This window comes from Aotus nancymaae, unplaced genomic scaffold (assembly GCF_030222135.1).
Source record: "Aotus nancymaae isolate 86718 unplaced genomic scaffold, 86718_ANA_hifiasm-v0.15.2.pri h1tg000067l, whole genome shotgun sequence".
NCBI lineage: Eukaryota > Metazoa > Chordata > Mammalia > Primates > Aotidae > Aotus > Aotus nancymaae.
The window spans coordinates 12,275,537-12,398,243 of NW_026988482.1; the positions used below are offsets into that span (position 1 = coordinate 12,275,537).

The following is a 122,707-nucleotide window of genomic DNA, read 5'->3' on the forward strand; positions in this document are numbered from 1 at the left end:
ACAATGGCTAAGCCTCTTCATTAACTTCCGTGGAGGTACTTTGATTTTTACACATAACCTTAAATTGATAATGATTACCCTCAGCTTTTCATTGTATTTATTAAATGCATTGATAGCATCTGGCAACAGTCATTCAATTTCAGTCAATATTTACTGATTCTAATGTAACTCTGAAAGTCCGAGATTTACACTAACTAATGCATTCTCTTCTACCAATATTCCATCCCAGTTCACCTCCAGGGAAGTTTTAACAAATGTGTCATTACTATATCTGGGGGCTATTCCCACTTTAGTTACCAACAGTGATGCGGTCCTAAATGACACCATGCCAGGAGGAGATACGGCTCCAAAATCTCATTTAGATTTTTTTTCCCAGGACAGTTGCCCTATTCTAGATTTCCTAAATATGGACACTGAAACAGATTTGTATGCAGAAAGTTTTATTGGGATATTTTCTTTGGTAAAACACTTTTAAGGACCATGTAGGATGAACAAATATACCTAATCCAATATGGTGGTCAGAAGGAAAGAAAATATTCAGACCAAGGCTTAACCAAGAAGTGAATAGCAATTGCTTACTGACAATGAAGAAATGGGAGCAAGAAAAGTATCTTGAGAAAAGTGAACATGATACAAAAAAGGTGTAAAAGTATAAATGAGAATCCCAACAATTAATATTGCTAAAGCATAAAGTGTGAGGCAAAAGTAATGAAAGCTGAGGTTGAGTAGGGGTACAGGGGCCTAAACAATGCGGTTAAAAGCTTGAATTTCGTTATTGTGGATAACGAGTTAGGGACTGAAATGATCAAAAGTGCACGTTGGCTTATTCTAGAACTTTAAGAAGAAGAGACTTGAGAGGAACGATATTGGATGTAAGAAAATTAGTTAAGGGTCATAAATACATTCTGCTCTCGTTGATACACATGTACTTTCAGCAGATAATTTGATCATCTTTTGAGCTCTGTGATTTTGTCCAAATTTATTGGGAACTGGTGTTCGGTTTTGTTCCCAAAGTGCTATTTCTTTGACCTGCTTTATTTCAGTTTAATTAAAACTCTACAAACAATTATGGACGTCTCTTTTATGCTTAGCACAATGGTACTGTGCTAGGTATTGGATAATGACAGTATTAATACATATTTTCCTTTTTTTAAATCAGTTTAACTTTTATAATACTGCTTGACTGAACTATCAACTTGAAAGTCACCAATGCCAAAACTTATAACTAACTAATTCACCTCAAACTCTGTGAAGAGCCTCACTGAAACTGGAGTGCAGTGGCGCGATCTCGGCTCGCTGCAACCTCCACCTCCCAGGTTCAAGCGATTCTCCTGCCTCAGCCTCCTGAGGAGCTGAAACTGCAGTTACCTGCTACCACACCCAGCTAATTTTTGTATTTTTAGTAGTGATGGGGTTTCACCATGTTGGCCAGGATAGTCTTGATCTCCTGATCACGTGATCTACTCGCCTTGATCTCCCAAAGTGCTGGGATTACAGGCATGAGCCACCGCGCCCGGCCTTAAATGGTGAATTTTGTACTATATATATTTTACTATAAATAAAAATACTTTTTAAATTTAAAGTCAGGATTGGGGACAAAGGACAATTTGCATGGCCTGCATGCCCTCACAACGATTGATATATACATTGATGGGGCAAAAAACAGTAACAATTCAAGGTGAGAGTTGACAATTCAAGGTGAGCTAAATCTTCTTGCCTGTCACCTGTTTTCTTTCAAGTTTCCCTCCACATCATGTGAAAATCCTTTATTCTGAGGGTGGTCATCACATTTGACATGGTCATATAATGCCAAGCTAAATTATTCTAAATCAATTGCTATTAGTACCTTTATAATAGAAGTTCTTTTAAGAAAATCAGATGGAATTTAAAATTGACTTTGTGATCAGAGCTCTGAAGCTTATGATATAATAAAACAAGACATTCCTATGTTTATATCTGGATCTAAAGGACCAAACTGACACACTATCAAGTTCTTTAGTAAATCTAAATAGTCAATGACATGTCTGAGAAATATACATATAATGTACATATATATGTATGTGAATACACTGAGAAAATTCCATATATATGTTCCATTCATTCTCTGATCTATTTTCTCCTAAGGTGTTAAGAGGCAATACAATTTTAGTTTATGTATTTTCCCATAGAGAAAACTTACCTAGAAAAAGCCTCTAATTAAAAGATTGATTCCTCCTCAGTTATCTCTAGCCAACCTATCAAACATATACTTCTTAATTATTCTTTCTAAAACACACCTTTGACCATGTTACTGCTCTACACAGAGACTGTCAAGAGTTCCTACTGACTTCCAAAAACCTCACTCAAATAGTCCAGGACCCATTTAAGTCTGCAACTTCTTTCTCTGAATTGTTCTTAAATTTTCATCTCTATATAAAACAAAAAATTTGCCACTTCTAAACAAACCCTAAAATTTCCAATCTTTAGAACAATTTTTATGCCATTCTTCCTTACTATAATGCAACTCTATACAAATTTTATTCTTCAACATATAAATGTACTATAACCATCTTGCTTAGCATTGTACTAGTTATATGAAAACGATATACACACTTTGATGGACTTCCTAGTATTTATCTATAGATTAATACTAAATACCTCAAGGTATTTGTTAAGAGCTTACAAATAGAGGGAGACCATCATTTCAGATTCCTAGGAATCTAGAAATATCTGCATGATTCTATTAATGCTTTAATTTTTTTCTGAAAATAAGAAGTTTAATGAAAAAAAATCATTGTCATTTTATTCCTTCCTGGGATTTTTTTTTTCCTTTTTGAGACAGAATCTCATACTGTGCCCTATGCTGGAGTACAGTGGTTTGACCACAGCTCACTGTAGCCTTGACTGCCCAAGCTCAAGCAATCCTCCCGTCCCAGCCTCCCAAGAAGTTGAGATCACAGGTGCATGCAACCACATCCAGCTGATTTTTCTTATCTTTATTTAGTAGAGACAAGGTTTTGATGTGGTGCTTTGGCTGGTCTTGAACTCCTGAGCTCAAGGAATCCTCCCATCTCGGCCTCCCAAAGTGCTTGGATTACAGACATGAGCCACTGTACCCAGCCACGAGCCACTGTGCCCAGCCACTTCTAGAAATTTTAATCTCAAAGGGTAAGAAAAAATAGTATGTATAAATGTTGCTCTTTATATATCCCATGAACATTTATTGAATAACTTCCATGTACTTTAAAGTATAGGAGGCATTTGAAAGTGATGGAAAAATACAGAGGTTAGTAAAAATTTTCATTATTTAAGAGAAAAGAAGCATAACTATAAGACAAGGTAGAAAGTGACATTAAAACAAACAAAAACCTATTTGGCTTTGGAGTTAAAAAGAAGAGATTTCTCCTGCTTGGGAAAATCCCAGAAAGCTTCATGTTAAAACAAGATGTTTCCATTTGTCTTCAGCAAATGTCAACCACAATGGAAACACATTAAGACAATTAAGTACAAAACTCTTCAACATGGATCTGTTTCCATGGTGTCAATTCTATATGTTTATGTAGATTTTTTCCTTGATCTTATGAAGATGTCAAGAAATCTACACACACAAAAGCATTGAAAACCACATTTGCCACAAAATACCAAGGATCTTAAATATTAGTTATTTGGAATTACTGTGTATGTTCCCACCATGGACTAGCTCCTTTTTTTTAGAGAGAGATTTGGAAAATTATTTTCAGACTATTTTCTTCTTAGAAACAATCAATGCTTTATGACTTCATCAACAGTAAAGAGTTTCATGAGTATTAATAACAGTGTTTATTTCAGGAACTCAGTTCTGTATTTCACAAACTTGAACTGCTAATGGCAACTTTATGAATTAATGCCTGTTCATTTCATTTCAGGACTGCTTTTGCCCTTAGTATAGCTCTAGAAAGACATACTCCAGCAAGTGTGCTTTGCTTTTTAAATGAATATCTGGATTCCTGTGAGGAAGGGAGAAGCAAAAACAAATCCTTTTTAATTAATTAATTCTGAAGTGTTGCTATTAATGAAGGATACATGAAGCAAAATAGCAGTTATATGAAAAGCCAAATAAAATGATGGATTTTTAATATAGTTTAACAAATTTTTATTTGATTTCTACAAGGTGCCACACTTTTAGGCATGGTAGACAAAGAAATGAAAGTGGCAAACAAGGTCCACATTCTCTATGTATCTCATGTTCTGGATGTGTGCGATATGGACTATAGGGAGAGAGGAGGCAGAAAGCAGAAGAAAAGAGGAGATAAAATAATTAACAAGGAAACAAATCTTAAAACAATTTCAAATAGTGATAAATGCCATGAAGGCAATAACTTAAGGTGAGCTGATAAAAATGAAATTGGTACAGATCTTAGATTAGCTGGGTGCTATAGTCTAAAAGTTTGCCCCATAAATTTGTTCGTTGAAATCCTAACTCCCAACACAATGATATTAGGAGGTGAGGGCTTTGGGGAAGCGATTTGGGCTCTGGTCTCATGAATGGGATTAACAGAAAAACACCACATGTTCTCACTCATAGGCAGGTGTTGAACAATGAGAACACATGGACACAGGGAGGGGAGCATCACACACTGGGGTCTGTTGGGGGGAATAGGGGAGGGGCTGCAGGGGTAGGGAGGTTGAGGAAGGATAGCATGGGGAGAAATGCCAGATATAGGTGACAGGGGGATGGAGGCAGCAAACCACATTGCCATGTATGTACTTATGCAACAATCATGTTTTGCACATGTACCCCAGAACCTAAAGTGCAATAAAATATATATTAGGAAAAAAAAAAGAGGCCCAACAGAGCTTGTTCACCCTTCTACCATGTGAAGGCACGGCTAGAAAGCTATGAACCAGGAAAAAGGTGAGCACCTTGATCTGAGACTTCTCAGCCTCCAGAACTATGAGTAATAAGTTTCTATTATTTATAAGCTGCCTAGACCATGGTACTTCCTTTAGCAGACTGAGCTGACCAAGATAATGAGCAAGGAAGACAGGGAAAATAAGGAAGTGACGTTTGATCTGATTCCTAAGTTATCAACTTACAAACTGCAAGTCATATAAAAATCCAAGAAGTAAAGCAGCAAAGACAAAGACCTCAAGGTGGAAACCGGCTTGGAGGGTTCTAGAAAAAGCAAGAAGGTCTGTATAACAGAGGCATGGTGACTAAAATGGGGGTGCTGCAAAATAAAATTGTAAGAATTGGTAAGATCATGCAAGGAAGATAATTTAAGTTTGCATAGTGTATATAAACAGGATTCTAGAAAGACTGATTTAAAGCCATGATAAGGATTTCTGTATACCCTCACCATATATTAATGAAACAAAACTTCATTTTTGTATTTATTCAAAAAGCAATGATTAAGGAACTCCTATGTGTCAGAGTCTGAAGTTGAGGGAGAAGGTAGAGAGGAATAGACTTGGTGTTTGTCCTCTAAGAATGTATAGAGTGATGGAAAAGAAAGTGCTATATTCCCTAAGGACATTACATTTATTCAGTATTATAGATATTCTAAGAACTGACATAACTTCCATTGTGTAAGATCTTGGCATGTGATATGTCATGCAATGAGCCTTGAAATATAGGCATTATTTGAGTATGTTGAAATGGAATATGTGGAGTTCTAAAAATAAAGACAGAAAGAAAAATGTAGGGCCTTTTATGGAATGCAGGGAGTTTCATTTATCCATGTGTTGATAATACCTTCCACGTATGTGAGGTACTGAAGAAAAATGTATTCATTCACTGAGTGAATATTTATTGAGCAAGTACTATGGGAAGAACCATCATAGCTGCTAGTGAACTGTACTGAACGAGATTAAAATCTGTGTTCTTAATGGAGCAGTCCAGTAGGGGGAGACAGACAATAAACAAATGAGTACAGAATATGAGGGGGTGATAAATGTTGTGGAGAGAAATGAAGCAGAGTCTAAGGGAAGGTGGATTGTTGGTGGTTAAACTTTTGCAAAGGGTGGTCAATAAAGGTCTTTCTAATAAGTGACGTTAGAGCAGAGACCTGAAGGACATAACAGGGACGCATGTGAACATCTGGGGAAAAGTCATCAAAGCAGAGGAAACAGTAGGTGGGCGTGCCCTGAAGTGGGAAAACACCTGGAATGTTTAATAAAAAGTATAAAGAAACATAAAAACTAAAATATCAGGAGTGAGCAGAAAAGTAATAGGAGATGAGGTCAGAGAGGTGGAGTGGGAGGAGGAGACATCGACACTCAGTACCTTGTAAGGAAAAAGCAAACTGGGAAGCCATTGGACAATAATGAACAAAATAGTAGAAATATCTGACTTTTATTGTCAAGGGACACTGTGACTATGGTGCCGAGAAGAGTCAAAGAAATTGGGACCAGGACAAAAGCAGAAAGACCAAATAGTGGGCCACTGAAGTTTTCCAGGTGTGAGGTAATTGCGACAGAGCTGAGAGTTTACAGAGGAAGTGATGACAATGGCTAAAATGCTGGATGTAAACTGATTGGATTTCATAATGGATCAAATGATGCACAGGAAAGGAATCAGATTGACACCAAGTTTTTTGGCCAAAGCAACCAGAAGAATAGAGTTGCTATTCTTTTGGATGAGGGAGAACAAGTATTTGTTAGACAAACTAGATGTCAGTTTTAGACATTGTCTTAGTTTGGGCACCTAAAATAAGTTACTATGGATGGCTTAAACAACAAACATTTATACTTCACAGTTCTACCAGCTGGGAAGTCCAAGATCAAAGAATTATTGGCTTTGGTTTCGGGTTAGGTCATTCTTCCTGGTTTGTAGATGGCAATATTTTCATTGTATTCTCACACGGCTGAAGGCAGAGAAAAAGGTAACTTTGTCTGATCTTTTTTTAATAAAGGCGTTAATCTTATCATGAAGGCCCCATTATCATGACCTAATCTAACCCTAATTACCTACAAAAGGCCCAATCTCCAAACACCATGACATTGGGAATTAGAATTTCAATTAGAATTGTCCCTTCAATTCTGAAGGGACATCAACATTCAGTTCATAAAAGACATAGTAAGTTTGAGATGCCTATTTATAACTAAGTGGAGATTTTGAATAGGCAGCTGGATATATGAGTGATATGTGAGTCTAGAGTTCAAGAATAATGGCTGAGCTAAAATAAAATGGGAAAATCATCAGGAGATACATAGTGTTTAATGCCTTGTCACTGGATTATATGAACAATGGGGAAAGTCTACATAGAGAAGGGAAGGCAGCCTAAAATTGAGCCCTGGGTCACTGCAAAATTTAGAAAATCAGCAAAGAATCAGCAAAGGAGTAAAGGAATTCCAGTGAAGAGGAAAGTAATAGGAGAGTGGAAAGAATTACAATCCCAAACACTAAGTGAAGCAAAGAGAAAGTAATCAACTATAACAAATACTCTTAAGTAATTTGAGAACTGAAAAGTGATCATTAAATTTGGCAGCGGAGAAGTAACTAGTGACCTTGACAAGAGCAGTCAGAATAAACTGGTAAAAATTAAAAGTTCAGGAAAATAGGGTCAAGAAAGAAAAGTTGGAGAAGGATTCGTGAAGATTAACTCCTTTGGGGCTGTAACAGGTGGCAAAGAAATGAGAGAGTAGCTGGAAAAGAAGAGAAGGACAATAAAAGATTTGTCTGTGACAGGAGATAGGTTAGTCTAATTGCAGTCTGTTGGTAATGGTCCAGTTGAGAGAAATTGATGAAAGGAGACAAGGAGAATTGCAGAAGTGATGTGTTGAGTACAAAGGTTATGTGTGAAAGTTGGTATCTAATGCATTAATGGTTTATTCATACTTAAAGAGGGAAAGCAGAATGTGTTGGTACTCACATTTACAGGTAAGTAGATATGCTAATAGAAGCTTGTGGAAATTCTTTTCCATTTGCTTTTTTCTTCTCATAGAAAGAGAAAGCAATTTTATTAGCTGAGAGCTGGGCTGGGAAGGAAGTGATTGTGATAGTTTGAGGAGAGAGAAGTTTCAGAGTCCTCTAAAGGAGAAAAAAAGATAAAGAATGAAGTACTTTTCCCAAAATGGATCCTGGTTCAGAACAAAATGTCTACTTGAGATTAGTAGACATACATTTTAAGCGGTATCATTAAGTAATGTGTGTGTGTTTTGCTCCAGCATAACTTTAGGGTCAATATAGGAGGAGCACTGAGTTTAATCAACTTCAGTTTTGTAAGATTAGTAGGATGAGAAGGGCAGTATGATGCATGGGTGGACTCTAAGCTGGGGAGCGTCAAGATGGAACATAAATTCAGTGAGCTGGAGGCTGTGAAGATGTTCAAATTATTGATATTAATGAAGTCTGGCTATCATGAAAGTAGGATGGAAGGCAATATCATTTAGATGAGGAAATTAGGAAATTAGGATAAAATGATCACATGCCAGCATAAAAAACAAAGACCACAGACTTAATCTTAGAGTAGCCAAGATGCTCTAAAACTTTTCAGGATGAAAGTGGCATGATCACTATAAAAAAGATAAATAGAGAGGAGCATAGAGGATAAATAGAAGTAAGTGGAGACTGAAGGTGGGAGAAAAATATTATCAGTTTGCTGGCATAACTCAGAGCAAAAGCAATGAAGGCAAAATACTAAGGAGAAGCATAGAGGTTGGGTTGTGCTCTGTTTTGAGCATAAAGAAACATATAAATGGGATGCATTCTTCCAAGGATTTGGCATTCAAACGGGGGAGACAGACATGTAAATAAACAGGTTTGATCAAAAGTGATAAACATTATGATATGATTTGGATTTGTGTATCCACTCAAATCTCATGTCAAATTATAATCCCCAATGTTGAGGAGGCACCTGGCAGGAGGTGATGCAATCATGGGGACAGACTCCCCCTTTGCAGTTCTTGTGACAGTGAGTTTCTCACAAAATCTGGTTGTTTAAAAGTGTGTAACACCTCCCCCTTGGCTCTCGTCCTCCTTCTCTGGCCATGTAAGATGTACCTGCTCCCCCTTCGCCTTCCACCATGATTGAAAGTTTCCTGAGGCCTCCCCAGCAATGCTTCCCATACAGCCTGTGGAACTGTGAGCCAATTAAACCTCTTTTCTTATAAATTACCCAGTTTCAGGTATTTCTTCATAGTAGTGTGGGAACTAACACAGCTATCCCACAGGTGTTCACAAAACTTTACGTAGACACACAGAGACAGAGAGAATGAAATAATTCTGATGATTCTGCTACAAGCAAAGACGGGGAGAGGGGATAAAATAACTTAATTGAAGACATACATATTTTAGCTGAAAGATGAGTAGTAATTTTCCATATTGAGTAGGTTGTAATTGGGAGTGCTACGTAGAAAGAAGCATAAGCTTAAAATCAAAGATCCATAAATAGCATGGCATAGCAAATATATAATGATGTTTTGGATTAGACTAACCACGGGTGCTAGAGGGAATATGTTCAGAAATAAGGTAATACTTTGAAGTTCTAACCAGTTAAAAAGGACTCTAAATGCCAAGCTATGAAATTTAGACTTTTTTTTCTGTAGGTGAGAATTCACTGTGTTAATTGCGTAGTTTGAGAGGTTTCATGTGTATATGTGTGTGTGTGTTTTGTGTAGTGAGCACATGTACACACAGCTGTTTAAAACAGTGCATGATTTTTTGTGTGTGAATGAGTCTGTGCTTATTTCGTCACATTTTTATCTTTCACGAAATTAGTGACACCATAAAGCTGGTTTGGAGTTCCGATAGTTTACCACCAAACAGAGTAAAACTAGCCATCCTTTACAGTTATCCAGTTAGAAACATTCACCTCATCACAATTACATTTTAACAAATGAAGATGATCAACATCTTCATTTGCTTCTATGTGCTAGAAGCAAAACCAGAGAGGCCATATTATTTGGGGATAGTTTCAGACATGAAAAGAAATGTAGAGTTATCAAGTCTGTCAACCCCAATATTGTACAGAGGTAGAATTTTGAATCCAGTTCAAAGAACTCTACATTTCTTTTCATGTCTAAAACTGTGAGGTCTGTGTAAAGAGGGAAAAGAGGAAACTATAACTAACATTTTTCTGTGAACACACACATATCCGAAACTAGAAGTGGCTATTCCTCTTTTTTCCGACTCAGGAATAAAAGGTAAAATCTATAGTTTTTCAGATGAGAAAGTGGTGAAAACACTAGTATGTCAACATCTATGTGGTAAACAATCATACTGAATGCTAGTACATCTAAACAGATTTTTAAGGGCAGCATGGAACATTGCTGGCTGGTCTGACTAGCATGATTTTGTTAATGTTCGATTCTTATTGAATATATTTCATTTGAATTCAGAGGAGTAAGTGAAAACTTTAAAAGAAAGCCAGCATGTTATTCTCCTGTTTATATGTTTACACAATTTTTGTGACGAAATGTTGTGACAAAACCACAGTTTTCAGTGGGTGCCTGGAGGTTTAAGTGGTTTCGTCTCAAACTGGAACCAGATGTGAGAAGTGGTAAAGTTACCAAATGACATACTACAAAACCAAAACAAAACCGCTGTTCAATGTCTTCATCTTTGCAAAGCACCAAAATGATGTGTTTCAAGGATCAGCAAAGATCTGAATGAAATTTGTCTTCATTGGGAATTAGGATTTAATCCAAGACCAGTAAAGGATTAAATCGTCTAGGGATTTGGGTGAAATGTGTATAGATTTCGGAGGAAACTGTGTCAACTGTTGACCAAACTCATGAAGCCTGATGATTAATCATGTGGAAGTGTTTTCACTGTTCTACAAACACCATGCTTGTATCCACTTTGACATTCTGCTTCTTTTATATCCCCTCGTTAAAGTACTCTTTTTTCTCTCATCAGTTTCATTACTCCTCTTCATTAATTATCCAGCTCAAGTTCAGTTATGGTATAACACTTTCCATGCATACGACACTCTTTTCTGTAGATTATCTAATGATTGTCTAATTCCCTCATTTTATAAATAAGCACAATATGTCACTCTTTTCTGTCGATTATCTAATGATCATCTAGTCCCCTCATTTTTTTTTTTTTTTTTTTTTTGAGATGGAGTATCTCACTGTCGCCCCCGCTGGAGTGCAGTGGTGCAATCTCAACTCACTGCAACCTCTGCCTCCCAGGTTCAAGCCATTCTCCTGCCTCAGCCTCCCAAGTAGCTGGGATTATAGGCACCTGCCACCATGCCCGTGTAATTTTTTGTAGTTTTAGCAGAGATAGGGTTTCACTATGTTGGCCAGGCTGATCTGGAACTCCTGACCTCACGATCCTCCCATCTCAGCCTCCCAAAGTTGCTGAAACTCCTCATTTTATAAATGAGCTAAATATGTGTCAGAGATTCAAAGACTTGGAAAAGCCACATAGCTTATTTGAGAATTTTTATTTCTTTAAATTCTCAAAACTTCATAACACAATCCAATCTTTATCTTAACTATCTGTAAATATCCAATTTGTGAACAATGTAATCCTGTGTTGAATATTAGGGAAACTACTCATTAAAAATCCAAAAATGTGAGCAATATTTCTTGAATGCCACAATCTGTTCTCTACATTGGTACTTTTCTTCATATGCCCAGAAATATGGGAAGAAGCAGCCCTACCTCCACGTCTTTTAAACTGGTACCAAGATCTGAAACTAGCACTTTGGTTTGATAGGTTCTCTACTAATGCACTATAAACTATTTGTATTATAGTGGAGTTATGGATCATTTGGACTTCTTTAACAAAAATGTCCAAATTTTTGTTGTGGGACATTATCAACAATTGTGGGACTTATCAACAATTAAGACTTACTTCTCACAGTTCTGGAGGTTGGGATGTCCAAGATCAAGAAACCAGCATATTGGTGTCTGGTGAGGGTTTATTCCTCAAAAACGATGTCCACTTGCTGCATCTTCACATAATGAAAGGGACTAGCCAACTCTCTGGAATTTATTTTTTAAGGGCACAAATCCCATTCATGACAATTCTGCCCTCATGATCTAGTCACCTGCCAAAGCCCTATCTTCTAATATTATCTCATTGGGGATTAGGTTTTATCATATGAATTTGAAGAAAATACAAACATTTAGACTATGACATGTGATATTAAAAACCCTGAATTTTCTATTTTTCTCTTAGCACCTATTCAACCAGGGTAGAATAAGAAGATAAATTTTACTATCCCTTGGACATAAGATTTCAAATAATGTCTAATCACTTCTTGGAATCAAGTAGTGACATAGAAAACAAAATAATCTGGTCATCTAAAATGTCTTAATAATGAATATATACATACCCATACATATATTCATATGTATTCATTATTGAGAAACTAAGAAAATAATAAATATATATTCATTACATATAGATCTTCTATACATACATATATATGTATCTTATATATATACATATGTATCATATATTACATAAACCTATAATAACTAAAACTCAAAAAAGCAAAATAATTTGCCTACAATCACCTGCATATAACTAAGGTCAGAAACCCAGCTGTAAGATCAACGTTAGCATCATTGCCATTTGTTTCGGTTTCTCAGGTCAAGATTCTACCACCATCTCATCAATCTCTTCTCTATAATGGTGATAAATTCCTTTTAAGGTTGTAATTTGTAAAGGATTCTAAAATAAGGGGAAATATTTTTTTTCTTAAAAAATGTAAGTGCCTTACAGGACATGGCATGCAATAAGAACACCTAAGTGGCACCCAAATATAACTAAATGAGTCAGCCTTCTTACTCATATCCTGGAAGTCACGTTGGGATGTATTCAGGAGCATTCCGCTCAAACACTTATAAATAGCTCCTAAGTGACTGTTTGATTTTCCAACTTTCCCTAAGGATAATTGGCTTCAATATGTAATCCTTCAATAAATTAGCAGATTTAAGTTAACATCAAAGTTAGCAATAGTCAAGGGTATCAAGATTTAAGGTAATAATACCACCAACATTGAGAAGAAGTCACACATGAGGCCTTCAAGATCAAAGATTACTACTTCACTAAATTCGTTTCTCATCTCTCTTCTTTCCATTCTCTAAATTTATAATTTTTTTAGATACCATTCCCATTAGTTATAGTCACTAATATTCTCAATAGGAATCAGATCTGGATCCTATACTTAGACAGTTCATAGAACAAACAGTAACATGTACTGATTACCTAATATCTATGTACCATACTAGGTTCTGAAAATATAAAAATGATACAATGATATTTTCTGAGAGGTTTGCATTATGGCAATTCGATAACACTTAGAAAAGAATAAAACATGTGATTGTCTGAACATCTCTAATCAAATATCTCATGAGCATCTCAGATTTAAATGTTCTTTTCAAATATGATCCGCAGCACCAACAATCAAGTTTTCTAAAATATATCAATTCGCCAACAGATCCTGTCGATTTTACCTCCACTGGTCTTAAATATGTAAAATATACACTATTCTTTATCTCTTCTGCTGTCAACCTAATCCAAGCCCCTGCCTTTTTTCACTAAAATTCCTACAATAATCTCTTTAGATTTTTTTCCTCTTCTACTGTTTCATCATCTTCATCAATTTTCCACCACATTAGGGTTATTTATTAAAATTATGAGTGATCTATCCATATTCATGAAGTCATCAATATTCTTTTCATTTCGTTTAGGAAAAAAAAAAAAAAAAAAAAAACCATTACCCTATTCTACAGCACCACGAATGCCGATCCTGTATACTATTCCTCCAATCCTATTTTCTTCCAACTGTCTTCTCACTTTCCATGTTTCCGACATTACAGATTTCTTTCTCTTCCTTATCTACTCAAGTCCTTTTTTTTCTTAGAGTCTTTACATGTATTATGTTCTGTGCCTGGAAATCCCTTTCCTATTCTATATTGTTTGCTAGTTTCTTCTAAATTCTTCCCAGCAATATATCTCAAGGCAATCTTACATGAAAAATGATGAGCTCAGGAAACAAAATACTTTCCTCTTCTCTGTAGAAAAAATACAAGCTGTTGTGTTTCTAAGGACCAAGGCCTTATTAATTCAGAATAAAGGCAAATCATTTTTAGGAAATGTTAACAGCTGAGTCCTCTCCTGATGGCAGAAAATAAAATACCTCTCTTTTTTCTATAATAAAAGAAGGGGTGAACCTGGAAGAGATTTAAGGAAAGACATAGAGAAAGAATACTGGATCTCAAATTTGGATACCAGGGTCCCATTTAAGGGGTGATTCAGAGATCAAAAGAGATCAGCCAGTGACCTGCAAGCACCATGACAATGGGCTGGAAGGAATAACAGGATTATTAAACTTAGTGTTTGGCCTTAAGTACATGATTTTATCCTGACACAGCTCATCATTTAAAGTGATAATCTTAAAGATTCTTTAATAATCTAGAAACTCTAAAAGCTTAAATTCCTGACCAAACTTTTTTTCAGTCCATGGTATCTTTGTTTATCACCTAAGGCAACATTAACTGGAAATTCCTTTGGAAAGGAGCCACCAATTAGACTACATTAGGTTTGTTTTACCTTACTATCACTTTATCTCATATTTGAGAAGCCAAAATAGTACCTGGTGTAGTATTCACTTTGTCCTGTTCCCATCAGGTGACTTCAAAATGATTGCACCAGACACAGGTTACAGATTATGCATATGTTTTCAAACAATAGATGTAATTTTAGAAACAGCTGAAAAGTTACCCTGTCCTTGTTCTTTGATTAGCTATAATGTTTGGGGCTGGAGATCTGCTTGGAACAGTCCCTCATGCCTAGTTAGTTTTGCCTGTCAGTTTATATGCTAGGTCTCTGGATGCCAGAAGAACATGTCAACCCCAGAAAGCAATTTTATGAGGAAGCCCAATTTAATTTTTATGTTTTCACTTGTTCAGTCATTATTTATACTAATAAAAGATTTCTAAATTGCCCTACAATGTCAAGTGTATAAGGATGCCAATGTTTTGGTGGTCTGAACAGAGAATAAAAGGGGTTAATAAGAATCCTGTGCATGCCACTGTCCATTGAGCTGACTGGTTTGACAGCATGGCATATTTGAATGTCAACTCAACTTGTAAAAATAACTTGGACTCTTAAACACTTAGGTCTGTATAATAATTTATAGACATCAGATTAGAATCCCATAGAGTGCTTTGGAAATTCATTTAGGTGGACTTTATTCCAGGAAAATCTCATCATGTAAGTTTGATAGCTAAAACAGTGTGCTAAATGTTCCGGGCAATTGCCTGCTAACTTGAAACCGTGTACACTCAACATAAAAATCATGGCCACTAAATTTTCAAGGAAAAATATGACAGTTTTTATTTTCTTATTGAAATCAGTGTATTTATACCCTAAGCTCATAGATCCAAAGAATTAAGAGCAAAATAGGCACAGAAACACTCTGATCCACACTCAGATTTTTCATACAAGAAAACTTAGTCTAGGAAGGGGAAAGTGATTAATATGAGTACACAGTCATTTATTACAGACCTAAGACTAAAACACAACTTACTTTACCCAATGCTTTTTTAATTGCACCTCAGATCACGCCAAGTCTAACTATACATAAAAGTGTTTATGTCATGGGTTATAAAGTTTCAACCTCTAGTTCTGGCATATCAAATACTAAAGTGAGACAAATGATTTTTTTACTCAAAGTTAGAACAAAGAAAGTTTTGATGGAAAACAATTCCCAAAATACATATTGAATCATTAATAATCTCTTACTGGTTAAGGGAAAGTATAATTTATCACTGAAATCCTAATAAAATTGGAATTTTTAAATGATGGGTTTCAAGTAACAAGGAAAATAACCTGAAAGAAAAAAGACTGAGTAGTTCTCTAGGGATATTTAATCAGATCTAGCCAGGCACCATTTTTAAATGGTAACTATGTTAATAACATGTTTTATTAACATTGTAACATCTGTCAAGATAAAACAAGAAATGATAGCAAAAACACTACAAAGAAAATGACCTCCTTATTGAGTTTTTCATTTTTTTTGCTCCTATTATCTTGCATTATAGCTTATAATTTTTTTAACTTTTATTTTAAGTTCAGTGATACATGTGTAGGTTTGTTACATAGGTAAACTTGTGTCATCAGAGTTTGTTTTACAGATTATTTCCACAGCCAGGTATTATGTCTAGTACCTATCAGTTATTTCTCCTAACCCTCTTCCTCCTTCCAGCAACTATACTTCAATAGGCCTCAGCGGTGTGTTGTCCTCCTCTATGTGTCCATGTGTTCTCATCAGTTGACTCCCACTTATAATTAAGAACATGTGGCCTTTGGTTTCCTGTTCCTGCTTTAGTTTGCTAAGGATAGTGGCCTCTAGCTCCCTCATGTCCCTGCAAATGATATGATCCCATTCTTTTCTATGGCTTCATAATATTCCATGGTGTATATGTACCATATTTTCTTTAACCAGTCTATCATTGATGGGCATTTAGGTTAATTCCATGTCTTTGCTATTGTGAATAGTGATGCAGTGAACATACATGTGCATGTGCCTTTATAACAGAATGATTTATATTTATTTGGGTATACGCTCAGTCTTAGGATTGCTAGGTCAAATGGTATTTTTGTCTCTAGGTCTTTGAGGAATTGCTGCACTGTCTTTCACAATGGTTGAATCAATTTACACTGCCATCAACAGTGTATAGCATTCCTTTTTCTCCACAACCTCATCAGCATCTGTTACTTTTTGATGCTAAGTAACAGCCATTCTGACTGGTGTGAGATGGTATTTCATTGTGGTTTTGATTTGCATTTCTCTAATGATCACTGAAGCTGAGTTTTTTTTCATATGATTGTTGGCCGCATGTATGTCTTCTTTTGAAAATTGTCTGTTTGTGTCCTATGCCCACTTTTAAATGGGGTTGTTTTTTTCTTGTAAATTTGCATAGTTCCTTATAGATGCTGGATATTAGACTGTTGTCAGATGCATAGTTTGCAAAAATTTTCTCCCATTCTTAGGCTGTCTGTTTACCCTGTTGATAGTTTCTTTTGCTGTGCAGAAGCTCTATAGTTTAATTAGATCCCATTTGTCAATTTTTGCTTTCATTGCAATTGCTTTTGAGATCTTCTTCATGAAATCTTTGCCCATGCCTATTTCCTGCTTGGTATTGCCAACATTATCTTCAGGGGTTTTTATTGTTTTGGTTTTTACATTTGAGTCTTTAATTCATCTTGAGTTAATTTTTGTATATGATGTAAGAAAGGGGCCAGTTTTAATCTTCTACATACAGCTAAATTCTGCAATCACCATTTATTCAATCGGGAATCTTTTCCCCATTGATTGTTTTTGTCAGGTTTGTTAAAGATCAGATCATTATGGGTGCGCAGTCTAATTTCTGGGTTCTCTATTCTCTTCCGTTGATCTATGTGTCTGTTTCTGTACCTGAACCATGTTTTTTAGTTATAGTAGCCCTGTAGTATAGTTTGAAGGAGGGTAGCATGATGCCTTCAGCTTTGTTTTGTTTGTTTGTTTGCATAGGATTGTCTTGGCTATTCGGGCTCTTTTTTGGTTCCATATGAATTTTAAAATCATTTTTTCTAGTTCTGTGAAAAATCTTAATGGTAGTTTCATAGGAATAAGATTCAGACCAAGCCCAGTGGCTCACATCTGTAATCCCAGCACTTTGGGAGGCTGAGGTGGGTGGATCATCTGAGGTCAGGAGTTCCAGACCAGCCTGACCAACATGGTGAAACCCCATCTCTACTAAAAACACAAAAATTAGCTGGGCATGGTGGCTGGTGCCTGTAGAACCAGCTACTCGGCAGGCTGAGGCAAGAGAATGGCTTGAACCCAGGAGGTGGAGATTGCAGTGAGCCAAAATCGGGCATTATACCTCAGACTGATTGACAAGAGCAGTAAAACTCCATCTCAAAAAAAAAAGGAATAACACTGAATCTGTAAATTGCTTTGGGTTATACGCCATTTTCACAATATTGATTTTTCCCCGTGCATGAATATATAATGTTTTCCATCTGTTTGTATCACCTTTGATTTCTTTAAGCAATGTTTTATAGTTCTTCTTACAGAGATTTTTCACCTCCCTAGTTAGCTGTATTCCTAGGTATTTTATTCTTTTTGTGGCGATTGTTAATAGGAATTCATTCATGATTTGGCTGTCAGCTTAACTGTTGTTGGTGTATAAGAATGCTAGTGATTTTTGCACACTGATTTTGTTACCTGAGACTTTGCTGAAGTCGAGTCATCAACTTAAGAAAATTCAAGGCTGGGACTATTGGGTTGTTTTTGTTTTGTTTTGTTTTTGAAACAGAGTCTCGCTCTGTCACCCAGGCTAGAGTGCAGTGGCACAACCTCAGCTCACTGCAACCTCCACCTTATTGGAGTTTCTTAAATAGAATCATTTCATCTGCAAACAGAGATAGTTACACTTTCTCTCTTCCTATTTGGATGACCTTGATTTCTTTCTCTTGCCTGACTGTCCTGATCAGGACTTCCAAAACTATATTGAATACAAGTGGTGACAGAGGGGATCTTTGCCTTGTGCTGGTTTTCAAAGGGAATGCTTTCAGCTTTTGTTCTTTCAATATGATGTTGGTTGTTGGTTTGTCATACACAGCTCTTGTTATTTTTGGATATGTTTCTTTAGTACCTAGTTTATTGAGAGTTTTCATAGTGAATGGATGTTAAATTTTATCAAAAGCCATTTCGGCATCTATTGAGAAAATTATGTAATTTTTGCCTTTAGTTCTGTTTATGTGATGAATCACATTTATTGATATATGTATGTTGAACCAATTGCATCCCAGAGATAAAGCTTACTTGATCATGGTCGATAAGTCTTTTGATGTCCTGCTGGATTCAGTTTGCTAGTATGTGATTGAGAGCTCTGCATCAATGTTCACCAAGGATACTGGCCTGAAGTGTTTCTTGGTTTATTTTTGTTGTTGTTGTAGCTCTGCCAGGTTTCGGTGTCAGGATGATGCTGGCTTCATAGAATGAATTAGGAAGGAGTCCCTCCTCCTCCATTTTTTGGAAAAGTTTCAGTATGAATGGTACCAGCTCTTGTTACCCAGGCTGGAGTGCAATGGCGTGATCTCGGCTCACCGCAACCTCCGCCTCCTGGGTTCAGGCAATTCTCCTGCCTCAGCCTCCCGAGTAGCTGGGATTACAGGCGCACGCCACCGTGCCCAGCTAATTTTTTTGTATTTTTAGTAGAGACGGGGTTTCACCATGTTGACCAGGATGGTCTCGATCTCTTGACCTCATGATTCACCCGCCTTGGCCTCCCAAAGTGCTGAGATTACAGGTGTGAGCCACCGCACCTGGCCGCCCTCATTTTTATAATTACCTATCTCTCTTCTCTGAATCCAGTGTCTCCTCACCACTCTACTGTGCCAATCACCTCAGTGTTCTGGGTAGGGTGAGAAAAAAGTGGGCCTTTTGGGCAGCACTCCACATATCTGTGGAAGCTAAGTGCTTTTTCCCTATTCTCTCACTTTTCCATATGGGTGAAATCATGGGCTGCAAAGTCTTTCATTTGTATCGTATTGTGCTGCTATGGGGAGGAGGTGACGCAAATGAAGTGAAACTGTTTTTCTTAGTCTTTTTCAATATGTCTACTCTTGGATTTTTGTTGTTGTTGTTCCAACTATGTACTGAACTTTTCTGCTGAATTCCTGGACTTTTACAAATGTACTCTCACCTGTAGGTGGTTGTCAAAATTTATGCTTCTGTTGGAGATGGCAGTAGGAAATTTTTATTCCGCCACTTTGCTTTTGTCATTCAAATAATTAGGGTTATTGAAGAAGATATAAAGTGATATATCTTTACAATAAATAAATACCACTCCTTAAGAATAAAGATGATGAAAGCAAGCATAGAATATAGGAAGACATATGTATACACATTCCTCATTCCTTCAAAAGAAGAGATAATAAAGTTCAAAGCTTATAAATTAAGAAATAGTTTTATAAATGCAATCAGAACACAGCTATGTATATTACCAAAAAAAAAATTACCACCAAAGCATGCTAAGCAAAACAAATGCAATCTATAAAGGAGATCAAAAGAAGCACTGAAAACAAAGTCAAATACAAAATTATTAGTTATAAATATAGAAAACGTGCTGCATTTCCAAAGCCCACCATTTGTATTTGTAATATACTTTCTAGCTTGGATCCTCTGTCTGTGACATACTCTTGTTTTCTACTCTCAAGAGGTGGTTTAATATTTGATTCATCTTTGTATCCAGTTCCATCTATATAGTAGTCATTAAGAAATAAAAAATAAATGCTCAATTTATAATGAATATATGAGAAAACTTACAAAAAGATCACGCAAAATGTAATTAACAGATAAAAAATTTAAAAAAAACTTTACTTCTCAACATAAACTCCATCTAAGTCGACATACTTTTGTAGGTGATCATCCCAGCCACTTAGTTCACCCCTAAAGAACTGAGACCCCGGGAGTGTAACCATGTCAATACAGTCTATTTTACATTATTAACTGGAGAAAAATGGGTGCCTTCTAAAGATTTTTTTTAAGATTTTTAAGATTGGGAAACAAAATGAAGTCAGAAGGAACCAAATCAGCCCAGTGAGAACTGTGTAAACTGAACCAAGTGAGATGTCTATGGTGTGGCCTACTGTTTGCGCTGTTAATCATCAGTCCTCTTCAATTAGGACATGAAGAAGATTAATTTTTTCTTGCAAAATGATTTTGATGGTCTGCTGCTGTGAGCTTCATCTTCAACATCATCTCATCCCTTCTTAAAATGAGTTGTCTGTCTGTTAACTGCTGATTTCTTTAGGGCATTTTCTCGATAAACTTTTTGTAAAGAATTAATGATTTCACAATTCCTCTCTCAAACTTCTGCATACATTCCTCTACTCAGACATCTCCATAAATTTGATGTATGTTCTTGCTTCAATTAGCAGAATTTGTATTGCTCTCTGATAGGGGTTCTTTTTAAGTTGGTGTCTTATCTTTAGTGCCTCAAATGAGATCCTGCTCAGACATGTTAAAACAGAGTAGTACAAGTTTATTTTGCTGCAAAAAAATGAAATACATGCATAGTGTTTTCATACTATGCATTTTTAATGAACTTTTGAAGACACCTCATAAATATTTAGAAGCTGAGGTAAAAGAAAGTGAAGGACTTTTTAAATACCATTCAAAGTTGATTAATTCTACTTTTTATAACAACATGATTTTGAGGAGGTTTGAAGAACAGTTAAGAATAATGCATTAAGCTTTACCTGAGAAATTCAGTTTAGAGTCTCAGAAAACACACACACAAACACACAAAGGCACACTCAAACTGGAAATTAGAGGAGGGCTTTATAAAGCCTTTTTCTTGGCAATACTGTGTTTCTGTGTAGGAAAACTATAATAAATTTCTCACTATCCTAGGGCTACTAACAATGAAGCACTGCTACCATCCTGAGTCTCCTGGGAGTGAAGTGAAGAAATCGTTCTGCAAAGAGAGAGAAGTCTACCTGGCAGAAACTGTGACCTTCCATCCAGAAAGCCAGCATGTAACAATCCTTGAGAAAGACAGAATAGGAGAATAACACTCTGACTTCCCTTCCCTCACGCTCACTGAATCTCATGGAAGTGCCTTGCATTGGTAAACAACTGAATGCTAGAAGACGAAGGAGTCAACTGATGCAGTTTACAAGGTGAGGCTCTTTGAGCTAAGAGCAGGCAGAAAAAGATGGGTAGAGATTCTGGAAGGAAAAACAGAAGATTTCTGCACAAAGACTTATACTTCTTATAACTCAGAAGATAAGGCTTATGTCCACTTTTCCCATAGTATTCAGATAAAAATGTGTTGTCTTAATAAATGCAATGTGTTGATTCTCAGCTTCTGTTTGACCCATACTTACACCTTCTGTCTTCTTTATATCTAATACCTTTACAAATAAAACTGAAAAATGACATTCTCCACACTCAGATAAAGGATTCTGAGTCACAGGTCTTAATTTTGTTTTCCCTGGGTTAGAAAATTTGGTCTATAATCCAGTTTCTGGTCAATAAAAAGTAAGTCATGAATAACTAGGTTTTCTATTCTACAACAATTTTCTGACCATGCAATTCTCAGTGTAGCAAAGATGAATTTATTTCTCTGCAAAGCACAGCCAAAGATACACCTGAAGAATGTTTTCTCTGTTAGCTTCTAGAGAAGCCAGACCTTTGGTGCCAAATATTATATGACCCTTTTTACTACATCATTAATAAGGACAGATGTTTTGAATTGAGGATCACACAAAAGCCAAAATATGCTCTTGACCTTAAAAGATAGGATCAAACTCCAGTTTTCAACTGGTCTTAAGACAGTATAGCGTAGATGATACACTTATCGGTGAATTGCACTTTAGATATCAGGTTAAAAGGAGGTAAAATGCCATGATATATTTTCATAATCTCTTTCCTTTTTATATAATCTCTTTCGTTTTTATAAAGTTCACATAAAAACCCCCCAGATAATGGTTCTTCAGTAAAGTTTGGGGTTTATAATATGTTTTTATATTTTAGTCAATTAATTTTCCCACTTACACAATCATGATTTCACATGTTCAATCCTCTAACTCCCATACTTACCTTGTTATTCTCAGAATCCATAACTTATCTCCAAGATGCATACCTGAAGAGTTAAGAGATGCCTGAGTAGCTCCACTTAGATGTCACATTGGTACCTAAAATTTTTTATTTTTTCTTCAAATATTCCTTTTCTCTGAGCTTTTCTGTGTCATTAAATGGCATATCTATCATCCAGTTTCCAAAGCAGAAATCTGGGAGTTTATTAAATTACCACTATTCATTACACATCCCACCCCATATGCAATTGCCATAGATTGGGTTTCCTAAGAAGAAAACTCTGAAGCACAAATTAGTATACAGAAGTTTACTAGGAAATAGTCTTGGGATCAGCAGCTGTGGAAGGGGGAAAAATAAGCAGTATTGGGTAGAGGGAAAAGTTGAGTTGAGTTGCAGTCTCAATGGAAGCCTCAGCTAACCCCATGGTTGTTCCTGAAAAGACGGTTAGAATTTCATACTGATTAGTAATTCAATATGTGCCACTTCAGGATGGTGTGCAATCTCAGGAAATAGATTTTTCCAGCTAAAGGTGAGGCTTCTTAGGAGCAACATTCTCTGAAGGGTGAATTTGATTGATTCAGCATCCACTGTAGCAATGAATCACCTTGTCCTATCATTTCATTTCTTCAATTGGCCTCAAGTCAATCCACTACTTTGTATCTCTACTTCTACTATCCTAGTCCAAGTCATTAATATCTTTCCCATAATGCCAACTTTATAAAGGGTTTCTCTGCACCCAGTATACTTCCCTTGTAATTTATTTTCTGCCTAGCTGTGTAATCTTTATAAATCACTTATTGAACTATCTCTCTCTGCTTAAAAATTTTCAATAAACTCCTATTGCTGTTACCATAAAACATCAGTTCCTTATGATGATCAGTAAAGCTCTAAAGATCTTTCTTCTGCATGCTTCTTCCTAACACCTAAAAACGACTTATCTCCCCTCAAACTATCCTCTGGCAATACCTGCCTCCCATGAGACTCTAAATGTTGGTTATATACATCACTTATCTTTTATCTTTATTTCTTCTATCATAAAACTTTCCTAAAAAAAGGAAAAAAGAACTTTCCCGTTATAAAAATGTTTTACAATTTTCTACCACTATTATTTTAATTTGTACAAATTGCTTGCTAAATAAAGTCTCATAAAGACAAGAATAACTTGGCCCAGTATTAGGCACATGTTAATAAATGTTAATAAATTTGTTGATTGAATGTATGAGTCTCATCTAAAGTAATTGTCTAAGTTGATATAGGAGAATATGCCAACATTTCTGAATCATTGGTAAGTATAATGCAACAATATTTCCATCCTAATTTGATAATATTGTTTTCAAGCTTTTCTTTTTTCTGCATGAAAATTAACCCAATTTAAAATAATTGCTTATAACAGTGTGTCCTCAGGTAGACTTCTGTTTGTACATCGATATATTATCTGCTGCACCAGGTTAACTGAATGATATTTTTACATTGTAAAGACTTATAATTTTACATGTTCTTCAATAACCATAATTAAAAGATCACACTGGAATAATATGCAGAAATAGTGCTATGAAGGAAAGTAGAACAGTGAACTCGTTTTGAGAATGTATTGCTTTGCTACTACTGCCCTATGAAACTTAATGGCTTAAAACAATACAAATTCATCATTCTTTAGTTCCATAGGTCAGAAGTCAGACATAAGTCACACTGAGCTAAAAAGAAGGTATTTGGCAGGGCCGTATTTCTTTCTAGAAGTTCTAGGATGTTTCCTTGCCATTTCCGATTTCCACAGGCCATGTACAGTACTTGGCCTACAGGCCCTTCTTCTACCCTCAAAGCTAGCAACACCACATTAACTCATTCTTACATTGCATCTCTCTGACTAGTCACATCTGGGAAAGATTCTGTTTTTAACAACTCATGATTAATTTAGACCCTCCCAGATAATCCAGGGTAATTATGGTCTGTGCCGTTAATTAGGTTTGCAAAATACCTTTTGACATGTAAAATAAACGTTTTCAAGTTTGATGAGATTACGGTATCAGCATCTTTCAGTGGTCATTATGCTACCTAATACTACCTAGCACTGAGGTGGTTCTTAGCAAGATAGTCCAGTAATTTTAATTGAGTAATATTCTAATGATCGAAGAATTTTAATTTACAGATTTTAGTCAAATAAAGTAATATTTAAACAAGTTCTGTTAAATTTTATGCTAAAATATACTGTTGACTTCAAATTATAGGAGATCCTCATTATACAAATGCACTTAAAACAAATCCTTTCAAGGGGGAAACATATACTAATAAATAATAAAAATCAAGTTTAACTAATAATTTATCTTCTAAAAAATCTAAAATTCATTCAAATATATTTCTTTTCAAATTTAACAGTGTAAACTATACTTATAATTACATGGTAGTTCTTAGAATTAAAAAATTTAGCAAGCATCATGCTTATTTTTTTTTAGAGGGAGTCTCACTTTGTTGCCCAGGCTGGAGTGCAGTTGTATGATCTCAGCTCACCTCCCAGGTTCAAGTGACTCTCCTGCCTCAGCGCCCTGAGTAACTGGGATTACAGGCATGCACCACCACCACGCCCAGCTAATTTTTGTATTTTTAGGAGTGATGGGGTTTCATTATGTTGGCCAGGCCGGTCTCAAACTCCTGACTTCAAGTGGTCTGCCCACCTCGGCCTCCCAAAGTGCTGGGATTACAGGCATGAGCCACCACGTCCAGCCACATCATGCTTTTTGAAAGTAATTTTTCAGCAAAATTGTACAATAGCATGATACAACATCCCTATACATTGACCTCTCAGAGTAGTATGATAAAGAACAGCATCTTGCCAATGAATACCTTTTTCTGATTAAGGCATATTCGTTAATTTAGACAAACCTTTCTACTAAAAATAACTAGAGAAGCTAGAATAGGTAGAGAGGTAGGTAGGTAGGTAGATAGATAGATAGATAGATAGATAGATAGATAGATAGATAGATGATACACAGATAGATCCATTGGAGAGTTCTTGACAAGCTAACAAAATAATGAAAAATTGCCTGTTCAATGTAAGAAAAAAGGAAAATGAGGCTGTGGACAATGATCCCAACATTTGAAACACTTCACCTATGGGGGTATCTGCCAAAAGCTACTAAGAGAAAGATAATCTGAGTCACACTTATGACAACGTTATAGGGCTGGATGGATAAAAATTAGAATTGAGGACCTGCTAACATGTCAGGTTGCTGGTAAGGCTCTGAATATTTTTGGTTCAAATTTGGAAGCAATGTATCCTAGGAGAAGGTGTGAACTGGACGAATATAGACTGGTACTTGCAGGGACTACAGATCAACTTCAAATCATCTCAAAAAGTTTTAAATAAACATAACCCAAAACAGCCAGGAACAAATAAATATAAGACTACATGAAGGTAATGTAGCAGAAATAAAATATAATAGAAGCTTATTCACAGGAGCTGTAAGTATTAGAGTTGCCAGCCCCACTCTGTATGACAGAGGAAAAAATCTATAACTGAAAGATATAAAAACTGAAATTGATGATTTAATGATAAGATTTAACAGTTTAGACATAGCTGGAGAAACAATCAGTGATCTTAAAGATGGGTCAGAAGAAAACGTCCTAAATAGTCGTGGAGGGAAAGGAATGGAAAAGACAAAACAATTGAGTAAAACATATGTAATATATAGTGAGACAGTCTTACATAAGTATAATTGGAATCTTAAGAAAAAGAGAGAAAGAAGCAGCAGCAATATGTAAAGAGAAAAAAGATGAAAATTATCCAATGATGAAAGACAAAAACATTCAAGAAATCCTTTGAGATTCAAGCAAGTTGTTTTATATTCATATCTTATTAATAATCCTGTAAACATCAGACAATATCAGTAAGTGAAAGAAGCTAAAAATACACAAAAAAATCAAAAAGGGCAACAATTTGACAGAAAGCTAAATGCTCAAAAGAAATAATATATTTTTTAAATGTTATCTTTATAATGCTGAAATAAAATAAATACAAGTCAAGAATTCTATACTAAGAAAAATAATAAGGATCTCAGATAATGTATGTGAAATAAATTTATCTTCATATTAATAAAAATTGAGGCTTTTTCCCACCAGACAAAATGAATTACAATTTTTCAAGAAGGAAAAGAATCTCCGAGGAAAGATCAGAGATGTATGAGAAATTAAGAACAATAAAGAAATCAATATCATGGTGAATATAAATGAACATTGACTATACAAAATAATTACACTGTCTTAGGTATAATATATAATATATAGTACATATATAATATATGTAGAAAGAGAGAATTAAAATATACTACAACAATCAAAACAATAGCTAGAAATGTAGACATAAAAAGATTTAAAGTGTTGTAAATCCCTTGGATTTTTTAAGCATAATGTAAAACACCAATTAATATTGCATTAGTCAGGAATATTATATTCCCAACAAAATACAAATAATAAAAAATAATTTTATTATATAATAAAAATTTATTAATTGATTAGTAAGTTATATAATAAATTTTTATTATATAATAAAAAGTAACTTTTACTTAAGAGGGGAGAAAATAGAACCAAATAAACAATTATCTACACAAAAGATTATGAATATGAGGAATAAGTAAAGAGAAAGTTTGGATAAATAGAAATCGAATAAACAAAAATCAAAATAGAAACATAATACATTTAAATATAAATATATTAATAATTATATTACTTACAACTGGAATAATTAAAAGAAAGATATAACTGAATTTTTAAAATAATATGTGACTTACAAAAATGTCTAAACTATAAGAATACAATAAAGATGAGGTTAAATTCTGGAAAAACAGGTAGAATATGAAAAATATCTGAAAGAAAGTTTTTAAGTCTACCAGTATTGAAGTAAACTTTATTATAAAACATTATTATCAGAAATAAAGACACACACATCAAATGGTAAAACATAATCCATCCGGCTTGCATAGAATAAAAATATAAAAGACACATTTGTATATACCTAATGCCATTGTCACAAAATATATGAGAAAAAAATGACAAAAGCACCAAAAAAATAGATAAATCCATATAGAGGGATATCTCAATGCAGCTTGATTGTGTACTAATAGAACATGCAGAAAAAAATCAGTAAGGACAGAGAAAATTTGAACTATGACTAACAAACTTGACCCAATTGAAATATGTGGAACTCCATGCCCTCACCTGCATAAGACACATTCTTTTAAGAAACACATGGGATATTCATAGACAATGACTAACCACGATAATTTAGTGTACATGTCTGGCATATTCTAAAGTTGAAGAAATAAACACTTTATAATAAACTAATTCCATTCTCATATAACAAAATATACATATACGTATATGCAGCAAAAGACAAGCAAAATTGTTCATAGCAGCAGTATTCATAATGACCAAGAACTGGGAAAATCCCAACTGTTCATCAGCAGAAGAGTTAATGTTTAACTGACAGTGTATTTGTACAATGGAATAGTACATGATAATGAAAACAAACCACAGCTAAATGTACCAGTATATCAGGATATCACTCACCTAATGCTAATCAAAAGAACTCAGTCAAATACAAACTGTATGTTTCCATGTATAAGAAATTTTAAAAAATAAAGAGTAATGAAGGCAAAAGTAAAGAGTAATATTATAAATTAATATTTATAATATTAATTAATATATATAATTTTTATAATATAATATAAATTAATATCATTAAAGGCAAAAGTAAAGAGTAATATTATAAATTAATATTATTATGTTTGTTGAAAGGGAAGGGACAGTGAGAGGTCGTGAAAATAGATGTTGGCAGTATTCCATTTCTGGAACTGAGTGGTGATTACGTAGGTGTTCTTTGTGATAGTTAATGGACCTCTGCAAGTATGTTTTCTCTGTTCTTTTCCATCTTTGGGCTATAAATTAGATTTATATATGGGAATGTATAATTGTATATGCATACATGCAAATACATATGTATATGTATACATTATGTGTATAGATCCTCCTCAACATATGATGGAGTTACTTCCCAATAAAGTGTTGTTAAAAATATTCTAAGTCAAAAATGCATTTTATACACTTAAGATACCATTAATGATATCTTAGCCTAGCCTACCTTAAACGTGCTCAGAACACTTACATTAGCCTATATTTGGGGAAAATCATCTAACACAAATCCTATTTTATAATAAAATGTTCACTACTTCATTTAATTTATTGAATACTATACTTAACGTGAAAAATAGAATGGTTGCATGGATATTCAAAGTATGTTTTCACTGAATATATATTGCTTTTGCACCATTGTAAAACTGAAAACTCATTAAGTTAAACTATTGCAAGTCAAGGCTCATGTGTTTGTGTGTGTGTGTGTGTGTGTGTGCATGCACGTGTGTGTGGCGCAGTCAGAAATTAGAGTATGAAAAAACATATACAGATTGAGAATTCCTAATCCAAAAATTCAAAATCCTAAACACTCAAAAATTCTACACTTTTTGAGCAGCAAGATGAAGCTACAGTGGGAAACTCCACACTTGACCGTGGCCTCATGTGACCAGTCACAGTCAAAATGCAAATGCACAACACACAGTTTATTCAGTGTTCCGAGGGAAAAAAATTACCTTCAGTCTATGTTTATAAGGCGTATATAAAACATACATCAATTTTATGTTTAGATTTTAATACCATCCCCAAGATATTCCAAAATCCAAACAGTAATCTGAAACACTTCTGGCCACAAACATTTCAGATAAGGGATACTCAACTTGTATATAATCGGATATTGAAATATGAAAAATGATAACTTTATTTCTGTAGTCGAAAGCAACATACTATCGAGTCCCTCTGACAACTAATAATAGACAGCACTTGACCTTCACAATTAAACGTATTTCATTCTCTTCTTTTTAAAAGAAGTCTATTTTAGGTAGACTGGATATAGCACCAGCTGTCTTTCTTTGGCTTTGATGCCCCCTCAACACAGCATTCAGAATCTCCTCTAAATTAACATTGAACAAAAATTTCAAGGATATAATATCGAACCAGTGTTAAAAGAGTAAGCTTCATAATACACTTACATAACTGAGTTGTTCCATTACATCAACTATTCATATATATGTTTTATTTCCCCAAATCAGCATTATTTTCCTTAAAGGCAAACTTTATATCTAACTCTTAGTTTTTGTTGTTTCTACTCTCTAAAATAATATACTCCACAAACCGGGCATTCACTAAATTTTTGGGACTACTAGCCATAGTTATATGCTATTAAGGCAAAATAAGTTGGTGCAAAAGTAATTGCAGTTTTTGTCATTACTTTTAAATGGCAAAATCATTATTATTATTTTATTTTATTTTTTATTTTTTTTTTTTTTGAGACGGAGTTTCGCTCTTGTTACCCAGGCTGGAGTGCAATGGTGCGATCTCGGCTCACCGCAACCTCCGCCTCCTGGGTTCAGGCAATTCTCCTGCCTCAGCCTCCTGAGTAGCTGGGACTACAGGCACGCGCCACCATGCCCAGCTAATTTTTTGTATTTTTTAGTAGAGACGGGGTTTCACCTTGTTGACCAGGATGGTCTCGATCTCTTGACCTCGTGATCCACCCGCCTCAGCCTCCCAAAGTGCTGGGATTATAGGCGTGAGCCACCGCGCCCGGCCCAAAATCATTATTTTTAAATGCCAAAAACTGCAACAACCTTTGCACCAACCTGGTAATATCTTCTTCATTTTGCAAGAAAAGAAAAGATAGGAAATGAGAGTAATATTTAAATAAAGTCTGATTCCAAAACTAAGTCTCCACCTACCAAGCTCTGCACCTCCCCTAAATAAAAACATTATTTTATATTAACCGGATGGTTCATTAGATTCTATGCATTGTATGATTTCATAGCTTTATAAAAAGAACAGTGCATTTTAAAATTATAATTTAAATATGATAATTTTATTGCACATATGTGTAATGAGATTATTATCTAAAGCAGAGATCAGCAAAGTACAGCCGTAAGGCCAAATCTAGTCAGATTTTCATTTTTGTAAATGAAATTTTACGGGAGCATAGCCACTCTTATTCGTTTTTAATTATCTGTAGTTGCTTTAGCAGAGTTGTATAGTTGTAAAAGACACTGCATGACCCACAAAACCTAAACCATTTACTATCTGGCTCTTTACAGAAAAAGTGTAGGAAACCTATATAAGGATTCCAATATTTTTCGATAATACGTATTGTGTACTCAGTTTCCTAGACACCAAAATAAAAAATAAAACTGAATTTTCATTTTATAATACAGGTAAAAAACTACTATTTATTCGTGATGCTAAATTTGTCATTTGGATATTTATATGTTATTTTGAATAGCATAAAATAAAGAGGGATATATTCATCAGAGTCCAATTAGAAAATTAAAAATATATCAGGCATTTGAACAAAGAAAATTTAACATAAAGAACTGTTAACTACTAGAGGTAAATGAGAATTTTTGTGAGGTCCAGAAGTGAAAGCTGCAAAAAAGCGACTACCACCTCTAGCCTGAGAAGCACACACAATAAAGGAATGAAGAATTGGAAGAAGGGCCCTGGCCCCAACGCTGAAATTCAGACCTCAGTGTCATGGCATGGCTACCACATGAACACAAAAGTCTGCCTGTGGCAAAGAAACTTGACAGAGAGTTCAGCCTAGAGCTGATCTACTGAAACAGATGGCCAACGCAGAGTGGGGACAGGCCAGAGCTGGTGTGTTTAAGTAAGCCCCGACTGAGCTGCTTAGAAGTGTTTTTTTCTAGGGAAATATGGTCTGAGGATAAAAGTGAAGTTCCCTTGCATGATGGTTCCTTCTTCCATCACCGTGCAGCGTCTTTCCTATGCTCTTTATTGATGAAGACTTCGTTCCACCAGCTGGCAAGAGCCACAATATTCAACTTCAGAATCATTAAGTGGGGCTAAGATGGGTGGACGTGAATGTGAGCAACAATCAGTTGAAACTTGGCATATTTGTGGAACAAGTTAACAGAGCATATTCAGAATCATTAAGTGGGGCAAAGATGGGTGGATGTGAATGTGAGCAACAATCAATTGAAACTTGGCATATTTGTGGAACAAGTTAACAGAGCGTACGTGAATGTCTTCTATAACTTTTTTTTTTTTTTTTTGAGATGGAGTTTCACTCTTGTCGCCTAGGCTGGAGTGCAATGGTGCAATATTGGCTCACTGTAGCCTCCACCTTCCAGGTTCAAATGATTCTCCTGCCTCAGTCTTCTCTAACTTTTTTTAATGGACTCAATTAACATTTAGGTCATAAGGTTAGATTAGATTCAGTGAAGGCATAGAAGTTTCTGGCAGAAGGCTAAATTTTTGAGGAGCAGGCTATCTGCTTTTTCCTAATCTAAGTTAATAGGATAGTGTTTAGAAATATAGAAGAATGAGATGTATGTTGTTTAGAATAAAAATATTTTTATTATAGTTTAATTTTCTCTAGCAAAAAAAGTCTTCTGAAAGAAGAAATTGAGCCCCTGAAAGGGACAGTTGGTGTTATGATAACAGTATCCAATAATGCTCTCTGTTCTGCTTTTTTTAGTGTTGTAAATATTTCCAGGCCTCTTCAAACTCTACCATCCTAGTGCTTAGTATTTGCAAAGGGTGTCATACATGTACTCCCAATAATATAATTTTTCTCAGTGATCATGTATTATCTGACATTTTTATCCTCTATTGATCCAGGCAAATGGAAAAAAAAATTACTTCTGAGAATGCCAAAATCACCACTGAGCCATAGGAACGATACCAAAGCAGCCACTACCCCCAGTGCTTGGGCCAAAATTGCTGGTGCCCATGCAGAAGATGACATGATACCCACGTGCTGACAGAGTTGTCCATAAATGCTAAAGCATGACATATTCCTCTGCTTTTATCTTGCCCCATTTGCTGGACGTTGTTGCCTACTTGGGTTACTATGTTTACCATAATCACGAATTGCACATATGCTGTACGTCATATGTCTTCAACAGAGATTGAAGACTCAGATCTTTCTTTAATCTTTTTTTCTCTCCATAGAGCCTAAGTACACGTCTGCAAAAGGAGGGCCAATAAACGTTCTCTCTTCCAAAGAAATTGGACTACTTTGTAATACATCTCAACCTACTCCACTACTTGGAATTATTTCCCAGAAAGCTCGTTGGTCTCTCATACACAGAAATGCCAGATGATTCTCCAATGTGGAGCCTCCAGGCATGTCCAAACATCTAAATTCTCTAGGGAACATTAATGCCAAAATCTGTGAGCCCCTAATATATAAAAATCAAGTTTGTTTTTCCACCAAAAAGTGGAAATTTAACATTGCATCATGTGAATTCTTCTAGTCGCCTTACAAAAATCATCTTTTTATGTGTCTCTTCCTCTAACTGGTAGATTTCTGAAGAGTAGAACTTTCATTCAGAGTTGTCTAATCACTTTCTAAGCCCTTAACACAGTGCCTAGTACAAATAAGCATTTAGTTACTGTTTGTTGTTCAAATTTGCATGAAAATGAAGTGGAGTAACGAGTCAAGTCTAATGATGTATAGGTAAATCAAATGTTATGTTAATTAATGATTAAGCCTAATCATTTTGTTCTAGTTTATACTAAATAATTAAGATAATTTTCTTGATCCTCATCTGCCTTTCATGTATTAACATGTAAAAAAAGAATCCTAAAGATCACCCCTGTAATCTGTGTGGAAATATTTCCTTAAGGAAACTACTATATTTGCAAGGTTTTCCACTTCTACACTAAGATTTTGTAGCTGATGGAACACACAGGGCCAGTAATAGCAGTTGCTAATGGTAACATATCTTGAGGACAAACAAGAGGGACATCCTGGGAAGCAGCACGGAGAAAATTGTAGAGTTACAGGGAGGATATCAAAGTAAAAATAGAATGATTTAGAAATCACCATCTTTCTTTGAATGGATATGCTGGCAGTCAAAGTCCCCAAACAGAAGCTGCTTGAGCCAAGACTTCCTTTGAAACCACTTCTATTTCATGGAAACTAATTTTTAAAATGCTCCGTGGTTTGGGAACACGAAGAGTCAGTTTACAAATCATCATGTACTTTGTGAAAAGAAAAAGAAAAGGAAATCATCAAGGACTCAGATTTTAAAACCGTATAACAAAGTTAAACATTAAGTCATGTGACAAATTAGAGGGACACCAGAGTAATTTCAACACAGTTAAATCATCAGCCTTCAATCCTCATAGTGATTATACTCTCAGCTTACATACATCTCTGCATTACTGTGGCGTCTTAATAACATCTGTTAAAAATCCTGACATGCTAGTAATGTGAGGAGAGGACATCTTTCAGTGTACCTATGCCAATAAGCAAATGTCTGTTCTAGTTACTGAGGTTTTTAGTCTTTTTGACCATATATAGCTCACACTTCTCTAATCTCCATATTTCAGAATGGGGTGTATTTAATAGCTCAAAGCGAATAAGCAAGTTGTGATTATTAACTCTACCTGGTTAATGTGTTAGTGTAAAAGCCTAGGTCTATTTTAAAATGTTTTAATAATGGGCATGAAGTGAGTGTGAGTTAAATCTGAACATGATAGGAGGACTGCATTATTTTAATCTTAAATACGCTACATCCATCTTGTTACTTACTGAGATAGTATTTCTTTAATTTTTCTAATTTCATGATTCAAAGATTATGTCCTCAATTATGTTTACATTCTGCTTAACTATAACACTTACTTCTAGAACATGCAATTTTATCCAGGAATGCCTTTGCACATAGAATTTACTCATCCCTTAATATTTCTACACACTCTTCAAGTCTTAACTCAAATACTCCTTTTTTACGAAATCTTTCTTCACTCTCCCAGATAGAGGAAGTTAGGCTACTTTCTTCATGTGCTCACTGAATTAACAGCAGCCTTTGTGGTTGCTGTAACATGCTTATTTGTCTACCTCTTGTCTCAGAATGCATTTCTTAGAAGCAAGAGTAACGTGGCTTGCTCTTTTTAGGGCTCTAATGTTTAGCACAATCCTGGAAAAAAGCTGAGAAAAATAGTGATTTGTTAAATGAGCCAACCTGCCTTCTAGACCTTGCCTCCTATAATATCTCACTCCAGGACCATATATGCATTTCATTATGCATCAGACATAGAGAACGATTCACCATTTAAAAACAAACCCTTTACATTTTTAGTTACAGTAGTTTTGCTCAAAGATTTGTATCAGCCTGCCTTGCTCATCTCCTGGATTAGACAGAAGCTATTCATAGTATATAATGTGGAAGAGTTGTTCTCTGTTGTATTTTTAAATACTCCCGAGAACTGCCTCAGCTGCCAGAACATCTACCAGAGTATCTTCATTTACATCACAACCCAGTCCTATTTTAACTTTCAAATCTGGAGAAACTAAACATTTGCTTCTCTTTGTGTTCATGTGTCTGATACTTTCCAATGCACAAATTATCTGAGAATAAGATAATAATTTAGTCAAACTTCAAGACAATCTCTGTATTTTATTGGATATGTGATCTGAAGCCAGTCACATCATTTTGTCTCAGCCCTCAAAAGGAAAGTATGATAATGATAATAACCACCTAAAAACATAGCTATCTATTTTATAGAGTTTAATTGGATGTGGAACTGTGATGATAGTCACCATATCTTATGCATTTACTTTTGCATTCCATACAATATTAATATTAATCATCCCTATAGCCTTACAGAATATGTATTGGTATCTACCTTGTACAGAAAATTTATCCAAAGTAATGGTTGTGTGTGTGTACTGGGGCAGAGGATTAGGGAAAACATACTAATATAGCAATCTGGCCAGTTAGTTGAAATATGATAAGTGAACACCTGGAATGCAATACGGAGATAGGACCACTCTGTTATTTGAATTGTAATCAAGCATAATACTAAGGTTGTTAAAGGAATAAACCAGCAATCAACTTTTATAGATGCTTCTATATTACAAAATAATTACAAAGCTAATTTTAGCAAATAACTAAAAAGGACTCATGAGATGGAACCTCAGAACAGGCTGTGTAATCCTGGTGAAGCTAAAACAAATTATTTATTCAAATGAGGGAAAACTTACCATTACCTTAATACAAGTCAGGTATCCAGCTACACTGTGGAAATGAAAACAAAGATGATGTGATGCTGCTGTTGCTGTGAAGCATCAAATAATGTAATAGATGAGTCAGAAATACAGTGGAAATTTAAAATTAATAAATGGAATGAAATGAAAATACTTGTGATATGGGATGACAGAATTTGAATAGGAAATAACTAACTCCAACTGGAAAGACTGGGAAAGAACTCACAACAGCAGCAACATTCATGTGGTCTTTGGAAACTGAGTAGTTGATAGAGGGGGAATAGGGAACATTAAAAATAATATTGTAATGTACTACTTTAAAAATAACACCTTCAGGATCCAGTCTATTTGAAAAATATTGAGATACTACATTCTAGTTAACGGATATCCAAAAGACATGTGTACCAAAAATGGAATCTAAATTCTAGACACATTTTAAGTACTGTCATTATGTAATCAAAACATTTTAATCATCAGAATTTTAGCAGTGAGATATGTTATTTCATCATTAATTTCAAAAGTATATCCTCCAGCAGCACCAAAGCTATAAAAAGAAAGATTTAGATCATGTTTTGCATTTCCTCCTGAAATTCAGCCAAATTTGAAATATAAAATAACTATACTTCCTTTATTTTTTCTTTTTTTATTTCTTTTTTCTTTTTCTTTTCTTATTTTAGGTGCAGAGGTACAAGTGTAGGTTTATTACAAAGGTTAATTGCTTTTCCTGGAGGGTTGGTGTACAGATTATTTCATCACCCAGGTAATAAGCATAGTAACCTACAGGTAGTTTTTCCATCCTCACCCTCCTCCTACCCTCCACCCTCAAGTAAGCTCTGCCATTTGCTGTTGCCCTCTTTATGTCCATGTTCTCACATTTACTCCACGTTTAGCTCCCACTTATAAGTAAGAACATGTATGCTCGGATTTTTTGTTCCTGTGTTATTTTGCTTAGAATAATGGCCTCCAGAGCTATCCATATCACTGCAAAGGACATGATCTCATTCTATTTTATGGCTGCATAGCAGTCCATGGTGCATATTTACCATATTTTCTTTACTCAGCCTACCATCGATGGACATTTAGGTTGATTCTATGCCTTGTCTCTTGTGAATGGTACTGTGATTAACATACACAGGTATGTGTCTTTATGGCAGAATGATGCATACTCCTTTGGATATATACCAAATAATGGGATTGCTGACTGAGTAGTAATTCTGTTTAAGTTCTTTGAGAAATTGCCAAACTGCTTTCCACAATGGCTGAACTAATTACATTCCCACCAGCAGTGGGTAAGCACTCCCTTTTTTTCCATAAAACATAAGAAATGCAAATACTATCTTTGAAAATAAATTAATTATGAAATTAAGTGAAATTCCATAATTCTAATTTAATATTTAACTAAATTTCAGAATTCTAATTTAATATTTAATGAAAACATTGTTTTCACACTGATTCCACAGATGCTTCTCTCTCCAACCGCCATTCCCTGCATCCTCCACTCATCTTCTCCATCTTGGAAAAGAAAAATCATAATTTCTCTTTCTTTGTAAGACAGAGTATGCAAGACAGGCAATGCCAGTTAGGCCATGTTTCATAGGGCTGAAATTGAGCTCAGAGTAGGAATCTTTTACCTTGATAACTTGATAATAGGGAACAAATGCCAGAATTCATTGACCAAAAATTAAAATCCAATGGCAATTACATATTTAAAATATCAAACCAAGTAGTAAAGTGCCAGTGGGAGTCAGTAACAAAACCAACTAGTGATTTAAGAAAGCAGAAAAATTAAGAGTGTAATAGTGTAATGAACAAAAAGAACGTGATCTGGAATTCCCTGAAGCGGCATAAGGATGACTCCAGAAGCTAAACCCAAGCCATATATGGATCATGTAGGTCAGGAACACTTGACAGAGACTAAGCAAAACAGAAAGAGTACTCATCCCTTTCTAACAGAAAATATGAACAATATACGCCAGAAATGAAGCCACACGCTTTTGAATTGCAGTGTCTATATATTAGTTGAAATCTACCTACTCTGTCATCACAACAGAAGCAAATCTCTTCTTGTAGAAGATACAAACCTATATGAAGAGAAACATTTGATAAATTAACATTTTCTTTCTGATATAGAAGAAAGTGCTTTTGAGAAAGTGTAAGATAATTTTTGAAAGTAACCTAATCAAGGTGCTAACAAAAGAATTGTATGGTTTTTCATGTTTAAAACTACTTTTTTAATGTTCTTTGACTTAAGCATATAAATTTACATTTTATATCCAGAATCAATATTTTGTCATCTAAAAAAAGAAATCAATTTTTGCTTGCTTTTATAAATGAATAAAGCTTGAATTTTTAAGACATTTGATATAGAAAAGTATTTCCAACAGACAGTTATTTCAGGATAGTCCAATAAGTCAGTAACTCTTCCACTTTAAATCCCCAATTCTGTAAAGAGCTTTCTCCCTGGGATTTTGAATTTTTTGTATTAAGGTAATAGATACTGAGCCAGATTCTATGGCTTTACTCTTCCTCCTTCATCTGGCTAGCCTTGCTTCCAAAGAGAGATTTTTAAACACGTATGTGTCAGCATATTCTCTTCTGCATATTTTCTCTGAATTTTTCCAAATATTTTTTCACCCCAGCAGAGGGTTTCTGGAAAAATATAAAGAATGAAAGAAAAACATAGGAGTGAAATTCTAGGTAACAACTTCTAACCAAAAAAGGGTGAGTAGAAATTAATTATATTGAGAAGGCATATGATATCTAATTAGAAACAATTAGAAATGATCAGAAATATGGATTCTTAAGACATCAAGCTTCAATCTACCTCAGCCACTTTCCAACTGGATGACCTCTAACAAATCACTCAAGCACATTATGCCACGGTTACCTTACTTTAAACTTACACTTAATAGTCATCCTCAGCTCGTACAATTACTGCGAGGGTTAAAGAAGATAATGAATGAATAGTGAAAACAGAGTGTTGGCTCTGAGTGAGCACTGAATAAATGATAATAACTACCATTATTACTACTCGACTTCATGTTTTTGTAATGTGGAAGTAAACCTATCATTCTGCGTTTCAGTTTCCTTTACCTTAACCCAAAAATCGCTCTCCAGTTCACAGGAATAAACGCTCATGAGGTTGTTTAGATCAGATCATCATAACCAAATAAAAAAATGGATACTTTTTTTCAATGAGACAAGGTTTAATAAGCCATAATTATTTAATAGCGTGTCAAAGGATGCTTGAATACAATAATTCACAGAAACATTTTCTTGGGACTTTGGTTATTTAATGAACACAGAATCTTTGAAATCATTTAAAAACTTTTAACAAATGAAGAACTAGCTATCTCTATCCTTTTTAGTTTGTCGTTAAGCAATTAAGTAATTTTATACACAATACACTTCAACGTGTATTGTTCTGAATGCTTTTTCACTTCATTCTGTTTTATGTCTATAATGAAATTAACTTTTCTTCCAATAATTTAATATATTTTTGTTGTTATTTTATGTTCAATTTTAGGTATGTGAGAGAAATATAAGCAAAACTTGAATAAGTTTTGATAGCACTCCAGTGCTGCTCAGAAAGGATGGATAAAATTAGAAAGTATTTGGGAGGAAATGAGAAGAGGATGGCTTCTCATACACCCATGTATCTTCCCATTTGGCAAATAGGTACAAGGTTAAGCTCTAACTTTACGTTTAATTTTATGCTACCATATCCACATTTATAATTAGGTTTAGGGCTAAAAGTTACATTTTAATTAGAGGTATATTGTTATTCTTCACTTTGGCAGGTCAATGAATTCTACTAACTTGGCAGACGTATGAGTGAGAGTTTATTTCAGGTAATGAGCGAGATCAGCACAAATGCTGAAACAAAGGCTCAGTGTGAAGAGTAGGAAACAGAAGTCTTTTATATTCTAAGAAATATAGAGGAACAGGTCAAGCATATGTGATTTCTATTCAAGGAAATAGTTCATGGTGATAATTGTAGGTAAGATCATTTTAAGCCTGGACTTTGATTTATACCTTCGAATTATTTTTTTAACATTCATGAAAGCTTAAAGAGAATGTGAGTCTCAGATGTTAAAAAAAATATTACTTTTGTCCATTTACAATTTCAGTGTTGTGGGCCTTAAAGCCTTCTTTTAGTTTTAGTTTGTAAAAGGTAAGATGCATCCTTATTCAAAAAACATGTGTGCATATACTTAATGTTAGCGGAGACCTGTCAGCCACTCTTCAAGCACCCTGGCAACAAAAATATTATGACAGAAGGTAAATCTTTCAAATCAAGTTTAAAGTATACTTCCATAAAAAAAAAAATCATACCATTTGTATAGCACCAATCATATCAAAGTTCCATTATGTTTAAAATTAAAACTCTGGGAGGCCTCGAGTTACTTAAAGATACAGCAAAAAATTCCTTACAAACTATTCTGTACAATGACTTTGTCAAAACCAGCTACACAAAGACTCTGGGAAAATATTTGTGGAAGTGAAACACACAATAATGTAGTCAGTGTGGACACATTCTCAAATGGCAGTTGTCTGACAGGAAATCAGAGACTTGAAAACTGGAAAAGGGTTTAGGGATCACCTGGATAAGATTTTCATTTCACAGATGAGGAACCTGAAGTCTAGAAATGTTAAGACTTTTCCAAGACCAGCAGAGGACAAAAGAGATCCAATCTTACTTCCTGATCCAAATTACAACAGTCTTTGTCCGTAATGAGTCAAAGGGTGCCAGAGAATCGTTTTTCTAGTGAACATCTTACTCGTAATCTGCAAAGGAGAGACCCGTGGGATGCTCTTAATTTAATTCATGGCTGGCAGCTAAAGGTCCAGTTCTGCAGAAGGCTATGAGATGTAAAATTTCTGCATGAAGAAAAAGGCGACTTGGTGCCTCTATTAAACATATATTCACCTTTAGTGCACAAAGTCATAAAATGTGCACAATACCAAAACAGATTAGTGTGTGTGTATATGTGTATGTAAGAGAAAGAAAAAGAAAGAAATTTGGAGTAGAAAACATTCTCAAGCAAATTATATTAATAATTATAGGCCGGGCGCGGTGGCTCAAGCCTGTAATCCCAGCACTTTGGGAGGCTGAGGCGGGTGGATCACGAGGTCAAGAGATCGAGACCATCCTGGTCAACAAGGTGAAACCCCATCTCTACTAATACAAAAAATTAGCTGGGCATGGTGGTGTGTGCCTGTAATCCCAGCTACTCAGGAGGCTGAGGCAGGAGAATTGCCTGAACCCAGGAGGCGGAGGTTGCGGTGAGCCGAGATACGCGCCATTGCACTCCAGCCTGGGTAACAAGAGTGAAACTCCGTCTCAATAAAAAAAATAAAAATAAAAAAATAAATATATGAAAATCTAAAAATAAATATAAGAACATTTAGATATAAATGTGAACTTAAAGGAAACTTATCTTCACTAATTCTTATCTATTACAGTTATATTAACATTTTTAGACATCCATATAGTAGTGTTGCTTTACTTTGGTTACATAAACTTTACCTGATGTTTACGGAATTTGTTAGTAGTATTTCGTACTTATTTTAGAGTACCTAGTTGACCTATCTTAGTAAGCATGAAGTATTGAACAAAATTTATTTATTTTGTGATGCCTGAAGATCCTCCCCAGAATTGAGAAATATGAGTTTAAAGAATATATAACTTACAGAGACACTATTCTTTCACAATGATGAAAGTTGATAGCCTAAATAGCTGCACACCAGGAATGTCAAGGATATCCAGAGTTGCTGACTTCAGTGTCATTGGTGTAGTAGGGTGGATAGGGGTGTTAATTAGGTTTTAGAGAAAAGATTTTATCTCATCTCTGGCATTTATAACTGCATGGCTTTGAACATGATCCAAACTTAGTTTCCCCAGGTTTTAATTTTGGATAATACCTATCTTGTAAGATGGTTTCTAGACTCGCAAGAGAGACAATATAGTGTAGTTGATGAAAATGTAGACTTTCAGGTCAAAAATTTTTTATTTAAATCCTGGTTTTACCACTAGCTAATGTATTAACGTTAGTAAAGCTTCAATTTTTTTATTCTGTGAATGAGGATCATAATTTCTCATTTACTGTATAGAAATGAGAACTTAACAACATAAAGTTGGCATGTGGTAAGTTCTCAACAAATTATGTTGATTATTATGACTGTAAAAAATAATACAATGCTGTTTCAAACAGGTAATTGATAAATTATTACTCTTTCCCAGTGCCCACTGTACAATTCTTATAACTTTAACTTAGGACAATAATTACTGACTCAACCTGAGAGAAACTCTAGTAAAAGTAATGCATATAAGAGCTCAAAGAGGATGGCTGAATTTCTCACAGAAAAATATGATGGCCTTTCTGTATTTGCATTTCAATTTTTGCCTTCTTCATTAGAATATAGGCGTCTAAAGAGCAGGGTAACTATTTCTATACACCCAGCAAAATTTCTTGCACATCAACTAGGAAAAGTAAATACTTTTTAAACTTTACTTTCTTCATCTGTATAATAAGCTTTATAATACCTGCTCTATTAAATAATAAATAAGAAATTGCATCTCAAGCAAACAGATACTGTAGCAGTGATATAAATGATAAAAGATTTATAAATTTGGATTGTTATATGGTAATTGATTATTGCTATATTAGTACCTCATTATAGCAAAATGCTTTTCTTCAGGAGGACCCTATGCCTACTTTTATTACATCACTATGTTTAGGCACAGAATATGTGTGTATTTGTATGACTATGTGATAAAATTGTGGATATAGGACCATTGGTCTTCTAGTGTGGCTTCCTGTGTCCTGAGAATTTCCATGTCCTTAAACTTAGTAAGTTATGACCCACTAGAATTAAGCTGGTAGAATTCTGTAGTTAATGTAACTAGTAGAGATGATCTTAATGGGAAAAGTGTGTAAAAGGTAGAGGATCAAATAGCAAGGACATTTCATCAAGATCAGCAAAGAGTGTGGCCGTGAAAACAGTTCTTGAAATAAGGCCAACAAGAACAATTGCAGCTCTACCCCTATAAAAAGAAAGGTCAAAGCTAATGTGCTTTGGCTTAAAGGTAATCTGTAAACCACTAGTGGCTTGAAGGTAATATGTAAACCTCTAGTCTATTGAAAAAACCCACAACATGGCAACTACATAGGCAAAATGAGCCCATATGTGGAATACATCAAAAATTCAGTCCAGAGAGTAACATGAGCAATCCTAAAGTCATCTGGAGGTTTCTGAAATCAGCCCCTTACCTGGCAGATGAGGATGAAATAGAAATGTGGCTATCTGGTGTTCACTTCAGGATAAATACAAAGGAAAATATGAGAAGACTTGTGAATGCAGTTCTCAAACTTCTGAATTCTATCATTGGAGGGATCATTTATACAGATGAAAATGCAATGGGAAAGACTGGACTTAGCTGAATGACATACTTTACATTTTATTTCTATAATAGGAGAGCTTCCAACTCTAGTTTTGTATTTACAAAATTAGGATGATAATGAAAATGATATTGTTAGAAAAAAATAAAAAAGAATTATCAAAATATTTTATACTAAAAAATAAGCAAAAAAATCCTGGGAAGGAGAATTGTGTTTCCACTTAGTACAAAGAAAGCTGTGCAACAATATCAATTTCACAAAATTATGCAAAACCAACTTTTCTTTGAGCCCATCAGAGAGGTCACTAGACAACCAGGTGTACTAAAGTTAAAATAATTATAATCCTCCACGAGGAAGCAAGAGTATACAAATTGTTTCACCTTCGGTAGAGCATTTAAGGAAGTGTTTTATGGTGGGTGTTCTAGCTACATTAAAATGGTTAATATTTTTTAAGTTGAAACTTTAACAAAGTTTTAAGGTAAGTGTGTAGTCAGCATGAGAGTTTAGAATTCCTGGGAGACCCAGACATAAGTAAAATGCACATTTATATGTCAGGGCTCTAATATGCTAAAAATAAAGATACATACCTACTATACAGCATCAGAGGCTAGATTCAGGATAGGAAACAGTAAATTCACTTGAAACTAGACCAATAGAAATAATTCAAACTGAAATATAGAGAGGAAAAAAGAGTGCAGAGAATATTAGACCTCCCAAGAGGTATGGGAAAATATCAACTGATCTAACATACAAGTAATTGGAGTAACAGAAAGGGGAAAGAGAGAGAATGGAACAAAAAAAATTTGGGGAAAGGTAATGGCCATTTTTCCACAAAATTCATAAAAGAAAACAACCAAGAATCTTAGAGAACCCCAAGCAAGATAAATACAAAGTAAAATATAGCTAAGCACGTCATAGATAGATGACAGCAGACTTCCAGTCAGACACTAGGCAATTCAAAAGCAAATATATAATTAATTTTAAAATGTTAAAAGAAGAAAAGTTGTCACTTCAGAATTCTCTAATGAACAGAAGTTACATTCAAAAATACAGATGAAGTAAACACTTATTAGAGGAAACACTACAAAAACTTTAAAGGAAATTCTTCAGGCAGAATGATAAGGTAGTATTTCGAAATGTGAATCTGAACACCCACAGAAAGCAGTATCAGCCATGATAAATGTAGGTAAATATGAAAATATTTGATAATTGTTTACATTGATAAAATAGTTAACTATAGAAAGCAAAAATTTTAAAATGTGGGATTATAACAGGTAACTTAAAATATATGACAATAATACTGTAAAGGGTAAGAAAATGGATATATACTATTGAAAGATTATTACATTAAGTGGAAAATTACGATTTGAAGGAAGATTGTAGCAATGTAATGATGCATATTGTAAACCTATAGCAGCAACTTAAAAATAAAAGAGGTGCAAGTAACAATCCAAAATAAGACAGAATGAGAGGAAACAGGGAACAAAGAATAGATAGGGAAAAAAGTTTACAAATAATAGTGTTTAAGTATACCAATAATTACACTAAATGTAAACAGTGAAAATATACTATTAAAATTTAGTGATTGTCAGATGGGGGAATGAAAATATAATCCAGTTCTGTGCTCTCTACGGGAACTCAGTTTTGAAAAATGTGTAGATTTTAAGTAAAAAGAGAGGGGAGAAGGAATACCATGTCAACAATAATCAAAAGAAAGCTGCAGTAAACAAATTAATATCAAAATAATAATTTTAGGAGGGATATAATGATAAATTACATAATGATAATGGGATATACACCTAATAGAGAGCTTAAAATTCATACCACAAAAGCTGATAGAACTAAAAACAAATAGAGAAATTTACAATTGTACTTAGAGACATAAGCAATCCTTCCTCAGTAATTGGGAGAGCGAGTAGACAAAAATCATTAAAATATGGATTTAAATATTTGAACCAATGGAACTGTTAAGATTTATAGAAAAATTCACTTAATTATGAAAATTCTTTCTAAAGTCCACATAAAACTTCACCAATATATGGTATAATTTTGACCATAAAACAAATGTTGACAAATTTAAAAGAATTGACAAAATACAAATTATGTTTACTGACAATAAAACAATTAAACTAAAAGTCAATAACAGAAAAAGATATGGAAAATAATCATTTCGAAAATATATGACATATATTTAAATAATAGTAAATTTTTAAATTAGAAAATATTAGCTGGGCACAGTGGCTCACACCTGTAATCCCAACACTTTGGGAGGCCAAGGCAGGTGGAGCACGAGGTCAGGAAATTAAAACAATCCTGGCCAACATAGTGAAATCCCATCTCTACTAAAAATATCAAAATTAGTTGGGCATGGTGGCACAAACCTGTAGTCCCAGCTACTTGGGAGGCTGAGGCAGGAAAATCATTTGAACCCGGGAGTTAGAGGTTGCAGTGAGCCAAGATCATGCCATTGCACTCCAGCCTAGCAACAGGGCGAGACTCCATGTTAAAAAAAAAAAAAAAAAGGAAAATATTTCAAATTTGGCCAGGAGTGGTGGCTCACGCCTGTAATCCCAGCACTTTGGGAGCCTGAGGCAGGTGGATCACAAGGTCAGGAGATCGAGACCATCCTGGCCAACATGGTGAAACCCCATCTCTACTAAAAGTACAAAAAAATTAGCTGGGTGTGCTAGCACACACCTGCAGTCCCAGCTACTCAGGAGGCTGAGGCAGGAGAATTGCTTGAACCCAGGAGGCAGAGATTGCAGTGAGCCGAGATCGCACCACTGCACTCCAGCCTGGGCGACAGTGAGAGACTCTATCTCAAAAAAAAAAAAAAAAGAAGAAGAATACTGAATTAAGCATAAAATAGGGACATGACTGCAGATCTGATAGCTATCAGAAGAACAAAATAAAAATAGTATGAATATACTTTAATAATTAATGAAATTGACATATTTAAAAGTCACAAGCTATAAGAGTGTATTCAGAAAAAAATAGCTAAAGTGATTAGCCCTATATCTATTAAATAATTTAAAACTTTAGCTAGAAACCTTTCTACAAGGACAACTAATGACATAGATGACTTCACTAGTGAATTCTCCAAATATTTAAGAAAGAAAGAATGCAAACTCCACATACACTTGTCCAAAAATAGATGAGGGCATAATTCTCTTCAATCATTTTACAAGGTAAGCATAACCCTGAAACTAAACATAAGACATGAACTTTTTAAAAACAAAAGACCTATATCCCTATGAATAAAGATTGTTAAAAATATATTAGCACTTACGTTCAGTAATAAAGAAAAAGTAATACATCATGATCAAGTGGAGTTCATCTCAGCAAAGAGAAGTTATAATTCATTATATTTACACAAAAAGCAAAACAATCTCAAGAATTGAAAACAACTTTTTTAACTGACAAAATTGAATCTTCATTTATGACTCTCCTAAAAAACAAAAACAAAAAAACACCAACAACTTTCAGGAAACTATTAATAGGAGGAACCATCATCAACCTGAAAAAAGACATGTACAAAAACCCTACTGTTCTTATTCATGGTGGAAGAATTTCTCCCCTCAACACCACCAATTGATAAGAAGCAAAGCAAGAATGTTCACTCATTCCACATCTGTTCCATATTGCACTGGAGGAACTGACTGAGGCAACATATTATAAAAAGAAGTAAGAGGCTTACAGAGTCAAAAGGGAGATATAAATGCTTTCTATTTCCAAACAAGATGATTTTTTACACATGGAAAATCCTGTACAATCTAAAGAAACTTACTAGAACTAAAAAATAAGTTTAGCAAGACTACAGAATAAAAGAAATATAATAGTTAATCATATTTTATATACCAGGAGTGTCCATTTCAAAATTTAAATTTTAAAATTATTTATAAGAGCATCAAAACATAAAATAATTAATAATTAGGGAAAAGTTGAACAAAATATGTACAATATTTTTATGCTAAAATAAAAAAAATTGTAAAGGGAAATTAAATATTTAAACAAAAGACCAATACATCGGCCGGGCTCCATGGCTCACACCTGTAATCCCAGCATTTTGGGAGGCTGAGGCTGGCATATCATTTGCTGTCAGGAGTTCAAGATAAGCCTGCCAACATGACAAAACCCCATCTCCACTTAAAGTACAAAAATTACCTGGCTGTGGTGGTGGGTGCCTGCAATCCCAGCTACTTGGGAGGCTGAGGCAGGAGAATCACTTGAACCCGAGAGGCAGAGGCTGAAGTGAGCTGAGCTCGTATCAGTGCACTCTAGCCTGGTGGACAAAATGAGACTCCGTCTCAAAAAAAAAAAAAAGTAATATACATGTTTATGAATAAGATTATTCAATACTGATAAGATGTCAATTCTCCCCAAGTTTATCTATAAGTTCCATGAGATCCCAATCAAAATCCTAGCAGACTCTTTTTTTATAAATTGGTAGGCTGATCCTAAACTTTATATGGAAATGAAAGGGCTTAAAATAGCCAAAGGAATTTGAAAATCTTCTGGAAGTAAATGTAAGAGAAAATTTTTGCAAACTTGAGTGAGGGAATTATTTCTTAGGACACAAAAACATGATCCATTTAAAAGGGGCTAATAAATAGAATTTCATTAAAGTTCAAAATGCCTGCTCTGTGAAATAAACTGTTATAAAAATGAAAAAAAAGCCAGAGTAAAAAATGACAAAACACAAACCTTATAAAAATCTTGTATCCAGAATATATAAAGAACTTTCCCAACTCAATATTGAAAAATATTTTAACAGTCAGGTTACCAAAGAAGATATACAAGTACATGACAAGATTCTCAACATCATTACTTTTGAGGGAAATACAAATTAAAATACAATGACATGTTTTACCCCTATATAATTTTTAGAAGAACTTAATATTTTAATGGCAATGTCAAATGCTCACCAGCATGCTGAGCAAACAGAACTCTCCTATATTGCCGGTGGGAAGTCAAAGTGGTAGAACCATTTGGAAATCAGTTTAGCTATTTCTTATTAAGTTAAACATACACTTAACACATGATATAGGAATCCCATGTCTACGTATGTACTCAGGTGATGTGAAAACATTTATTTGCTCAAATAACTCTATATTAATATTTATAGTTTCTTTACTCAAATTTGTTCAAAACTGGAAACAACCCACATTTTCACCAATTGGTGAATGAATACACAAATTATAGTACATTCATTCAACAGAGCAGTCATCCTTTTAAATATGATCATACATGTCCAGGCACAGTGGCTCTCACCTGTAATCCCAGCACTTTGGGAGGCCAAGGCAGACAGATCACTTGAGGTCAGGAATTCAAGACCAGCCCAGCCAACAAGGTGAAATCCCATCTCTAGCAAAAATACATTAAAAAAAAAAAAAAAAAAAAAAATTAGCCAGGTGTGATGGCACGTGCCTGCAGTCTCAGCCACTCAGGAGGGTGAGGGGGAAGAATCTCTTGAACCCGGGAGGTGAGCCAAGGTCACACCACTTCACTTCAGCATGGGTGACAGAGCAAGACTCAGTCTCAAAAAAAAAAAAACGCTCATACATTTAACAACATGGATAAGACTCAAAAATAGATTCCAAATGCTACATACTATATGTTTTATTCCTACAGACTCTAGGAAAGACAAAAATAGGGACAGAAATCAAATCAGTGGATGCCAGGACCTGGGGGTAGGGTAAGGGATTGACTGCAAACAGGTATTAGGGAAATTTGGGGAATAATAGAAATGTTTTGTATATTAATTAGAGCGGAAGATACATAGCATCTGCACTTGTCAAAACTCATCAAACTGTACAGTTTAAAAAAGTAAATGTTGTGTATGTAAATTATACCTCAACAAACTTGACTTGAGACTTGAAAAGAAGAGCAGGAAGTATTAGATAATAATATGAGTAACAGTGGCATTTGCAGTCATGTTGGTCTTTACAAAGGACCCAATTTGTGTTTCTCTGAGCACAGTATTGGGTCCCTTTTATCTCCCCTCTTTCAATCTCTTTTCCAGTTTGGTTTCACCAAAGGGAAACACCACAGGAGATTGAAGAAAAGAAGTAGAGTGAGGTCTTGCGTTTATTTCATAGGTTCCAAGACCTATGTAAGTCAAGTTTGCTCTTGACTTACAGTGTCCCTTGATGAAATGTCACACTTCTGCCAGACAACTTTGCCTACTCAAGATCCCTTTGTCTCTGGGTCCCTGTAACTATCCTTGACTCTTCTGGACTTGGGTTCACTATACTATATGATCCCTTCTGGTTCTTCTATACGATGTTCACATCACGTTCTCTTCAAATTACTCAATTTGAATGTGCCATCTCTTTCCTGCCACATTCTGATAGAGACGGTAAGGTTCAACCCTTTGTCCCATCACCTCTAAGCTAAGAAAATTTGGGCTGTTCGTTTTGCAGATTTAGATTTCTATACCTAACTGAGCTTTAGATTTCTCATCTATTATATTTGAAAACTTACACTTCCTTGGCAAGGTTGTTATGGAAATTAAATTATGACATGCTAGCTGAAAAAGCCTTTCTCATCTTAGTCTCTCCCCATCCCACCCTGAATATTCTCTTTATCTTTTATTTCTTTGCATGCTCCAATTTTACCTCTCTCTTTGAAGGTAATAGAATTTTTCTATCATGTATAAATGCATAAGTAAATGACACAGAGGTGAATAATATACAGAAGGCTGTGTAAGTGGCTTAAATGTACCATGGATGTTCCTGGAATAAACTGTTACTATTTCTACTGATGCAGAACAGTTAAGTCAAACTTTTGAATTAGGTCAACAAAATCCACAAATAGGGTGGAATCTTTGGACTGTCTAAGCAGGGACAGATCTGGAATAAATCAGCCACAGATATCACTTGTCGGCATGCTAAGAGAGGCATTTCAAATAAGGATAAAAGGTATGTCAATAATATTGGCTTCCGGTAGCATTATGATGCATTCATTAATCTATATTGAGAGTTTTCTATCATGTGGATTCAAGCTAACATAACTGATTTATGGCAGTAATGTCTAAACAAGGGTCCACAATTAGGCTGTATTTTTATCTTGACTTGTGAACTGTCTCTGCCAACTACTCAAATTTCAAGCTTGTTGAGACATATGTTATCCCTGGAAACCCTTCATAAAAATGAAGCATTTTACTATCCCACCAATTCTGTGTGCTCTGGTCAGTTCCCCCATCTAGATCCAAACTAACCATGTAATAGTTCCTATACTAGTGACTAGTATTTTAAATGGCCTTTTTAGGAAAACCAAAAAGAACAAAGTTATTTCTTTTTGTGCAAAAATATAATCTGGTTTGGATTCTCTTTTCTAGCTTTTAAAGTAGTGAGACAGAATGCAGTCATAGGAAAAGAACTGAGTATGGAATTAAGAAGATCAGCATTTGAAATCCAGCTCTGAGACTGCTTCCTAGCTGTGCGACCTCATAAAGTCACTTGATTTACCTGAGCCTCGGCCTCTTTATCTGTCAAATGGGGACTCTCTGGTGAATCAAACGAGCCATTAATGATCTAATAAGATAATATGTTGCCTTTATAACTTAATAATTCGCAGAGATGCAAATGTGTTTAGTAAGAGATAATAAAAGAAACCTTCAGACAGAGGCAGAAATATTTTGGTTAAAAGGAAATTAAAGTACTGGAGGACAACAGCAAGATAAAAATGATTACAACATCTTCATTTATAGCTCACATGTCACAGCTCAGTATTTATAGGTTTGTTAGTGACAGTCTTCCCAGTATAGCAATGTTAATTACGAAGTAGCTGTCATTGTGTTTCACTGACACAGCACTGTGCACCTGACTGAGGCTGAAACGATTCATTATTTCCACAGCTGATCATTTAAAGATCCAAAAATTACACCAATAAATCAGTCTGTGTCTGATTATAATCTCCCTAAATTGTACTTTGAAATTCCCTGGTGACTTTTCAACAAATGTTAGTGTGTTTTATTTCTCAAATATGATTTGTAATAGCCAGAGCTTGACTAAAACCTCAGGAAGAGGTGATGGGTGTGAAGCTGAACACAATCTATACTTAAATTTTCCAAAGCCTATGCTTCCATTGCTACTTAAATGCCATGATCAAAGCAAGAGATAGACTAAATATGGAGGGAAAGGAGGGAGGGAAAAGCAGAAGGAGGGAGGGAGACGGAGGGAGAGAAAGAGATTGAAGAGAGGCTTAGGAAAATGCTCAGTGGAAAATCTGTAGAAATGATGTAACACAAAGCAAAGGCAGGGATTGGAGTAAGGGGTGTATAACTGAGACTATAAAAACTCAGAGGGAAAACTCACCATAGGGCTGAGTTTTGGAGAAACTGCACAGACAGTACTCTAAAGTTTGAATCTCCTGATTTTTCACAAGGTAAGTTATATGTAAAAATTGACAAATATTTAGTGCTTTTTTTTCTTTTAACTGTTATTTTTACTTTCACAGATTCTTTAAGTGTTTTGATTATATCTGGAATTTTTAAAATTAGAAACATTTTTGATAATATTTCCCTCTAAAATGAGTACAAAAGCAAAGATATTTTTGCAATGCAAATTTCAGGTGGAACTAATTGCTTTCTCAGATATTTCATATTTATTACATTGCTTTTTGCCTTTCTTTCATTTCAAAACAAAGAGAAGGTGGATGCAAGATAATAATTCTATAGATATGTTAATAGCATTATTTTGCTTTCCTCAAAAAATGTTTCATAAAGAAGAGTGGTCTAAACAACCTTGATGCTTCAGAAACATCCCTAAACTAATGAAATTCTTTGTTCTTAAAACCTAAAGCATCCTGTTTTTCTCCTTATATATCAAATATGCAGATATGATGTTGATAACAGTTGGAATACACTTTGATTATGTCTGTTCTTCAGTATTTGTAGTGCTCTTGCTATCCAATGATTGAATTGAGAGTTAAAGTGAAGCATACATTTGAGTTCTGTTTGAGAAGAAATGTAACATTTTAGTTCAGGTTTAGTGTGCACTCAATGAATTCAGTTCTAACAATTCAAATGCTGTTTCTTCGAATAACAGACTCTATAGGTTTAGGAATGTGATTATTGTTTGTTTATGAGGTTTTCTCCTAAAAATTTAGCATTTTTGAGAATGAATGATGGTGATTTTAATGCCTATATAAGTTATAGAATTGATAGTGTTATACCTAGTAGTCTACCCAAAAACATCAGGGACATTTTGTGTCTTCTCTTACTTTGGTATTACTCTTCAGCACTCTTACAGAACTTTTCTAAAGAGTACTTTCTGTCAATAACAGTTCAAGTCTCCTCCATGTAAGTGAATTTTACTATGGCTTCATTAAAAAATTATTTAGAGTGTTTAAGGTCAACAGTAGCTTTCTCCCCCTTATTTCCCAGGATTTTTAACTGATTCTTATATCATGAATAATGAGCAGTAGAGAAGCAGATATCTTTAGTTGATTAGGCACAGGAACCTCAGGGCTATTATTTTAATTTCTTTTACAAATACTCTCAATGATTTGAATGTTTGATTAATAAAATCAGATTAATTGTACTTGTCTCAAAAAATAAAGAACTCAAAGAAATCCTAATATATTGTTCTAGCTCTATTATAATCTACCTGTACAACTTCACACAAGCTTTAAGCACAAATTAAAGCTTGATAATATTGTATTTTGTCCTTATGAAAAGGACAAAAGAAATAGAAGTGCTAGGGTTACTGAGTATAAAAGTATTTGAGGAAGCCCCAGTGTCAGTCAGTGTTCTCTACATCAGAGAATAAAACCTCAGTATCACAGAATCTTAGGACTAATCTTTAGACTCGAGCTAATTTAACCGTTTTGCCAATATTTCATTTACTATGACTCTTAGCTACCAGACAACTTTTGCTTAGATTCAACAGTTCAGTCAGAGCAATACAAGATTTGTAGGCAGAAAACTAGACTTCTAATCCTAGTTCTGACTTCAACAGCTTTATGGACAAATCATTCAGCTTCCCCGAAGCTTTATTCTCCCCTCAGTAAAACTGGAGTTTGTGAAGGTACGATGGGTAAGCTACAACAAGGTGCTAATTCTGGGTATCTCTTAAATGAACCAACTCTCCAAATGTCTCAAGATTTCTCAGATTAAAGGCATTTTTTAGCTGAGTGCTTTCTCTTCTTTCTTCAAGTAAGTGTCATGGTACACCCCTGGAGCAGTGACCCCTTCTTTATTGCCACTTCATTAGCTCAGGCCTTAATACAAACCATATCCTCTCTCTAGTAACAGTGCCTTTGCCATCACCTTCTGCTCCCTCTTCCTCTTCAATCATTTCCATATTCTTATCTTCTCTCCTCTCCCTTGAACATTTTTTGTGATCCTCACTCACTTTCTCCATCTATTAGAGAGTATTAAATTTGATAATTTCTAATGATTGCTTCCTCTCTTTCTAAAATTCTATACTCCTATGATCCCTAAGGGTATAAACATGTAAAAATTCCACTTTAAAAATATTATATAAAATGGTATTAAAAATTCACTTTAGTTGGCACAATTAGAGCTAGAAGAATAATGATGTCTTCAGTACAACTGAACTTTCTTTTGTTTCTTTCCCAGGATTACATTTTCTATAGTTGGAAGGAATTTTTATAGAAATATTATGACTCAAAATAATAATGCACCAAATGTTAGAGTGATTTCTATTTATAACTCTCCATAGTGAAATTTCCTCCCCCATTCAATATTACTTTTCTTACTATATTTTATTTTCTATCGCTCTGACATAATTCTAGATTTTGAAGACTAATTTTGTTTCTTAAAATGAATGATAAAAATATTTTTTCATAAAAACTAAAAAGTAGTAGCAAACTGACACAAGAACAGAAAACCGAACACCGCATGTTCTCACTCATAAGTGGGTGCTGAAAATGAGAACACATGGACACAGGGAGGGGAACATCACACACTGGGGTCTGTTGGGGGGCGGGGAGCTATGGGAGGGATAGCAGGGAGTGGGGAGATTGGGGAGGGATAACACTGGGGGGATGGAGGCAGCAAACCACCATGGCATATGTATACCTGTGTAACAATCCTGCAAGATCTGCACATGTACCCCAGAACTTAAAGTATAATAAAAATATTAAAAAGTAATTAAAATGTTTTGTAAAGTTGCCATATTTCGAAGGCAATATCAGGATAATGATAACTGTTATTTATTGAGTAACTAATTTTTTTTTTTAATGGAGTCTTGCTCTGTCGCCCAGGATGGAGTGCAATGGTACAATCTCGGCTCACTGCAACGTCTGCTTCCCAGGTTCAAGCGATTCTCCTGCCTCGGCAGCTGGGATTACAGACGTGCGCCACCACATCGACTAATTTTTTGTATTTTTAGTAGAGACGGGGTTTCACCATGTTGTCAGACTGGTCTCAAACTCCTGACCTTGTGATCCGCCCACCTCAGCTTCCCAAAGTGCTGGGATTACAGACATGAGCCACCGCGCCTGGTCTTGAGTAACTAATTTAAGCCCGTCACTTTACCCAGATTACTTCTGATCTTCATGCTAAGCCTACAAATTAGGTCTTTGCCCTATTTTTCTGAAGAAGATGTTAGAACAAAAAGGCTAAATGACATGCCTAATTAAGATTCAGATCCATCCAGGTCTATTTCTACTAATTCACTTTATTGTATTAGAAAGTGTACATACATACAACACTAGGCGTTAGGAGACCAGATTTCTAAAGTAACTCAGCTTGTCTCAGTTCACAGATTTTTAGAAAATAGAATTATCATGTTTTCTATATAGATCTAACATAACTGTTATAAGGATGACAGGAGATTAATTTCAAGATAATAAAGCGCCACCATGCAAATGTTATTTTTTAAAAGGTTATATACGACAATTTCATTTGAAGAAAGTGGAAGCATTCCAGAAAGGGTCAGTTCTTGCAGAAGGAAATCCCTAGGCAGGGCAAATGGTCGAGGAGTTTCCACCTGAACCAGGCTATGAGCAACAAGAAGACAGAGAAAGTATTTTTTTTTAATCCCCAGTATCTGGCATGCAGTGTATGGCCAACAAATGCATCCTATTGTTGAGTATTATAAAATATATATGGCCAGGAGCGGTGGCTCATTCCTATAATCCCAGCACTTTGGGAGGCCGAGGCGGGTGGATCACGAGGTCAACAGATCGAGACCATCCTGGTCAACATGGTGAAACGCTGTCTCTACTAAAAATACAAAAATTAGCTGGGCATGGTGGTGCGCGCCTGTAGTCCCAGCTACTTGGGAGGCTGAGGCAGGAGAATTGCTTAAACCCAGGAGGCAGAGGTTGCGGTGAGCCGAGATCGCACCATTGCACTCCAGCCTGGGTAACAAGAGCGAAACTCTGGCTCAAAAGAAAAAAAAAAATTTTATATGCTTGCCCCTCTGTTTACATGTTAGAGGTACTTTTTCATCTATTATGTTGGCTAGCTTAACATAATTACAATGTAAGATTTTGATTAAATATTTTATATAAGTACAAAGTGGGGTAAAGAGTGAAGGGAGTAGTGATATTGCACATTAACTTCACATTTAAGTATGCTGTATTTAACTTAATTTATCCAATTTTAATGCTGGATTTTAAAAAGCCTATGTACAGAATGGCCTGTCTGTATGCGCAACTCATAGCTTTTCCCAATCTACAGTTTCAAAACTATTTTCCCATTAGTGAGCATGAGAATTAAACAACAAATTTCCATAGCAGAATTGCCTACAATAATATACTAACTTTATTTTCTATCTTTAAGTAACATAGATTTATATCAAGAAATATTTAGTTATTTGGGGATTTAGGTACAGATTAATGTTCGATACGGAGAAATCCTACAGTTTAGAGGGATGATTATTCGAGAATAGTGATGCATGTAACTTTTATTAGAATGAGAATCTGTCGTGTGAAATACTAATGGATGTATCAGGATTCCAGCAGGAACTTCATCACATATTACTATAGGTGTAGAAATCTAGGGTAATCTCTTATCTTCCCTCTACCTTGGTTTTCATATCAAGAAAGCTGGGATATTAATATCTGCCCTGTATTTCTGTTTATCGTCCACGTACGGCTGCTTCATGCTTTCATTTAACATATACATTTGACTCTACGCCAGGCATTCTGTTAGGTGCTTAGATGCAAGGGTGAACGTGACATGGTCTCTGCCTTAAATAATGTTGTTGCTGTTTTTTTTTTTTTTTTTTTTTTTTTGAGACGGAGTTTCGCTGTCGTTACCCAGGCTGGAGTGCAGTGGCGCAATCTCGGCTCACTGCAACCTCCGCCTCCTGGGTTCAGGCAATTCTCCTGCCTCAGCCTCCTGAGTAGCTGGGATTACAGGCACATGCCACCATGCCCAGCTAATTTTTTGTATTTTTAGTAGAGACGGGGTTTCACCATGTTGACCAGGATGGTCTCGATCTCTTGACCTCATGATCCACCTGCCTCAGCCTCCCAAAGTGCTGAGATTATAGGCGTGTTAAATAATGTTATAGCAACTAAACACTTCACTAAACATCCAGATCTGGGTTTTTTAAAATAATAATGTAATCTTTCTTTAAAGTGGCATTATAGGTTTCTGGCTTCTTAATTGTTTGCAAGAAAGAGACTAGTAGTATTAATCACAGATCCAAATAGAAGAAGAAAACAGACAGAGATACTTAAAAAGAAAATTTTAAGATTTTGGAAGGCAAAGTGTGTAAAAAAGTGAAAATGGTGCCAAATAGAATAAAATCAGTTAACACATGTACTAGTAATGTATCATTCTTACTAATTTGTTGCCTTCAGGGCAAGTAATTTTAAAATGTAGGTATCTGCCACATTAATAATACTGCATCCATAAAAATATTACTTTATAAAAAATTGTTTGGGAGATGGAAAAAGGTTTTATACAAATAGTTTATACTTGAAGGAGCATGAAACTGAGAGTCTAAAAATGAAGGCTGTTGTTCTGGCTCTTCTTCTAACTGGCTTTTTGACTTTGGAAAATTTGCTACTGCCAATTGAAGAACACTGAGAATTGGGAACACATTCCTGATATTTTAATTTTTTTTTTTTTTGAGATGGAGTTTTGCTTTTGTTGCACAAGCTGGAGTGCAATGGCGCCATCTCGGCTCACTGCAACCTCCACCTCTGGGTTCAAGCGATTCTCCTGCCTCAGCATCCCAACTAGCTGGGATTACGGGTGTGTGCCACCACGTCCGGCTAATCTTTTGTGTTTTCAGTAGAAACAGGGTTTCACATGTTAGCCAGGCTGGTCTCGAACTCCCGACCTCAGGTGATCCACCCAACTCAGCCTCCCAAAGTGCTGGAATTACAGGCGTGAGCCACCGTGCCCAGCCGATATTTAAATTTTTAAATGGGAAATTATGATTTCTCAATCTCAACGTGCTCCCTTTTTTCAGGAATCCAAAACACAAATTCCCACGACACAATTTATTTAAAATAGCAAATTTCATAAGGACATTTTTAAATAAATGGCTAAGCACCATGAGTATTTCTCAAATGTATTTTTTATGAGGATAATATAGATGATGTATAAGTTAGTGACAGAAGCTACAAGCCACAAGTAATTTTTAATTGCTCTTGGGTGAAAATCCTCAATGAGTTTAAATCTCTAATTTGAGTTTATGATGATCCCAAACTACTTCCCCATTTCTAAGCTTCTGAGTGCTGCAGCCACCCTCAGTTGTCTTGTTTGTGAGGCAAAATTCATCAAAGATTGGAATTGCAGTTTCAGTAAAAAAGAGACCCCCAACGACAGGAGGTCCCAGCCTTTGCTTTCCAGCAGGTAAGTGTCTCAATCATCTGGGTGCTTCTCTCCGCAAAGAAAGCCAGAAAAGCCTTTCTTAAAACTTTGTTCAAGTATTGTCACTTATTGAAATATCAAGATTGCCTATATAATGACAAACTGTAATTTAAAAATTTATCCTTTTGATTTTTTAAACATAAGTTTTGCAGACTGTCTCTATGAATGACTCCAAGTTCCCTAAGTGACTGTTGAGTGTAAATTTTGTGTATGTAGGAAAAATTTAGCTTCAAACATCTGCCTTCGGCTTCAAAGCAATCACTTTTCAACAATCTCTTCATAACAATAATTTTTAATCATGTTTTAAAACATGTATTTAATATTTTCAAATTACAGTTTAAAAAATGTTTCTACTATTTTAGTTTCCATTGCGAAGTTTTTACCTATAATATAAAAATTAAAATGATGTAGTTTTTTCATAGATAATGTATATCCTCATATATTTTTAGCAAACAATATTAAATATAAAATTTAAAGGCTTATTTCTTTGAACTCTAAGCCAATTCCATAATTTGTGCTGTTTGTAAATTAATTAATTTAAAATTGACTAAGACTAATTAACTTACATTTTGTGAAGAAAATCAGTTTCATTTGACAGTTTTGACAATTTTAGAATCTTGTTCAATATCACCAGCCCATTAAGGAACACAGCTAAAACTCTTATCCCTATCGTTCAAATCTGAGCCTAAGTCTGTGATTCCCCAGCATCACAGAAGTATGTTTCTAATGCTGTTGAATATCTATATTGTCTGAAAGAGTTTTATTTTTGAATACTTATTCTTTCATTGAAAGAGGATTTTGGGAGTCACAATATGTGAAAAAGTATGTATATATATATAAAACCTCCACCAATATCACACACATATATACATATATACACACACCCAAATACATATATCACACACATATATCACATAGATCAATGATTTTCAATCTCATATATATGCGTGTGATATTTGGGGAGGTGTTAGAGGTCTGAAAATTCTTATTATCAAAAATTCCTATTTTGTCTTCACCAGTTTTTTATCTACTAAATTAAGATCATGATTACTGAGAAAATATTCAAATGATTATTTTATCTTGATAGACTATTAATTCCAAATGCAGGAGAGTAGTACTCAAATATTTTTAAATTATTAATATTATTTATGTGATTTAAAACATTTCTGATAGCCAAATTAAATATCACACCAGCCTTTCTTTCTCTCAGCTTAAAAAAGAGAATATAACTGCAATCTATGGCATCTAGAATCCCAGTTCTAACAATTTTTGTTTTGAAAGGGTAGAGAAATGAGCACACTGACTTATGCATGATAGGAAAAAAAGAAAAGTGAAAAAAAAATTCCTAAGTAAGGTTGGGCGTAACGGCTCAGACCTGTAATCCCAGCACTTTGGGATGCTGATGAGGGCAGCTCACCTGAAGTCAGGAGTTCGAGACCATCCTGGCCAACATGGTGAAACCTCATCTCTACTAAAAATACAAAAATTAGCCCGGTGCGGTGGCAGGCGCCTGTAATTCAGCTACTTGGGAAGCTGAGGCAGGAGAATCGCTTGTACCCGGGAGGCAGAGGTTTTGGTGAGCCAATATTGCGCCACTGCACTCCAGCCTGGGCGACAAGAGTGAAACTCCATCTCAAAAAAAAAAAAAACAGGCTGGCGGGGTGTCTCATGCCTGTAATCCCAGCACTTTGGGAGGTTTGGGAGGCCAAGGCGGGAGGATCACGAGGTCAGGAGTTCAAGACCAGCTTAGCGAGCATGGTGAAACACCATCTCTACTAAAAATACAAATAATTAGCCAGACATGGTGGCACGCACCTGTAAGCCCAGCTACTCGGGAGGCTGGGACAGGAGAATTGCTTGAACCAGGAGGTGGAGGTTGCAGTGAACCGAGATTGCGCCACTGCACTCCAGCCTGGGTGACTGAGTAAGACTCAGTCACAAAAAAAAAAAAAATCCTAAGTAAGCAAGTAAATATATTGTCATATGTCATTAATTCTGCCTCATATTTAACATCTCTGAAATTGAAATGTCTTACTTTTGATAAGCATATCAATTTAATTGGTAGCATTGTTTTTATTCTTAACATGATCTTAAAAATGGAATGTCTTACCATATGTGACATCCAAAAATCAAAGATCTGGAGGTTCTTTTCAGCTAGAAATATTTAATTTAAAAATACTGAAATGAAAGAGGCAAATATTTACGTCACAGCCTGGATGTAATATTTTTACATAAACTTTGACTAATTTGAGGAACTCATCAAGTCAGTTTTCCTAGCTAAATCTGTACCAACTATTATCATTACCTACATGTTAAGTGTCTGCAATTTTGCCAGAAAATAGCCAACTTCACCAGTGAACTTTAAAAGCCAGAAGCAAGGTCAGTTAGACCAACTCCAAGACCAACTCCATTTTACTTGATCTGGAGAGGAAAGTGTTTACTCAACATCACATCATTAAATAGCAACAGAAGCAATGAAGAACCTGTCTCACAACTCACACATCGGTCTTTTTTCCATTGCAGTAGGCTATGCACACTTTGTGTTAAGCACTGTCCGTTTTAGGCATTTTTCTAAAATAAAAAATTATTGTCACGCTGTCATTTATTATTCCACAGTGATTGTAACTTAATAGAGTGGGATAAAGGGTAACCTGAAGAAGGTACTATGTTTTACAGATTTACTTGTGGGCCAAGCTGACTCACGACTTGCCTACTATTTCAAAGAGGGAAGATTTTAGGCTGTATTTTCGGCAGGCACACATGGTCATTTCATGTTGTCAGAACTAAGGCCCTTTTATAAAATATCCTGGGTTAAATCTCTTAAATGTGCTCTGTCACAGTGAGAAAAGAAAGTAAAGAAAATGTAGCCATTAAATTAGTTTGTAATTCCTTTATCTTTAATTAAGTCCTTTATTTTAAATTTTTGTTAAATGAGAGTGGAGTCTATTTTGAGTATTTACAATCAAGATATTAGGGTAAATAATTAAAAATTCCTAGACAATATCAATATTTACCCACAAACCTAGTACCTTTGTGAATTTCTAATTATTGGATCAACTATCAATAAGTCTGATGTTAATTATAAAGTCACAGGTTGAAGAGAAATGTCCTTAATACCCGAGTTTTCTTTTTTCTTCAACACCATTTTCTTCAAACGCAGATAGTTTTAAAGTCTTATTGATTAAAAGGTGCATAAGATCAGATGCTGGCTCACATTGCTTCTCTTTTTCAGCTTAACTATCTCTAACTCTTACACCTCTCATAGCAGTTTGCTCTTTCTTTTGTAGATCAATGATTTTTCAATCTCTTTTTTTCTACCCCAGCCCACTTGAGAGATACTTTTCACAATAACAATGGCTTACTGCAACACTTATTCCTACTCATAAAAACATCTTCATTTTAACAGGCTTCTCATTAAACTCTAGTTTAAATATAATTAAACTAGTGTTTCTTTATTGCTGGAATTTCAGAGCCTTTACTGTGAATTGGAACTCTAAGACCTCTTTAAAAATGTACAATATATCCTAAACAAAAGTGATGAAATGTTGTAACTCCTGACAAAACTTTATACCTAACCAACTTACTCCATCTACCATCACTCTAGCCAGTTTGAAAGATTCTTTCAGAATATAATCAGTTCTTACATGTGGAAAGTCTTTAAAATAAAGCTTAAGATGTTATACAATATAAGACATTTGTTTTTTCAGCAGAATTATTTAAAAAGTCAAAACACATAATAGTCCAATTGACTAAAACATGAAGGAAGTACACAGATAATCTTCTTATAAGGCAGATTCCATGGCCGCTGTTTCTTTCGAAACTCCTCACTATCCAAAGAAATATTATTCAAAAATTGCTTTAAAAAAGTCGATGTGTAACCCAAATAATAAGTGTCCAAGAAAAACAGCTATATGCTATTTGTTGTACAGTTTTTCAACTAAAAGGTGCCAGGGAGATTCCGTGATTACCACAAGTAATTTGAGCCACTGAAGATTTATACTGGCAAAAATAGAGATGTCACACTAGTATGACTTAAAAGTCAAATTATTAATATTTATCTAATTAAACCCTAACCAAATTTCATATGGTCTCTATTGGGGAAAGCATTTCCTAATGTGATATTTCTGTTGCTATTTATCTTCCAGTTCATTTTCGTTCAGCCCCCACCCTGTCACAGTACTTATCAATCTTTTGTTAGTTACTAACATTAAATAAAATTTTTTGATCTACTAAAAAAAAAAACTGATGTGCTAAAAAAATGCAAACACTTTTACTTTGGTTTATTTATGCAGTCAATGAACATCTTTTCATTGAACTTTCTGTGATCTGGAGTATACATGGTGCCTGGGAGATTTTAAATTGTGGGCTATATTTATCCACTATTAACAAAATAGGAAAATGGGGTTAAGCCTAGGCTTTTCCTTTCCTCCCTATAATTTCCTCTGTTTCTAATTTTGTAGCAATCAAGTTTCAACTAGTTAATCAAATGTCTTTTGTGTGGCAGGTGCCAGGGTGTTTGTTTTCATTAGAATACCAAATGCCATATTTAGGAACTTGGCCTTTTGGTTAACTGGCTACAAGCATGGCTTTAAACCATTAAATGTGTGTATTTAAACTCAGCATTTATTTTTACATCTCCTTATCCAAATAATCAGGATGTGGTTATCTGTAAGATGATACATATGATTTTTCCTATATACACCCAAGCACAAAAATATATACCTCAGACATAATCATCAATACTATAAACACTCATCATTCTGTGCCATTTATAAGATTACAGAGATGACGCAAAACCTGGTTAGTGAAATGTACATAAAAATAGTTAAAGGAAATCCACATAGAAAGACATACAAAATTGGGCAATCTTCACATTTGAAACCTATTTTTGTAATAAAAAGGAAGAAAGGAAACATAAACAATTGGAGTTGGTCTTTGATTAAATGGGACAACAATTTCTTTTAAAAAGATATATAGGCCAGTGCAGTGGCTCACGCCTGTAATCCCAGCACTTTGGGAGGCCAAGGCAAGTGGATCACCTGAGGTCAAGAGTTCTAGACCAGCCTGGCCAACATGGTGAAATCTCATTTCTACTAAAAATACAAAAAATTAGCTGTGCATGATGGCAGGCACCTGTAATCCCAGCTACTCGGGAAGAGGCAGGAGAATCGCTTGAACTCGGGAGGCGGACATTGCAGTGAACCGAGATTGCGCCATTGCACTCCGGCCTGGGCAACAGAGCAAAATTCCATCTCAAAAAAATAAAAATAAATAAAAGATATATTGGAAATATGAAACAATTTTTAAAATACAGTTATGTTCTTAGTATATCATCCTTTATGTAAAGTTAAAGAGACATCAGGAAAATCAGGAGAAAACACAATTAAGTGGCTGGTTTCTAAAGTAATGGCTAATGTAGGATTTGGTTGGTATTTTCATCAGATAACTATTGCATTCTTATTGGTTATTTTCTCAATTTAGAGATACAGTCATGATTTATTGGTCTTTTGGTTTTTGTTTTTTTTTTTTATATCCTTACTGAAAATCTCAGTCCAAATATCAAGTTAGGAAAAAGAGAACGCAGAGAGAATTGACTGCTCCCTTTCAGAAAAGAAAAGAACTAGCATTATGTGACAAGACTCTGAAATAAACTCATTGGTGTCATAGGGAACAACTATTTTAAACATTACATAAAATCCAAATTATATTTGAGAAATAAATGTTACGGACAGTGCCAAAATTGCTAAAATATTTTATTTCCATTTTAAGTCTTAACTGACATAGTTCATTCAGATGCCATTCTGTTTATATAAAACATTTGTTCACATACCAGCATGTAACATTTATTACTAAAATCGACACTGTTTCACAGTTACAAGTTGTTTTTTGTTGTTGTTTTTAGGAATATGAGCCAAAGTTTTTTTTTTTTTTTTTCGTTTCTTGCATTTGAAATACTCTTTGATAACGTCCGAGGCTTAAAATTCTTTGCCATAGTCCTTAACTGCTACACAACTGCAATCAATCACTTGTCAGGGTCTTCCCTCTCTTGTTAGTTTTACAGAGGCTACCTGTGTGAGTCTAGGCTCACACTGCTATAAAGAAACACCTGAGAATGGGTGATTTATAAAGAAAAGAGGTTTAATTGGCTCACAGTTACGTAGGCTGTACAGGAAGCATGGCTGGGGAGGCCTCATGAAACTTACGATATTGGTGGAAGGCAAAGGGGAAGCAGGCACCTCTTCGCATGACCAGAGCAGGAGGAAAAAGAGAGAAGGGCTATGCACTTTTAAACAACCAGATATCACGATAACTCACTATCAGGCGAGAACAGCACCAAAGGGAAACCTGGCCCCATTATCCGGTTGCCTCTCTCCAGGCCCCACCTCCAACACTGGAGGCAACTCACGGCGGTGGGTTACCAGTGGCACTCACCCAAGCCTCTACCTCCCAAGCCTCTACCTCTGTACGAACTCAGTGAGCTCAAGGAAGGAACCACTGTAACAATTCTTCAAGAAAATGTCAAAAAAAAAATCTTGGGTCATGCCGAAACAAATGTAGTTATTAAGGAAATATTTAATGATCTCTCACATTCTTTCACATACAGGTTATAAATAGTAAATGAGATAGAAAGGGGATGCATGAATCAATTCAATCCTCTCAAAGCTCTTTTGAGATGGGAATTACTTCTCATTTCACAAACAAGTAAAATTAACTTTGAGTAGGGTAAATGATGACATATTTAAAGTTACACAGATATTAAAGCAAAAACATGACTCAAATTCAATTTTTCAGATTCCATTCTAGCATCCATTTTCTCTTTACCCCCAGCAGGTTTTCCAAATGATTATTTTTAAGCAAATAGAGTTACCTGAGATTTCTTCATTCATAAAGGATGAAACTGGAAGGCTTTCCCACTGCTATAGATCAAGAGGCAAAGCCTCAGCACCGTACCTATTTTGTTCTGCCTCATGCTGCATGATCTTCCCTCAGTAGAGCAATGCCCCATTTTACCTACAGTTTCTTAACTTACAGTAATCAAACTGGCAGCAAGTCAACCTGATGTAGACTATAGGTGAGCTTTAGTTGGCTGGATAGTGGCTTTTTAATCTAAATAGTCAGACACATATAAATAACACATCTTTGTGCTCATTACCCAGAATTAACAAGGGTAACATTTTTGCATATTTGCTTTAAAATATATAGAGATTAAAAACTGAGTCCCTTATGTTTTTCTCTATAATTTTACTCATTTTTTCTTCTCCGCAGAGGTAATCATAATCATGAATCAAGTTCCAAAATGTATGATACTGCTTTGGGCATTTATATTTTCAGTAAATGGTATAATGTCATGTATTGTTCTACACTTTCCGTTTCTCCCCAAAACTGTTTTTTTTGAAATTCATGCATATAATTAAACATACATTTAAGTTATTTGTTTTCACAGTAATTATGTATTTAAGTCATTTACTTTAAGTCAGTAGTTTGAATACATCTCAATTAATAAATCTATTTTCCCTTGAGCGGGGCACTTGGGTTTATTCCAGATTTTGACTGCTATAAACAATGAGGCTATGAACTTCTAGACACATGTCTTCATATAAACATTGACAGTTTCTCTCAGGAATATATACATACCTAGAAGTGAAATAAATGCGTCCTAGATAGGAAATAAGCATTTTCAACCTTTTTGTAAATTGCTCAATTTTCTCCAAATTATTGGATTCATTTTCAACTCCACCAGATTTTTTTGTGTTTTTGTTTCCTGAAACCATTCTAACATTGCAAGGTCGATCAAATTTTTGCCAAACTAAGTGTATAAAATGGTATTTCACTTCTCTTTTTATTAGAATTGAAGAAATTGTGGGGGAGGCTCCTAGCATGAGGAAGTTTCAAACCCTCTTGCCAGGGCCTTGGTTTTTAACTTTGCTCTTTTGTAGAATGACTCTGAAAGAAAACCAATAAAATGCACTAAGTTATTTAAAAAAAAAAATACATACATATACATACTTTTGTAGTACACATGTTTACCTCAAGGAGGATATGTATACATATATATACCGCAAGGCCGTGGTGGTTGAACAGAACTAGAGGCCATACCTCCAGCATAGCTGTTCCCTGTCCTGACACCAAGCAGGAAAAGAGCAGAGAAATTGGTGTCTGATGATTTTGGAAATGAGAACAATCTGCAAAAAAAAAAAAGACCAAGCCAGGGAGATGAATCCTAGCTTCTTCCATTGGAAAAATTAGCTGGGCATGGTGGCGCGTGCCTGTAATCCTAGCTACTCAGGAGGCTGAGGCAGGAGAATTGCCTGAACCCAGGAGGCGGAGGTTGCGGTGAGCCAAGATCGCGCCATTGCACTCCAGCCTGGGTAATGAGCGAAACTCCGTCTCAAAAAAAAAAAAAAAAAAAAGACATTTGCTCTGGGGGGCAGGGAACATACAGATGATTGCAAAGGTAGGTTGAAGGGACCACTCCCTTACCAGTACCAGAAACACAATTGTAAAATTAAAAAAAAAAAAAACTCTTTCTATTTGTGGAAAATTTTGTCCATTCATTTTCTATGAAATGAGTGTTTATAACTTTGGCCCATTTTTATTTAATTGTATGTCAATCTTTAAAGTTGTATTTAAAGGATTTATTTACATTTTCTAAATGCCAATCTTTTATTTATGTATATATTGAAAATATCTTCCATTTTTGATATTTAAGTGTATTTTATATGTAATTTTTCAATTTTGATATAGTAATATCTGATAGATTTAATAACAATTTTGAATCTTGCTTATGAAATCCTGACATAACACAAGGACATAAAGAAATTCTCCCACTGATGGTGGGTGTTTTGAATTTTGGATTTAAATAGTTTTAGACACCACAGTCTCTCTGGTTCACCACAAACCAGAACTTATTCTCTAATGCCTTGCCACTATTATGAATTTCTCCTCAGGTACATATATAAAGTTGTAATCTCTAGATTTGACAGTCAAAAAATAAAGTTACATTAACTGTATTTCACAGATGGGGGTTAGTTTGAATTAAATTATTATTATAGCCATACAGCCCTAATCTAAGTTGCCAGGGAAAAGAAACCTTGCTAGAATTCATTCTGGGAGATGAACAGCTTCTATTAAGTATTATTTACGTTTTGTAGAGATGCACTCCAATATACTGAAGCTGAATAATTTGGTTTACCATTTACCTCTAAGAGTCCTTTTAGGAGCTTTTGTGTTTCATCTTTACATTTCAAATGAATCAATGCTAACTATGACATATGCAACCCTCAGATGCTGGACTGGAGATTGGCAAGTGCACGTTTCATCCTGGCTGTGACTCTGATACTGTGGAGCTCAGGAAAAGTCCTCTCAATAGATGTAACAACAACAGAGGTAATGGAAACTAGTTTACAAAAATATGAATATATATGTGTGTGTGTGTATATATATATATGTTTGACATGTTTTTTAAATGACATGTTTATATATAAAAGTATATGTATTAAAATAGATTTTATATACATAAATATAATTTTTATATATTTATCTATCATGTATTATGTTTTTATATAGAATGTATATTTTATAAATGTAATTCTTATATATTACATATTCTTTCATCAACATATCGTTTCTACCAGAGTAAAAAGCAGGTGCAGCTACTAATAAGAAAATGTACACAAAATAAAATAGAGAAATAACACCAAATCAAGAAAATCAGTATTTTTTACTGTCTTATTTTTGTTGCCGACATGACATTCAAGGTTGTGAACTTTAAGTGAAAAGAGCAGTCTTCATGATCTTCTCCTCACAGAGGAGTCAGAGCAAGGCAGTTATCTCAATGTGAAAAGAAATTTAAGAACAAAGATTTGTATTTCTTGAACAAAAAAGCATAAGAGAAGATCCATTATTATAGCCACATTTAATTAAATCAGTTATGCCAGAATCAGAGATGCTTTTATGTAAAATTTGAAGTTGTTTGCATGCCCCAATTTGAGTAGTTTTCTTCAAATTTTTAATTACAGTACAAATGTTTCTTGGTGCTATGACTAAAGTACAAAGAAAAGGAAATATGAGGACATCACAAGGAGAAAAATTAGTTTATTTGATCTTATTAGAAACATATTTTTTGTGTTTCTTAAATAGCATAAAGTCAAGAGTCTGAAATGCATTGTATTAAAGGACAAGTTTTATAAAAGTCTTATGATTTTTTTCTGAAGATTAAGGATTCTTTAAAAATGATTTTTTATGTGTGTTAGTTAAAAAAATGAAAGCATATTTTTGGAGGATGGTTTGAAAGATAAAACATCTTTGCCTTTTGAAGGTTTATCTCCTTTAGGGTTTCTTTCTAGTCATTTCTGCATCCTTCCCATCTCCAGTTTCTATTTTGTCAGGTTTATATAAGGAAGTGACAGAAGCTAAGATCTGTGGAATAGTTTGAAACCATACTGTGGGCTTTGTACTATAAGTAATAAAGGACTGCAAGAGATTTTTAATTTTCTTTTTATAAGACAAAAGTTGTATTGGGGAAAACTAACTTTATAACAGTATTATGGATGAAACAGAGAAGAGGGAGATAGGAGGTATTGAAGCAAATTATAAGGTGATCAAGGGAGTATGCTAAGCAGTAAAGAGGACTTGACTTAAAGGCACCGCTTGGATCACCTGAGTCAGGAGTTGGAGACAAGCCTGGCCAAAATGGGGAACCCAATCTCTACCAAAAATACAAAAAAATTAGCCAGCTGGTGTGCATCTGTAATCCTAGCTACTTGGAGGCTGAGGCAGAAGAATCACTTGAACCTGGGAGGCAGAGGTTGCAGTGAGCCAAGATTGCACCACTGCATTCCAGCCTGGGCAACAAGAGCAAAACTCCATCTCAAAAAAAAAAAAAAAAGAACACCCCTGATGGGAATCAAAAACAGCAACAAACAGATTTTCCTGTAAGAACTGACCAGACTGACCAGATTTAGTGCATGTATGACTGGATAAGGAAACAGGAGGCTTAACAGCTTTCAGTTTGTCCATCAGGCTCTAAGTGTTTTAAAAGAGACTTGCTTGAATCAATGATGAAAGGGCTTGATAATGCTACTCTTTTGTTTTACTGGAGAAAATGAAGAGAACAGAAAACATTTATTAGTCCATTTTCATACTGTTATAAAGAACTGCCTGGCCAGGTGCAGTGGCTCATACCTGTAATCTCAGCACTTTGGGAGGCGAAGATTGGCAGATCCCTTGAGGTCAGGAGTTCAGGACAAGCCTGTCCAACATGGTGAAACCCCATCACTACTAAAAATGCAAAAATTAGCTGGGCATGGTGATGGGCACCTGTAATCCCAGGTACTCAGGAGGCTGAAGGAGGAGAATCACTTGAACCTGGGAGGCAGAAGTTGCAGTGAGCTGAGATCATGCCACTGCATCCAGCCTAAGGAACAGAGTGAGGCTCCATCTCAAAACTAAATCATGTCTCTCAAGTTTGAAGTTCCACAGATCTCTAAGGCAGGGGCAAAATGCTACCAGTTTCTTTGCTAACGTATAGCAAGAATCACTTTTGCTTGAGTTCCCAACAAGTTCTCATCTCCATCTGAGACCACCTCAGCATGGACTTCATTGTCCATAAAACTATCAGCATTTGGGTAAAAACTATTCAACATTATCTCTAGGAAGTTTCAAGCTTTCCCACATCTTCCTGCCTTTTGAACCCTCCAAACTGTTCCAACCTCTGCCTGTTACCCATTTCCAAAGTCGCTTCCACATTTTTGGGGTATCTTTATAGCAGCACCTCACTCTCTTTGGTACCAATTTACTGTATTAGTCCATTTTCATACTGCTGTAAAAAAACTGCTCTAGAGTGTGTTATTTCTAAAAGAAAGTCGTTTAACTGACTTACGGTTCCACGTGGCTGGATGGCCTCAGGAAACTTACCATCACGGTGGAAGGTAAAGGGAAAGCAAGGCACCTTCTTCACAAAGCAGCAGGAAGAATGAATGCAGGAGGAACTACCAAGCATTTATAAAGCCATCAGCTCCCACGAGAACTCACTCACCATCACAAGAACAACATGAGAGAAACTGCCCCCGTAATTCAATTACCTCTACCTTATGTCTCCCTTGACATTTGAGGATTACGACTCAAGATGATATTTTGGGTGGGAACACAGCCAAACCATATCAAAAGATAATAGAAGGAATAATCTAAGAAGAAAAACAGGAAGTGAAGAAAAATCAAAACCAAGACCAAGAGTCTGGTGCATGGAAGAATGACTAAAAGTGGGAAGGGAAGAGATTCCCCAGAGCTAAAGATTTTTCCCTCATGGGAATATTCTCAAGATCTTAGGGGGAAAAAAGGCAGTATTCGTGGGACTATAGAATGACTCAAGATTGTTAATAGGAGCATTTAAGAAGTGCTGTCATTGGGCCTCAGAAAGGAAAAGACAGACTTCACAAACTGGATGGCTATAGATTTATGACTTGGATGAAGTACAAAGTGGCAATATGTGTAACAAACAAGCAAGAAATTTTACATGGGACACAAAGTTACTGGGATATCTCAGACGCATTGCAGATACTCACTAATATTTGTTAATAAATCACAGGGATGGAGATGGTGAGATGCTTAGACACAGAGACTAATTTTTATTTTTGTATCCCTCATGTCCAATGCAAAACCTAGCTGGATTAGTCATGGCTTGAGTTAGTAAATAATGAATGAGTGGTAAAAAGAAAATAGCATGAGGTTTGGTTTGGAATTCATTTAATAAATATTTATCAGAAATTTTTTGCGTACTATAAGCATAATATGAGACTAGGCATTGAATAAAGCAAATGGAAGACTAATTAGACAAAGTCATTGATTCAAGATTCAACCTAATAAGAAATACAAATATATTGTAACCAACCTGATATAAGGCAAAATGGTGAGTGCAATGGTGAAAGAGGTCTATAGATAAAGCATTATGGGAATAATAAGGAAGGATGAAGTTGCTGGAAAAGAATCTGAAAAAATGATCTATAAATATGCAAAATTTTAAAGGCATTCCAGGACTTTTTCTTTTCTTTTCTTTTCTTGTGTTTTTTTTCCTTTGGTTACACCCCTCTTCTATGTGTTTCAGTCCCCAAGATCTAGCACTCTCTATGGAAAATAACTTAGTAAGAAATTATAAGGCTGGACACAGTGGCTCATGCCTGTAATCCCAGCACTTTGGGAGGCCAAGGCAGGTAGATCACCTGAGGTCAGGAGTTCAAGACCAGCCTGGTCAACATAAGGAAACCCCATCTCTACTAAAAATACAAAAAATTAGCCAGTCATCGTGATGGTCACGTTTAATTCCAGCTACTTGGGAGGCTGAAGCAGGAGAATAGCTTGAACATGGGAGGCAGAGGTTGCAGTGAGCTGAGATCATGTCATTGCACTCCAGCCTGGGCAACAAGAGCGGCCGAGGCGGGTGGATCACGAGGTCAAGAGATCAAAACCATCCCGGTCAACATGGTGAAACCCCGTCTCTACTAAAAATACAAAAAATTAGCTGGGCATGGTGGCGCGTGCCTGTAATCCCAGCTACTCAGGAGGCTGAGGCAGGAGAATTGCCTGAACCCAGGAGGAAGAGGTTGCGGTGAGCCGAGATCACGCCATTGCACTCCAGCCTGGGTAACAAGAGCGAAACTCCGTCTCAAAAAAAAAAAAAGAAAAAGAAAAAGAAAAAAAGAAATTATAAAATGAGTAAACTGCTCAGTAAGACAAATATTCCTTATAGCTTTCTAAATGGAGAGCTGCAGACAACAGTAAGATAAATGTCAGTGGCATGTTCCTGACAGGTTGTACAGCAGCCCTGGTTCAAGGATTTCTCCCCCTGCACGATTCCTAAGACTGTTTGCTAGTTGATTCTTTGTTTTGGTGATTTGATGGTTTTGATGAATTTGCTGTGATCCAGGGGTGTTCAAGTACTTCTCTGAGCATTGGCCTCTGGCTGGGATTATGCTTCAACAGTCTTGAAATCATGTCATTGCATTCCAGCCTGGGCAACAAGAGCAAAACTCCATCTCAAAAAAAAAAAAGAAAGAAAGAAAGAAATTATAAAATGTTACATGATGACTATGTCAGCCAACAGTAGCAAAAGCCAAATGCATATGTACATACTTTGAGTTTCTTTGTCTAAATTAATGGAATCACGTTTTTCTGCCTGATAGGCCTTTGATTCTGGAGTCATAAATGTGCAGTCACCACCCACAGTCACGGAAGAGAAGTCAGCCACTGACCTGACAGCAAAACTCTTGCTTCTTGATGAACTGGTGTCCCTAGAAAATGATGTGATTGAGACAAAGAAGAAAAGGAGTTTTTCTGGTTTTGGGTCTCCCCTTGACAGACTCTCAGCTGGCTCTGTAGATCACAAAGGTAAACAGAGGTAAGTGAACTCTTAGAAAAAGGAAGTTTTCATTTTCTATTATTATTTCTTTCTGGGTTCTAAAACAGAAATAATTCCACATAAAAAATACAGTGAAAACCTTGTATATAAATAGATTTGACAGCATATTAGCTAATTTGTGGCTTTGATAGTATGGTTTTCAAAATAACTGTTTAGGGAGCAAAATGAGTTCTACAGTGTGCATTAGTATTTTTGTCATAATATTTCCTAAGAAAGATTCTGTCTTATGCAGATATAAAAGTTATTATAAGACATTACTGCATTTAGAGGTGATGAGAAATGTATGTGCAGTCGTATTAATTTTCTGGTCAATTGAGTTTTCCATTTCATAGAGGTGAAATGCTTTCCAAATTGTGTCAACGAAACTGAGTGAAAAGCTCTCAGAAATTGGAGTCAGAACACATGTGTTTCTGTCAAATTTATGTTTACTTCTTTCCACGTGACTTGTATAAGTATCTTATCTTCTCTGATCCTCAGATTATTTATCCATAAAGTGAAGATAATTACTTACTTCCATAAAATTCAAATAAGATAATCAAATGTAAATACTTCATAGAATGCTAATTATTATAATAAATTTAGAGCAGTGAAATATCCCTATAAACATTAAGAAACTGTCAGTAATTTTAAAGTAATCATTTCAGACTTAATTCATTTTCTACCCCTCAATATCTGTTTCTTGTGCTGTACATTTCATATAGCAGTGACAGCAAAGACCACCCAAGTGCCATAGACAGGTATCTGAAAAACTTACCAAGATTTCTTTTGTTCGCCCTTAACATTTCTCACTAAATTCTCTAAATACAATTTGCTTTATATATTAAGTAACTCCAGAATATCACCATTCATTAAGGCTTTCCTAATTCTGGCCTAAATTATTAATTTTTTCACATTTGTTCTTTCTCTACTCTTTCCTCATCTCCACCTCCACCACCATCACCCCCCTTTATCACTAATGTATCGTGTACTTGGCTACCAGGATGATCATCTAGAACAAAAATCTGTGTGAAATGTTATTCATTGCTTACAGTACAAAAGTCAAATTCCTTTGCAAGTCCTACAAAGAATTTCATAATCTGGAACCTTATTTCTTCTTGTACTTATTTTCACATCCTTTGCTTCCAACTTTCTTGATTCTTAGAGGTCTGGGACTTTTTATTATTGTTCCTGGTTCCATAATCTTTCTATGCTAAATGATTGTCAGGATACTTGTTGCAATTTGATATATCTCTGTTCTGAAAGATTCTCAAAGCTGCAATAGAAAATAAAATCATCACTTGAAGACTATAATTTATATTACATGTATATGAAAAACAATCCTATCCTATATTTTTAAATTTAGACCCTACTTTAACTAGAGAAATAGAAATTAGTTCCACTATGTTCCAGGTACTGTGTTGGGTTCTGGTGAAAAAGAGGAGAAAAATATAGTTTATGTACCTCAAAAAAATCACATGCTTATAAAAAATATAGTATTATTTATAACAAATTATAATACAAGAAATGATGAAGAGAAAAAGGAACATTAGTACACTGTTGGTGGAAATGTAAATTAGTATAACAACTATAGAGAAGAGCTTAGAGGGTCCTCAGAAAACTAAAAATTGAGCTACCATATGATCCAGGATCACCACTGCTGAGTATGTAGATCAAAAAGAACTAATTTAAAAAGAACATCAGGCCGGGCGCGGTGGCTCACTCCTGTAATCCCAGCACTTTGGGAGGCTGAGGCGGGTGGATCACGAGGTCAAGAGATCGAGACCATCCTGGTCAACACGGTGAAACCCCGTCTCTACTAAAAAAAAAAAATACCAAAAATTAGCTGGGCACGGTGGCGTGTGCCTGTAATCCCAGCTACTCAGGAGGCTGAGGCAGCAGAATTGCCCGAACGCAGGAGGCGGAGGTTGCGGTGAGCCGAGATCGCGCCATTGCACTCCAGCCTGGGTAACAAGAGTGAAACTCCGTCTCAAAAAATAAAAAATAAAAAAAATAAATAAATAAATAAAAAGAACATCAGCATCCAAAGGATAGTTGAGCTTTTAGAAAAGAAAATACTGTGTCTTCTAATAAATGTTACTTCTTTGACTCATGGATATTGCAACATGGTCAACTAAATAATCTATAAATCGATATATAAAGGCTATACATAAATACATATAAATTTATTAGAGCATAAATACTAAATAGAGTATACTAAATATATATTGCATAAATACTATAAAATTTACATTGAAGCTTCATTGTATGATATGGTTTGGCTGTGTACCCATCCAAATCTCATCTTGAATTGTAGTCCCTATAATCTACGCAGCTATATGGCTATAAAAAGGCATCAGAGGTTGGGTGCAGTGGCTCATGCCTGTAATCTCAACACTTTGGGAGGCCACGGCAGGTGGATCACGAGGTCAGGAGATCCAGATCATCCTGGCCAACATGGTGAAAACCCGTCTCTACTAAAAATACAAAAATATTACCCGGGCATGGTGGCACCCAGCTGCAGACCCAGCTACTTGGGAGGCTGAGGCAGAATTGCTTGAACCCAGGAGGCGGAGGCTGCAGTGAGCCAAGATTACACCACTGCACTCCAGCCTGGGCAACAGAGAGAGACTCCATCTCAAAAAAAAAAAAAAAGAAAAAAAGGCATGAGAGATACCTCTATATTCTACTATAGAATAAGATTTAGGACATTGTTAATTAGTAGTAGCAAGATAAATATATGAATATAGTACACTTACATAAATGTTTATATTTAAAAAGTAAAGCAATAAAACACAAAGTATTTTTAAATGACTTCCTATAGAAAAAAAGTGAATAAAAGGATAACAGAATAAACATAAAAGATTAACTTATTTGAATATACAGTAGGTCCTCATTTAATGTCATCAAAGTTTCTTGGAAACTGTGACATTAAATGAAACAATATCTAACAAAACCAGTTTTGTCATAAGCTAATTCATATAAAGAAGAGTTAAGTTCTTATGGCATATTTCTGGTCACAAAAACATCACCAGACTTCTAAATAAGGACCCACTTATAAATAAATATAAGCTGTACATACACTTAAGAAAGATTAGGCCAGGCGCAGGGGCTCATGCCTATAATCCCAGCACTGTGGGAGGCCGAGGCAGGTGAATCAGGAGTCTGAGACCAACCTGGCCAACATGGTGAAACCCTGCCTCTACTAAAAATACAAAAAATTAGTTGGGCATAATGGCGGCCACCTGTAATCCCAGCTACTTGGGAGGCTGAGGCAGGAGAATCACTTGAACCTGGGAGGTGGAGGTTGCAGTGAGTCGAGATTGTACCACTGCACTTCAGCCCAGGGAGACAGAGTGAGACTCCATCTCAAAAAAAAAATAAAGACTAATAAAAATAAGTAAGATCATCATCCAAATACTTGGTGAATCAGCAAATGACAGCAGTCGCAGTGGTAGTGGATTAAATCAAGAAATAAATGTTTGCAGAGTGAAAATTGTAAAAGTCACCTCTGATCACTCATAATTCCAAAACAAGTATTAACAAATACAGTGGGCCACTGAGCACATTCATACCATGTCATGTACTCTGGTGCATTTGTATATTTATCCTATACTTTACAAATTTTTATTTTACACTAATTTGTTTCCATTCATTTATTCATTTTCCAACCTGCTTATTCCAGTTCAGGATCACAGGTGGCCAGAGCCTGTCTCAGCAGCTCAGGGAGCAAGGTGGGAACTGATCCTGGAAAGGACATATTCCATCTCAGGGCACACTGGCATACACACCTACATTCACTCATCTTGGGACAATTTAGACACGCCACAGAAACGAACACGCATATCGAACATTCATATCTTTAGGATGTGGGAAGAAACCATGGTACCTAGAGAAAACCCACAGAGATGAGAAGAAGTTGCAAACTCCACATAGACAGTAGCGCCACTAGGAATCACATTTTTTCTACATCAACATTATAACTAAATGAAGTTGCATGAAATGGCATTATTTGAATGCCTGCTGTACCATGCTTTAACTTTGGAGCCATTTAAATGCATTAGATATAAGTGTATATTAGATAATGTTATAACAAAAATAAATATTAATATGTGGTACCTAAATACTTTAAAATATCAATAGACATTACATGAGTTGAAACAAATTAGCATAAAAATGTATTCCAGTTAATAGCATTATTGCACAAAAAAGATTTATACCAAGTGACAAAATAAAATAATTTGAATGTACATCCCTAGTGAAATATATGCGATGAAGCCTGAAAAAAAACCCTAAAACTATTTTGAGAAATCGTATTACTGGTGATAATATTGGTATTGCTATTCTGAGGTTGTTGAGTTTGTATTATGAAATAAAGCAAGTATGTATTTATTTGGTAATCCAATTCTGTCATTCTTGATGCAAATAAGAACTAGGATTCACATCATGGAAAAAATGAAATAAAGTTGTTAGTTGAACATCTTAAATAAAATCACAACACCTGATAAGGCATGATTTCAAAATGTCCACAAAACACTCATATTAATATAAATTTATATTTCTGAATTAATATCAGCATGCACTTATGATTTAGTCTGTGCATTAAAATTCCTGAAAACAATCACTAATCCAAAAGAAATTAGCAACCCTAATGCCCAGATGGTCATCTTTCAATACTACTTTTCAGTTAAAGGATCTAGAAAGCCTCCGCAGAAAAAGAGCTGAGGCAGAAAATGCACAAAGTGAGCTTGAATATCTTGTCATACCTGATAGCAAAGGAAGCTTGCTATTTTTAATTTCAGGTCAAAAGAACTCAAGAGCCAATCTGAGGACATTCTGAATAGCTAAAGTATGATGATCTGAGCATCAGTAAAATCATTTACTACAATGCATTAAATCTGTTTAAATCTATGACTTAAAAATCTTTAGAAAATGCTAGTTATCAGTTCATTGTTCTTGAAAATGTATAAATGAAGAGAACATTAAACCTACCTTTTTTATGTGAACTTCACCACTAATAGTAGAGGAGGTAGACTTTTCTCTTTATAGAATGTTTGCATCTAAAACATTCAAGAAATTGCAGAAATAGTAAATGAGATAGAAATTTCTCTTCATAAAATTATTTTGGCTAAAAAATGAAAAAAGGTATAATTAGAAAATTTCTATTTTGCAAACCCTAATTAATATGATGGATCTAGACTGTTAATATTAACTGCTATTAGCATCACAAGAAGAAAAACAGCAAGTCACTATATGCCGCCTGATAGAAGAACCCAGCACTACCTATAAAATAGTATTGCCAAAAACAGTCTTGTCTCTAGATTTATACCTACCAATTTCAGGAAATGTGAAAGAAAGAAATGACTTCAGAGTTACTACAGGGATGCAAATAGCACAATTCAGACAATGGGAAACTACAGGACAATTAATCCAGTTTCTTCCATAAATTATGTAGGGATTAAAAAACAGCTGGAAAGAGAATGGGATTATAAAGACTAAAGTAGAGGGATTTATTAATGTTTTATGGGTCCTGATTCAAACAATGATCCTTTTAAAAATTAATACACGTAAAAGACAATTGTGAATGGAACAGTAACTATTTGATGATGCTAATGAACTATTTTTACTTTTAAATATGAAAATGGTACTGGACTTAAAAATGAGAGCAATACCTCAGTTAAATATTTACATATGGAAGTTTTTATCTTATTTTTTAAAAATCAGGAATATTTAATAAATACAGGAATTCCTCTTTTTGTTCTTAAAGCAAATATAAATTTGTTTTGTATATTCCAGAAGTAGAAAACAATGAAAGATAAATACAGGAATAATAATAATATACTTAATAATAATACAGGAATGGGAGTGGCATAGATGAAGTAAGATTTGCAATAAATTGGTAATTATTGACTTAGAATGATGGGTACATGGGATTTTGTTACACTATTCTATGTTGTCATATGTCTGAACTATTTGATAATAAATTCCTTTGAAAACCAAACGATGAGATAAACAGCAGATTAGACCTAGTAGAAGAGTAAATAAATTAATCACATGATAAGGCCAGGAAAATGACTCAATATGTCAAAAACATATGAAGAATAGAATGAAACACCTGTTGTTTCCTATTTTGTATTGTTCAACGTGTTTTCACCTGAATAGGACACTAGCTTCATTTTCTGATTCATGTGCAAATTACTTCAATTCTCAGAGCAACACTAACTCAACTATACTTTGAAGGCCAAAATATTTTCTTCGTTTCCATTTACTTGTTTAAAGTCTGAAGTTATCATTCTATTTCTGTTTTCTTTTTTCTTTTTTTGAGACGGACTCTCGCTCTGACACCAAGGCTGGAGTGCAGTGACAGGATCTCAGCTCACTGTAACCTCCAACTCCTGGGTTCCAGCGATTCTCCTGCCTCAGCTTCCTGAGTAGTCGGGACTCCTGATCTCAAGTGATCTGTCCACCTCAGCCTTCCAAAGTGCTGGGATTACAGCCAGGAGCTGCTGCACCTGGCCTTATTTCTGGAAAAATTGTATCTACTATCTGAATGACTCTTTATATTAGAAGATATTGATGATTGGCCTAGAATTTTTCTAAATGATGTTTCTCTCACTCCTTCACACAACACTAAAGATGTCTTGCAAATAATAACAATAATAATACTGTATATTTATATTTAATTACTATTAAACATTTGTGCAACTCTTATTGTTTTAATTCTCCCATTTAATGTTTTAGGATAGTAAAGCAAGAAATGCTATTGTGTTAGGGTTCCCACAATAAATAGGTGTCACCTTTAAAATAGGAAAATTTGAGGAGGGTTTATTCAAAGGAAGACTATTTACAAAACTCTGGGTACAGGGCAGATGATAATGGATGGCACAACGGCCCAGGGTGGCCTGAAAAGACAGGAAAGGAGGAGGTTTCCAAAAATCGGAGAGTCAGAGACTTTCAGATGCCTTCAGAAAAGTAGTGACTTTTGTTCAGGATCATACCTCACTGGAAGAGGTCTTGCAAGGAGTAGGCAGGAGAAAATTATCCTGACCTCTCTCTTGCTCTTCGTCTATTCTCTCTTCCCCAAATCATCTACTGCTTAATCCATACCAAAGCCAGAGAGCACAGGAACATTTATGTGTTCCAAAAAATTCAGTCTCCTAGGGCTGAAAGTAGGATGAGAAAAGGCAGCATAAATCTGAGAGCAGAGGGAAGACAGCCAGCAAAATTATATACATCCTGTCAGTTTAGATCAAGAGACACTTTGCTTCAGAATATTGTAATTATAACACCTAATTGAAAGAGAAAAACTCCATAGGACGTAATCAGAAAAAACAGCTTTTCCTCCCATCCCCATGCATTCCAGCCCACTCAGTGGGAGCTGTTGTTCTCCACCCCTTGAATAAACCCAAAGGCAGGTGATAATGGCTCTACTGGTCACGTGGAAATAATAAGCATCCCTCTGGTAACTTTTATTAGAAAAATAACTATATAACAGTAATTCAAATAATTATTCTTATATGTGACCCTAAACCATGAATATTAATAAAGCTTCTCTGTTGTTTTTTTTGTTTTTTTGGTTTTTTTTGAGACGGAGTCTCGCTCTGCTGCCCAGGATGGAGTGCAGTGGCGCAATCTCACCTCACTGCAACCTCTGCCTCCCAGGTTCAAGTGCTTCTCCCACCTCAGCCTCCTGAGTAGCCATGATTACAGGTTCATGCCACCATGCCCACCTAATTTTTGTATTTTTAGTAGAGATGGGGTTTCACCATGTTGGTTGGGCTAGTCTCGAACTTTTGACTTCGTGATTCGCTTGCCTCAGCCTCCTAAAGTGCTAAGATTATCGGCATGAGCCACTGCGCCCCGCAAAGCTTCTCTTTTCTTTAGCTTGGACCCGATTTGTGCTGGAAGGCTACAGTGGGAAGGAACCTGTGGCTAGTTTATATTCACACTTTCCCCTATCACAGTAGGCTGCCTTGTGTCTCCTCCAGAACTGGGGATGGAGTTGCATGCAGAGAAGTAAGACAAAGTCTTACTTGACTGCTAATATCATGATCTGTCTTAGTGCCCTCTGGCTTTGGTGAATGCTCAAAGCTGACTCATCATGGAATATTTTTGGGAGTCACACAACTCTCAGACGTCCTTACCTCCAATAATACTCTTCTGGCAGGTCGGTTAAGTCCCTCATCCTCATCCTGTTCTCTAGTCTGCCTTCGATACCACCATCAGCATCCTGCTGAGTTTGCTTCACCCATCAGCCCTGGCAGAAAGCCCTGGGGGCAAGGTCCCGTTTGTAATTGACCCAAGCTGACTCTATTCACATGCTCTACGTCTGCCCTTAGAAAACCCACATCCTTGACTCGGATTACTGAAAATGAAGCTGTTCTTGGTGCAGTCATCTCTTCACTCTGATATCAAGTCAATTCTCACAGCTTCTTGCCCTTTAGATTTCATAGACACTATTTTATTAGGTTCACCATGCTTCAATGGGTGTATTTGAAACTCTATAAGTGTTTTCCTCAAAGCCCTTTCCCTATATGAAGAAAGAGGGGAAATGCTACTGTTTTTAATAACTTGCTCCCAAGAAATTCTCCCTTCCTGAACTATTAAATATGAATCCTTTTATTGGATTGAAGTTGGAAAAAATCAGCTTGTAGCAACCTCCTTTGGAAATACTGCATAAGTCTAGCACCTCACTTTGGAATGCAAAAGGAAATACTTCCCACAGTTACTCTTTTTAAGCCACGGCCAAAAACTGAGATATAAAGAATCCCATTTTAACATTCTGGTACATTCTTTTTTAAAAAATCTCTATCTCTATCACACCCTAAGAAGGAGGTATTACTGTTACCAGAAAGGGGTCCCAAACCAGACCCCAAGAGAGAGGGTTCTTGGATCTCACACAAGAACGAATTTGGGGTTAGTCCACAGAGAAAGTGAAAGCAAGTTTATTAGAGAAGAAAAGGAACAAAAAAATGGCTACTCCATAGACAGAATGCGTCCACTTTAGGCATAATGCTTGTTTATATATAAGATAATAAAGCAATATATATATATATATCCTTGGGGAGATGTTTACTACTACAAGGGCTTGTGACAAAGGATTGTTAATCTTTGTGTAACTACTGTCTTCCGCAATAATTTATATTATTATCTTTAAAGTGAAACTTATTTTTAAACTAAGAATGTTTTTGTTTTTAAGATATAGTGATGTTGTAACCGGGTCGCAGGACGGAGCTCAGCACCCCCACCCAGTTGATGTGCCTGAGGTTCCTGGGCTCCCTGGCCCCAGGAATGGGAAAGAGGCCCTGGCAGAGAGGTGAGCTTACCGATCAAGTAAATATCGGACCCAAAGAGTCTTGCAGAGAGAATTTATTAGGCAGAGAGAGAAAGAGAGAGAAGTAGAGAGAGCTCCCACACTGTGGTGAGAGGGCGTCCCTGAGAGGGAAATCCGAGAGAAGTAGAGAGAGCTCCCACACTGTGGTGAGAGGGCGTCCCTGAGAGGGAAATCCGCAAAGGGAGAGAGGGAGAGACAGCTCCCACGTTGCCGTGGGAGGATATCCGAAGAAGGAGGCCACATAGGTAAGGGGCAGTGGGGTTTTAACTTTGAAGTTATTCCCGCCCCATTCATGTTTTTGTCCAATGAGAGGAGTTCTTTCAGACTTCCTCTGGAGTGATTGATCTTCGACTCTGATTCCACATTGGTTGCTTGGGCCCACAACAGAGCCCCTCCTTCCAGGGCTTTTGGCGGGCTTTCTGAACAAAGGAAGCTTACCTGGAATTTTACCTAGCCCGCGAGAACGTTAGGTTCCTGGATGGGGCGGTGGATGGACGCATGGCGCTGGGAAGTTCTTGCCTTAGAAACCACGTCCCTTGTGGACCCGGTAAGAGAAATTAACATAGTCCTTTCAACATCAGGAAATTTCCTGGGCCTGCTAAGTCTTGGGTCTGTGCCGTAAACATTATTAACTTGTTTACTTAACTGTAAACACCCTCTGACTAAAATGCCTAACCTTCTGCAAATGCAGTCCAGCAAGTCTTAGCCTCATTTTACCCAGCCCCTATTCAAGGTGGAGTCACTCTTGTTCAAATGCCTCTGACATTATGATCCACATTTTATTATGTTTTCAGAGAGATAAAATGATTTCCCTGCGATTAGGTAGATATAAGTTCTGTGCCAGATTGTTTAACTCCAAGGCCATGACTTTACACTTAATTTCTTTGTAAAAATTAGCTTTCTACAAAGCTACTAGAGCAGGCAGGAGGGGAAAAATGGCAGGGAGGGCAGGCAGTGAGGCAGATGCTTACATTCTCGTGAGGCTCTGGTTAGCCTAAGTAAATCTACCTTTTACACGTGAAATGAGAAAGTAGAGGGAAAAGTCAATTTGTCTTAAGCTACATTCTACAAATAAATTAAAGCTCTGTGTGAGTAAGATATTTGTCAAAGGCCAGGAACAGTGAGATTCACGTAGAATATATATGCATTAAATGAATACTTTTAGAATTATTGTAACCAGCCGGGCACAGTGGCTCACCCCTGTAATCCCAGCACTTTGGGAGGCCCAGGCGGGCAGATCACGAGGTCAGGAGATTGAGAGCATCCTGGCCAACATGGTGAAACCCCGTCTCTACTAAAATACAAAAAATGAGCCAGGTGTGGCGGTGCATGCCTGTAGTCCCAGCTACTCGGGAGGCTGAGGCAAGAGAATTGCTTGAACCTGGAAGGCGGAGGTTACGGTGAGCCGAGATTGCAACCCTGCACTCCAGGCTGGCAACAGAGCAAAACTTGGTCTCAATTTAAAAAAAAAAAAAAAAAGCAAGCCTGTAATCCCAGCACTTTGGGAGGCCGAGGCGGGTGGATCACGAGGTCAAGAGATCGAGACCATCCTGGTCGACATGGTGAAACCCCGTCTCTACTAATACAAAAAAATTAGCTGGGCACGGTGGCGCGTGCCTGTAATCCCAGCTACTCAGGAGGCTGAGGCAGGAGAATTGCCTGAACCCAGGAGGCGGAGGTTGCGGTGAGCCGAGATCGCGCCATTGCACTCCAGCCTGGGTATCAAGAGCGAAACTCCGTCTCAAAAAAAAAAAAAAAAAAAAAAAAAAAAAAGAATTATTGTATCCATGTGTGGATTTTTATCCTAACGAGACTGCAGCAACCTCACTTCTTGCCTCCTCAGAAGAAAGACTTCCATCGAGGGTCATAAAGCAGAAGAGACCTTGGCAAGTTTTAGAGCAGGGGTGGACGTTTATTAAAAAGCTTTAGAGCAGCCGGGTGCAGTGGCTCAAGCCTGTAATCCCAACACTTTGGGAGGCCGAGGCTGTTGGATCACAAGGTCAAGAGATCAGCCTGACCAACACGGTGAAAAACCGTCTCTACTAAAAATACAAAAATTAGCCAAGCGTTTTGGCACGTGTCTGTAGTCCCAGCTACTCTGGAGGCTGAGGCAGGAGAATCGATTGAACCTGGGAGACAGAGGTTGCAGTGAGCCAAGATTGCACCACTGCACTCCAGCCTGGGCTACAGAGCGAGACTCCATCTCAAAAAACAAAACAAAAAAAGCTTTAGAGCAGGAATGAAAAGTAAAGTACACTTGGAAGAAAGCCAAGTGGGCATATTGGAGGTCATGTGCCTTGTTTGACCTTGGACTTAGGGTTTTATATGCTGGCCCACTTCTGGCATCTTGCATCCTTTTTCAATGGAATGCCCCTAGAAGGTCGTGTACCAGTTAAACGCCACCATTTTACCTCTTAATATGTATACTTAAGCCCACTCCCCCAACTCCTGAGATCTTATCAGGAAGTTGCTGATCATCAGTTTCAGGTATTTCCTATCTATAGAGAAACTGCCACCGGGCGCGGTGGCTCAAGCCTGTAATCCCAGCACTTTGGGAGGCCGAGACGGGTGGATCACGAGGTCAAGAGATTGAGACTATCCTGGTCAACATGGTGAAACCCCGTCTCTACTCAAAATACAAAAAATTAGCTGGGCATGGTGGCGCGTGCCTGTAATCCCAGCTACTCAGGAGGCTGAGGCAGGAGAATTGCCTGAACCCAGGAGGCGGAGGTTGCGGTAAGCCGAGATCACGCCATTGCACTTCAGCCTGGGTAACAAGAGCGAAACTCCGTCTCAAAAAAAAAAAGAAAAGAAAAGAAACTGCCTTTTCCTGGTGCTGGCTGTGACCAATTATTATTTTAGAGAGGCAGTGTGACAAATGCCTGACCATAGCTTGATGGTCACCTGACTTTCCTGGTGGAGTGTGAGGGCCCTCTTTTGCCCTGGTCGTGTTCATACCCCTAGTACAGCTATGCACTGTGACAATAGGTTCAGGCTAAAGTTGAGAATAGCAGTGCCCAATTCAATTTGTCAAATATGATTGCTCTTGTTGACAAAAATCCCAAAGATTAAGATTAAAAATTCTAACATTTTATTTTCTTTCTAATTTGTTGTGAAGAAATGTCACAGAACTAGGCCAATCGAGGCATCTCAAGGTGTGTGCTTTTCTTTTTAGCTCTTATTTGGTAATCTCCAGAGGAAGTAGTTGAAAATGGGCTTCATTTCAGGTGTGAGAAACACAGAAAAGGGATTCAGTGTTAACCAAAATGTGACTGAGGCATTTCTTAATCAATAGAGGTAGATTTGGCCAAAGTTGAAGATACTCCCCTGGAAAAAAATCCAAGTCCCAAGAGCACCTGTGACCTGTGCTTTTTCCAAAGGGGAAAGAGCATGCAGGAGGGAGATAAAGTCAGGGAGGGCGGGCAGTAAGGCAGATGATTCCATTCTGTGACACTCTGATCAGCCTCAGTAAATCTGCATTTTACATATGAAAAGAGGAAGCAGAGGGAAAAGTCAATTGTGCATTCTCTCAGGCTCAGTAAATCTACATTTTACATAAGCAAAGTAAACATGTGAAGAGAGGGAGTAGAGGAAATGAGGCTGTGATAAGGCATTGTGGAATTAGAGCTGTCAGTTTAGAAACCAAAGGAAGGCAGTAGTATTGACCCAGTTCCCGGACTTAACTTTTCCCTTGTGGCCTAGTGAGTTTGATGAGATTCTATGTTCTTTCACAAGACTGTGCTGCCCTTTTAAGAACCGCCTTCTTACACAACGGGAAATGCCTTTGACCAGAATGATCTTGGGCTGTTCTTGCCAGTGACTGTGGTCAGGGATGCCTCTTCTCAGCTCAGCTCGAGACCACAGACAGAGAGTCCTTTTACCTTTTCTCCCAACCCAGTTTACCTATGAAGCTTTAAAACTTTCTCCCAAAAGTGATAATACTCAATTCCATAGATAGACTTTGCAATGTACATTACACACCCTAACCCCTAAAAGAACACTCTACAGGATATTTTTGTATAAATCCATTTGCTGAATAGAAGTTTATAAGTTTCATAGCTCCTCAAGGTTCATGAGCCAAGCAAATGGAGATCCTCTCTGCCTTATATGATAACTCTGTATTACTGGTGGAGGTGTCCAGGTTCTTGGCATCTTCAACAAAGAATTAAACAAAACGCACAAACAAAGCAAGGAAAGAATGAAGCAACAAAAGCAGAAATGTATTGAAAATGAAAGTACACTCCACAGCGTGGGAGCAAGCCTAAGCATAGGGGCTCAAGGGCCTCGTTATAGAATTTTGGGGGATTTAAATGCTCTCTAAAGGAGTCCATCAGTTACTTGGTGTATGCCCTATGTAAATGAAGGGATGAAGTAAAGTTACAAAATCATTTACTGGGCACACCCTACGGAGAGGATATTTTTCTGTCATAGCAGAAGTGTGAATTGGCCTTAGGTTCCTTGTCTGCAGACTCTGTTTTCCTGCCTCATCTACAGCCATTTCCAAATTAAGCATGGCAATACAGTCATTTAAATCTCATTATGTGATTCCAGTACTCATGGTTTCTTTCTGAATGGCTGTCCATATGGCCGATTCCTTGAAAGAATACATCAGAAGCTGACATTATGCCTAGTCAGCACCATCATCATAAAAATGAATTATTACTTTTGAGACAGAATTCCAGAAGTCAAAAGTAAACTTTCTGCTAAGTGAATTAACACTTTCTTTTGTTATTAGAAACTACCCCATTTATTAGGTGGGAACCAATTGTTTCCATCCTCAATATGATGATACTCTTGTTAGGAAATAAATTGGCTTTTGCCTGTCATTTATTCACTCCTTCCCAGCGGGAGGAATGGCCACTTCTCCAATTGGTCAGTTTGGGAGGAGTAGTTGAGCACATTCAGCTTATCTGTTTCCTTCCTCTTTTTATTGGAAAACAGTGACTAGTAATAGAGGTCTGTCTAATACAGAGAGAAAACAACAGGGAGCCCTATGAAATGCAGATGTAAAGCCACATTTTATATTCAGCTTGATCAGTAATAAAAATGACATTTCATTTACTATGCATTGATCAGTCGTATTTTATTTCTCTACTGTTTCTGAATGTGAACTTGAGAAAAAAAGGCATTATGTTTTGGTTCCTTAAAACCATATCACCATTCAGATTTAATGTGTTCCTTCATCCTATCATTCCAGAATTTGAATTTAAAAGGCAAATTGCTTTAAATTTTAACATGGCCCTGTGCACTTCCTTCTCTTGGTGCAAGAGAAGGACATCCTTCTCTTGCCAAGTCCTTCATCTTGGTCTGTTCTCACGTGTCAGTCCTTCCAAGGTTGTACATAGTGATATCTATCCTAGTGTTGTAAACATTACTTAGTTTTGCATTTTAATTTTAAATTGCAGTAGCCAAGATTGCAAGATTTATGGATGATCATTTGTTTTATTTTTTTCTACACGCTCCTAAGTTTTTCCTAAGTTTTTAAAGTTTTTCCTAGAACCCTCAAATTGGGTGCGGTCTCTTCTCTCATGAAATCTCAGAGCACTGTGAATCTCATGGTATTAGATATCTATTGCTGTGCAACAAATTACCTAAAATTGACAACAGTAAACATTTTTTGTTTTCACACAGTTTCTTTGCATTGGAAATCCAGGAAAAGCTTGACTGGTTTATTTTCTGGCTCAGGGTATCTCCCAAGGTTACAGTGAAATGTTGGCCAGGGTTTCAGTCGTCTGAAAGTTATACTGAGGCTGGAGTATTCACTTCCAAAATGGCCCACTCACTTGGCTAAAGGCAAGAAGTCTCAGTTCCTCACTGGCTGTTGGCAAGAGGCCTTAGCTCTTTGACATGTAAACCTCTCTGCAGGGCTTTTAGCATGCAGCCAGCTTCCCCCAGAATGAGTGATCCAACAAAGTGAGGCAGAAGCTACAATAGCCTTCATTGCTTCCAACAGTGGTCATTTCCACAATAGCCTATTGATTGGAGAAGTCAGCCCTATTCAATGTGGAAGGAGACTACACAATGATAGAATTATTGGGGATCATCTTGGAGCCTGGCTAGTACACTTACTTATGTAAGCTTTATACTATCATAATTAATTTCCCTGTTTTACTAAATTACTAAACTATTTGAAAGAACGTTCTTTTTTAGCTATTACTGTTTTCTCCCATTTTGGATCCTGCTCAGTGTTGGTGGAGTTCTGTCTTTCTTAAAGGAGGCCTAGCATTTTAGCGCCTCTTTAAGATGTAGCAGTAAAATCAGACTATTAATTTAAAGGAACATTTTCCATACTCTGATTCCAAGTTTCTTTCTTTAGAATTCAAAACCATAATCAGGATCAGTAAAAATTGTCATATCCAACAAATGGAAGGATTGGAAGTTTTAATGACACCTGAAACACCTGTTAAGCACAATTAAACAACATTTACACATGGAATTTTTAAATAAAGTGCTAGTCTGTAAAATAAGCCTTACGAATTTTAAAGGTAGAGTTATCATACAAAACATGTTCTCAACCTACAGTGTAATTAAATAAATAACAGGGAATAACCAAAAAGAAGGTACAATTCTCGGCCAGACGCTGCGGCTCACGCCTGTAATCCCAGCACTTTGGGAGGCCGAGGTGGGTGGATCACCTGAGGTCAGGAGTTCAAGACCAGCCTGGCCATCGTGGTGAAAACCCATCTTTATTAAAAAAAAAAAAAAAAGAAAAGAAAAAAGAAGGTACAATTCTCAACTCATTTAATGAAAATAACATTATTTAAACATCAAAATCACATATGGAGAAAATAAGAAGCAGGACTACAGATAAAAAATTCCTACCAAAAAAATTAGCAAAACAAATCCAGCAACGTATTTTTAAAAATCTCCTGACCTCAATTAACCATTATCATGTTGTTTATCACAAAAATATAATATAAGCTTAATTTACTTTGAAAATCAACTAAATGAGTTAACAAATTGAAGATAAAGCACATCATCTCTATAGATGCAGAAAAAGCATTCAATAAAGCTAAACCCCCATCTTTGAAATCACTAGTAAATTGATAATAGAAGGAAATGTTTTTTAACCAAGTGAGGGACACTATTAAAAATGCCTACAGCCAGGCAAAGTGGCTCATGCCTATAATCCCAGCACTTTGGGAGGCCTAAGTGGGCAAATCACCTGAGGTCTGGAGTTTGAGACCAGCCTGACCAACATGGTGAAACCCCGTCTCTACTAAAAATACAAAATTAGCTGGGCGTGGTGGTGCAAGTCTGTAATCTCAGCTATTCAGGAGGCTGAGGCAGGAGAATTGCTTGAACCTAGGAGGCGGAGGTTGCAGTAAGCCGAGATCATGCCATTGCACTCCAGCCTGGGCAACAAGAGTGAAACTCCATCTCAAAAAAAAAAAAAAAACTTCCTACAACACATATTCTTAAATGATGCCACTTAATAAAAAGATCTTTATGGAGAAAATTTTAACAATTTATTTAAAGAGGTTAAAAATAATCTAAATAAATGATCTTGGTTAGTAAGACTCAATATCATAAAGATTTCAATTCTCTCCTAAATGAATTCTGTCGAGATTCAACACTGTTCTAGTCAGAATTGCAATAGGATTTCCTATGAAATTTGATAAGCTGAATCTAAAATTTCTAAATGATTAGTCATAAATGCAGATTTTTAAAAAGAAACATGATTTTTTACTTACCCCATAAATAAAAATTAAATTTTTTTCTTGTTTGTTTTGTTTTGAGATGGAGTCTCACTATATTTCGCAGTCTGGTCTGAACTCCTGGACTCAAAGGATATTCCCTCCTCAATCTCCTAAGTAGCTGGAGTACAGATGTGAGCCACTGTGCCTTGCAAAAATTAATTTCAATGTATTAAAAACTGAAATGTGAAAGGCAAAACTATAAAAACATTTTATGACATAGGAAAATATCTTCATAATATTAGGGTAGAGATGATTTATTCATGAGATGCAAAAATATTGATGTTTTAAAACATCAAAGATGTTTATAAAAAACACAGTAAAGAAGTTGAATCACAGATGGGAGAAGATATTTGAAATTTATAACTCTTTTTTTTTTTGAGATTGACTCTTGCTCTGTTGCCAGGCTGGAGTACAGTGGTGCAATCTCAGCTCACTGCAACCTCCACCTTCTGGGTTCAGTTGATTCTCCTATCTCAGCCTCCTGAATTGTTGGGGTTTAAGGTGCACACCACCATGCCCTCTAATTTTTGAATTTTAGTAGAGATGGAGTTTCATCATGTTGGCCAGGATGGTCTCGATCTCCTGACCTCAAGATCCACCCACCTTGGCCTCCCAAAGTGCTGGGATTACAGGCATGAGCCACCGCATCTGGCCAAATACATTTTTTCTAACTGCTTTTTTTTTTTTTTAAATGTAAAAACCTTTAGAAATGGAATTATCCAAGATTATAAATGTTCAAGAAAATCCTGTTTCACATAGGAAGTTTAGATTTTAGTGTTAAATTAAAATTGCCTTTAAAATAAACAATCTAATCAATGTCATTATATTAGTTTGATAGATAAACAATCTAATCATTGTCATTATATTAGTTTGATAGATATTCTATATCCTTAAACTACTTATGGAATGGAAAAGGTGACTTATTTTCCATTTAAATGCAATATAATATAAGCCATGTCATACCATTATTTTGTCACAAGAGGGACTAGAAAGTCAAAAAGTACAGCTTTGCCTTTTAATTTTAAGATTATATTTTCTATCCAACATTGATTTTTATACACTATATTCATGTCAGTGCAGGTGTTTTAGAATATAGTACCATTATATATAATATATGTATATATATTTCATATTCAAAAACATGTTAAAATAATTACTAGCTTGCTATTTCACTTCTGAATGGATATAGATTGTATAGAAAGTATTTAACTTAGCTATTATGGTTTCTGATTATGTGTTTTATGGAAATTCTTTTTATTTTGTATTAGTAGTAAAAATGTAAAATATTGAATTGATTTATATAAATATATATTTGTTTTATTTATTTTTCTCCTTTGATTTCCAGATATCCGTAAGCATTTGCAAGCAATCCTCAATTTCATAAGATAAATCAAAGTAATTATGAATTTATTGCTAGAGTAAAATAATGAGTTACTATTTTATCCACTTGACCAATAATTTCCTCTGCTATGAGGAACCTGGTGTGTTTCTGGAAAGTCTGTCAAGGGCCGCTGTCTATGGAGTTGGAGGAATACTTTTTTACTGGGACAATTCTTAACTTTTCAGATATTGCTCTCTTTTATAAAGCTTTTGTTTATAAAAATAGCTACAAATTGTTTGAAAAACCACTGGACTGGCCGGACGCAGTGGCTCACCCCTGTAATTCCGGCACTTTGGGAGGCCGAGGCAGGCGGATCACTAGGTCAAGAGATCGAGACCATCTTGGCCAACATGGTGAAACCCCGTCTCTACTAAAAATACAAAAATTAGCTGGGTATGGTGGTGAGCGCCTGTAGTCCCAGCTACTCTGGAGGCTGAGGCAGGAGAGTTGCTTGAACCCAGGAGGCGGAGGTTGCAGTGAGCAGAGATCGTGCCACTGCACTCCAGCCTGGCACCTGGCAATGAAGCAAGACTCTGTCTCAAAAAAAAAAAAAAAAAAAAAAAAAAAAGCTCAAGCCTGTAATCCCAGCACTTTGGGAGGCTGAGGCGGGTGGATCACAAGGCCAAGAGATCGAGACCATCCTGGTCAACATGGTGAAATCCCGTCTCTACTAAAACAAAAAATTAGCTGGGCATGGTGGCGCGTGCCTGTAATCCCAGCTACTCAGGAGGCCGAGGCAGGAGAATTGCCTGAACCCAGGAGGCGGAGGTTGCGGTGAGCCGAGATCGCGCCATTGCACTCCAGCCTGGGTAACGAGCGAAACTCCGTCTCAAAAAAAAAAAAAAAAAGAAAAAGGAAAGAAAAGAAAAAGAAAATGAAAAACCACTGGACTAGACCGGTAGGAAAAATTAGTACCAGTTGAAATATACGAAATGTTTTTCCATGTATTTCCTCATTAGTTCTTTTCAGTGTAAAATGTGAACACTGAGATGTAACCTAGGTCTTATTCACCATTGTATCCCCAGTGCAGAGAACAACACGTAACACTTGGTTAAGTCCGGATAACACATGACTATGGATGAAACAATCAAGGATTACTTAACAAATAAGTATGTTAAGTGAATAAACAGCTCCAGAAGATGGGCATAGCAAGTATTATCTGAATTTTATCAAAAGGAAAGAGTAGCTTAGAATAAAAGACTTGCAGATGGTCATACTATCAATAAGTAAAAGAATCAAGTAGAACCCAAATCCTCCATTTCCTGGTTTCTAATACGTTTTGGATCAAATCTGGGGGAAAGAAGGCGAGGAGAGAATGGGAAAAAGGGAAAGAAAGGACAGAAAAGCAGAATTTATTTTTCTTTCCACGATACTGCAGCTGCTTCTTATTTGCTTGAGCAGGGAAAGATCAACTGTAGTAAAAGCAAAAAAGAAAAACGCATTTTCATTTATTTACCTTCATTTGTGAGAAAACAAATTTTGGTAAGAAAGCCAGTGAATGTTCTGTTTTAATCATACTTATCTTTTAAAAAGTAAAAGGATTATGTTTTCCTGACATCTATTTCTAAAGGGGCTTTGGAGAATCAGTGCAGGTATCATGTGACTGCTTTCCCCAGCTGCTATTTCCTTCCCTTTTTCACAAGTCCTGCAAACACCTGGAAGGGTTGGTTTTTCACTTCCCTTCATTCACGTTGTTGGCAGAATTCAGTTCCTTACCACAGCAGGACCAAGATCCCCATTTGCTTTCAAGAACTAGTAGGCCGGGCATGGTGTCTTATGCTGGTACTCCCGGCACTTTGGAAGCCTGAGACGGGTGGATTGCTTGAGGTCAGGAGTTTGAGACTAGCCTGCCCAGCATGGTGAAACCCCATCTCTACTAAAAATACAAAAATTGTTAGTGATAGTGGGCGCCTGTAATCCCAGCTACTCAGTAATCCCAGCTGCTCAGAAGGCTGAGGCAGCAGAATCGCTTGAGCCAAGGAGGCGGAGGTTGCAGTAAGCCGAGATCACGCCCTGCATTCCAGCCTGGGCGACAGAACGAGACCCTGTCTTAAAAAAAAAAAAAAAAAAATACCCACCTAGAGCCACAGCATGCCTTGATTCATCATCCAAGCCTTGATTCATGGCTCCATTCAAAGCCAGCCATAATGGTTAAATTCTTCTCAGATTACTGTTCTCTGACTCACTCTTCATCAGTCATTGGCTACTTCTATAGACTCTGGTGACTAGATTGGCCCACCAAAGTGCTGGGATTACAAGCATGAGCAACTGCGCCTGGCCCAGAAAAGTAAAATTTGATGGGGGAAAGGATTTTCCCAACTAAAGCACTAAATTGGCAGATTAGTATGCTGATAAGAACTGGCTTTTGGTTTTGTCTTTTTGAATTTGGATAAGTTAACTTCTCTAAGCCTCAGTTTCCTCGTATGTAAAATGGAGATAATAATTTCTAATAGTATCTGCTTCCACAGATGTGGAAAATATGAGCTAGTGTCTGGCACATAGTGAGTACTGGCGAGTGAGAACTATCATGTTTATTGCAACTCCCAAGGAAAGCCCCCATATCTGCATAAAATAAAAGAATGAAAACAATAATCAATAACTTGCACTTTAGCTTAAAAATGTCCTCCTTGGTTTGTTTCAGAAAAGCAGTAGATCATCCAAAAAGGCGATTAGGTATCCCCATGGATCGGATCGGTAGGAACCGGCTTTCAAACTCCAGAGGCTAATTGATTCCAAATGTGAGTACAATTTGAGTAAGTAACAATATGTGCAGGCATTTGATTAACATTTCACAATGGACTAATCAATCCATTCTTACTTATAAATCCCTCTTTTGATTTCTTAGCTTATCCATTTACTTTTTCAATCATTTATGTATTGAATTAGTATAGTATATTAATGTTAAATTACTTAAATGATATTTAACAAGCAAAAGAATATCCTAGTTCTGCTTCACTCTCCAAAATTAATGATTCAGTTGTTTTCAGACTCCTATGTAATTAACCAATGAATGCTAATATGCAGATAAGGGTTAAAATTCTAGTCAACATATTAAATCACCTTCATAAATATATAACAATCCTTGTATTATGAAGAAGACACATTCAAGTGATGCACATCATTTTGTTTTCAATAAGTACGTTACTAGAATTATAACAGGGAATATAGGAGGGAAAATGGCACAGCAGAAAGAGTTACTAGCCATGGAATCAAAACACCTTATCAAAATCCTGATTCTTTCATTCATTCATTATCTTGTTTCTGTTAAGATACTTAATTTTTCTACAGCTTGTACATTTAAATAATAAGGTAGTGTATGAAGATTAAATTAGTTGTTTGTAGTGGGCCTGCAATATACTGGATATACAATACATGCAAGTGATAGTTTATATTACAGTTCTGAAAATTTACTCTGTTCCAGGCCTTATACTTAGCACTTTATGTGCATTGCTTCACTTAATCATTTTTTTCATAAAGCAATACTATCACTCTCTCCAATATCTTGAGAAGCAGTGATATATAAGGGTTAAAGGTGCCAGCTAGAGGAATCAGGCTTTATGGATTTAAATCTCAGGTCATTATTAATATTCTTAGCTAGGGGAGTTTATTTAAATTCTGAAAGACTCCTTCATTAAATTACAATGATAATTTCTACCATATAGCATTGTCCTGAGGATTAAATAGATACATATTAAGCACTTAGAATAGTACCTGAAATGTTAACTTCTTAATAATTATTAGTTAACATTATTTTTATTATACAAATAAATGGAAGGATTAGAAATATTGATTTAAACTGCCACCTAGAGCGTAAATGGTACACAGAGAATTAATCCAGAAAGGTTACATCTTGAGTAGAGATGTTAAACACAGCATTTAATCATACATATCCTTTAAACACTAAATAAGTATTTTTTGAATGTGAAATCTTAGCAATATGTTTTCTTCCAATAGGGCTTATAGAAGGTACATACTCACTCCCAAACAAATAAGACAAACTAGAACTGCTTTAATAATTTGAGGCTAGAGAAGAGGGAATTCTACCTTCTGCTTCTCTCAAGATAATCCTTAGACCCATAATTTAGAGGGCCCAAAATTATCATGTTAGTCCTGATCTTTTCTTAATTTAAATCACCCCATTTTTTCCTTTTCCTCATGCTTTAAAACCACAATAAGTAGTCAATATTTTATCTCAACTCTCTCATTCTCAAAAATCACTCAGTTAAAATAAATTTCATTATTATGGAGTTGTTTAATGAACTTCTGCAGTTAATGAATGCTTATAGATATAAGAGAACTTATTGAACACTGCCAAGAACACTGCCTTTTAATCAGCATCATCTCCAAAACAAATTGAACGTTATTTCTTCATATCTAGAAACATACCAAGTATGGTCACTCTTCAAGGTTGTTAAAAATTGCCACATTATATTTGAGTAGAAACTAGCTAATTGCTACTTAAAAACCAAGTAATTATTTGAATCAAGATTGCAGTTCTCCAGTTTCTTGATGTTTTCAGAACATTATGACGCTGAGATTAAATTAATTAAGTTTGATTGGTTTCCACATATACCTTTACCACCCTTCATTATCACCCTTTTCAACATTGTTGAGTTCAACCACAAGTTATGATAAACAAATTATACAGAGAACTCATTTTCATATGAATTTTTGTATGAAGACTGAGACCATAGAAATTTCAGCTAGCTACTAAACTATGAAGAAAGTTTAATTAATACAGTGCTTCCTGAATCACTGTTGGGTGAAATCCAAGTTTGTATGTTGTGCCCTTCCTTCTCTCAGCAAACTTTGTTAACTGATCAGTTTACTTAACAAAGTTCGCTAAGAGAAGAAAACTTAACAAAGTTTGCTGAGAGAAGGAAGGACACAGCATCTTGACAATCACTGTCCTTATATTAAAATCTCAAGGTGATAATATCACAAAAGAATAGATTTAGAAAAGAACTTATCATGTATTTTCTCTTTTCTGTTCGTCAATTATTGTAGGTTCACCTGCTCAACCATTATGTTTCTATTTATTTCTCTTCACTGTCACCAAGATTTCTCTCACTTTTTTACTTCCTCATGTTAAGTCTCATGTTATGTAGTTTATGAATAACAAAAGACATGAAATCATAATATAGTTCTAATATCCAATCAAACTTTCAAAGCTTTTTTGATATTTTTATCTACTGTCACAATATTCCTTTGAATTATACAGGGGCTGTACTATGTGTATCATTAAATAGGTAACAACTTAGAAGTCATTAAATACTGTTCACACAGTCAGACAGCTAAGACATTAAAAAACATAAAGTTTCATTTAATCCAACCCCAATTTTAAACACAATTCAAGAAAATGGAGTTGTGAGAGGAAATTAATGTGTCCCAAGTTTTATAGATTCTTGGGCAGAGTAAAATCTGGGGCCCAGGTCTTTGGACTTATAGGCCAACATTCTCTTCATGACCCAAAAGGTCTTCTTGGTGCTGAGTTTTCATTGTTGAATGCTAAATTCACTGGTTATACATTTCTAAGAAAAACAGAAATGGTATCTCAGACTTTACAAAAATTTTTGTTTCACTTCTGTGCGGGTTAATGGATTTACTTTTGGAGCAGGTTTCTTTGTGGGTTTTCACTTTCTGGGTTTCACTTTAACACTTCACATTAAAAGTAAAACCAGTACCTAATTATGGAAGTTCTGCTTGATTTGAGGTCAAGTCTAGATACAGCTGCTCTATGATACCTAGTTTAGGGACCAAATGACCCCTGAGGTTTTGCTAACAATCACTGACATGAGATAGATTGATAAATGAGAGAAAAGTCATACAAATTTATTTAACATTTATACATGGGAGCCTTCAGAATAAAGACTCAACTCCCCATTGGGGTATAAATGCTTATATAACATCTTAAGGTTACAGAAAGAATTCAGACTCAGAGCATGGCCACAACCAGGTTTTATTAATAGTTCTAAGACAGGTTATGGAAGAGAAAATGGAAGAGGCTTGGCTAGCAAGGTGGACTTATTATGTAGATGAAACCTCATTGGTACAGCCCTAAGAGAATTTAGATGCTGAATGTTTATTTTCAGTACTTTAAAGGTATCAAACTCTCAGTTAATCTTTCCTAGATCTGGACATGGGAAGGGCTGGCTGCATGAATGCAAGTCCTCTACAGATCTATAGACACAAATTTCCCCCACAAAAGACAGATTTTCAAGATCACTTCAGAATATGTTAAAGAAATATATTTTGGAGTAAAATATTTTTTATTTACTTCAATCCCCACTTTAAAACTTTAAAAGCATTTTACATATTAAAAGCCAAACTAATGGCTTTGGAGAGATTTGGATTAGAGGTTGTTAGAAATAGACAAAAGATAGATAAATTGGGATAAACAGAAAGAAGTAAATTTAAATTTATTATCTCATGTCTTGTTTAGTTAGTCTCTTAGTCCTGAGAATAGATTGGTTCCGTTAAATAGCTGTGTCCCATTCCAGAAGGTGACATTGCAGGTGGACTAGGCCTCCATATGTGATGCAGACAAACAGATCTTTAATAAGAAGTATTCTAAGGAAACAGAAAAAAGAAACGATGAAACAAAGGTTAAAAACCGTCAAGAGCAGTCTATAGACTAGTTTTTCTAGAGTCTATGAGGCATCTTCAGAATGCAATGGCAAGCTCACAGATTATTCCGAATTGTGTTACAAAATAGGGGTTCAGATGAACTTTCTGAGAAGTCCACATCAGCAGGCACACAGGTTGTTTACATATTAAGTGGCTATTATTTCGCTCAAAGTTTAAGTTGTCTAACTTCAATCTGCAGGGCTTTATAAAAAGCATAGTTTTAATTTCTAAAGATTTCAGGTCAGAAAAAAATGGAAGAAAAAAAACCTTAGTTTGGAGACTCGTAGCCAAGAAAGAATTCAAGATTCATTCCAAACTATAGGCAAATAATAAAAACTCAAAAGCAATGAATAAGGCTAGAATCTAATAACAGGTGTCTGTGTAGTTTTCTTTTGACACATAATTTTCATCTCTCCACTTCCCCGTTTCTACCAAAGACAAGTCATAGTAGAACCAATTTATTTGTGAAATAAGTTTTAGTTGTATATACTTGGTCTGATTATTTGCATGAAGTACGTGATTGGCCATATAGGGTCTTTTTTAATTGGCTATACTGAGACTTTCCTTATAAGGAATCTCAGATTAGACTTTCAAAAGCTTCTTGAGGTTAACCAAATCAAAGATTGATCTGTGCTTGTAAATACCTGTATGAATTGGGTGAATTTCTCTCTTCTCAGGATCTCAAAATAACTTGAGATTCCTGGGTCTGTCGGAAAGTGACATTCTTTAATTCAGCAGTCCCCAACATTTTTGGCACCAGGAACCAGTTTCATGGAAGAGAATTTTTCCAAGGACCAGAGGCAGGAGAGGAGATGGTTTTGGGATGAAGCTGTTCCACCGCAGGCAGGCATTAGTTGGATTCTCATAAGGAACACACAACCTAGATCCCTTGCATGAACAGTTAACAATAGGATTCGTGCTCTTGTGAGAATCTAATGCCACTGCTGATCTGACAGAAGGTGGAGCTCAGATGGTAATGCCCACTGCTCATTTCCTGCTGTGTGGCCCAGTTCCTAGTAGGCCACAGACATTTACTGGTCTGCAACCAGGAGGATGAGAATGGTGCTAAACTTACCACAGGTCAGGAACTTCGTAAAGAAATGACATAGGCAAGGTATCAGGCAAATCTTTCCAAGAGGCTTTATATTGGCTCTCTCAGTTATTCAAAGTAGTCTGGACATTTCTGAAAATACACCATTCCAGTCAAAGCCTTGATGAAATCACCAGTCTGCAGTTGTGTACTGTTAAAAAAGAAAACATATTCTTGCTGAACTTTATACAAAGCACTAATCCTATAAACTAAAAATGCTCACAAATAGCTTCTAAATTCTGAAGAAGGCAGATAGAAAGAAATATGCTTCAAATTTTGTTCACAAAAGTATACATTACCCAATCTGTTGTAAGATATAAGTAGCTAAAAAAAAAAAAGTGTTTTAACTCTGAAAAAAAACCCCAAATAATCAGCAATGTTTCAAACAAAAAAGTCATTAAAATGGTTTCAGTTTTCTATTACTTTTAGCCAATGTAATTAAATCTTGTTCTGCTTGATGTTGGGTTAGCAAACAGACACACACACACACACACACACACATTGACATGGCTTTTTATAATCTTTCTTACCAAAAACATACTTTACTTTCCTTACACACTTTGCATATTTTTTCCCTTATACCTAGTAGTTTTGACTATATATACTTCTTACAATGCTAACAATTAGTAACTCTTATTTTAGTAAAAAACCAAGGAAGTAGGTAATTTTAATTACATGTCAGATGCAGAGCCCAGGAAAAAAGACAATGCCTGGAGAATCTAATCTCTCTCAGCATCTCCCAGCAGGGGAGGCACAAGTGGGATAGGAGAGATGGACCAGGTGTTATCCCCAGCCTTATCATGGGCATTTGTCTAGACCTCTGATCGAAAAACTCAAATCAAGATATACAGACTTGGAAACAAGTTAATCAAGTATCAAAAATATCAAGCAACGTATTTGTGGCCATAAACCTGCCTGATCAAGACTCAGACAAAAATGTCTAAATTAAAATTCCGAAGACATTTCAATCTTATTTTACCAATAATTTTAAAACTATCTTTATTTCTCAAAGATTGCTAAAATCACATGAACTTGAAAAGCATTTGGCCTTTCTTAATTTGGGAGTACTCATTTATTTTTAAATTAATGTGGTACCATGTGTAGACAATATTAAACATGTATAGCTATAAATACATTTATACGCATACATGTATGTATAGAGAGACACAAAGTATAGTATACACATCTCCACACTAAGAGTTTATTGTTTTGATTTTAGAATTTTAGCCACAAGACAGGTAAAACTCACTAGACTAAACAAAAAACATTTCGATCCAAACTATGCCTTTGTAAATGGAAAAATTTAAAGTTTATCTGGAGAAGCCCTTCTGAGTTTCAGAGAAAACAGGTAGCAAATTTCTATCTCAAAGCACAGAGAAATTTTGATTTTTCAAGAAGCTTGTGTATGTCAAAGGAAGATTTAAAATGAATGCCAAGATTCCTTAGGAATTAATCATAAGATTGCATAAGGAGAGCAATCTCATTTAGATAGGTAGCTTTTAATTCAGTCTGTTTTTCAAGTGGACCACTGAACTCAGAACAGAACTCATTAAGGAACAAGCCTAACTAAGTACTTTTAGTTTATAGGGCCTGATAATTTAAATATGTAAAAAGTGGGTGTAGTTAAAAGGCAAAGCATTTAGATATTTAAAAATCAAGGGTTTCTGAGAGTTGAATAATGAGAACACATGGACATAGGGAGGGGAATATCACACACCTGGGCCTGTTGCGGCGTAGGAGGGAAAGGGGAGGGAGAACATTAGGAGAAATACCTAATGCATTTGGGGCGTAAAACCTAGATGACGGGTTGATGGGTATAGCAAACAACCATGGCAGATGCATACCTATGTAACAAGCTTGCACATTCTGCATATGTATCCCAGAGCTTAAAATAAAATAAAACAAACAATCAAGGGTTTCACTGAATCCCAGGTCTTCCCAAAACAGGAAAACTCCATGGAGTCCTGGCCACACAACACTTTCACAGGGCACTTTACTGCAAAGACATTTTTCTAGATGTTTAAACAGCACCATTTCTTATCTAATGTGCAAATAAACGAGTAGCTCCCTGCAGTAACAACCATTTATTGGAAACAACTGTAGTTGGCCACCTCTAATACTGTTACTGTTGCCTAGCCATTTCATACACCAAGGTCAGTTTCTCTAACAATACCAACTAATTTCTGGTCAAAAGCCAAAGAGATCAGGTAACACAATACAAAAGAGAGCAGAGTTTTAGACTTGCGAGGAGGTTGCCTATGATCCTTGAAACTGAAAGGAAAGGAGACTCCCAAAAAGGAGTGAGAGTACTCAGAGTAACCTTCTTCTGAGTTCCTTAAGGAGTGTGAGTTGTTAGAAGTCTTTTCTAGATCTTTTCCTGTGGTACCAAAAATGACAAAGAGGAAGGAGGGAGAAGTAAAAGTAAATAGGAGAACAATCTTTTTTTTTCTGGAGACGAAGTTTCACTCTTGTTGCCCAGGCTAAAAAATGGTGCAATCTCAGCTCACTGCAACCTCTACCTCCCAGTTTCAAGAGATTCTCCTGCCTCAGCCCCTCAAGTAGCTAGAATTATAGGCATACATCATCACGCCTGGCTAATTTTTTGCATTTATTAAAGACAAGGTTTCACTATGTTGGTCAGGCTGGTCTTGAACTCCTGACCTCAGGTGATCCGCCGACATTGGCCTCCCAAAGTGCTGGGATTTACAGGCATGCGCCATGGTGCCCAGCCTGGGAGAACAATTTTTTTATTTTTTTTTAAATGAGAGATTATGGGAGAAAGGAAAGAGGCTTGGCTAGCAAAGGCAGTCTTGTTACGTAGTCTTCAGAGAGAATAGATGGAAAATGTTTCTTTTCAGACCTCTAAAAGCATTAGACTCTCAGTTAATCTTCCCTAGATCTAGATAAGAGGAGGGCTGGCTGCATTTCATGCAAATCCTTCACAGACACAAATATCCACCCACAAAAGACAGCTTTGTGGAGCCACTTCAGAATATGTCAAAGAAGTATATTTTGGGTAAAACATTTTGATTTCTGTCACTAGTTCCCAGGCCAAACACTAATTTCTTCTCTGATACATTATGAAAAGGACGATAATTTGCTACTTATGCAATGGCTTTCTCAAATCATTAATATATCGTACCAAAGCTTTGAGTATTCAGGTTTTATTTATCCTTCTTTTGTTTGTCACCGTGATATCCTTTGAACAAAGATTAAAAACTCAAGCAAAATAGAATATAGTTGGTACTTGAAGAAAGGAGTTGTGAAAAAGCCTTTTTATAATTTGTATTAAAACAAGCATAAGCACTTAGGTTCTATGTTTAAAATATTCTTTTTAATGCATTTTGAACTGAAATTGTCACTTTGAATTGTTGCCTTCAAAATAAAAATTTGTCATGTAAATAAAAACTATAATTAAACAGCATGTAATTAAAGATTTAATTCTTCTCAAGTGAAGTTGGTGGACTTCCACCTGATCTACAGAGTACTCATTAGCTTTAACGATCTCAACTGTCACTTTTGCAGATGTGACTTCCTTGGGTGAAATGCCACAGAAATATGGAAGATGCTTCAGTGAACTTCTTCACGCTTCTTAATGATTAAACTTTTAGGGAACTGACCTTCTGCAAATCTTTTCTAAAGCTTGAACTTGAGTCCATCACATTATAGCATTGTTACAGCTTCAATTAAATTGTGTAAATCATTTTGATGCACATATATTTTAAAATTATATACTTTATTCAGGAATGGTTAACTTCTCCTCAAACCTTACTTTTCAAAATAATAATTAAAAAACAATACAGTGAAATGCCTTTTCTATGCATTTACCCAGTCACATTTGTAGTCAAAAAATAATAACAAAAGACAGATTTGCTTCTGTAAAATTTAGATATGATTTGTTTGTTCATCATTATTAGGGAATAAGGAAAGGCAATGATGTGTATTTTCTCTTATGTACTTTCACTTCTCTATATTCCCTTTTTCCAAGAGACTGTTTGGTAATAATTATGAAGTTAGGCTTCTTTTATCGTGTTTAAGTTTCGATCATGTTCAGCAAAATAAAACACAGCCCCAGTGAGCATATTGTCTTAGAATTAAGAAAGTGAAGGACATTACTCATTTGTTAAAGTTGGATATCCCTTGTCCCCTAAAAATTTTCCATTTTTCTAAATTTTAACTGATAGTTAAGAGCAGCAGTGGCTCATTAGGAGGGGAATATGTACACACAGAAGTAAAGATGAAAGTAGGAGGGAGGTCAAAGAATTACCACCGAGTAGTAAACCACTAGAACAGGTTAGGGCCAGTTAAGTACACATCATTTTAGCTCAGTACATTTCAGCATAGTACAAGGTGATCTTTTTGATACCGTGGAATCATCTAAGAAACTGTTTACTCTGTTTCATGTATTGGCTTATTTGGTTTCAATTGTCTTACTACCCTTAATAAGCCAATTGAAGATCATAATGATTTTGAGAATGATTTCTTTAAAATGATTCAGATTATTTTTGAATGACTTATTACAACATAAATTTTGGTATTCTAGAAAGCTTAGTTCTCAGCAATAACTATGATGTTACTGTGGCTTGGACACATAGGCCATTGTGCATTGAGTATACTTTCAAAACGCACAAAAAACATTCTGTGGAACAGAGATTCATCATAAGTTACTTAGCAGAAGTTTATAAAGCATCCGAAAAACACTTCCTCTGTAAACTCTAAAAATCACTGTCTGATACGTGGGAGGAAAAAGAATTTGGCTAGTAGGGTAAAGGCTTATTTTAGCATAAAAAGAGAGTATCATGAGAAGGTGTCTTCATATTAAAACAAGAAGAGAAAAATGGGCAATTGCTTATCTTAACTAAAAATTAATGGACTTGTATGATCCAAAGAATAAAATAAACTCAAAGAAACATAATGAAAATACATTAGAAACAAAGTTAAACTAAGAAATTGACCTTTATAAAGGACTAATTTTTCAGTTATCCAGTGTGCTTTTTAAAGGCAAAGTTTAAAAGAGCCAAAAAGAGGTGAAAGAAATGAACATGTGTACTTAGAATATATATTGGTTTTGTATGTAACTTCTTAGTTTTTCTGGACATTTTTCCAACTGAAAGTCTTCAAAATTAATTTAGGAAAAAATAGTAAATAGTTTTTTAAAAATTGTAGTAGAGGGCTGTAGCAAAGAGAAGTGAATTTTGGGAAAGCTAACCAATTCTCTTTTTCATAAACTTGTGTTAGAAAGCTAGCAATAATACATAGGGAAGTATCCTGGAGGACTTACGGTTTGAAATAATTAATTGAGAAGTTGCGATATCTTTTGTCTGCCTTTCCCCAACCTTGTGATAAACTATAAAAATGTTTCTTGTTGCTTAGAAGCTCTTTCTTTCCTTGTATTCATATTTGGATATTTGTAAGCTTCTAATCCAACTGAGTTCTGCTTCATGCTTTGACAAAAGGTATTAAAACCTACCTTAGCCTAAAACTTTCTCATGGTAAATATTTGAAGTTGGATTAAACAAATTGATTTCCTGCATTCTTTATTTTTTAGTTCAAAATTAGACTATGACATCCAACTTAATTAGAATAAGAAGTCACAATATATTGATTTATGCTATAGTTTAATGTGTAATGTGTTTTCTCCTAATATACACACGATTTCCATTAAGGAAAGAAAATGTTTTCTCCACTTACAACTCTATTTTATTTCATATATTAATTTTCACCATTACTTCATTCAGAGTAGAAAATAAGTCAGCAATATACTAAATAATGGGGCTATTCTTTTAATATATCAGTAAATTAAGGCATAATTTCTATTAAGAATATGACAAGTCATCTCATTCATTTATACAATGCATTAGGTATTACTAATCCAACTATATTTAAACTTGAAGGGACTTTTTTGTTTAGTTTCAAAATAATGCATTACTTTTTTTTTCTCTTTGTTTCTGTGTGAAGCTTTATAGGGCAAATGAATATATGTATATGGAGTTCTGAGCTCTAGTGTCAATTACATAACCAAATTTCATAAGAGAATGTTAGTTCCTGGCTGTGTTGTCTTAAAATTTACTCACACTACAACATGTCTGTCAAGTTATACCTTTAATTTGTGCATAGCTTTAGGGAATTAATTTCTTAAACCAAATTATGAAAAAATAACAATGGAATCTTCTAAGAGGAAAAAGTATACAAAGCTTTCTGAATGATATTACCCTTTATGCTTAAAGGCTGAGATGCTTGAATAACTTTTCCAAAGTTAATAAACATGAGATGATGAAAGCAGGAGTTTTAATCTTTATTATAACACGTTTGTGTTCATAACTGTTGTAAATACATGGAAACATCTTCAGGCATTACCATGCACTAATATTTACTGATATACATTTGAGTTACTCCTTAGCAAGCTTAGCGTTACAGAAATATTGCTCAACTTGGTCTGTTTTATGTAGGTTTAATTTTTTTTTTTTTTTTTTGAGGTGGAGTCTCACTCTGTCGCCTAGGCTGGAGTGCAGTGGTGCTGTCTCCGCTCACCACAACATCCGCCTCCCGGGTTCGAACGATTCTCCTGCCTCAGCCTCCAGAGTAGCTGGGATTACAGGCACGCCACCACCATCCCCGGCTAATTTTTGTATTTTTAGTAGAGATGGGGTTTCACCAGTTGGTCAGGCTGGTCTCAAACTCCTGACCTCGTGATCCTCCTACCTCGGCCTCCCACAGTGCTGGGATTACAAGTGTGAGCCACCACATCAGGCCTAAAATTTTTCTTAATACTTTGCTTGTTTCGTTTTGTTTCCGTTTTGGGGAATTTGGGTTTTTTGTTTATTGTTTGTTTGAGACAGGGCCTTGCTCCAGGCTGGAGTGCAGTGGTGCAATCACAGCTCACTGAAGCCCTGATTTCCCTGGCTCAAGCGATCTTCCCACCTCAGCCTCCCAGGTAGCTGGAACTCCAAACACACGCCACTACTCCTGGCTAATCTTTGTTATTTTTTTTGTAGGGTTGGGTTTACACCATGTTGCCCAGGCTGGTCTCAAACTCCTGGGCTCAACCCTGAATCACCCCCCACCTCAGCCTTCCAAAGTGGTAGTATTACAGGTGTGAGCCACTGGGCCTGGGCTTTAATTTTTTTTTAATAGATATTGCAATATTGTTCATTTTATCTTATAGATAGCTTTATCTGAAGCACCACTCAATATTATGTAGATTAAACTTTATCTTCTCCTCCCCATATTGTAAAAGGTGGTATGTAGATTGATCTGGCCAACCATCACAGGGTAAGCTAGCCATTAATATTCTTTCATTGTAAGGTTACTTTGACAACATATCTGTGCCAGCACAGATTGGAAACAAAATTGAGGTTGAACTTCCGACACTGAATTGACTAAATAAATTTGTTTAGATGTAAGCAAGGGGAGGGAGTATGTTGTATAGATGTAAAAGAAAAACTAATCAGGCCAGGCACAGTGGCTCAAGTCTGTAATCCCAGCACTTTCGGAGGCTGAGGTGGGCAGATCACAAGGTCAAGAGATTGAGACCATCCTGGCCAACATGGTGAAACCCCGTCTCTACTAAAAATACAAAAAAAATTAGCTGGGCATGGTGGCGTGCGCCTGTAGTCCCAGCTACTCAGAAGGCTGAGGCAGGAGAATCAGTTGAACCCAGGAGGCAGAGATCGCAGTGAGCTGAGATTGCACCACTGTACTCCGCCTGGCGACAGAACGAGACTCTGTCTCAAAAAAAAAGAAAAGAAAAGAAAAGAAAAACTTATCAAGCAAAAGCCAATGAGTTTTGGGGTTTTTTGTTGTTGTTGTTTCACCACACTGTGCTTAAACTCTTACAAGCATGCTAAGAGTCTCAAATAGTTTCTCATGTTGTGGAGGAGGCAGACGTGAGAAACTGAGAAAAACAAAGGCAAATCATTATTTTAAGAAAGTTTTCTTAGCGTTTCATCTTTGAGACATACAGTGCTTTTTCCCCAGAGTTTAATAAATCTGTTTCTGCTTTAGTAATGTATTCATTTGTTGGGGTAGTCACAATGACCACTGTTCAAATTAATAGAAAAGAGAGGTGGCCAATGCAATCATTAAAATTAGAACAATAATGCATATTTTCCTTGTAACTTGAGACTATATAATTTATTCTAACTTTCCAAGATGCTTTTCAAAATGTTTTAATTCATAGTTCAACAGCATAGTCACAACAGGACAAAACTATACATACACAATGAATTTATGGAAAGCATACAATAGATACAGCATTTTCAACTCTAGCTCTACAAAACCATTTTGATAGTCATCTCCCATTCAAAAGTGCAACTGAATAGTGATTATTCACAGCATAAACCTTAAGCTTATTACAATTGACTCAGTAACAAGAACAAGGTGAAAAAAATCATATGCAGAATAAATGCCAGTTTCTTTATGCTTGAAACAGCTACAATTTTAAACAGTAGAGTTAGTAGACATATATATATATATATACTTTTCCTGATATTCTTATCTTTTTTTTGCATCCTGAGAAAAAGCTTTAAACACAGTATTTCCAAAAGCAGGCTAAAGAAGAAAACAAAATACATTCTTTATTAGAAGAATATTTGATAAAACTTGCACTTGAATCAATAGTTTATGTGTGCCTGAATGAGAGTTAAGTTTTTCAAAGGAATAGCTGGCTGGGCATGGTGGCTCACACCTGTAATCCCAGCACTTTTCGAGGCCAAGGTGGGCAAATCACCTGAGATCAGGAGTTCAAGACCAGCCTGGCCAACATGGTAAAGCCCTTTCTCTACAAAAATACAAAAATTAGCCAGCCGTGATAGTGGGTCCCTGTAATCCCAACTACTCGGGAGGCTGAGGCAGAAGAATCGCTTGAACCCGGGAGGTGGAGGTTATAGTGAGCCAAGATCACCTCACTGCATTCCAGCCTGGGCAACAGAGCAAGACTCCATCTCAAAAAAGACCCCACAAAAAAACAACAACAACAAATAAAAGGGATATCAATATGGTACCTACTAGCCTCATGTGGATCTTTAAGTTAATTACAATTAAATAAATAAAAAATTCAGCATCTCCATCATACTAGTCACATTTTAAGTGGTTAATAGCACTTGTAGCCAGTGACTACCATAATGGGCAGTACGAATTAGAGAATGTTCCCATCACAGGAAATTTTATTGGACAGCACTGTTACACATTATAATACATATAATACAGTCTAGAGAATTCAATAGACTGCTCTATGAGATTCATCTCACTATTTTACACTTGAGGTAACTGAAATACCAAAACGAAAGTCACATAAGTAAAAAGCAGTGTTAATGGGAGTCTATTTATTGAGTGAAGAGGAAGAAAGGCAGTTTAAAGATCACTTTGCAAACCACAAAATATTATTTAATTCATTCATTTGTTATCACATTTAGTCTTCCCATCTTGATCATAAAATGATTCTTCAGAGAAATTAAACCAAATATATTAGCATTTCAATCTCTAAATGTATAAATGAATCATTTTAAATCTTCTGTAGGTTGTTACCAATCATTTGCCTTATAGTAGTTTCATTTAGCTAATTATCAATTTCTCTGATTTCCTTTCATTTAACTAGCTTATAAAACTAAGTCCTGCTGGCTGGGTGCAGTGGCTTACGCCTGTAATCCCAGCACTTTGGGAGGCCGAGGCAGGTGCATCACGAGGTCAAGAGATCAAGACCATCTTGGCCAACATAGTGAAAACCCGTCTCTACTGAAATACAAAAATTAGCTGGGCGTGGTGGCACGCGCCTGTAGCCCCAGCTACTCAGGAGGCTGATGCAGGAGAATTGCTTGAATCCGGGAGACGGAGGTTGCAGTGAGCTGAGATTGTGCCACTGCACTCCAGCCTGGCACCTGGCAACAGAGCGAGACTCTGTCTCAAAAAAAAAAAACAAAAAACTAAGTCCTGCTGAAGTGGGCAAATCACAAAGTCAGGAGACTGAGACCGTCCTGGCTTACACAGTGAAATGCTGTTTCTACTAAAAATACAAAAATTTAGCTGGGCATGGTGGCAGGCACCTGTAGTCTCAGCTACTCAGGAGGCTGAGACAGGGAAATCACATGAACCAAGGAGGCAGAGGTTGCATGAGCCGAGATGGCACCACTGCACTCTAGCCTGGGCAACAGACCCAGACTCCATCTCAAAAACAAACAAACAAACAAAAACCACAAACTAAGTCCCTTGGGAGAAGGATCTTTGATTCATTTTTGGTCAGTGGTATTTACAGTGAAAAAGAGTTGAAAAACATAATCCCTCATTGAAATGAATGATAAAATTCCATCTGCTTGCCCAGGTTTTCCTCCCCAAATACACTGTAGCCCCTATGCTTATCATCACATACAGTGTTATGATATCAGTCAGAGCCTATTTTTCATTTTTTCAAGAGCCACGGTTTTCCTTAGAAGCCACATTCAAACCCTGTGGAAGCAGAAGTCTATTTTCAGACATTGAACTGAGGATCTTCACCTACTAATCTAACCCTCTTCTTTTTTTTGGGTTTTTTTTTTTTTTTTTTTTGAGATAAGGCCTCTCACTATATTCCTCAGCCTGGAGTACAGTGGCTATTCATAAGCATGATCATAGAGCACTACAGCCTCAAGTGATTCTCTAACTTGAGCCTCCTGAGTAGCTGGGACTACAGGTGAATGCCACCATGTGTGGTCAATCTTTTTATTGCATGCTCTGGAAAGTTATCATCACTGACCTCTCTGTCCTTTCAGATGTTTTTGAATATCTGTGTCTGGCAGAAGAATATAAACTTACAGTTAGCCAAGACTTACACCACATGAAAAGCTCAATTAAATAGACAATGGAATATAGCTTGGAGAACTTTTTGGATGTGGTCAAAGGGAACTGTCATGAGTCATAGTGCCAGAAGAGCCAACTCCCCAATGTTTACAGTGGGCACCATTTATCATTTACATAAAGTAGAATCCCAACCAGCTTTCTGGTGTCACTTAATGGCTGTCTTGTTAACTGCTGTATTCTCTATTTTTAACATGATACTAGGAGTTGGACAATTACATTTGTAGCAGATGTCTATCAACAATATATTAAATGATTAGAGAAAGGTACAGTATTTCACAGTAAGCATAAGTTTTTACTGTCTTAAGCTGGACTTCTGGGTCTATTCCATCTTCATATATTGTTATTAAGAGTGGTTAGTCTCAAGTTATGGCAACAGTGCTACACTTCATGCAAAATATGGGTTACGTTCAGCTTTGTCACCCAGGCTGGAGTGCAGTGGCACAACCATAGCTCACTGCAACCTTGAACTCCTTGGCTCAAGGGACCCTCTGGTCTCAATCTCATGAGCACCTGGGACTACCAGCGTGCGTCATCACACCAGGCTAATTTTTTAAATTTTTTGTAGAGACACAGCCTCCCTATATGGGCCAGGCTGGTCTCAAACACTTGGGCACAAGCGATTCTCCTGCCTTGGCCTCCCAAAGTAGTGGGATTGCAGGTGTGAGCCACTGTACCCAGCCTACAAACATGTCGTAGTATCTACTTGCTTAAAAATAAATAAAAAAGGTTTTTTTTTCTTGATGCTTTCAAATCATTCTAGCTGAAGTACCAAATTTTTCTCTATTCCTTAGCACAAAATTCTTCAAGAGAAATTTCTTGAGGTGGTTGTCAGTGGCTGCAGTTCTACAGTCATGTTTTCTTTAACAAAAAGTTCACCAAACAATCCTTGGCAAGGCCATGAATGACCCTTCCACTGCTGAATTCAACTGGAGTTCTCAGTCCTCATTGACTGGCTCTATCACAGTGAAACTGGCCCAATAATCCCATAGACAGTTGTTTTTGGATATTCAGAAATTGACCCTTCTGCTGTTAAAGCTTAAAGCTTTATTTGTTTTTAGCTGAGTTTCTTGTTTTAGCTGAGTTTCTTCCTCAGGAAATGACCTTTAGGCCTCTCAAAAAAAAAAAAAAAGTATCAAAGAACTGAAACTTACGAAATCATCACATGGAGACAATGAGATATTGGACCCGTCTGTTCATCATGATTGCTTCCTTGCCTTTCTTACACATAATTACATTTTTCCCCTGCTATATAAACCCTAGTTTTAGTGGATTAGAGAGATGGATTTGAGACTGAGCTCCCATCTCCTCAGCTACAGCCCCCAATTAAAGCCTTCTTTCTTGGCAATACTTGTCTTAGTGATCAGCTTTCCGTGCAGTGAGCTGCAGGACCTAGACCGAATCCCTGGTGTTTTGGTAACAATAACTTTGGATAGAGTTGAACTCCTTTTTCCTGGAAACAGTTTTTCTTTTCTCTATTTGACTTGTGAGTGTTGCTTTGTTCCCTCCTTCCTTGGTACCTATTCCTTCTTAGCCTCTTTGGTTGACACTGTCTCATCTGCTCAGTTTCCACCCTTGGAATGACCTGGCCTCAGTCTTTAGATATATTTTCTTTATATTTGGAGTCACTCCCTAGATGGTCTTGTAGGAGGACTGGCGGCTGACAAAACCTCTCCAACACTGAACTGAGAAAGGAAGTGGCTTCTTATTCGATTGGGAGCTTCAGCAGGCTAATGCCTTCATGAGTGAGCTTTCTGAGAAGCAGCTTCTTTCCATTTTTAAGGACTTACAACTCTAAAGGGGGAGCAGAAGTGAAACTGTGTTATTGCCCATTGGCCAGGCAACTGACCTCACAGTCTTTGGCTTTCATTGATTTGCTAATTCATACGCAGCAGGTGTGGGAATAGGCAGGAGAGGGGGCTTAGTAAAGGTATTTTCAGACAGGGATCTCGGTCATGTAAATGTGGAGGATGTGACCCGTGCTGGGCTCTGTCCGGTAGGGATAACATTCTTTGCAACGCAATGTTTATAGATAGCATAGATGATGGGAACTGAAAAGGGAGTTATCTTCCCAGTCCTTGGTCCTTGTTATGGCCTGGTCAGTGGCGTCAGCAAGTCGCATGACCACAGATTCCAGTTCTTTGGTATTTTATCTTTCTTTATCCTCCTTATCCGAAGGGATGCTGGGAACTGAAAAGGGAGTTATCTTCCCAGTCCTTGGTCCTTGTTATGGCCTGGTCAGTGGCGTCAGCAAGTCGCATGACCAAGGATTCCAGTTCTTTGGTATTTTATCTTTCTATTTCCTCCTCCTCATCCGAAGGGAGGAGGTGGAGGCCTGCGAGGAGGGAGATGGGGAGGGGTTCTCCCCTCTCAGTCTCATCCCAATACCAAACAATATGTATATGCTGATAACTGTCAAATGTATACTCTAATTTGGGCTGATTGGAGATATAAATTCATATTCTCTTAACTTCAAATTCATACATTTTATCTTCATTATACATGGCATAACAAACCCAAAATATGTGGTATGAATACAACTCTTCAACTATTCCTAAGACTTCTCCATATTTCCTAAGGATCCCACATCCTCATTAACTTAATTTGGGACCATAGGCATAGCTCTGGCAGTTAAAAGCTCACTTACCTGCTTCATCTGTCTCCCATCCTACTGTAGGTACGCTGGAGACCATGTGTTCCACACAGCGTAGGCATGCAGTGAAGGAAAATGATCAACATACATAAGGCTTCATGTAAACTCAAGGTTAAAGTTACAGAAAGTTGCATCACTGAGATTTAAAGGTTATTTATTAGCTTGCTTAGCATATCCCAGTATACAGTTTGATAATGTGAAGTGAGGGCGCTGCTCTAAAACATACCTATAGTGTGACAGTATCAGCAACTCATTAATGGCAGACAAGGAAACTGATATCAAAGGTTGGAAAAATTAAGAGCCATTTTATTAAATGGCAAAATAAGTGGTAAAAGTGGCATCTGCAACAGCTGAGGATTCAGACTATGTGCCTAGAGCTCCTAGAAGAAAGACTGGAAAATAGTAAATTGGCAGACAGTATGCTCAGGTTGCTGTTGATTATGATTATCCTTTCCCTGTTCCTCTGCTAATGATTGGATTTGTATGGGGTGAATAACTCATCTTTTCAGTGAATAGGTCTGTGAATGAAGAGTAGCTTGGCTGGACGTGGTGGCTCATGACTGTAATCCCAGCACTTTGGGAGGCCGAGGCAAGTGGATCACTTGCGATGAGGACTTTGAGACCAGCCTGGCCAACATGGTGAAACCCCATCTCTACTACAAATAAAAGACAGGAGACTGTAATCCCAGCTACTCAGGAGGCTGAGGCAAGAGAATCATTGGAACCCGGGAGGCGAAGGTTGCAATGAGCTTAGGTCACATGCCATTGCACTCCAGTCTGGGCAGCAAAAGCAAAACTCCAGTCTCAAAAAAAAGGTGGGGTGTGTGTGGGTGTGGTGGCTTACAGCTGTAATCCCAGCACTTTGGGAAGCCAAGGTGGACAGATCACGAGGTCAGGCGTTCAAGACCAGCCTGGCTGACATGGTGAAATCCCATGTCTACTAAAAATACAAAAAAAAAAAAAAAAATTGAAAAAGGAAATACAAAAAAAATTTGTATTTCAAATCATTCTAGCTGATGTACCAAATTTTACACTGGGCATGGTGGTGCATGCCTGTAGTCGCAACTACCTGGAAGGCTGAGGCGGGAGAATTGCTGCAACCCGGGAGGTGGAGGTTGCAGGGAGCTGAGATGGAGCCACTGTACTCCAGCCTGGGTGACAGAGTGAGACTCCATCTCAAAAAAAAAAAAAAAAAAAAAAAAGTAGCCACATTATATCTGATGAAGACTAGTAAATATACCCTGGAAAGCCAATTCTTTGTGTTGTGTGCTGTCAGTAGAAGAGATTTGGGGTTGTCTCTAATGGGAATGAGTTGAGTATATTCTATGTTTTTAAGAAGAGATCAAAGGATTGACTATGACAGAGGCAGTGCCCAAGTACTATAGACACTTGCTTACATTTACCAACCTGCCTTGCCATATGTTGGTGGTAGTCGGAATGACTACTTCTGGCCAATGGACGTCAGTAGAAATGCTGCTTGTCCCTTCTGAACTGAGGCAATTGAAAGCTGGAATGTATCCTCTATTCTCTTCTGTTTTGGCAATGCTGGAAGCAGTTAAATTGTATCCACGTTCTAGATGATGGAGCTACAGAATAGAGTGGTGCTGTGCTACATGCACCCGACTTGATTCCCGACCTTATTACACCAAGCCTCTGAGATTTCAATTAAAACTGTTTGCACATGACAGCCTAAGCTATACTGATTCAGAAAAGGTCCAACAAATCTTTCTTTCAACCTTTCTCTTGTAAACTTTCTTCTCCTCTAGTTATTCTTGGCTCAATAAACAGAAACTGTCCTTTGTTCCTAGTTGCTTAAAACAAAAACCTTGGAGTAATTTTTGACACCTGCCTATTTTTTACACTTCATGTGTAATTCTACCACAAATTTTGTTGACTTTTATTCGAAATATGTCCAGAATCAGACCAGCCTGACCAACATGGTGAAGCCTGTCTCTACTAAAAATACAAAAATTAGCGTGGCATGATGGTGCATGCCTGTAATCCCAGCTACCTGGGAGGCTGAGGCAGAAGAATTGCTTGAACCTGGGAGGCAGAGGTTGCAGTGAGCTGAGATTGCACCATTGCATTCCAGCCTGGGCAGCCAAACTCTGCTTCAAAAAGAAGAAAAAGCCACTAAATTCCCTCCCTCCTACCCTCTATTTCATCTTCTGCCACTCTCTCCTTCAGCCTTACTAGCTAAGTCACTTAGCAGTTGAGTTATTTCCAGCATGTAATTTAACCCTTCTGAGATGCAGTTTTCTCATCTATTTAAAAATCATATTAATAGCTACCTTATGGCATTTGTGTATAAAATAAAATAATTGTAGTAATAATGATGAAAATGATTTTTAAGTTTACATAGTACTTACCACATACCAGGAATTATTTTAAATTAAATTAACTCATTTACTCCTCCTAACAATCCCACAAAGATTATTAGCATTATCTGCATTTTTAGGCAAAGAAAATGAGGCAGAGGGTATGAGATAACTCTCCAAGGTTGCGTAGGTAGTCAAAGTTAAAACTTGAATCCAGGCAGTCTACTTCTAGAGTCTGAATACTTAATGACTATATTTTGAGACATTAAAATGTAAAATGTCTGGTGTATGCTCAGGGCCTAACACTAGTTCGTCTTCTTCTCTCAGTAATATTGTTAAAGTATGATTTCACAGAAGTTAAAGACAAATCTGGGATAGGGACAAGTGAAAATAAATATGCCTTATGAAAACTCTCATCATTACATGAACAAAGAAACAGTAATACAATTTTATTTTCAAAAATAAAAACAAAGTAAGAAACAAGAATTTCCTAGGAAAAATTATCCAAAAGCATAATGCAGAAAAGTAAGCTTTCTAAAATTAAATACTATGAATCGAACCTTGGAACAAGTGTTATACCAATGAATTTTCTCCTTATGTCAGAATAGATTCTGTGAAATTTTAAATCGACTTAAAATTAATTATTTCTGTTTGTGGTCTTTGCTGCTTCAGTGTTTAAGCCAAAATAGCAAGGGTAAACCAGAATTTATACGAAACAATAAGGACCTATATTATTTAAATCTGAGAAGTGTGCCTTTGCCACCCCCTGTTGTAAATACCGGAAAGCTCAAATATGTTTATATGATAACACTTTTATTGGAATATATTTTTTAAACTGTGAGCCTTTATATTGATCACCACCATAAGATTAAGAAATGCCAGCTCAATCTTCTTCCTCTCAGAAATAACTGCAAAAATAATCTTTTGGAAGTCAATCTTAAAACCCTGAAACAAAAGCTTGCCTCGCTTGCTAGGATGAGAAGAGAATAGACCATCTACAGCATAGGATGTCTCAGAATCCGTCACCTCCACTAGCTCTTCTTTTAGCTTTTCCAGCTGTTATAATTGTAAAATGATAAGTAATTTGTCTTCTTTAAAACCATGCTTTTCTCTGTTGAAGAAGAAGGATCAAAGAAAGAAATAAAAGAGAAAAAATGGAAGAAAGAAAGGAAGGAAGAAAAAAAAGAAGGAAGAGAGAAAGAAAGAGAAAAAGGAATGGAATGAAAACAAAGGAAGAAAAAAAAGAGTTCTATTAATACAGACATTTTAGAATAGATGTTGTATGGAAGAGTGCCACAGTGTCATATTGTCACATTTTCTCTATAGACTAGACTTCTAAATTTCTGACAAAATCTCAGTCATTTCTTGGAGGACAATCTGAGGGATAGTTGTAAGTCAGATTCTCCTGTTCTTCAAATAAAAATAATCTCAATTGGTATAGCCTACATTTTTTATTCATCATCTGTACTCCAACCATTTCCTAAAATTGAAAGAATTTGATTAAAAATAATGCTAAATTAACTACAACAAAACTACAGTTAATTTTTGAAGTTTCTAGAAGAAACCTATAAATATAATACTTTTGAAACATTTAATAAAAGAAAATATTAGTGGTACTAGTGAAGAATTGCATAGATGAGAAGAAATTATGAGTAAAGGTAACCATGTTTTAACTATATGAGAAAAAGCAAGTCCCAAGACAAAATAGATTCTGTTATTTTTTTAATAAATTGAGCTTGGCTTTATTCTTAACTTACCAGTGTTGAAAGGTCTTTGAAGATCAAAATTTTTATTCTGTAGAGACAGCAATAGTTCCTCACGATTTGTATATTTTTTATCTGGAAATATTTCATTTTGCGTAATGATCAAAAACCATCATTTTCAATCTGCATAACCAAAAATATTTCCAATTAAATTGGTCTTACAGGCAACTATCAATTTGCATATTTACCAACTAAAGAAATGTAGAGAGAGTGTGTAATCCAAAGGGACGGGTCATTTAAAAAATTGCTGAATATATATTGAATGTGTATGAACAGTTAAATAGAGACAGAAACAGAGAGAGAATATATGCATACACCTGGAGGGTTGCACCCTAAAGTTTTACCTGTGATTGCTTCTGAGTAGTACAACTGGAGTTTAACTTTCTTCCTTTTAATCTGTGTTTCTGGAATTTTCTACTATTTTATTTAACATAAATATAAACTAAAAGCAGTTTTCAAAAGAAAAAAATAACATTCTATTTTGTGATTTTTATCTGATATACACATTTATATATAAGCCAGTTTGTGTTCCAGGAATTTCCTTGATAGCATCCAAAACAGACTGTGGCAGAGCTAGGATGGTGGCGACCTCTTTCGTAATGACAGCTTTTCATCTTTGTCGATTTACCTCACAGCCATTCATTCCTCAGGTACCTGTCTCAGTACTATAATTATCTTCACTCTGGAGTAGAAATTGAGACAACAGATTTCTAACAAGCTATAAAACATGAAGATTCAACAAAATATCCATTAATATATAATTCAGTAGAAATACTAATCAGTATATTACAATGCACTTTTGTGAGATAGTCTGAAAAATCAAACCTTTATCACATAATTTCTGTACGATCATTTTTTCTTCTCCCAATCTCCTTGTACTGACTGTTAGAGTGTGAGTAGAAGCAATATTAATGAGGTTTATGTTTAGGAGTGAGTACTGTGATTTCAGCTAGAGAAATGGCTTATAAGTTGATTGAATATTTCTTAAAATCATCTGTCTTTCCTGTGTCTACAAAATGTTAGTTGATAAATTCAAACAATTAAATGGCTAATTAAAAAAAGAAAATGAATAGTTTGGGGAAGGTGACAAGATCACAGCTTTCTACCTTAACCAAAGATACTTAATTGTTGTTCAATTCTTCAGTTTTCTTTGCTCCATAAACATAAAAATTATCTGTAAAAGTCTCTTTTGAGTATTTAAAATACCAACAGAATATCAAATTTTGCTCAACATCAACTATACAAAGACCCTCAGAGAGAGTTTAGTTTAAAAGAAATACATTATTATGAAATAATGTAATTTTTATTTTAATCACTCATTAAAAATGTTATAGTCTTTAAAATGTTTTCATTGAAAAAAGAAGGGATATTTTAGAGACATAATAATAACTACTTGTTTCAGAAAGACAATTATGATAAGAGAAACAATCATCACCTTCAACTTAGAAAATGTATATGACTGAGAGTAATCTAACTAGAAGAGAATGAATCTAAAGGTTTTTTTTCCCCTTAATTCATAGTCCATTCCTTTGCATAAAGTGAAACATTTTTCAAAAAACAAAACTGATAGATTTTGCCTTTCTATATTAGTTTTGCTTCCAGTAATTATACCTCCATAACTACTTGCCTTCAGAAATTCCTTATCACTATCTCTTAAGAAAAAACCTTTTTCATGGGAGTCTCTGAAAAAAAAGTTTTCTCAAGAAATTTTAGAAAGTTGATTTCTAAAGTTAAGTGAGATATTGGCTAAAAAAATAGAAAATGAGCCATTTCTTGTTTTCATACTTAGTTTTAAAACAGATATAGCTTTAAAAGACTATATATATATTCTATATATATACCCTTAATGTTTCTATCTTTGAACAGAGTTAATATTAATAAAGGAAATATTTGAATACAAAATATCTGAGTGTAGATGCGCATTTGGCACAAAAGATGGCAAAGCTTCTTCTACATGAGAGAGTGTTTTTGCAAATATTACGCAGAAAATATTGATTCATTACTATTTGAGATACTCAATCTTAAAATGTTCACTTGTCTCTTTGCTTTCCATTTACATGGGAAGGTTTTTACTGCATAGAGACTAGAAATTTTACCAGAAAGAAATCTGGAAACTCCTACAACGATAATCTTCTGCAAAATAATTTTTTCATAATCTTCTTTGTCATGATATTCTTTCTTCCTCCTTTGTGTTAGGCAGTTTGCCCAATTTCAGGCCTAGTCCCTGAGGCACACTTTCATATGGTCCCTACCAAATGTAAGCTAGGAGGATTGTGCCATTTGTCTTGGATAGTTGTGACACATAGGAAAAAGCTGATAACCCCAACTTTGTAGTCTGTGTCAGCAGATAAATGTTTATTTTTAAATTATATTAAAAGACTAAAAGAAGTAACATAGTTGATTTAAAAAATATATACATAGAGAAGACCTCACTGTAATTTTGGACTATTTAGATAGAAAATGAACTTCCTAATAATTTAATCTTCCTTATTTATGTATAATAAAACTGACATCAAAGAGGTCTCTGAGAGAAATAGCTCCACTATGCTGTCAGTGATATATGCATATCACTGTGTGGCATTCTGAGGTCAGAGGTGTTACTTAAACGTAATCTAGCAAATGCTTTGGAGGCAGATTTTTCTCTATTTCATGTACACATGAAATTAGAAGTTACAGTTACCTAATCTTAATTTTGCAAAGTCTTCGAAAATAATTACATTTTTCCTCTCATATTTACATTATGTTAGAAACATTGGAAATCTCATTATTTCATAGAAAGAGCAATGGAGACCTGCCAAATGCAATGACTGTGGCTGGCCAAAGACAAAATGTGAGTGTTATGGATAAAATCCAGAATCTTTGATTCCCAGGCTTGTATTCAGGTTTCTAAGACTAGTTTTTCAATGGGAAAAAAATCCTCATAAATAAATAATTAGAAATTATGCAATTTTATTTCCACTGCCAACAGAACTACTCTAATTTTTATTGACTGAAGTGACGAGGTCTAAAAAAATGAATTAGAATCTGAAATGGGAAACTTGATCCCTTTTCTCAATCTAGTGTCATGTAAACAAAATTTATTACATTCTGTCTTGGTGTTCTCCCTAAGCAAGCTGAGAGTAAAAGGTTATCTCCCTCTTCCTGAAAAGGAAGCCAGTTAGATGAGAGAAACAGCAATAATTTTAAGCTGGAAAAGATATTAGAGAGCATTATTTTAAGTCACTATTTTGGAAACATAAAGAGATGTATTAAAGGCTAAGTTATTTACCTAATAAATTATCACTAAATCTAGCTCTACTGAGTCTCAGTTTAAGAACTACTTTTTCTATAGACACACCAAAAATTTTAAAGAACAATTACATAAATTACAATATTATAAAAGCAGAAACTTATTGTCACTATCATGGTGTATATTTTGTAGATGTCATAGATGGAATTATTTCATTTAACATAAGTATCCTAAGTATGTTGGAAACCTGATAAATAATGTGTAATGTAGGTGTTAGCATCGCCCTCCTGAAACTGCTATGATTTCCCCCAATGCTTTATTTTCCTCAAATCTCTGCAAATGCAAGTTTCTATCTTGATTTGTTTTTCTTTGTTGTATTCTCTTTTCATAAAGAACTTACGAAAATCTTCTTCTCCTTTCCCCAAGATAGACTTTTGAAATATGAAGAATGTATTACTATTTATACATTCCCAATCTTTGGTCATGGACTACAAATGAGAAACAAGAGCCCCAATATTTTTAAAAAAAAAGTATAGTTTAATATAATTTAGTGCAATATTGGGTAAAATTAATTTGGGTGAAATTTTGGGCAAATTTCATCTACTTGAGAGGAACAGTATTGAAGATGATATTTAATTCTGACCAGCAACTACTTAACGGAAATTTGGCTATTAACTAATACTTATTTCTTAAAACATTATTTCAACAATGGCAGAAAAATCAAAGTTATTCAAATAGAAATATAAGAATTACCCACCTGTAAGATTTTAAATTGATATGCACGTGCCTTGGGTAAGATATGGCTGTCTATGCACAGATTGTAAAAAGATCAACACAGATAACAAAGTTAGGAGTCCAAAGCAAAGAGTGCTTGAGAGGATCTTGTTCATGTTAAAAAATCTTCTGGGCTAGCAAAGAAACTGACTTTCTGGGTTAAGATGGATATTTCTCTGGCTTTGGAATTCAGTAGAGCTTAGTTACAAAAGGCGAGTGTGCTTCAGTTACAAATGCTCTGGATAAAGAAAAAAGAGAGAAAGAAAAGAAAGCGATAAGATACAATGCACCCTGTCAACATGAGTCACTACTTGGAGAAGTGACAGGTTAGTTACACAGTCAATAGCAGGAAGAATCCAATCAATACATCTCATACCCGCCCATTTCACTAAAAGCAGGCATTCCTATGCACGCCCACATATTCAAATAGATGCACAAGCATGAAGTAAAATCTTGAAATAAAAAACTGTTTGTTGGATTTTCATAATTTATTGTTTAATTTCCTGATTCCAGGATTAATTAACCTCAAATCTTTTTAATACTAAAGCTGAGACATAGAGGGCAGGTGAAAATGGGAACAATGTCTTTCATTTGACTACATTGAGCCAGGTGGTAGTCTTCCTGATAGTGATGTTAGTTGCAACTATCACTTTATTCTTAACCAACTGAATAAAGTGCAGAAAAGCTCAAATTTGAAATGAATCATAATGGGATCACATTACTGTCTCACTGTATTAGAAAAGGATGGTTTCATTTTGCTGCAAGCAGCACTTTTAAAAATTGAGGCTGAATTTAATTAACTCAAAGCTGGCAAATGTTCCATCAGTTACTCTCTTTAATACTTGCTTTAATTATGATGGTTTTCTTTTTAAGTCAAAGTCTTTCAGTGTGTCTCCAATTTCAATTTTATGGCTCCAGGGATGCTATAATACAATGACCTCTGGTCTTGGCATTTACTTGTCCCAAACGACTTTGGATGTATTGACTCTAAAATTGACTCCGTTCCAGTGCATACACTGCAGGACATGATGATATTAACTAAGGAGAATGACTAAACTTTTTACTAACCCATTGCTTTAATAAAGTTTCTGAATAAAATCTAAATTACTTAGTTTGATACTTATTTAGGCTTGTTTTTCTATTACAGGTTCATTTTTCACTATATAGTTTTGTGTACCAGACATATTAGACTAGTAATTCATGAACATATCCTTCACTTTCTTCACTTGAGAGACTGCTGACATGTCTGCCTAGAATCCTTTATTCTACAACCAGCCATTTTAACTACTGATTCCTGAAGCTATGGATCAAATGCCACCAGAACTGTTTAGTCTTTTGGATTCTTTTTCTATTTTCATTCATAACTGTTTTTTCTCCTTTGGATTGCCACAACATTTTGTTTATTTATCCACTATATATAACAACAACAAATATATATATATGTAATACATATAATACAGACTTATATATATAAACAAAAATACATATATACACATATATATAAACTACATATAAACAAAATGTAAAATGAGATGAAGGTCGTTATGTGATGATAAAGGGGTTAATTCATCAAAAGGATGTAATAATTTTAAATATGTCTGTACCAAATATCAGAGCAGCTAAAATTATAAAGCAAATATTAATAGATCTAAAGAGAGAGATCAGCTGTAATACAATAATAGTAGGTGATTTCAATACTGCATTTTCAACAATGAACAGATCATACAGACAGAAAATCAATAGGGAAGCATAAGACTTAAATGAAACTTTAGACCAAATGAATCTAACAAGCATATACAGGACATTTCATCCAGCATCAGAATACACATACTTCTCAGATGCAAACCAAACATTCTCCAGGATATGTCATGTGATAGGCTACAACGATTAACAAATTTAAGAAGAATGAAGTCATATCATGTATCTTCTCCAACCACAATGATATGAAAACAAATCAATAATAAGTAATTTCATAAAATTCACAAATATATGAAAATTAAACAATATGTTTCCTAAACAACTAATAGACCAAGGTAGAAATTAAAAGGGAAATATAAGAATATCTGGAAACAAATGAAAATGAACACATGATGTACCAAAATTTATGGGATACAGCAAAAGTAGTTCTGAAGGGCAAGTCTGTATCAATAAATGTCTATATTAAAAAAAAAAAAAAGTGGCCAGGCACGGTGGTTCACACCTGTAATCCCAACACTTTGGGAGGCTGAGGTGGGCAGATCACCTGCGGTCAGGAGTTTGAGACCAGCCTAATCAACACGGAGAAACCTCGTCTCTACCAAAAATACAAAATTAGCCAGATGTGGTGGTGCATGCCTGTAATCCCAGCTAATTGGGAGGCTGAGGTAAGAGAATTGCTTGAACCTGGGTGGCGGAGGTTGAGGTGAGCCAAGATCGCACCATTGCACTCCAGCCTGGGTAACAAGAGTGAAATTCTGTCTCAAAGAAAAAATCTATTAAATCTCAAGAAACTAGAAAAACAAGTGCAAACTAAGCCCAAAGTTCCTGACAGGAAATAAATAATAAAGATCAGAGCAGAAATAAATGAAATAGAGACTAGAAAAACAAAAGAAAAGAGCAATGTAAGTAGGACTTCTTTTTATGAAAAGATAAGAAAAATCCACAAAACATTAGCTTGACTAAGATAAAAAGTGAGAAGACAAAATCAGAAAGAATGTAGTAGAAGAAATTATAATTGATAATACAGAAATACAGTTGATCATGAGACCACTACAAGCAACTGTATATCAACAAATTGGATAACCTGGAA

The 122,707-nt window shown here is 35.8% G+C and overlaps 2 protein-coding genes across 3 annotated transcripts; one reads left to right on the top strand and one right to left on the bottom strand.

The window, feature by feature from the left end:
* Window positions 1–51,242: 51,242 nt before the first annotated feature.
* OSTN (osteocrin) lies at window positions 51,243–104,634 on the top strand. 2 transcript variants are annotated; one of them, XM_012448931.2, is made up of 6 exons: window positions 51,243–51,416; window positions 67,120–67,221; window positions 72,012–72,226; window positions 81,423–81,539; window positions 93,280–93,376; window positions 101,881–104,632. In XM_012448931.2, exons 2-5 carry the CDS (start codon window positions 67,120–67,122, stop codon window positions 93,362–93,364), a joined length of 519 nt encoding a protein of 172 aa, XP_012304354.1. In that variant the 5' UTR covers window positions 51,243–51,416; the 3' UTR covers window positions 93,365–93,376; window positions 101,881–104,632. The 2 variants fall into 2 exon arrangements, with proteins under 2 accessions (XP_012304354.1, XP_021527036.1); XM_021671361.2 differs by lacking the exon at window positions 81,423–81,539 and having other exon boundaries at window positions 101,881–104,634.
* Window positions 104,635–106,879: 2,245 nt separating this feature from the next.
* Window positions 106,880–120,035, bottom strand: UTS2B (urotensin 2B). The gene is given in 4 exon segments (XM_012448982.2): window positions 106,880–106,905; window positions 115,116–115,241; window positions 115,911–116,008; window positions 119,932–120,035. Coding segments are annotated over 4 exon segments (354 nt in total).
* Window positions 120,036–122,707: the final 2,672 nt, after the last annotated feature.

Bases quoted from the DNA above. Each gene is read 5' to 3' on its own strand.
- OSTN (XM_012448931.2), top strand. From the start codon at position 67,120: ATGCTGGACTGGAGATTGGCAAGTGCACGTTTCATCCTGGCTGTGACT. The intron at 67,222-72,011 runs GTAATGGAAACT...TCTGCCTGATAG, and splicing joins TAGATGTAACAACAACAGAG to GCCTTTGATTCTGGAGTCAT. The intron at 72,227-81,422 runs GTAAGTGAACTC...TTTGTTTTTAAG, and splicing joins GATCACAAAGGTAAACAGAG to ATATAGTGATGTTGTAACCG.